We start from the raw sequence: 103767 nt of genomic DNA on the forward strand, positions 1-103767 counted from the left end.
GTAGGCTTAGTGTTTCATGAAGTACCCGGCAGGGGCAGACCCAGCAGTCGGGGGCGCCCAATTATTGAGAAGATATTATTATTATTTAGCGGCGCGTTTGTGCGGACAGGGGGAGTCTGAGGGGGGATGTGCCCCTGAAAAGCTGGAAAAAAGGAGAATTTCCATGTGCCGGATTTGGTGTATACTTTTTGTCAGGATATCATTCTAAATCTGTGACTTCTTCCTGCATAAAATTATGATAATCCTTGGATTTCTAGGAGGAAAAGACTGTAAACACAAGAAGCGCGACCATGTGTGCAGTCCGTATGGATAAAGTACGCCAGTGTAACAAAAAGTCTTTAGGACACTGGTATTCGTGACACCGGTACTTCGTAATGTAAGTGTTTAATATTGATACATGTATATCTAAACAAAATATTGATTCCCTCAACAAGATATAACTTTTATCTGTTTTTATTTCATTTCTAAACAAGATTAGTATTAGCAACAATGTTGACAACCACATATGACATGGTACAGTTTCCTAAAACCTCAAGTATCAATTGATTGTCAATACCAGTCAATAGAAGGCTAGTTAAGCAGTTGGGATATACCCCAGAATGTCATTATGATACTTTGTACAGAGTAAGGTGCATGAATGTATTTTGATACCGTTCAGTGATAAAACTCACACTATCTCCAATTTTATACAACAAAAGGTTGTATTGGGAACCACTTCTATCTCTACGGATACGGTGCAGTGGGAGAGCCCCAGGAATTCTTGAATTTTTAAACATTTAGGACATTCAAAATATGTGCATGATTATGGGCAGGATACAAGTGGCTGGATGCCCACATTTGTTGACAAATCACATAGTACAGAAGAAGTACTTATCAATTGCAATCAGCACTCCAAGTTCGGTGAACTTAAGAATCAACATCAAGACTCACCGCACACCAGTGGTCCACTGATGCCCCCATGAAAACGGCGACCATTGACTGCCATGAAGCGGTAAAACAAATCATACAGACAATGGCAAAAACCCTCTTCTGATAAGGCCCGAACTCGCCGATCTGCACCAAAATATCATCCAGTCTGATCATGATTGACGATGGGGTTTAATTTAGTAAAAAAAACAAAACGCAAATTGGTCTTCAAGGTAGACATTTAATTTCAAAGGAGAACCCGGTATATAAAGTGCACTGAAACTGGTAACAGAGAATTGTAGGCCTAAGTATGTACGAAGTTATTGGCGAAATAAATATGACCAAGCACGTGAAGTTTCTCTATTGTGTTACTGGCAGTATTTGGGAACTATACGCCAACTAAGCCTTCTGCGTATAGTTCTGTGGTCACGGGCCACTGGCTTCATCTGACTGGTAGTTCCATTATGTGAATGAGTAAATTTCGACAAAAATATACAATCAATCAAAACAATTTTAATATCAGAAACAAGCTAACGACTAGTATATATTCATCAGCCGCTCACTCCAAAGCCGCCTGCCCACAATGGAGTGAGGACTTTGCGAGAGCGGCCGAAGTGCCAATTGAAACTCGCTATTTTGCTCATCTCCAATGTAAAAAGAGACGACATTGTGCTGGATTACTATTTTTTCTGAAAAAAGGACAGAGAAAGTGCATATTACGCTGTTATATTATACTTTTTGAAAGGTAACCCAAGTGACTCCCGGGCACCCCAACGCTGGAATGAAACGCACTTTTTTGAAAACTTCGCTTTTTCATACAAAAATGCTATTTTATTTTATGCACGCTAGTAAGATTGAGTGGGTGATACAACGTTTCCATATGATGGGGTTGCTATCAAAATATTCGCCCGAGCGACAGGATTTACATTTATATTGATAACATCAGCTTTACCATTTGTATTTTGGTACACAATTCAAACATTATAAATAAATCACGGGAGTAAACAACACTTTGTCATCCCTTTAGGAACAATAGGGACTTTTAGATTGAGTGGACGAGAACGGCGTGAACGGCCACTGATCATGCGTGTCCATGACAAGCCGTTTTAACATTTATTCCTATTGCTTGATATCAAAAATTCAATTATTGATATCAAGAAATGATTTCCTGTTGTAAAACGATGGTTATTCTTGATATCAATAAATAGGAATAAATGCTAAAACTGCTTGCCATATACACGCATGACCAGTGGACATTCACGTCGTTCTCGTCCACTCAATCTAAAAGTCCCTACTATCGATGGTCTTGTGGACCTCTTTGTGAAACCCCCGTATTTCGGTTTATTCATGTACCGTGAGAAGCGGATGACTCTTGCCTTATCCCCCGGCTCTCTCTCTCTCTCTCTCATTCTTTCTCTCTTTCCCTCTGTTTCCAGTTTCTTTTTGTCAATTATTTTCTCCTATCTCTGCTGTTTTGCGCCAAAAGGGACCACATTTGTGCTTATCATACTGGAGCTCAAAACCGGTCAAGTCTTTGCTTTTCTTGGGGCTCCACTTCACTCAGGATTGATCTATTTTGATCCATTTCTGTTTTTGTCTTCAATTGAATATAAAGAAATTACATTCAATCAGAGATAAATCTATTCGCTGATTTGTAACCTAGACTGCATTATGGTTGAATGATGACGGCTACATGCATGTTTCTTTAATGGTAAGAGAAAGTCGATTTAACAAAACCGTCTTTCTTTAGAAAAGTACAGATGGGCATCAATAAAATAAATAAACACTGAAGAGATAAATGTACTGATTAAAAAGTGCCATATTTTTATTCAAAATCATATTGAACCATGCTAAGTATAACCATAAATATATGTTATTTTGTTGATGTTAACAATTTATATAAACAGATACAATATTTCATTAGGCGTGTGTCAATAATGTCATAGTTCATCTTTATTGAACGAATCTTATGATTTTTTTAGAGGCTTTGTACATTAACCTCATGGTATTTGTTCATTGCACACTTATAAACATAAAAACATTCAGGGTCTAGCTCATGAAGCAATCTAACACTCAATGACGGTCACGTCCTGTTCCTCTTTAAATCATAGTCACATTAACATCAAACGGAGCCAATGAAATTTAAATAAACCGACGCATCTTTGACGGCCACACCCACAACAAAAAGTGAGTCACCCTTACTCAAATTGATGAGTCACTGGTTTGTCCGTACAGCGAAACACTTGAAGGATCATGTGAGTCACTATGACTCGATACAAGACTCATTTGTATCGAGTCATAGTGACTCACATGATCCTTCAAGTGTTTCGCTGTACGGACAAACCAGTGACTCATCAATTTGAGTAAGGGTGACTCACTTTTTGTTGTGGGTGCATCATGACATAGACCCCCCTACTCCCTAGGCCTATCACACACATACCATACCATGCCAGAGTCACTGTCCACATTTGCAATGGAAAATATATCCTAAAATATCACATTTTAGCGATGTAATCGGTGGTCCCGCTACCCGAATCTGAAAAATCTACTTTGTACGCACTAAATTAAGCCTTAACTTGAGATTTATTTGTCACCCATACTGTCACGAAACAATCTTGAATTAATTCGTTTTACATCAAATAACAAGGATCTAGGAGTTTCGTTGTATAAAACAATGATGCAAGATCATGCATGTTTTCATTCGACACGGCTTCGTGCGATACGGTAGAATCTATACACTATGAACATGACTGACAATGAGAGCAGACAAAATATACAGTTCCTCAGGTAGACAAAGGAACATCCCTTCACAGCTATTATGTAAAAAGGTGAATATGCATGTGACACCTGTTCTACACATTTTTACATAATAGCAGTGAAGGGATGTTCCTTTGTCTACCTGAGGAACTGTATATTTTGTCCGCTCTCATTGTCAGTCATGTTCATAGTGATAGTTAAGTTACACACAGCCTCATCAACTCGAGTGCGGATATCGTAATATGAACGCATGCATCATTTGTATAATAATCAGAAGATTCAGCCCACGAATCCAGTCATAAAAATCATCGTTTAAAACCATATGAATAATTATGCGTACCAATTTTTCACTAGCTGCAGTCAAAACTCTTCTGAATCCAAGATATAAGATGGCGACGTCGCGTCGTCGATCGGGAATTCAAATATGGCTCGAGAATGCGCATTTTGGATGACGTCACGAAAGCATGCGCGCGCATGCATACAGCCTCACTTTCAAGTTGACTCACTTTTTTCTTCTAAAATGCTCTTACGTCGATCTTGACTCATTTTTTACGACCATGTGAGTCAGTCGAAGCATTTTGCAAATGCGTCAGCTCATGATTGACACACTGGTGAATTATAAATGAGTCAATAGAGACTCATTGGTTGTTACTAATGAGTCAATTTACACCTGACTCACGAAAATTATGCTTAAATGTGTCAAATGACCCACTTTTTGTTGTGGGTGCAGTATTAATGATGTTTGGAGAATAAGTGATGACGATCCTCCTTCCTACGAAAAACAAACAAACAAATTATATTTATAAAACACATTGATTTGTAATGTTCTAGGGATTGTATGTGATTTTTAACTCAAGTTTTTTCGAACCTATTTCCAGGAATGTACCCTGCATGGATGTGGTTGCATCCTTACATAAACACACATCTACATTTTCACAAACAAAAATATATATACTCCATTATATCAAACTCTTGTTTTGCAACAGCTCCACCTACGTTTACTAGCATTGCTATTCTCCCCAGCTCGACCCTCTATACCGTGTGAGGGGGAGGGGGGGGGGGGGTGGTGGTTAAGCACTAAATTTTCTTTTGGAGGGGGGGGGGGGGCTCAACGAGGGGGGAGTGAAGATTCCTCTTCTTTCCTCAACATTTTTTTGTTGCCAGGGGAGGGGGGGGGGCATGTTTGGTTTTGCTTTTAACAAGGTAAAATTAACGTTACCATCTTTTTAAACTTGTTTTTTGGCCAGCGGGAGGGGGGGGGCATCCTCTCCCCCTAGATCCGCCCCTGCTATGAAATACACACACTCATTTCGAACATTAACTGCAATATATTTCTTGAATATTTTTTAAGAACCAAGTGCGACAATAAATTGACTAAAGGAGCAGAAGGCGACAGTCTTGGATGTAAAGGAAATGTATTAATAAAGGCGTGAAGTCAAAGCCAATTAACAACATAAATCATGGCAGCAATTAATATATAACATGTTATCGCATTTTACTAGATTGTAATACCTACATGTAAACTAAGTATAACGCAGGAATTTTTGGGGAAGCGGTGAGAAAATACCCCCAAATCATGACTTAAAATTATAATCCAGCAATTAATTGTGAAAAGTCGATTTATAGTATTCGTATGCCCCCAACAAAAATAAATAAATAAATAAATGAATAAGATTAAAAAAAAAAAAAATTGTCATACTTCTTTGAATTTGTTTGATAAATAGTGAAGAGGCGAACTTTTATAAGCTGTTGTAAAATTGTGAAGAATATCAAACAATTAATGAAAAGTGTAAAATAACGTTCATCGTGGCAAGCACGTTAAACTCACACATGCAACATATCTGTATAAACCGAAGGACATGTGCGTGTGTGTGTGTGTGTGCGGGTGTGTGTATGTGTGTGCACGAGTTTCTGTGCAAGATTGTATGAATTTAAAGGGCAATCCTACCCTTGTAAGATAGATAAGATACACATAATTACGAAAGTTTGAAATAAATCGAACCGATAATGAAAAAGTTATGAGTGTTTGAAATATGAAATCACTATAAAGTCTTTGCGAATCTCAAATTGGCAGTGTGGTCAGTAGATTATGACGTAGTCGGGGATAACTCTCCCGTTTGTCGTGTAGGAAAATATCATTACTTTCTGTTTTCTTCTTTAATTGCCTTCTCCCTTGGGGCACTACTCAAAATATGTAATGAATTTCATATTATTACAAGAAAAGACTCTCCTGAGTCATACGTTTTTGAAAACATGAACTTTTACTCAGATTGTGTTTCGGAATAAATGGGAAATTTGTCCAGCGCTACATCACAGCCCGATTCAGCCTGTTTGAAGAGCCCATACATTCTGATTAGAACTTCCAAATATTAATTGCTTTCTCATTTTGTGTCTGATATCATTCTAACTTTTACAAGTTTAATTCTTTGATTATCCGGCTTTCCTTTATAGTAGTTTGCTATCATGGCTGGATTCCCTTTAAGTAAACTACAGCCCAATAAAAAATAACTTCAGTTATTCTGAGAGATTTATTGAATTCTCTAGCCCATTAATCTACAAGATTTTCCACCAAAGTCCTAAATTGCCTTCTTCCTCGGGGCACCACCCAAAATATGTAATGGATTTCATATTATTACAGAACCTTTAAAGAAAATGGACTCTCCTGAGTCATACGTTTTTGAAAACATGACGTTTTAGTCGGATCGTGTTTCGGAATAAATGGGAAATTTGTCCAGCACAACATCACAGCCTCACTAAGCCTGTTGAAGAGCCCATACCTATAATGATTAGATCTTTCAAATATTCATTGCTTTCTCACTTTGTGTCTGATTTCATTCTTTGATTATCCGGCTTTCCTTTACAGTAATTTGCTATCAAGGCTGGATTTCCCTTTTAAGGAAACCACACCCCAAAAAATAACGTTAGTTATTCTGAGAGATTTATTAATACTCTTGCCCATTAATCTACGAGATTCCCCACCAAAGTGTATGAGAGAGGCATACAGCAAAAATAACATACAGTTTCCAAGGGTGACATGGGCATTACCATTTTTTGGATAACGTGACGTACTATATGAATTTTTTAATCAAGTATAAATGTATTCAAAATTATTGATGCTTCCTTCCTTGGTGTGTGTGGAGATGAAACATTACATTCACCTGCTATTATCCTTTGTACTACAATCGCAAGAACGCAAATTGCATAAATAAGTAGAGGCTCTTCTGGGGTGAAGGTTCCTCATAAATGAAATAGATTCGTCAACTGCTATCTTTTAGTATTTTAAATGAATTAGTTACAATTGTTCCCTAGTAATATATTTTCACCCAATATAAGTTTTATATTGTCAGGTATGATTTTTCCACATTAAAAAGTAATTGATTTAAAGTCTTGATAATGGCTGCGCCCATGACATGCTTAAAGGCATCACATCATGCCAAGAATGTCTATCTCTTGTATATTTTCGTAGGGAATATTGTGCATCAAAGAAATACATCTCATTTCTCAGAATACCTCTCTGAGGGTGAGGTTTCCTTTATAAAGTGTTGCGATCGAGACACTGGTCGTTGAGCGATATCGATGACCCAACATTTGCTCCGGTCAAAAAAATGCTCCGGATTTTATTTCGTCAAAGATGTAGGACTAGGGTTGCGATGTGGGTATATGGTAAGGTTTCGGATAGATCCATTGTTAAGAAATCCGTTTGTGTAGATTGACCTAGAGCAATAATGATAAAGTGTGGTACATCTGCGATATCGCCTCGGTAATCTGAATTAAACAGTTTCGTTCAAGAGTTAACATAAGAAAATCATTCGGTAATTGTGAATGAACATCAAAATGTCCTACAGATTTTTTGTAAATGTGGAACATTATTACATTGTTCAGCAAGTTTTATTCAATTTCCCTTTTGCTCCTAGAACTACAAAATTATTAAACAAAAAACACGACCATTCGATATAATATGAATAGATGAAAAGAAAAGATACCGAATTTTTTCTGATACTGATTCAAGTTTAAATTTTTGGTTCATATTCCTTGGTTTGAGACGGAGCTTTGGATTCCGTTTTGTATTCGAAAAGAGCATCTTTCTCCGGTTCGGAACCTGTAAACAATCCGCGGATTGCCGCACGGAACTTCGGATGCCGAACTGTGTAGACGATCGGATTCAGACATGAGTTGTAGAACGCAAGGAGAGTGAGAATATGATTTGTGTCGCCGTAGAGGTAACCCGGACTTATGACGCCGACGTTGTAGAGAAAGTAAGCAATGTTGTTCGGTCCCCAACAAATGATGAATAACATGACAACCATGAATAGCATCTTGAGGACTCGGTTCTTGGCGATCAGAAGGTTGTAGGACGGATTAGAACGGTCTTTACGGTCGTTGCCCCCTCGGAACCGTTTGGAATTCTTGTGGAGAATGTACGCAGTGACAGCCTGTGCTAGTAGCATGATGGTTGTAGGTACCACAAAGTATACCATGAAAATTAATATGCCAACGGTGTACTGTCCGGCTGAAGAGTTAAACCTCACGACGCAAGTGTGTCTAGTGCCGTCTACAGAACAAGTCAAAATTAGGAAGAGGTCAATGATCATGACCGCAGCCCAGACGGTGACAACCGCTAGAGACGTGTGACGTCTACTGGCGAAGCGACTGAACTCGATAGGATACTTCACCGCGATGAGACGCTCCAAAGAGATTAAGGTCAAGGTGTAGATTGACGATCCGACAGACAACCAGAAGAAGTAGGACGTGAAAATAAAGCGGCAATAGAGTTCCCCTAGAATTGAAGAAGGAATAGTAACTGCTGTGGGCAATGGAAGGATGAAAATAGAGGTGCAGAAGTCAGCTACCGCAAGTGAACTGATGAGAGTGTCAGTGGAGCGACTCATCATCCTACGTTGCCAAATGACTACTATGACGATTAGGTTACCTAGGACACCCAAGATAGAGGACATCAGTGTCAGTGAGGACCACCAGGACCATGTTACCGTGCCCCAGCTCCACTGAATCAGCTCCACCCTCTCAGTAAACGAACTTTCTGTTGAGACGTTTTCATAACTAGGCATATTGGTAGAGCCGCTGCCTGAGGATTCTACCGAGTCGGTCGCGTTTGACTCTTGATTACTGGGGCTTTTATCAGAGTAAGATGTGAAACCATTCGTTGACCAGGTCATATGGGGCAGAGCTGTAGAGGACAGCAATGATGACGTTACACCATCCTTTCGAACACCGTCGTTGGTTATCTCCTGGGCTGCAGATGAGTTATGTATAGACGCTCTCATGGTAACAGGCATTGTTACCAATGTATCATTCTTTGCCAGTCCCATTCTTAAATTCATGACAAATAAAGCTATTATTAGAGTAACACTCGCCATCCCTAAATAGTTAAAGATATTTTGCTGTATTGAACGGAAACAAGAAGGGGGCAAACAGACTACTATTCAAATTTGATTGGCGAATCCGAAAGAAAACCACAATTTTCCACCAAAATTAAACTGCATGTAATTTGACAGTTTGAAACAATCTTGGCACCGATCAGTTCTTCAGACTTAGCAAATTTTCGCAAGAAGAAAGCAGAGTGAAGGATAAACACGATATGTTTACCTAGCTGCGATCATCCAATTTTGCACTTTAATTATTCCCTCAGTCTTGTCATTTGATCCGAGTGACAGTGAAGTGTCGTTTGCATATCTGTAAAGATGATAGGAAACGGAACAACGTGTCTTGAAAAGAGAAGAAGCATTTGTAACATTTAGGAGTGATCAAACTATTTTTTTCTTCATTTTAATGTCTATTATATTGGATTGATATACAATAAACACCACTAAAACAACATTTATCTAGAAAAATTCAAACCTTTTCAAGAAGGTTGGCTAGTATCTTTATATGTCGCAATCAGTTATTGCGTTTCAATCCAACGAAACCTCTTTTAAAAGTTTGGAAACTCAATCTGGATCAATTATAGCTCTCTTAACGTGGCATAATCATCGATTTGAATGTTATTACTATTATTATAAAGTGTATTTATTCCTCTTTAACGTGGTATTTTACCATTTTATTGATATGATTTGTATGATTGTGCAGCCATGGAATGAACAGAACATCAGAATCAGGGACAAGGTCAACATTGGAAAGTTGCAAAATGAACTGGTACAGTGTGAGTAAAAAAAAAGTTTACACCTAGAAAATTGCCAATTATTTAAAAAATCATGGATGAACATTGAACTATTATATGTCTTATGAAAGAGTTTTTTTTTTTATCCCAAATCATTTGGAACCATTTGTGTGGTATGTGTTCACGCTTGGATGAACAGGAGACATTGTTTGCGAGAGTGCAAAGATCGACTTGCGCCAAAGTTGCCTATGTGATGTTTGAATGAAGCTATTGGGATTTGGGTATTAATTCAGTCTTTGCAGATCCAAATATCAACGAACATTTTTTGCGCGTGTGTGTGGGTGTGTGTGACTTTGCCCTTTGCAAAAAAAACATATGCAATGCATTTCATTTGATACATTTAATCCATTATCTCACTCCGCTTATCCCAACATAATACGTACTGTAGGCATCACTTTGGCGCAAGTCGATTTTTGCACTCTCGCAAACAATGCCACCTGTTCATCCAAGGGTGAACACATACCACACCAAAATGGTACCAAATGATTTGGGATAAAACACTCTTTCATAAGATGTATAATATTTTACTGTTCATAGATGATTTTAAAAATAATTAGCAATTTTCTAGGTGTAAATTTGTTTTGACTCACACGGTATAAGCACTGGCGTCGTTATGTAGAGCACTCTTGTTTCTCTGACACAAGAGAATGTGATATTTGTCAGTGAAAGTAGGACTATTGTTCCCTACTGTTTACACATTAATGCCAAATTCTAAAGAAGGTGAAATTGGAATTTATGCACTTATTTGCAATATTTGCTACTGTTTGGTCATCAACTTTCTAAATCATGCATACCTAGGTTAACTACTAAAAAATGACCCGGGCTATAGGGCAACTTGAACGAACCGTCGAACAAAGACAATGCCTTTTGCAACTTTTCACTTTTTACCTTGCCCCTCATTTTCATCTATATTACATTCCATGATTTAAAAAATCTTAACAAATGTGGTATCATATAAAAAGAAAGAATAATCCCACTGTCAAATGTTGCTGAATTTAGTGGCGATTACGCCATCGACAGAGATATATAATCGATCACTCTTGATTTTTTTAAAATTATTTTGAGGGGGTTATATATTTAATCATATTCGCACTATCAAAACAAAAACAAACGAATATCTTTGAAAATAACGATTACAATATCTTTAAATACAAATCTTACAAAAATATTTAAGTGAGGCGCAGAAAATAAAAATCTCACATGTTCCAATGTAATATACTCTTTCATTGAAGACTGTTATGACATTCCCTTTTGCTGACATACAGTTATAAAACAAGAAATCAGTTACGACTTATTTTCCGTGAAGAATTTGCGAGGATCGACCATTACAATACACTCAGTTATTTTCCCGAGGATGCAATTACTTCCGTCAATATGATCAACGGACATGAACGCCACGATTATTGAAGACAGCCGATATGAAATTGATACCCAGATTTGGTCCGGTTTTTCTTTTGAAATTTAGAAAACTGTAGTTCCGTTTTGTTTGATGTTCAATATTCTTCCCACCCATGCAAATAATATTGTCTAAATCCTTGCACCAAAGAACCTAAACAAAGATGTCATTTGCACTATGTAAATATTGGCTAGATTTAATTTCTGGATGATCAGGCCATCACAATCTCAATTCAAATAAAGCTGACAGAAAACAAAGGAGTTGGATAAGCATAAATGTCTAGAACTATCACAAAAATACTACCTTTCACTATGAACATGACTGACAAAGAAAGCGGACAAAATATACAGTTCCTCAGGTACACAAAGGAACATCCCTTTACTGCTAATATGTAAAAATGTGTAGAACAGGTGCCACATGCATATTCACCTTTTTACATAAATGTAATTAGTAGTAGTATTACTATCATCATATTATTATACTTTTATTATTGCTATTATTATCAATATTATTATTATCCTTTTAACGCTGGCCTCCAGAGAGATTTTCTGGGATCAGGTGCATGCGTATGTGTATAGGTGTGTGAGTGTGTGTGTGTGTGAAACAAAATATGTCGTACAAGCATCACTGTAAGACAAACTATATATTTGCCTATATTATAAAGAATTTGAAATTAAGGAAATCCACCATTTTTATGGATATTCTATTTTATATTACGTTTAGCAGGGTTCACAAAAAGGTAGTTCACAGCAAAATATGCTGCTCTTATAATTATCTTAAATATTACATGAATATGTATGGATCATAAACTCGTATGGAATTGGCATTTTATAAATAAAGAAAACATTCCTTAATCGCATTTATATTTAATTTATAGTTCTGTTGTTTATGAACTTTATACGACTTTGTTTTTTGTAAATCTAGTTTTAACATTTACAGTATCCTTCTAATTTCTGAGCGCTGATTAAAAAAAACAGAGACAAATCTAAATAAGGATTAAATATGTTATCAGGTCTGTAACGTAGTAATAAACTAAGTGCATTATATCAATAAGCATCTCATCCGAGAAAAGAACAAACTATATTAGAAATTAACAAAAGCCTGCATTTGTATGTGTATTCTATTTCATTCATTTAAAATCTACCGTAGAAGGATAATACATGATTTGTATAAGATTACAGTTAACACAATATCGGTCGAAGAAATTTAACACCGAGTAAAACGAATCTCGGCTGCCAAGTGAAATCAACAAAGTCCATTAGGTTGATGATTTTTTTTGGTTAAAGGGAAATCCAACGATAAAGCGAAATCTAATCTTAAGAGTAACTACTTAAGAAGAAAGCAGAAATCAGAAGAGCAGATTGAACAAAATCGAACATAAATTAATTGTGCTTTGCATTTTTGAAAGTTGTAATCGCTATACGTATGGGAATTTTAAACTGTCTGACTCAGAATTTTGTTTAGAGGACCTATCATAATATGCAATTCATAATATATTTTGAGTGGTACATTTAGGTAGAAGGCACTATGGAGAAAAAACAGGAATGAATTGTATTTTTCTATGGCCAAACGGACAATTTTGAGATAGGAAACAGTTATTACATATTTCAAACATTCATAACTTTCTAAAAAAAAAATCCACAATATTTCCATTCCGTTTCTCGCGTGTTTCTGCTTTCATACAAATGATCTTAATTCAAAATTCGGATTCGGATTACCTTTTAACCTTTTTAACCATGATTCTAGCAGATATTCATGCACTATCAGTAAACGTAAACGGTAGAGTCCAAAATATTGAACATGTCTAAAGATCTCACTTTGCAAATGATTCGGTAAAGGACTAGTCTTCATGTTTTTTCTTGCTTAAATGTGCACTACTCGATCAATTTGTACAGAAATAGATTATTAATACCTGTTTTTCCCTCAGATTATTTGAATCTTCATTTTATCAGATATCATACATTAAAACAATTCTGCTTTTCGGATGTCAAGGCAATTTTTGTTTTAAAGTACACAAAGGATGTTTTATTTAATTGATTTCCACATACGGACGGAACACACTATTCAGCACAGCTGTTTTTCATAGGGGTCCAAATAAAATAAATAGCATGTTCTTTACAAAAGAAACAAAACAATACATCAAATACACATAAATAAATAACAATACACTGCACATACGAATTCAATGAAATGTAACATTAAATCGAATGGACCATAAGTACAACACCCCCTTCCCGCCCACCCATCTAGAAAATTATACATAGCAGGGCCCTACCCCATTCAACAAAGTATTATTCTGAATTGAGTTTTTTTTTTTTTTTTTAATAAATCAATTGATGAGCTCAATGTGTGTATGACAGTACATCCAAAGTTGTATAGGTTAATATATACATGGAAACATTTAAAGAAATAATACAACATTTTTTCAAATATCCTAGATACTTATGAAAGATTGAATATATACTTACCACAGCGTATTTCTGTTATTATAACCAGATGCAAGATCAGTAGAGATGACAAAACCATCGAGAAGAGAGTCGGACAGAAAAGCTCACCGATGCTGTTTTATGAGATGGAGATACTCTGACAAACGTCTTTATAGACCTCTATGCATTCTCCCCCAAAATGCGCATGCGCTTATTCGTTATGTTTAATCTTGTCGCTGCTATGCATACGTCTCTCATCCTTCCGCTCTGCGGAGGCTTTACTTCTCCTCAAATTACGAACATGTTTTATTTTTGTAGAATAGGAATAATGGTCCCATAACAGTGACAGGCGAATTTCTAATGGGTTTTGGAATATCAAAGGTCATGTTTCCTCTTGAATGTAATAATTATAATCTTTTTGCGAAAATCATAAAAGGGGTATGAAAAAGTCACAAAGAAAAATACATGCTCGCTAGCGATTTTAAGGCAAAAATATATATGTAATGCAATATTTCTACCACTAGTCGAAAAAGCGGGAAAAGAGCGAAAACATCTACATTTGTTTGATATTATTCAACAGTGTTAAAAGACGGGGGTTGCTGCTACCTTGTTTGACGTTCAACAATAAGGAATATTGCAACGTCGATCTGGCGCTGCTCAGTGGCTGCCGGGCTCACGATCAATTGGGAAAAAAGAATTTCCATTTTCAGTTTGACTTAATAACTTTTGGAGTGGACTTTAAAAGATTAATATCATTATTATATATCTGACTCGACTTTTGGCCAAAGGAGGTTTCACAAGGCCGGTTATGGCGCTACAAATCTAGCGTGACATATTTCTGCTGTGTGCGGCTTTTTTTTCTTCAAACAAACGTGATCGTGGAGTCCCTCCTAGCTTTTAAAAAAAAGATAGTTTCCTACGGTCTTATTAAGGTACAGCAAATGCGTTGAAGGCCTCTTGAATGCCCGTCTATCACTGGTTCTATATTTAAAAAAAAATGAATTCAAAACTTGTTACTTTCTATTAAAAAAATCTACATATCACTGTATCAGTATAATATATTTGTAATTTAGATATAGGCTTACGACTATGCCAAGTGGTGGTGATGATGAAGATGATGATGATGATTATAATACTATAAGATGGATGATAATATTTGATACATTCGTAATACCAATGAATGCATATTGTACACAAAAAGTTCACCGTTCGATGTGGCATCCCTGCTGTAATGAAAGGAGAGCGAGGCCGTCTATCAACAGTTGCATACAATCTCCGTAAATAGCAATCACTAAAAATGCCTAACCGTTAAGATTTATTAAAACGTAAGTCCTCTCATTTGTATTCTTCTTATAAACGTTATTATAACCATATGAGATGTACTTATATCGTACAAAATAGAGCTAAAGCTAATGCATGTTCTAATGGTTAATACAGTACTGCACGAAAACGTGTCATGTACAAAAGTACATCAAAAGGTTCCCTTTTTCATTCCTTCTTTGTCTTATCTAAGATACCATCATAGCCACGGCCTTATATCTAAACCAATATATTTGAAGAAAAAAAAAAAACTGATAAACCAAACCCTTTCCTGAACCCTTTTGCATAATTTTCTTCTTCCAAGATGGCTTTTGTTTTTGAGTGTATAAAAGCAGATACTATGTTAAACTGAGTATACCAGACATAGAAGACTTTTAGAAATTCAACTTCTATAACGTATATCCATAAACAATCCTCCCTAGAGCCAGCAACCCCATTTTCCCTACACTTGGAAACCATGTATGGAATTCAATTACAATGCACCTTGATTGGCGTGTACCGTTTGCTTTTGTCTTTATGTCTTGATGTGAATAGAATTATGTGATGTATCCGTCATTTTTCGAGTTTGTCTCCCCTTTTAACTCTGCTATTCTTATTTTCCTCGAGAGTCTCGTATCTCGTTTCACTGCCACACTTAGCAAGCAACCCAGTTCTCAACGTAAAACTTTGAGTTGCTATGATAAACACGTTTCTATTTCAGTTGATACAGCATGACAATGTTATGAAAAACAATCCTTTTTATTGCAGCCCAGTGGAGGGGGGCGGGGGCGTTTCACAAAGATCCTAAGTCGTACCTAACTCTAAGTTGGACTTTACAATTTTGGAGAGCTATTTGTAGCCTTAAAATAAAATATATTCACAATCTAAAATTGAAGTATTTTAGACATTTTATAAATTCCACACCAAGAACATGATATCTCCTTGATAATAGGTTGTTATTAATGATCTGAATCAACATTTTATGACGTTTAAAATAACTTTGACAAAATACTATACTAAAAGCTTCTGTTTTTTTTAGCAGATGTTCCTGCATTTATTGATAAATCAAATATAAAACATTCAAATAACAATAATAGTATATAATATAATTGATTTACATCAAGAGTGACAACTTAATACACACAAAATAAAATATTTAAAAAATGCATAATTGAAAGCTTGAAAGTATGGAGGTAAGTAAAAATAATCAAGATAAATGCAGAGGTCAACTATCATAAGCAAGGAAGCTTGAGTCGATAGCAGCCGGGAAGGGGGGGGGGGGGCGTACATGGCGCTGTTTTAGGAGAATGTAGGGGAATAGAGAGTCACATTTTGTTCAGAAAGTATCTGAATAAAAAGTGGAAAGAAATTAATAAAAGAAAAAAGAAGAAAAATGTGCAAGTGTGTGCGAGTGGGTGTGTGCAGGTAAAGTGAGTGTTCGATTCGTATTGTTAATGAACTGGTCATCTAAAATTAATTTAAATAAACAATCAAAACCTCTGAGACCCTTATGATGTTTTTGAATATGTAGATATTAAATATTTTTTCATCGATGCTTTGAATGAATAAAGAGTTGCAGAGTGTTTAATATTGTCAGGTAAAGCATTCCAAATGTCTGGACCATGATGTCTTATCGATTTATAGGCCATAATAATTTTGGGGTTTGTTAAGTGGAAATCGGATGAGTGTCGTGTGGGATAAGAATGTATATCACTATTGTAAACAAAAATATTTCGAAATGCCAAAGGTATAGTATTTATCCAACATTTATACATTTCCATAACTATTAAGTCCAACTTAGAGATAAGTTCAACTTGTGAAACACCCCCCAGGTCTGATGTCGGCCACGATCAACACCCGGTGAATACTGACCATAACGAAACAGATACAACTAATAGCTAAACTATTAAACAGACAACTGTATACCATTATCATATTAATTAAAATGATACCTTCACCATACCACAAGCATCTAAATATTCTACAATAGATATTCATTTTGGAAACTGCCCAAATAACCAAAATGGAACACTTTTCATTCTCCCTATTAATATTAGAAGCTCAAACAAAATTTTTTGACCGACTCCAAAACAGGTGGAAATCGCTAAATGTAATCTTTCCGTAAAAAGGTATCAGTGAAACTTGGCTGCGCAACAAACCGCATCCAATGTATAATCTGAGGGAATACAAACTCGTGAATAACAATAGAAACGAATAGACCGGTGGCGGCGTAGCAATATACATTTCAAGGGGCTTTAATGCTATGCCAATACCCACTATGAACATGACAGACAAAGAAAGCGGACAAAATATACAGTTCCTCAGGTAGATAAAGGAACATCCCTTCAATGCTTTTATGTAAAAAGGTGAATATGCATGTGACACCTGTTCTACACATTTTTACATATTAGCAGTGAAGGGATGTTCCTTTGTGTACCTGAGGAACTGTATATTTTGTCCGCTTTCTTTGTCAGTCATGTTCATAGTGACCTGAACTGAATTTAAATGTTTTACTAAGACTAAAAAGTCAAGTCATAACATTAAAATGCACAGAATTACATTGAACTGAATCGAGATTATCAGATGGAGACAACAATAATTATCATCCGAACCCAGCTTTTTTATTTTTCGATTTGGATAAATATATTTTATGTAGATTCTATACAATCTTACGGTAATATCTTTTATATTTTGCCTTCCACTAATGATTTTTGAAGCCTTTTGTACATTTTTGTTTTAAAAAGAAACCTTGACTTGCTTTAAATATTTTTCTGTATTCATATTTTGTCCATGAAGTTTGCTGTTTGATAAGTTCATCATATTTACTATTGTACTCGTGAGACCCATGCTAAAGATTTTTTTCTTCAATAGATTATAAATACGTACTAGAAAAATATATAGGTCTCTCATGTCTAAAATAACTAATTATTCATGGAAAGGGATTTTTTTATTTGGAGTAACGTAATTGACAGAGAATGCTGATTCAATCGAAAACTACGATGTGAAAGCTTCGCTATATAAATTAAAACCCTGTGTTCAATGTTTATATAATATAGCTATAAACGTATAAATTGAAAAAGCCTCGACCTTTATTATATAAACACTAAGGTTACATATTCTATGCGAGGATAAATCAACAAACAAAGGTTCTTTTAAATATTCCTTATATTTCTTCATACAGGTCATATGTTATTCGTCAACCGCGACAGAAGTTATTCAATTGACAATCTAGATATTTATTTAGTGCGGTGAATTGTGGTACTTGAATATTGAATTATTTTCCTTCGTGCGCTTCTTCTGTGATGAATGTCGTTCGGCCTTTCCCTCTTTAATTCAACGACACATATATTACACAAGCGTTTCAAGACGTGACTCAAACAATTAGTACCCCAATAAGATTTTAAGTCGAATAGGAAAATCCCTCTTTTCACGAAAAAGGAGAAAATATGTAAATGTCATGATCATGGAACTTGATAAAATATAGCTTTTCAAAAAAGAAGGTATATTCTATATAATGTGTTTCACGCCCATTAGCAAAATACCGCTGATTGCTGCTCTCTCAAGCTATCACATCTGTCATTTATATTTATATATTGTTTTAGTTTGGGGAGGGGGTTGCTGTTGTTTTCATGTTAAACATTAAACGAGAGAAAGTTGTTTCCTTCTCACTGTCTGCCATACACTTCTGCGACCAATGCATTTGATCTATATAAAGTTTTCTTCTGTAAACTGTAGTGTGAGTAAACAAACTAGGCCTAAGTACGCTTCCTGCTCCTGCTTTTTTCTAAATTGTGCGATCTGGAAATACTACCTGCGACCTTCATTGATAGTTAATTTTTTTCTAAATCAATTAGAAGAAGTCTTTTTAATTTAGAGGCATTTTCACATGTCTATCGATCAGACCTTTCAACAAAATATGTTTACAGCATTCTGGTGCTATTTAATATTATTTGTTTTACAAGTCACACTATCATGCAGCTTTCATTATTTGATCCATGGTGTATTGAACTATCAAACAAATACATAGAGGCCATACGTAGATCATTATTCTCCACTTGAACCAATTCGTGCAGTTTTATTGGAGAAAGGTCGATGTGTGTGATGTAATTATTATATTGTCCCGTAGGCTAAAAAAAGAAAGAGGAGAGAAAAGGTCCACTGATATGGGCGCCGCTGGACTAATGTCTTTTGGAAAGATATTAAACTACATCAGCCACAATCCACCCAGATGAGGTAAATGGATAGCAGGGATTAAGACATTGAATGATTGAGCACCTTTACAAGTTGTTTTGCTCATATTAGTAGGTCCATGCTTGGCTAAAGCCAGGTAATGATATCATTACAGGGCCCTCAGGGAGAACAGTATCAATACTAATGAGGCTGCTCCAGGTAAAGAACAAGACTTAGTAATATAATTATTATTAACTCAATGGGAAAAAAGTGTACAAAATACCATACGCGTTGCATTTTCTGCCTCTCAAACAGATTTCGTTAAAGAAATACCTTTCCAGCATTAAAAGTTTGTTGAGGAAAAAACACTCTCTGGATCTTCTTGAAAATTGGAACACAACAATTTTCTTTTAAAGTTCTCTAGATTTAATTTGCAGATGTCTCTCCTTCAAGCCTTCTTTTTTATAAAGTATTTGTTATTAAAAAATAATTTTCAAAAACCATTAAAAAAAAAATTGAGGGAAATGTGTTAGCAAAGCCAATATTACCCTATTGCAACCCACTTTTACAGAGGCAATAGAAGTTCTATTTAATTCTGTTTTATTCCTTCCTTTTTAAAGTTAGTTAAGTGCCTCTCTACGTCATATACATAATTATTACATCTAAGTGAAACTATTTTTTTTTTCATAACGAAACTATTCAGTACATCTTTTTCAGACAGACTGACTCACTCGGTTAAGTTTCATTTTCATTTACATTAATTGTCCTTTTCTCTTGCTACAGACTTAAAGAAAAATTCCCGACCGCCAATGGAGCAGCGAATAGAATCTCTAGCTGGTAAAGGCTCTCACTTTTCAATGCAAGGTTTTAATTTGGGAATTTTTACTCTATGGAAAACAAAGTGTTGTAAAGATCATACTAAAGTGATTTTATGCAATGTTTGCAAATATTCACTGCTTAATGGATTCTATCGTTCGCAAATTTGTTTGTATCAGTATATTTGTATTGAATGCGAGAGCTTTTATTTACTTTATTGATTTCGCAGTGAATGCGCTAATCGATTCTTGGACAAAATCTGTTGCACTGAGAAATAAGTTTATAAAAGAATGATATTTTCAATCAAATCTTTGAGAGGGATATTTTAGAAAAAAATATGCGAACGTTTTTATTGTCAAGGTGTGAATCGTTCTATACAAACGCCTTATCCCCTTTTGGCCTTGGCGCAGTGTGTTCAAAATAAAATCGTGGTCTCACAACAAAAAAAACTGTAGAATTTTCGTGCGCCATGGCATGAGGAAAAACGTTGCATTAAGATGAGTAATTGACCCACAAAGAGGGAGACGAAAAAATACAGAAAATACAAAGAGAAAGCGAGAGAGAGAGTGAAAGAGAGAGCAAATTGGACATTCCTATTTTTTTTGCGTTTGTCAAAACAAAATGCGTTGAAAAGGTTAATTTTAAAATACACTATACATAATATAAACCCTTACCTGTTATCCTCCTCCTCTAATACTACCCTTTTCCCTTCCTATACAGATTTGAATAATGTATGATGATGCAAAATATTATTATCAAGAGTGAATCCGGAGTGGTGCCAAGGCATTTTGTAATATTTTAGCGAGGGGAATTTCTAAAATCTTTAAAAATCCCTTTTCAAACAGTCTGCAAAGTTATATGTCTCCAAACCTCCGACATATATCGCAACATATATCAAAGTCTGCATAGATATAACTGTAGATGTAACTGGCAAATCGCTAGCGTGTAACCTTACCCGCTTTATGCAGCATCTGAACGAACCATGTCTTGTGAGAAATATTGAAATAATCAGGTATCAGAAATGTCTATACATGTTATTTTGTTCCAACAAGATGATCAAAGATGATTTGCAGTAATTATTCAATGAGGCAACGAGAAGTCCGAGTTTCTTTCTGTATTCTCTAGTTCTGCCGACTTTCTTTCCAAACAAAATATTCGTAAGGAGAAAAAGAAGAGGAACGAAAGACAATGTACATATGTTTATATATATAGAGAGAGAGAGTTTGGAACGGTTCAACATTATAAGTATAGTGTTGTACAGTCATGTTAAAACAACTTTTAGGACATTTAACAACTTTGTGCGCGCGGACGCATGCGCGCGCATGATTGCATGTGCTGTCCGTACTGAATTCATTTTCACTTTTAGCTAAAATATTAGACTGGCTGGTGTCTACCAATGTTTCTTTCATGTTCTGATATGTTATGAACCGCTGTTTTTAATGATGTTTGCTGTTAGAATGCTTTGACGACAAAATGGGGCCACTTTGAATATAGGAAAACATTTGAATTTGATTCGATTGATTTTATTATGTTGTAGCTGAGACCTAATCCTACAAATATACTAAATCCAATATCTGATCGCGGTCAAAATCTCGATATAATGGTGAAGGCAGCAAAATCTTCCATTATGGTTTGTACCTGTTAGTGTCATATTTTGACACATAGTTTGTTGTACAAAGTCCAATTTTCTCATTGACTTTGTGTTATTAGTTAATCAGCCAGTTAGCGACAGTAACAGTGACAGTAGCAGTGGAAAATGAGCTTGTATATAGGCGATGGAAGTGAAAGTGTATCCAGAGAGTGTTAATGCTGATATACTGTAGTGTTCAGATACATATATCGTCGGTATATTGTTCATAAATATTTTAATGAAATGATGAGTTTTGTACATATGGGTGTACTATTTTAGGCAATGTATTTACTATTGCACTCGAGAAGGTATAAAATCAGTAGGAAAACAAAATTATGTTAATGATATGCATGAACGCCTCCTGAAATGGTAGTGTGTGTGGAAACCCATCTCAGAACTAGGATGTGAACAAGCCTTTAGCTACTTGCTTGGACTTACTATAGTGAAGTGTAAACACGGTACCTAATTGTTGTTTATTTATGTTAATATGACCTTTGTTCTAAAAGAGGGACTGTGTGGCATCCCTGATTGAAAAGCTGGGAATAAACTCTTGTGGTCAAGCAAGAGAGAGCTTCTTTCTCCTCCACCAGTGATAGTAATCTAATTAGGCCCAAACTTATATTCATATATTCATGATGCAAGAGAGAATGAGAGAGACAGGGTGATATATTAACTGACAATTCCCGAGTACAACCAAGAATTGTATCCTTTTCCATATAATTCAATTCGCTGCCAATATTCAGAATCTGAATACGGTAAATCCAATCAATAGACCAACGCTGTTAACTGCATCCAGTTGAAGTTATAAATTATCGTTGACTGGCTTATAGCACTTGTTTCTGAGGGACCAGTCACCGAAGATCCATAATGTTACAGGTGCCTCTTAAAGACTGTATTGTAAATTTGATATATATCCTTCATCATGAAATGAAAAGCTAATCATTTAAACTATAGAAAAATACATGAGACATCAAGAATCAATTCACACTTTTGTCTAAAATACACATGAACACACACGCATGCACACAACGTGCCAACTGGGGATATTTATCTTTAACTATGACATTGGGGATATTTGAATTTGAGGTGTTTTTTTTTTTTTTTTACTAAAGATTCCTTTCCTTTGACAAAATGTGTTTTCATTCATTTATCTGACCGCCAGATGAATGAATAAAATTACATTTTGTCAAAGAATAACAAGAATTTAGCCTCCTGTTTTTATGTATGAGCTTTAAAGAGAAGATTGAGTTCTGGGAAGAGGTGAAAAATAATTTGTGAGCGTTACTCATTCTTATTATGCAAGTGTGGAAGGACATCAGATAAGACATGTTCCCTGAAAAGCATGGCTCTTCAAATGCCTTCATATTCTAATTATGCATGTAACATCGTAAAAATCGGGGGCCGGCTTTTTACGCCTCGTGTTCGTGTAGTCCCATATACATATTTCTCTGTACAGTGTTTGTAACTTTACTAAGACTTGGCCAAATCTCTTATCATTTTGATGATTCCAGAACCTTGCAATACACACAAATTCTTATATGCTAGATGATCAACCTTTTCTGGTCGGTTCCACACCGTTTCTTTCACAATGCAATCGCATGACCAGAACTCAACTTCATCTTTAATACTTGGCGCTGGTTATTTATCAGAGTTTTAAGATCTCAGATGATACACAAAGTAGCGTTCGGAATTGTGGCGTCTTACTATGAAAATGTGGATGTCTTGGAACTCTTGATGGCAATGGGTAGTAGACTCCTCTCGGGTCACTTTTACCAAAATTGGAAAAAAAATACGAAAGTTATCAACCGGGGATATCCACAGTTGCCAGTGTATCCCACTTGGATGTTATGTATACATATGATTATCACCGTTTCACACGTCTTACAAACCCACACACGCACACACGTTCGCGCACAAACACACACACACACACACACACACATTGTGCTTGCAAAAAGAGTTGCCCTTTTCACAGTGGCTGTGTTCTATTATTTTTTTATATCTCAACAGACAAAATCGAAAACATTATTTGCACAATTACGACACACAATTGTGCAAAATTATATAACATAAGACTTGAAATAATAATGCTTATGTATAAAAGTAACAGCTTAAATTTGATACATGTGTAAAAGCACAGTAGGTTCTATTTCCACAATGATATCTTTAGAAAGAACAAAGCATAATCCTGTCATTGTAATATGAAATAGATCATACAATCAATGATGTAGTCGTTACAAATGAAAACAAACCTAAATCATATTAACAGAAATGACAATTTCTCAAACGCAATCAAATGATGCGAGAGATGCATGGTTCCCTTTACCCTTCTAGCTTGTCTCACACCATCCCCCTTTCCCCTAAAAATGTATAAGAAATAGCGTAGATCTTTAATATACCTAACACAGATATCACACGCACATTTCAATTGAACAAAGTGTTCAAAACACGCTGGTAGATAAAACTTTCTAAAATTGCAATAAATATGACCTCAGAACACGTTGCTGGATTTTTTAACAATCCAAATTTTGAATCATCGCCAATGATTTTATTATGGCATCTCCTTTTTTTTAAACTTTCTTGTCTGTGTATTTACTACAGCTTGATTTCGTATTGTTTGATAGATTGAGTAGATATCGAAGCCTGTCGTTCGTAACCGACAAGTCACCGCATTATAAATGAAGGGTGGGATTTTTTTTTCAGAGACTGAATTTCTGTTTGACTCGGTCGATTTTGTTTTGAGTTATTAGTTATGAGTTTATGTTCATGATTTTATTATTACTGTTGTTCCTTATTATTTTTAACAGGGTCTCACGGAAGACCACCATTATTGGTGATAATGAGTCACCCTGTCTAAATATAAGAAATAAATAAATAATTTAAAATAACTAAATCAGATGATCGGCCGCGCAGTGTAGAAAATCTTCTAATGAGCTATTACGTGGGCGTGTTATATAAATGGAGGGTGTTCCTTTTTTTAAAGACCAAATCTCCCATTGAGTTTCTACACGTGTTATAATATCTCGATCAAGGCGTCATATCACCTAATTCATCTCCGTGACGAATTCAATGTCTAGTTTTATTTTAATTTTGAATGACGCTCGAATTGAATAATATGTCTGTACTAAATGTTTCATTGAAAATATTTATCAATATATCTAAACAAAATCGATATCAGAGAAGGTGTAAGGAATAATAGTTCATGCATGCTCTAGTCAGCATGTTAACCTTTAAGAATTCTTTGCACGATATTGAATCAAACTTGCTCTCTTTTTAAAAACGTGCATTACCCACGATTGACGGACTTCGAGTTATAAGGTCATACAACAATGTAAAATCCAACATTTTAATGTTGAAAAGGAACGAACCAGATACTTGAGCATGTATTTTAAAGTCACGTATCCAGGCAGGCATGCGCTCATTGTTCTTTTGAAACAACATTATTCGTTGTCGATCGAGCAGTAACCGTAATAGAAGAAATTGCATCGAGGCATCCTTGATGATATTGGTCGGGGTGAGACTGCTCTTTACCCATAATGTTCATTTATTTGATTTTGTCACGGCACATTTTGTTCATAACCTCAATCAAAAGAAACAGGCTCGTTCTTAAAATGCCGGCCAACATCGCATGTCCTTTAGCAGTTTAGAGGCGACGCTTTTCCATTGACCTCTGCGTCCGTTTACCATGTACTGGTTTAACGGTTTTTAAATGGAAATATTTTTACTTTTCAAGCTGCAGGAGAATAGCATCATACATTTATGGAGAATTACCACTTAAAACCGTTTTTTGACGGGTTTCCCATATTTGTTAAAAACGTAATGGCAAAGACACTCCTCTGGAAGGGAACCAAATCACTTACATACTCTTACGTCAAGCTTAAACATAGCTGAAGTTATGCGAAACATACGCGCATAAAGGACTTCTCTGCTACTTTGGTATTCTGAATTCCAATATGTTGTCAAGAAAGCAATTAATAATGAACTTCACGATGACTTGGATCAAGGGTCATTCACTGAATGAACAGATCTAGGCGACATGTTTCGGGAATAGGTCCTGCAGGCCCTTTACAAACATTTTTTTTGTTGCCTTTAATCTGACTACGCATTATTTATTAATATTTGCCGTCCGGTATCAGGTTGATGTTTTATCTTTTTACCGAAATTTATTTAGATGAATAATTTATAATAAAGTCAAAAGTGAGACAGCTTTCAAGGTTGACTAAATACGCAGTGACACGATGTAGAGGGAAATAATTTTGAATATAAGATATGGCTATAGATATAACAATATAAATGTTATATTTTTGTGTATAGCGTGCAATTCACATAATTATGTTATTCAATAAACATGCATTATATTCATCGTACAATATGCACATTACTTAGTCGAATTTCATACGGGAATTTACAAAGATGCTTTATTATATTATACTGGATACCTGTAGATCCAATATTCTTCCATTCCTCTCTCTCTCTCTCTCTCTCTCTCCCTCTCTCTTTCTCTCTTTCTCGCTCTCTCGCTCTCATCTACACAGTAATAATCTTATTTCCTTTACCTCTTTCTCGATCTTCCATCCCTCTTCGTATCCAAATCTGCCCCTCTTTAATCTTTCCTAGGATATTATTGATCATTTGTTAACTATTGTAAAATGGCATTGTAAATATATTATTACAGTGACTACCTCACATAACCTGCTGATCACTCTTTATACACCATTTTTTTTCTTCTTTTAAACTTTTAAAGAAATCTTGCTGAAGCTTCTATTTCTCAGTCCATTCATGCCCTCTTTGTACGGAGGTTATCACCCGTTTATCAACCGTTTATAATGGCAAAGAGCACAATTGTTTCGTCATTTGTTTGTTTGTCTGATGTCTCCGTCTGTTAATTACTATACACTGTCAATAATTCATAAAAGGAAATCAAGGACTTCTTACCAACGTCTACTCATATTTGCACATCGTTAAATCCTTTAAAAAGCCGATAAAAGTGTAATGCCTTTACAACAAGTTGTTCTATTTGGCAAGTAAAAATAATGATGGTTGAATGATATTATACTATAATTCCTCGATCCTAATCAACTGATTTGTCAAACGCAGTCTCTTGTGATTTATTTATTAAGACTACCACACGTGTTTCATGAAAAAGTGAGTTCTATCCATGGTTCTATCCAATGAGTTTTAAGTACGCAATGCCCAGCAGCAGTGCATGTAGAGGTTAATGCGCTTGTCTAAGGATAAATACATGTGCTGCACAGCGCTTTGATACAAGTTTATCTATGTACGCGCTCTAAAATAAAGCCTATCAAAATTTGAATTTATATTTTGTCAGTTTAAATGACAGGAAGCAATCTTAAAATTATATTTTTCTACATCAAAGAACAAGGATCTAGAATAGTTTTTGTATAAAACAAACGATGTATGTTTTCATTGGTTTATTAAATTTTATGGACTATTCAAATGGCATGAATATTAAAAAGTATAGTTATCAGGAGAGACAGCGAGATAGATATAAAGAGGGAGAGACTGAGAGAGAGAAAGGCTGAGACAGAGAGAGAGAAAGAGAGAAAGAGAGAGAGAAATAGGGAGAGGACAGACAGACAGAGAGGCAAACAGTCAGAGAGCAAGAGAGAGAGAGATAGAGGGAGAGGGGAAGGGAGAGTTGGGGGGGGGGGGTGTTTACAGGCAAAGTCAAATTATTCATACGGAAAAAGTACTGCTTTAATTTTTGTTCATGTGAAATATCCGAACAGAAAAACAGGCACGACATCCTACTGATAGATAATCCAATATTCTACACTTTTCTAAATCATGTATGACATTGTGCACCCCCCCCCCTTGTACACACTAACACACGAACACACACACACAGTAAATAAATGAATAGCTTAATATCAGCTTCTGATTAAGAGAAAAGATGCATCTTTACATCATTCAGAACGTCTGATATGTTTGAGGTCAAACTTAACGAATTGTCAACACTTTTAGATAAGACAATAGTATAGCAGATAAGACAAGAATATATAACAAATTATTTTCTAGCTACAAACGTACTGACCAACGTCTAGAGAAGGACATACTTCCACTGTAGCTTCTTAAAATCCAACGTTCTTCACGGTTCCCGTGCTTACTTTTGAACTGAGATGAAGTTTGACGACATTTTAAAGAATGTTGGTGAGTTTGGGCCCTATCAACGCCGTGTCTACTTGATCTCGTTGATATTTAAGTTCACCGGTTCCTGGGCGACATTGTTATCGGTCTTCATCAATGCCCCCGTCGACCACTGGTGTGCGGTAAGATCATTCAGAAACACGAACAACGATACTGTCCAACGGGCAAAATCAATCATTCTGTTACAGTCTTCTATTTTAAATGCTTTTCGAGCTGGAAATGTGCATAAGGCATACTTTAATTGGCATAGAATTTCTATTTGCCAAGATAGAAATTAACATACAGTTAGCAAATAAATTATTTAAACGAGTTGTAAATGTCGAATGTGTTTTTTTTCTTCATAACTCAAGAATGAAAGTAGACTGGCTGAATTAAGGCCCTTGTTGAATACTTTCAGATGTAAGGTTTACTACGTCAACTCGTCAAGAAACATAAATCGAGACAAATCAACTTTTAATATACATAAAAAATTACAAAACTTAATATTTAAAGGGTATGAATAATTTAATTGTTAACTGTAAATTGTATGTATTCATTGTATTGTATTTGCTATCGAATTGTGAACATCAGAGCCGAATGATATTAACGAGTGGCCAAACTAAAATTAAGGTAATTTTCTGTAATATAGATAAAAGACTTGTTTGAATTCAATAGTTTGTTATCAATTTTTAGAAATGAATTATTGATTTGTTAGTTTTCTCAACAGTTCAACAATACTTGTATTTTTAAAAGCCAATTTCATTTATGTTATAAATGTAAATTACCTTGAAAATATATTTTTGTATGTCTTTCAAATGAAAATCAATAAAATCCCTGTGGAGGGAAAAATATGGAAAAATATGGAATTTTTTTTATAGAAATTACACTTCATTATTGGTCCTCTGGATAAAACCGGCGGTCAACTATATCTTCTAAACCCGGCGAAATTCGTCTCTTATCCCCCCTCTAGTCATTACACTAACTGTCAGAACTGAAAAGGAATACTCATCATTTGATTCAATAAGAGTCAGAATAATTGTTTAATCTACCGACCGATTAGTCTAAGGTCATTAATTTTTTGTAAAAATACTGTTTCCTCTAACGTTCGTTTCTTTTATTACTTCGGTTTGTTCCATTATCTATGTGATTACTAGATGACAACAATTAATTAGGCGAAATGGAAGTAAACTGGAATATGAACGAAATAATGCCAGAGCTGATTGAGCATTAAACGTAGTAGGTGTAAACCATGTAATGCTAGCCAAAACGTATCATGGCCAAACGGTCAGACACCAATTGTACTTATTGGATCAAAGGTCATAACTATTTGCTGGCAATCATTATAGATTATCAGACAGCGAAGGTTAAGTTCTTGGAAGAGGTGAACACAAATTGTGAGCGGTATCATTGTATTATACAAGTGTGGAAGAACATCAGATACAAAATGTTCACTGTAAAGCCTGGCTCTTCAAATGCCTTAATATTCTAAATGTGGAATGTAACATCAAAAAACCGGGACGGATTTTTATGCCACGTGTTCGTGTAGTCCCATATACATCTTTCTGTGTACATTGCTTGTAACTTTGTCAAGACCTGGCCAAATTTCTTATCATTTTGATGATTCAAGAACCTTGCAGTACACACCATTACCTATATGATAGATAATCAACCTTTTCTGATCGATTCCATAACGTTTCTTTCAGAATGCAATCGCATGACCAGAACTCAACTTTATCTTTAATGATGATTCGATGATTATTTAGACTTTGTGCCGACTGAATATACCGGGTGTAGAAACAAAAGTAGGCAAAATGGATTGATTGGTTCTGAAACAAACATTCGATCCATTAAAAGAAAAATAATATGTAAAGGCCTGTTTTTAGAGCGGGTGCTGCGGTAGGGAAATTAACCAAATGTGTAAAGAACATAAAGAAAATTAAGATTTAAGGCGACAATAATACAAATATAATTAACCAAATGACATCCAACCAAGTGAATACATAATATCACAAAACATACATCTAAAGGTATGTTTATGGTATATCCCTGCAATTATGGTATTATTTTAACAATTATTATAACACATAAGGAAAAGTCATTCACAAGCAGGATGCATTTTTTCAAATACGATTTGGATAATTTTTAGGCTAAACAAAATATATATTTGATAAATATACAAAGTTGTTCTTTGACAAAATATGTATATTATCTAGACCCCCGAATGGACTCCTGGATGTGAGCAGTATGGGTTTTCAGATGAAGCCTGCGCACTAGCCCAGAAGGAAGGTAGCATCCCATCAAACTACACGTCAGATGGTGAGCTGGAGTACGCACAATGTGAAAAATATAACGTGTCCGGAGTGGGATTCTGGCCTGGGATTGATCCATCCAATTACAGCAGCGAAACGATGTCATGTGACAGTGGCTGGGTGTACGATGACAGCCAATACAAGACGACGACAGTGACGGAAGTAAGATCTTACATTATACATAATTCCTCCCCCGTTCACATCTTTTATCAATATTTGAATATATTAATCAAATTGAACAATAAATGAATACACTCCCGTATGTTACAATAATCTCCAGGTGACAGTTCTCTGCTTATTTGTGCAATACAGAAGTATGTTTAATTTCAGTTATATTGGTTGTATTGTATTGTATTTATTCAGACATTCAGTAAAAACAAAACATGTCTCGGGATGCAGCAAAAAGGTTTGAAAACCCCATACAGGGCTGTGACCCAATTAAATGATAGGCTAATAGTAATCGAATATAACGAGATAGATGATCATACAACCAAGATAAAAACAAAGAAATACATGGGTAAAATAGTAAAAACACACAATAGAAAGTTATAGCATGCAAACTTTAAGCTGGTGCCAGCAAATTATTTTAAAAAATTATCAGAGATTTGAGTATTAAATTGTACGAAGGTGTCATTATTAGGTATTATTATTTCAAACAGATTATGAGTTTACGAATGGAAAACTGACTATATGAATATCTTATGAGAGACAAATAATAATATTATTTTATATCAATATCTTTTTATATATTATAGAGATGGGTCTTTAGTGAGGTTTTATAAGCATAGAAAGTTGCACTATTTATTACATTGCATGCACGTTCCAATCGTTGGCAATTCTTACATAAAATATTTTTTTGTAATAATCGGATTTTGCAAAAGGTACGAATCGATGAATGAAGAATAACAATAGTTTGTTTTAAATTGCAATTACGTAATGATTTGTTTTAGTTCATCAGTGTGCATAAATTATATTTATTACAAAGTAATGGTAGTAGTATAATTTACTGGATAACTTCTTTAGCACAATGCTAACATGCCATCACAAAGTCCATTATGTGTGTTTCGGTCAGACAAGTCATGAGTATTTGCTTTAATAGATTACAGGATTTCGTCCTTAAACCAACTGGGTACGCAAATATCCCTGCAAGGTGTTAACCATATAAAGATCCGATAAAAATATATATATATTGTTGGAATAGAAGTGTTTTCCGAGACTAGATCATTGCCTAACCTTGCTTATTTGTTCTCTCCCACAACACGCACAAAGCGCACATACGCGTTGGTATCTTAGTTTACCTATCTAAGCATTCCTGTATATAATGTCATTAGAGGTATAATTATTACATTACAATATTGTTATTGCAGGTGCTTTTATCATTACCATTTTTATTTGTATCATTATTATTATACTCATTGTTATTGTTTATGATGTTATATAAATACATCTACCAATCTATCTACCTATCCGACCTTCTATGCCCCTTTACCTATCTGTCTGCATGTTTTCGTTCGTTTTCTTTGTTTCTCTTCACTCTCTCTCTCTCTCTCTCTCTCTATCTTTCTCACCCTTCTCTCTCTGTGCCGTACAGTTTGATCTTGTATGTGGCAATGGTGAACTTACCCAAGTATCTCAATCTATATACTACGGGGGATTCTTAGCAGGATCTATCTTCTTTGGTATCCTATCTGACGTGTAAGTAATCATTTTACACGAAAAAGTTTTGATAGAAAAAAAAGAAGAAAAATTCTATCTACCAAGGGGAGCCTACTCGGCTTCAATGCTCTTCTTCCTGATGGACCTACAATTATCATTACCCAAGCGGTTGCCACATATCCGTTAACACGTGGGTCGAGAAAGGTTAAAGGAAACTTTTTTTAATTCAATAACAAAGCGTTTACATTTTAATGAGGGAAAATTAAAGCTGAGGGGGAGGGGGGGGGGGACAGGGAAATATATTTGGTGAAAAATATATCACAGGGGAACAACTGTAAATCATTTATAAGAAAATATTAAAATACAGCAGTTGAAAAATCTATTTCATTTATGCGAAACCTGGTTCACCCCAAAAGAGTACCAGCTTGTCTACGTAAGTTTTGTTCTGATAATTGTAGTGCAAAAGGTGATAGCAGGTGTCATTACCACGCACACCTGGGAGAGAAGCATCCATAAATTTAAATACATTCAGTTGATAAACGACTTCGCATAGTACGCCACATTAGGGACTTTTAGATTCGCACGAAGACAATGTGGATTGCTACGGTCGACGTCCTTTTAATGCACTGCCTTGAATGGACGTCACACGTATCAGTCCACACAAATCTAAAAGTCCCTATTATCAAGACAACAAAGATGCCCATGTCTTGCTGAAAAACTGTACATTATTCTTGCTTTATACTTGTCTCATACAGTTTGGTACTTTGGTAGAGTATCTTATACATTAATTGGAAAGAACACAATAAATCTCGTAAAGTTATTCTTTCGGGAGGTGGTTTCCTTATGTGGACTAATATTTTTCAAGACGTGAATGAAGTACTGTATATAGTAAATAGCGTATTAAAGAGAAAAGTATATATTATCGTAGAGCATGTATAATATTGTCTGTAAAACCATGCTGAAACTATGGATTTAACACAGAGGTCCATGCTTTAACATGTTTTTTTTGTTATAGTGGCCATGGAAAGAGATTTACAAAAGATATTGTCAGAAAGCATTTCCCCCTCCTGAAACTATCAAACTTTTTACATCATACAAAATTGTATTTCCATCCAGTATTTCTGACGTTCCTTGATCCTCCTGTTTGATAATTATAATTATGTTTATTGTTAGACAGATACTAATTACCCCCCAAATAGTCGTAAAGAACTCGTGGGAGAGTCATATAAGGGACTTTTAGATTGAATGGACGAGAACACGACGAACGCCGACTGATCATGCGTGTCAACGTACTTAACTGCCCATGTTGACTACAATTAGAAATCTTTTACATTGCACTCGACGATATACATGCATGCAGGAAGTGACACTATGAACATCACGGACAAAGAAAGAGGACAAAATATACAGTTCCTCATTCTACCCTCAACAAAAGAACATTCCTTCAATGCTATTATGTAAAAATGTGTAGAACAGGTGAATATGCATGTGACACCTGTTCTACATATTTTTACATAATAGCAGGGAAGGGGTGTTCTTTTGTCTACCGGAGGAACTGTATACTTCATGCACACGCGGCGTACTAGTACCTTGAACATGTAAAGGCGCTATATAGATATCAATATGTATGTATTTATGTACTAGATTTAGGAAAATCAAGGTTGACGCATTCTCGATCGCCGACTGAGACGACGCAACGCATGCGCAGTGCCTTAAAATGACGTCACACGTTGCAGTCAAAGCTGTCGACGTGCAAATCTAAAAGTCCCTATAGAACTCGTGGAATTGTCGTTAGTACCTACTAGATAGATTTTGTAGTTGATGATTATAGTATTTGGTATGTCTTTTATAAAACGCATTGAAAGTAATGCTTATGTCGTGTTTTTTCTCTCGCTGCAGGATTGGACGCTGGTGGACTCTCCTGCTCGCTAACCTCGTATCGCTTGTTTCTGGAGTTGCGATTGTCTTTTCACCCAACTGGTGGTTCTTTGCCACTATGCGTTTCTTCATGGGTTCTGGAAGCATTTCTTTCAACATCACTTTGTTCGTTATAGGTGAGCATATTGCCACACCACTTTAGGTCACATGCCGTGTGCATTATTAATTCAAACGATTGTTTGAATATATTTTGTATTTCTCATGCAAAACATAATACAATGAATAATAATATTACAAAAAATATGCAATGAAACGATAAATATAGTAGAAAAAGCACGAGAAAAGATTATCAGGGCTTTACGTGTTTTCTATATAGGCATGTATGTCGAGTGATGATCCACTATCTGACTATTAAATAATATACACGTCTTTAAAAACCCAATTAAACACGCATTGGGACCCCACCTCTCTTTCTCGCCCCGTCTCTCTCTCTCTCTTTCTTTCTCTCACTCATGTTGTCTCCCCTTTTCCCTTAGGTCAAAGTATTTGAACCACATTTGTATAACTCCCGGCGAATATCAACGACTTTGCAATTAGAATATGTTGATATTACTCACTGGCAAACAAAATAACAGTCTATTTCTTTTTTCATTTCATTATTTAACCTTGTCTTTCATTTTTGCTGACCTGTGACCGAGCTGTACAGCAGGCAATGCTATCATTTATCTTCTATGTGATTTATTTCTTTATTAAAAGATTTCCGTTATCGACCAATTTTTGCTATCGTCGCCTTGAATTTTAAATTGTATCTTCATTCATGTTATTTACTCACAATGTGAGTAATTGAGTCGATAAATCGTAAATATAAACATAAACATTGAGCATAAGGTCAATAAGAGGACATTTATCGATATGTTCATGTCATGTTCCTTTTACTTTGGGTCCAACAGGGACGGAGTATATTGGGCCATCAAAACGATCCTTGGTGATTCTTATCTCAATCAGCTACGCTGTCGGCTACATGTTTCTCGCTCTACCGGCCTATTACATTCGCTCCTGGCGGCTTCTAACTCTAACCATGACGTTGCCTCTCCTGTTTCTATTCATATTTTTCATGTAAGAACCAATTTTGTTTTGTACCTTTTTCTTACATTGCTGGGTGTATCGATAAAGTATTAGCATTGTTGATACTTAGTTTGATAATTTCCAAGACAACATTTTTTAAAGATATATAAAAATATATTTACAACAGGGTTCCCTTGAAAAAAAAACACTCCGGGCGTCTAAATGAGGCTAACCTATTTTTACATTTAAAGAAAACACGAATGAATAAATAAATAGATAAATAAATAAATGAATACACAACATCAATTGTATAGTACGCGGGGCTGCAAAGGTACATTTACTTCCTCTACAATGAAGTGCAACTCGTTTCCCGTTTCTCAATATATTTCTTTTTAAATTCACCACTGATTGAATGTTTTGTCAATATAATCTTTTACCAAAAAAAAAAAGGATATTATGTTTCTCGTATAATTAGTGGAACTATCATACATTGTGGTTGCTAAAATCATATATATACAGATTTAATTCCGATGAACTATTCTTCGAATGTATTGTTGATAAAACGATATCATAATTACCTGTAGCATAAGGAAAACCAACCAAAAAAAAAAACGAAAATGACATAGCAAAAAACAACAAGAATTGAACGGAACAGGTTTTGAAGTTACATATTTCCTCTGCCTGAATTTTGCAATAAAATTGCTGGAAATTAAACTTACATCAGATCTCTTTTTCCTCAAAATATCCCTTTTCTCAACGTATCATCAACTCTTGAAGCTGGCTACCTGAGTCTGCAAGATGGCTTATCTCCGTGGGGAAATACGACAAGGCCGAAAAAGTTATCACCAAGGTAGCCGAAGTTAACAAGGCCGAACTGCAGAAGCCCCTGTTTACCAAAGAATTCATGGTAGAGCAGGTAAACATAAATAAAGCCCTTTAATTACTAAAATATTTGCCATTATCAATCTTTCAATTGTTTTATTCGGTCGATTATACCACATCAAGCATGCCAAGCACATTGTCACTAGCGATTGCTTAACTTTTTACACATTTCACACTTTTGAACATTTTCAATTATCATTATGCAAGTCGAACCTAATGATGTCAATCGAAAATTGATAATGGAAAATGATAGCGTAAGTAGGAACAGTACAGCCTGAGGTTATTTCAAGGAAGATTAAACAATTTGCGATTGAATAGTGTATCTATTTCGAAGGGCTGTATAATGACAGTCGGTTATTTCAATATAAATTTAACGCTGCATAGTAGGTCGAACGGGATTTTGGTCAAATTAAAATATCATGTTTTTTGTTTTTTAATTGATAATTTGAGATTGACCAACATTGCAGGCTTTTTTGCCAAGGTTTCGTTTCATAGATCATATAAAAAACTCTCTACCTCTTTATTTCCCACTCACTCCCCATTTTCTCCCTTTTTTCCCGGGTTTTTGTTCTTATCTTTCTCAATGCCCCAGGAACGAATCCGCAAGGAACATAGGCCCACAGGTCTCGATTTGATCCGCACACCCAGGATGAGAATGCGAACCATCAACCTTGTATTTATATGGTAGGCCTAATGACTCTCAAGGATCGTTCAAATATGACGTGGCAAACCGCGGCGGTATGTTTTAATTTTCCTTATTATGATGATGACATAAAGTGTACTAAGTTTTACAATTCTGTGTATATATCGTAACATAGAGCTCAGTGTGAATCCGCGAAAGTCCTTAGTTGCATGCGCGCACTTGACATTCATTGTACGTTTTTTTTTTTAAAGGCGGCTGTGTGTGTGTGTTTTTGCGGCGGTTAAGTGCACCATACCTGAATCATTTCGATAACGTTAAACAAGGGACGTGATTGAGAAGGACTGCAATCAAGCCGCTCTCATTTGACCCCATGCTCCAAACCGCCAAAAGGTTATGCGCTAATCTGCTACTGTTGACCAGGTAGTGAGATAAAAGAGCGCATGAAATTTCAAGATTTAGATTCCTACATCAGAAAATGGTATCACAGCAACTGTTCGCTGTCCCTTTCAATGATTTATCATCCATTGTTAAATGTGTAAATAGTATAACAAGCAAACACAAACCTGTGTAATATCATCCCTTTGCATCCAACTGCAAAAATAGAAAAAACACGCGAAATCACACATTAGCAAACTTAAAGTTATCGAAGATTGTAAATCATGGATTACATAACGTGACGTTCTCTTATCATGCCACAGGGCTAATGCCCATTGTGCCAAGTCTCAAACCCCCAAATGCCAGGTTGTTTCGGAGATAATCTGATTAACGCGATGGTTCTTTGAATAGCGCGTGCGAAACACACAGCACAGTCCAATAAGCATGAACAATAACTGCTATTACGAATGCGCCCTTGCACGCACATGGCAGTGTATCAATGATTAGCTTGCATGTTAAAAGCACTATAACAGTAGCGTGCATGCAGTCTCATGGCATGCTATGAGTTAAAACATCCTATTATCCTAAAATTATCCTAAAATATTTTGTTTTCTTTTCAGGATCTAATTTTTTTCTTTTACCAACTCTGGCACACAAATTATAGGAAGGGCGGAGTCCTAAATATGAACAATTGTTTGATGCACTATATCGATACAATCCCCATATAAAGTTTATAATTTACACTGAAATTTTGCCGGTAATTTAATATTTTGTAATAAATGTGAAACTCATGCCTGGCCTCCGAAAATCCCCGCAGTGGAAGCGCGGCTCGGAGCGTGGAACTTCAAAGCCAAGTGGAATATTACACATCCCATTGTTACGCTTTAGAACTCATGAATGCGTTTGAATAAATCACAAGTTTCGACTCCTTTCTTTCACCTCCCTGGTCAAACTAATAATACCAAGCTTACATAAACATGATAAAAGCAGAAAAAACAATAAAGTGCCGTTAAGATCCGCAATATAAATGTCAAGTATTATTAAATTATCATGATCATTAGTATTATTATCATCACAATTATATAATTATTATCATTATTATTATCATTATTATTCGTTTACCTAATATAGGATTTAAATTGTCGAAGAATGCGGACATTGATTTTTAAAAACATGTGTACCTCGTGATACCTCTCTCACCCTCTCCCCTCTCCCATCTCCCATCCCATCCTATGTCTTTCATGGTCTCCTCTTTGTTAGGATGGTGAACTCCATGGTGTATCACGGCCTGTCTTTGAATAGCTCAAATCTCGGCACCAACGATTACGTCGCTTTTGCCATTACGGGTGGTATCGAGATCCCGGCCTACATCATGGATATTTTCATCGTAGAGTTCTTTGGCCGGAGGTTGAGTCTTTTCTTCTGTTTGATGCTAGGTGGGGTAGCTTGCTTGTCAACTGCATTTATACGTAAGTTGCTTTTTTGTTCTTCAATAGGCCATTAAACTACATGTGGACCCCTGAGAAAAAAAATATTCGTGCTAATCAGGGTGTGCAAACCCATAATAATATAAATACAATACATATGACAAAATGCTTTTCAAGAGCCATTGTCCAAACACGAATTAAGCCAAAATTATATAACCGTTTACAACTACTGTAATTCATTGGAGCAAGCACTGACGGCAAGTTGACCGTAAGATGGCGCTGTGCATTATGCAATAAACGGTACGTTTTGGTAGAAAGTTCATCATTGTTTTGTATCTCCTTTGATATTAATCTCATCTCTTTATGAGACGGGTCCTAGAACAAATAAAGGTAGCACTTAACATGTTAAATCATGTTTACGACAGATAGACAATTTTATTGTATGGTTGCATTTAACTTAGATTCATGCGATTGCAACTCATTATAATGCGGGGCCGTAAATTCACCTTGCTTAATTATATAAACCTTTAATAGTTCTGTATACACGAAATGTTATGTAAGAAATTAATATTATATCTGCTTTCGATGATTTCATGTTTTCATAACCTACTCTTACCATAATAGTACTGTCTGAATATCATTGTAGCCACCGGCGTTGCCCTGACAACTGTTTCTATGATAGGGAAGTTCGGGATCGCAGGCTCGTTTGCAATCATATATCTCTACACCGTGGAGCTTTATCCAACAAATATAAGGTAACCAAGAATCAAAGGTTTGTAGAATATACCTCAGTTTACGAGTAATATGCAGATTATTTATTATAGATGGTGTTCATCACATATAGTTTCAACTGTACTGTATTTAATTAAATCATGTATTGAACCAAAATTACTGGATAGCAATGCTTTATGCCTATGACTGAAATACAGACATAATTTTAGACGAACATCCAAAAAGGATGGACTATAAATATATTTAAAAAAATTATTGCATGAAGTTTGAGTTGTCGAAATTCCTGTCAAATTGATCATTTCAATTGACCATCCGAATTGTAGAAAAAATGTATCATGTTTTATTCATGTATCCCTATCGTCTTTTATGTTTAATCATTTCTCCTATAAAGGGGCGTTGCCATGGGCAACTGCTCTATGTTTTCCCGGGTAGCGACCATATCAGCACCTCTTGTCCTCATCCTCGCAAAATATTGGGATCCACTTCCTCTTGTTATCTACGGTTCGCTATCCGTCATCGCTTCACTGTCTGCTCTTGCATTGCCCGAGACTCGAGGCAAGAAACTCCCAGAGACGCTGGAAGAAGGAGAACAGTTTGGTTTGAAGTAAATTATTTCCCTTATTTTACAAACACATTAAAATGCTATATATAAAAATTTGCAAATTGGATAATAATACAGATTAATGAGTGAAAACAAATCTTAAAGTCCCTCTCTGCTCATAAAAAAGGAGTCTTTTTAGTCTAAGCCAAAGCAAATTTCTCCATGCTTGGTATAATGTTGCAGTTATTTCTATATACTGCCTATTACTGTTAGATTGATTTTCGACTGCTTACGTCCTCGATAATATTAATGAATTCATCGGTGTCATAGTTATTGTTTGATACCAACGAAATCATAAAATGCAAATGTGTAAACCTATATACTATGTCATTCATCAGCAACAGCGCTAGCTACGACATACTTCTGAATAAGCTGACAGGAAAGCTTCCCAATAGGGTTGAACGTCTACTGACTATAAACAAAAAAAGAACTGTTTCTAAAAAAATTATATTTAAACATCCCGTACTTTATTTGGATTTACGATGTAACATATGAAACAAAAAAACCTGTGACTGGATTGACTTCAGTCGTTATTATTCCTTTAATGAAGTACGCTTATTTTCAACGTAAATCCGTATCATTTCTTGTGTCTATTCATTTAAGTGATGGAGAGAAGGGCGAAACCACATCTGAAACCGTTCACGACAACCCAGCATTCAGCATGGAAGACGAGAAATGATGACAATATGTATACTCTTACAAGTTAAAATTCTTGCATGTTTAAACCTTCAATGGTTCCATAGTTATGGAACGCCAAGTGGGTCGTTATAGTTGATGGATTAAACCTAATTCAAATCTACGGTGTGGCGGCAGCTGTCATGAAGTTTATTTTATATCGATTTTGAGGGGCACATTACAAAAATTACAACAAACAAAACGATAGGGATACTTAAATGAACAACAATAATTTGAAAAAGAGAAGGCTGTATTTCGTTGCGGATGTTAGTCATCATTATAACTCGTTGCATTGATTGTCCATCATCCAAATCAAGAGGTCGAGAAGATCACACATTTCCCTGCACATTGCATTACCCTGTAGAAAGAAATTCCTTAAACGCTTGAGCACCTTTTCATGGTAGCTTTTCAGGGTATTATGATATGATTACAGGGCCCTCAGGGAGAATGGTATGAATACCGACAAAGAAACCTTTAATAAGTCAATATCATCATTATTATTATTATTATTATTATATTTAAATATTTGAATGATATTCATTATTCAACAACGAAATGGTTGCTCTCAATAAATACGTTTGCGGGTGTTTCTTAAATACATTTTGTGTAACAATATTTATATCACTTTGTGTGGAATCTGGTACATGATCGATTTTTATATATGTGAGTTATTCATGATTGAATATTTTATATCTTTTGAGCATTTTATGTGCTTGTATATATTTGTAAAAGGGTGAAATATCTGTTGTCAAGGAATTAAAACGTTTTCTTCTCAGCTTGAACATCAAGTACAGAAAGATTTATATGATAAAATGTCCGATCAGGATAGGCCCATTTGTTAACGATGTTCGGGCAAAGAGATCGTGGGTGTGATAGTGGGATGGCGTTATGTGCCCTGAAGATCGTAGGGAAACGGGTGGTTATGTGAGAGAGAGAGAGATAGAGAGAGAGCTCGCAAATTTAACATTTCTATGTTTCGCGTTCAAAGAAGACAAAAAAAGGCGTTTAAACAGGTAAATTAAATACACACTATACATAATATAAATCTTAACCTTCGTTTCGTTTTAATACAGAATTGAATTAGGCATTATGTATGATGACGCAAAATATTATTATCAAGAGTGAATCCCTGATGGGGCCAGAGTAATTTGTATTTTTGTTAGCAAGGGGAACATATAAAATATATGAAAGTCACTTTTCACAAAGTCCTAATATCTATCTGTAGTGTGTTATATATATGTTTCCAAACCTCTAGCATAGATGGAAATAAATCATCAAAGCGATGGTTCTGCCATAATGAGAGAGGTATCATCGATCCAACCAGAGTTTCAAAACTTATTTTGAGGGGTTTCTTTCTTCTTTCTTGTTTTGCTTTGATAAACTTGTGATGCACTCCCTGCTACTTAACTTTCAAAGGGGTGAGTGTTTCTTTTTCTTTTTTGGAATTTAAATTTAGGGGCCTATAAATGTGGACACATAGGTGGGGAGTACGCCGGCTCGGCCAGGGTTATGCAGAAGTATGTCTCTGTTATCATCTTTCAACACAAGGTATAATAATTAATGTAAAGGGAACTTTGACTAGGTGGTCTACCGCGAAGCGTAGTAGAGCATCTTTTTATTTTATTTTCCCCCCTTTTGTCCTTTATTTCTATTATGGATATTGTTATGGTTTGGTTTGGTATGGTTTTTACTTGTACGTGTTTAATAAAGTGTGAGTTAAAAAAAGTTACACCTAGCAAATTGCTAACTATTTTAAAAATCATTCATGAACAGTTAATTATTTTCTTATGAAAGAATGTTTTATCCCAAATCATTTGGTATCATTTTGTGTTGGTATGTGATCACGCTTGGATGAACAGGAAACATTGCTTAACAGAGTGCAAAAATCGACTTGCGCCAAAGTGATGCCTATGTTATGTTTGAATAAAAACAATTGAGATTTGGGTATTAATTCGGTCTTTGCAGATCGACATAATATCCCTAACAAATTTAATCATTCCACATATATTAAAACACACACACACACACACACAATAAATAAATGAATATCTAAATATCAGCTTCTGATTGAGAGAAAAGATGCATCCTTACATCATTCAGAACTTCTGATATGTTTGAGGTCAAAACCTAAGGAATTACATATTCAACACCCGTCCCCCCCCCCCCCCCCACTCCGGGGTCGGAATAACCGCATGCGTGTTACCAAAATGTCCGGTAAAGAGGTACTTTTCCTGCGACAAAGTCCGGCCCGAGAATTGTAAAAAAAAAAAAAAAGGGTGTATTTGACTTTTCACCCGGAGATTTCTTTAAAAAGGGGGTGTTTTTCTTTTTTTCCCCTCTCATTTCTTTGGACTCCTGAGAAATTATTCCGAATTTAAGGGGGTACATTGAACATTTTTCCGTATTTAGGGGGGTCTCCAAGGCGGGAAAAGCACGTGAAAAGCCCGCGAAAGGGGGGTTCGGAAATGTTGGCAGTCCTCAGATAGGGGGTGCTTTCAAAAAGAGGGAACGACCATACGCGTACCCTAAATAACACTGAGTGGGGGGGGGGGGGGGGGGGATTCAACACTGTGTGAGATAAGAAGATAGGGTGATAAGAATAGTAAAGTAAATAAGAGAAGAATAGATCGAAAAAAGTTCAACTACTAGCTCTAAAACGTACTGACATTCGCTTAGAGAGGGAAATATTCTTCTACTTAAGCTTTCGTAAAATTAAACGTTCTTCGCCGTTCTTGTGCTTGGTGTTTTAACAAATATGAATTTTGACGACATTTTAAAGAATGTTGGTGAGTTTGGGCCGTTTCAACGCCGTGTCTACTGGATCTCGTTGATATTTAAGTTCACCGTTTCATGGGGCACAATGATATCGGTCTTCATCAATGCCCCCGTCGACCACTGGTGTGCGGTAAGAACATTCAGAAACACGAACAACGATACTGTCCAACGGGCAAAATCAATCATTCTGTAATAGTCTAACACAAGTACAAAATGCCATTTGAGCCAGAAATGAGCCCAACAATTGACCAAAACAATCTCCATTTATGGCTTCTATCGTGGTTACGATACAGGGATTAAAAACTAAATTATTCATACCCTTTGTAAATGTGAATTTTGTGTTTCTTCGTAACTCAAAAATTAAAATGGACTGGCTAAATCAGGTTCTTTATTGAATACTTTTAAATATAAGGTTTTATATGTCACCTTGTCAGGAAACACAAATCGGGACAAATCACTTGTTAACGTATTTAAACAATTACAAAACCTGGTAAGGGTATGAATAATTTAGTTGTTAACTATAAATGGCATATATTCATAGTACATTATTTGCAATCAAATGTTGAAACATCAGAGCCGAATACTATAAAGAGTGGCCAAAATAAAATGACAATTTTAAGTACTTTTATTTATTGAATAAAAAAAGACTTGTTTGAACTAAATAGTTTGTTACCAAGTGTGCCTATTTAGCAACTACTGTTGACCATTTGTCAATTGGGCAATTGATCATTGGTTTTCTGAATAAAACTGACGGTCAGCCATTTCTTTTAAGCCCGGTGAAATTCGTCTCTTATCTCCCATTCTAGTCATTACTGTAAATGCTAGAACTGAAAAGGACTACTCATCATTTCAACCAATAACAGTCAGACTATTTGTATCATATACTGAACGATTAGTCTAACAGTCTTTAATTTTGGTCTATAGTGTTTCGTCTAATGTTCATTTCAGGTATTACTTCGATTTTCATTTGGTCCATTATTCTTGTGATATATTACTAGATGAAATAAATTAAGCTGAGGCGAAATGTAAAAAAAAAATGAAATATGAACCAAATCATGCCAGAACTGAATGGGCATTCTACGTAGCAGGTGTAAACCATTTATGGTCACGGTAGCCAAAACGTATCATGGCCAAACGATCAGAGACCAAAACTATTGGACCAAAGGTCATCAATATTTGCTGACAATCTTAATAGGTCAGATTTAATGATGATTCTACAAATATTTGGACCTCGTGCCTACTGAATATACCGGGTGTAGAAAAAAGAATAGGCAAAAATGGACTTGGATTGGTTCTGAACCATACGTACGATCCATTGTAACACATAATGTAAAGGCCTGTTTTTAAACCGGGTGCTGCGGTACGTAGGACAAAATAAAATATACGTAATTAACTAAATGACATCTAACCAAATGACTTCAAACCATCACAATTCATACGATCTAAAGGCATGTTAAGGCATATCCCTGCAATTACGGCATTATTAAAAAAGAATAAGGAAAATGCATTCACAAGCAGGATGAATTTCTTTTTGCATAGTGTAAAGCACGTTTATTGACTTTAATACGATTTAAATCATTTTGTAAAGCCCCTATAAAGTGTTGGGAGCCCCAAATTCGCCAAGAAGGCAACATTTCACTTAGATTGTACCATAATATGAAAGAGGATTTCATTAAAGACACACCTCTGCAAAGATTACAGCCCCAAAAATGTGTTTGAAGACAAATATTGATACCAGAATACATAATTTGGGTTTTCTGTTGTACGCAATAGACACAAATTTTTATTCTTTCATCAATATTCGACTTCAAACACATTTTTTTTTTTTATCCTTGCGGAAATGTGTCATAATTGATTTAAGTAAATTTTGCTATCAAATCGTTGGGGCTCCCAACACAAACTTTAGAGGGGCTTTACAAAATTATATATATATATATATGTATATACTACTTTGTTTTTTGAAAAAAATATGTATATTTCTAGACCCCCGATTGGGGTCCTAGGTGTAAGCAATATGGGTTGTCAGAGGAAGCTTGTGAACTAGCCCAGAAGGAAGGTAGTATCCCATCAAACTACACGTCAGATGGGGAGCTGGAGTACGCACAATGTGAGAAATATAACGTGTCAGGAGTGGGATTCTGGCCTGGGATTGATCCATCCAATTACAGCAGCGGAACGATGTCATGTGACAGTGGATGGGTGTACGATGACAGCCAATACAACACGACTACAGTATCGGATGTAAGATCTTACATTATACAGTACAGTTAGACTGTACATAATCTCTCCCTCATACACACCTTTCATGAATATTTCAATACATTAATCAAATTGAAAAATAAATGAATAATACTCTCATATGTTACAATAATCTCCGGGTGATGATCACGAGTATTATAGATTACAGGATTGCGTCCTTCAACCAGCGGGATACTAGCCTATAATCTAGGCGGAGTGCCGAGCTTTTTTCTTTGCTGCTAGACTAACCTTAAGCAGAACGTCTGATACGGCGAGACTACGAACCGTGAGCCGCGAGCGGCGCATCGCGACTCACGGTTCGTAGTCTCGCCGTATCAGACGTTCTGCTTAAGGTTAGTCTAGCAGCAAAGAAAAAAGCTCGGCACTCCGCCTAGATTATAGGCTAGCGGGATACGCAAATATCTCTGCTATGTGTTAACCATAAAAGGTCCGATAAAAGTATATATATACATTTTTGGATTATAAGTGTTTTCCAAGACTAGACCATTGCCTAACCCTGACCTTTTGCTCCCCCGCAACACGCACACGTACACACACACACATTTGTACCCAGGCACACAAGCTTGGGTGTCATCGTATGCCTGGATTACATTTGGCCCGGGCGCCGCACGATAAATTGGTCTACGAATTGTCGTGTTATTTTGGGGGCATCGTAGGAGGCTACGGGCTACGATGTTTGTGTTTACATTATCTACGAGCATCGTGCCATTTCTTGTATTGGCCCTCGGGGGCAGACCGGGACACATCCCTAGAGATGCTGCTCGGAGATTGTACGGAAATCGTGCAATTTCAGTGCAATACCCGTGCAGTCTCTGCAACCTCCGCACGGAAATCGTACGTAGCTCGTGCAGCTTCCGTGCAGAGGTTGCGCTAAGAAGGCGCGGTGACCGTGCAGCCTCCGTGCAGGCCCCGTAAACTAATCGCAGGCGAAATGTAATCCATGCACTACTTATCTAACAATCTTAGTTCTAGTATTATTAGAGGCATAATATATTAAAATATCAATATCACTATTGTTGATGATTTTATCATTACTATAATTATCTTTGATATTATCATGCTCATAATTATTATTTTGTATTAATGATATTATTACTTTCTGCTCTTATATTCCCCTCTTCCTATCTGTCGGCTTGTTTTCTTTCGTTTTATTTGTTTTCCTTCTCTCTCTCTCTCTCTCTCCCTCTCTCTTCTTCTTTGTTCCATACAGTTTGATCTTGTATGTGGTAATGGTGACCTTACCCAAGTATCTCAGTCTATATACTACGGTGGAACTTTAGCAGGATCTATCTTCTTCGGTATCCTGTCGGACGTGTAAGTAATAATTTTGAAATGAAAACGTTTTGATAGAAGAAAAGTACTTTCTACCCAGGCAAGCCTCATCAGCTCGTTTTAAACCAAGTTTGAGATGAATGTGTATACACCCTTTTACGGTTAGGGCCGCCATTTTAATATGCGCGTAAGCATTGCGTCATCAATGTTTTCAGATGCGCATGTATTGTTTCGTCACTACCGGCGCTGTTCGCTGACATCATATTTGCATTAGCGCCATCTAAATTCACGGGTAAACAACTTTTTGTTAACCCGTAAATTAAAATGGCGCCCATGTCAGCGCATGCGCACTCTTGTAACCGTTTCAGACAATTACAGCGTTTAAAAAATGTCCGCGCGTACGGGTCGGTGCGCGCGTATCTTTGCGCAAAACGCACGCGATCGGACAAATTAAGTTTTCTGCATCTTTTTGATTCCTGATACTTTTATAAACATTCCCTTTAAATTTCAGTCATTTTTACGCATAATGATGGAACACGCGCGCGTTAAAGATAACAACACGCAGGCGCGAACATTTGCAAAAAATTGTTAACATATGCCCATATGAAAAAGTTTCAGGCCGAAATTCTACTAAAGTGGATCTGTGCATGTCTATCTTTGTTCAGCGCGCACAGGTATGTCTCATGAATAATTCATGACCCTACACACACAGCCACGCAAAGGCGAGTCATGGCGTGATATGACGTCATGACTCTCTATGCTTATGAGCTCGGAGTGTCGCCAAATGTGATTGGATAGAAACAAAAATCTTCTTACTTTTTCAAGGATTCCAACGAATTTTCTAGACCACTCAGCTTGATTTTTATATATGACAGAGAGGGATAAATACCGCACTGGAAAGTGAAAACGCTGTATGCGTAGGGTAATCAGTTGCTGGGATACAGAGTCTCAAACACGGGGTTATCGAGTATGTTTCCTGCTTCGAGTTGTGCAAGTACGTGCATTGCTATGGAAGGGTTGGTGTCAAAATTCACTTGAAAATCTTTATTTCGAGGACTTCTCCGACGCAAATACTTAAAATAATTTTCTCATATCTGGAAAATACATTTTGCAGCATTGCAAAGTTACACCAATATCTTTGACATAAGAACGCTTTTTGAAGCCTGTGCCCATTGGTTATAATACATGCGCGCGAGCATGCGTTCGAGACTCGCCAAAAGACACCACTTTTCCATATGATTTTTAATTGGCCATAACTTCTCTAAATGCACGGAATCCACCCCAAAAAATTATATGTGGATAAAGTATGAGTTGTAAATATGATTTCAGACATCTTTTTGGCTAGTAATCGGATTTTCCGAGATCATTATATTGCTCGTTAAAGTATTAAAAAAAAAGAAAATTACGCAATCAATGACAATGCATTTTCAGCCATATATCGTTTATCTTTATTCGAATTTCTCCCAAATTTGAATATGTTGTAGCTGGGGTTATGCTTTAGATTTCAAGTTACTTTTATCTTTTATTTTGATGACGGGGTAATGACGAAGTTTGTGGTCAAAGACGACGAGTCCAAATCGAAATCAAACTTCATTTTTTGTAAACCTTCCATGATACCTCAACTCCTTTCCTTCCCGAATATTATCTTCAGCTATCTCCGGCTATATGTAGTACTTTACAACGTTTTTCAACACTACCTGCCTCTCATTCTTTCTCTCTCCTACATTCGTTCCTGTTAATTCAACTCTGGTTTAATCCACATTCCTAAGAAAGTTCCAGTAATTGATCCATCCCATTTTTTAAAGATTGTATTATCAAGCCACTAGTGAATCTCACGTCGACAACTAAAAATGATCGCTAATGTATTCCCACATATTCCCACATTCAGCAACGCTGGGACATCGTGACGTCAAACACTATTCATTTTTCATTATTCAGGCTTATCTTCTTCAATTATATTATATTTCGATTTCATTAAATGAGACGAAATCGTGAAAATGCGTTCTTCATTGTGTAAATTGGAATACGCATCACCTAATTTGTCAGGTGACACATTCAAGTCTAGTTATTGTTAGTTGGGTACTTTTATCCAAAAAAGCGTAAAGTACTCGTGGAAGAGTCGCATAGTAATCGTGGAATAGTCGTTAATACGTACTGGATGGAATTCGTAGTAGCTGAATATATTACTTTGAATGTTGTTTATAGACCGCATTGACAGTAATGATTCCATGACATTTGCTCCGGCGACAATTGCTCCGCTGTAAATTTCATACACTAATCGAATGGCTAACTTCAACCCTGGATTCAACACTATACCCTACCCTAAACCTAACCCTAAACCTAACATAAAACCCTATTGAAACCCTAACCCTAACCCTACATCTTAGACGAAATAAAGCCCGGAGCAATTGTCGCAGGAGCAAATGTCGTGTCACCGACAGTAATGATTATGTCGTGATTTTTTACTTTTACTGCAGGATTGGACGCTGGTGGACTCTCCTGCTTACTAACCTCGTATCGCTTGTTTCTGGAGTTGTGATTGTCTTTTCACCCAACTGGTGGTTCTTTGCCACTATGCGTTTCTTCATGGGTTTTGGAAACATTCCTTTCAAGCTAACCTTGTATGTTATAGGTGAGCAGATTGTCATGCCACTATAGGTGCCATGCCGTGTGAATTATAAATTATCAGTGCTTTATGGGTTTCGAATATAGGCATTGATGATCCATTATCTGACTAATAATATACTAGTCTTTAAAAACCCAATAAAATACGCAATGAGACCCAAAATCAGCCTTCTCTCTTAGGTCAAAACATTTGACCTCCATGTGAATAACTCCCCGGCAAATGAGCGAGTTTGCGATCCGCAAATTTTGATATGCATCAATTGTTTCGTTCACTGGCCAAAAAATGACCATCTATTTGTTTTCCAATTCATAATTTGACCTTGCATATTTATGTTCAGCTGACCTGTGACCGAGCTGTAAAGCAGGCATGTTTAGCATTCATCTTCCATGTGTTTTATTTCTTCATTAAACCATTTCGTTATTCATCTTCTTTACCCACAATATGAGTACTGATCGAGTCGATAAATCGTAAATATGAACATAAACATTGACCATACGGCCAATAAGAGGACATTTATCGATATATTCATTTCATGTTCCTTTTACTTTGGGTCCAACAGGGACGGAGTACATTGGGCCATCAAAACGATCCTTGGTGATTCTTATCACAATCAGCTACGCTGTCGGCTACATGTTTCTCGCTCTACCGGCCTATTACATCCGCTCCTGGCGTCTTCTAACGCTAACCATGACGCTGCCTCTATTGTCTCTATTCATATTTTTCATGTAAGAACCAATTTTTTGTTGTACCTTCTTCTTACATTGCTGTGTGTATCGATAAAGTATTAGCAATGTTGATACTTAGTTTGATAATGACCAAGACAACATTTTTAAAAGATATATAACATTTATTTACAACAGGGTTCCCTTGAAAGAAAGACACTCCGGGCGTCTGAATGAGACCAACCTATTTTTACATTTAAAGAAAACACGAATGAATAAATAAATAGATAAATAAATAAATAAATGAATACACCACATCAATTGTATAGTACTCGGGGCTGCAAAGATACATTTTGCTTCCTCTACAATGAAGTGCAACTCGTTTCCCATTTCTCCATATATTTCTTTTTAAAGGTATTACAAAGTTTTGGTATGGGGTGATGAATTTGGTTCAAATTAACATATTGGAAGCATATGCGTTCTTACAATATTCATTGATCGTTGTCGCGGTTGAAATCGAGTCTAAAGTGATGAAATTATAAATAATAAACTCTTTACGTTGTATAGCTCCCTCTCAAGGTCATGATATTAATTTAGCTAAGAAACAATGATTCTTGACTAAAATCGACCGATTAGCTATTCCCGTTTGGAAATTATATATCACAACTACATATTCCGAGATTTTCCTGGCCGCAGCTACCATTGTACGGCCATAGGCGCTATTTGATATTTATTAAAATTTACCGGGAGCACCGGTAAATTTGTATATTCAATTTTTCTCGAAATCAGAAGTGTTTCAGGGGCTAATTTTTTTTTAATGCTTATAAATCATCTACAGGGGCATCCAAATATATCAAAATTGTAAAAATATACTATCAACCCAATTTTCAAAATTTCCCAAAACTTTGTATTACCTTTAAATTCACCACTGATTGAAATGTTTTGTCAATATAACCTTTTACAAAAGAAATGATATTATGTTTCTCGTATTGTGGTTACTAAAAACATGTATTGTTCATAAAACGATATCATAATTACCTGTAGCATAGGGAAATCCCCCCCCCCCCCCCAAAAAAAAAAAAAACGAAAAAAACGAGAAAAAAAAACGAAAATGACATAGCAAAAAAAAAAAAAAAAATCGAACGGAACAGGTTTTGAAGTTACATACTCTTTCCTCTGCCTGAATTTTGCAACAAAATTGCTGGAAATTAAACTCACATCAGATCTCTATTTCCTCAAAATATCCTTTTTCTCAACGTATCATCAACTCTTGAAGCTGGCTACCTGAGTCTGCAAGATGGCTTATCTCCGTTGGGAAATACGACAAGGCTGAAAAAGTTATTACAAAGGTAGCCGAAGTTAACAAGGTCGAACTGCAGAAGCCCCTGTTTACCAAAGAATTCATGGAAGAGCAGGTAAACAAAAACAAAGCCCTTTAATTACTAACATTTTTGCCATTATCAATTTTCAATTGTTAGATTCAGTCAATAATACCAAATCGAGCATGACAAGCAGATTCTCATGAGTTGTTGCTTATTTTTGTTCACATCACATTTCACACTTTTGAACAATTTCAATTATCATTATGTAATTCGAACCGAATGATGTCAATCGAACATGGAAAGTGGAAAATAATAGCGTAAGTAGGAACAGTACAGCCTGAGGTTATTTCTATTAAGTTTTAAAAATTTGCGATCGAATAGTAAATCAATTTCGAAGGGCTGCATAAATATATTCGGTCATTTCAATATATCTTTAACGCTGCATATTATGTCGAACGTGATTCTGGTCAAATAAACATATCATGTTTTTTGTTTTTTAATTGTTAATTTGAGATTGACCAACATGAAATACTTTTTGGCCAATGTTTCATTTAATAGATCATGTCATAAAATCCCTACCTCTTTTTTTTTCCCACCCACTCCTCATTCCATTTCTCTCCCTTTTTTCCCGGGATTTTGTTCTTATCTATCTCACTACCCCAGGAACGAATCCGCAAGGAACATAGACCCACAGGTCTCGATTTGATCCGCACACCCAGGATGAGAATGCGAACCATCAACCTTGTCTTTATATGGTAGGCCTAATTACTCTTCAGACCGTAACAAGGGACGTCAAGCTCACCCGATTTTAACGATTTATACTTGTGAACTTTTTAACATTTTACGTAAATATTTAAAGGAACATCGGAAAACAGTGATATTTCTTTTCCAAATGAACTATATTTTGTAATATATTCCGGAGCTTAAACAGGATACAGCAGAAAAAACCCAAATGCTCAAAGATCCGTCATATTCGCAAGTTAAAAGTCAAAATTATTATTATTATTATTATTATTATTATTATTATTATTATTATTACTATTATTATCATTATTATCATTTTCATTATTATTATTACCATTATCATTATTATTATCATTATTATTGTATCATAATTATTATCATTAGTATTATTATTATTTATTATTATTATTATTATTTTATCTTTAGCATTATCATTATCATCATCATTATTATTCGTTTACCTAAAATGCGATTTAAATTGTCTCCTCTTCCATCCCATCCTCTGTCTTTCATTGTCTCCTCTTTGTTAGGATGGTGACCGGCATGGTGTATCACGGCCTGTCTTTGAATAGCTCAAATCTTGGCACCAACAACTACGTCGCTTTTGCCATTACGGGTGGTATCGAGATCCCGGCCTACATCATGGATATTTTCATCGTAGAGTTCTTTGGCCGGAGGTTAAGTCTTTTCTTCTGTTTGATGCTGGGTGGGGTAGCTTGCCTGTCAACTGCATTTATTCGTAAGTTGCTTTTTTTTTCTTTCTTTGATAGGCCATTGAACTACATGTGGACCCCTAACAAAATTAATATTCGTGCTAATCAGGGTATCCGATCCCATGCCCAATTAGAAAGTAAATATGACGAAAGGCTTGTCAAGAACCATTGCCTAACCACACAAACTAACCCAAAATCATATAACCTTTTAAAAACTACTTTAATTCATAGTGGCAAGCACCGTTGGCAAATTGATCATGGCGCTGTGCATTTTCCGGTAAACAGTACACTAGAGCAGAAAGTTCATCAATTCAGTATCGTTTTAACATGTATCTTCTTTGATATTAATCGCATCTCTATATGACACGGGTCCCAGAACAAAGGAAGTTCTTAACATGTTATGTAATGTTGACGAGAGATAGACAATATTGCATGGTTGCATTTAACTTAAATACATGTGATTGCAACTCATTATAATGCGGGGCCCTGAATTCACCTTGCATATATATAAATCTTTAATAGTTCTGTATAAACTAAATGTTAGGTAAGAAATTAACCTTATATATATTATCAATGATTTCATGTTAACATAACCCACTCTTACCATATGTAGCCACCGGCGTTGCCCTGACAACTGTTGCTATGATAGGAAAGTTCGGGATCTCCGGCGCGTTTGCAATCATATTTCTCTACACCGTGGAGCTTTACCCAACAAATATAAGGTAACCAATAATCAAAGGATTGTAGAATATTCCTCAGTTTACCTGTAATGTGCAGATTATTTATTATAGATGTTGTTCATTGCATATAGTTTAAACTGTATTGTGTTTAATTAAATCAAGTATTGAACAAAAATTACTGAAAAGCAATGCCTCATGCCCATGACTGAAATACAGGCATAATTGTGAACTAACATCCAAAAAGGATGGACTGTAAATATTTAAAAAAAAAAAAAATTATCATTGGAAGAATTCTGAATTGTAAAAATTCCTGGCTTTTTTATCTTTTTAATTGACCATTCGTATTGTAGAAAAATGAAATAAACGCATTGTTCATGTACCCCTATCGTCTTTTCTCTCTTAATCCTTTCTCCTATAAAGGGGCATTGCCATGGGCAGCTGCTCTATGTTCTCCCGGGTAGCGACCATATCAGCACCTCTTGTCCTCATCCTCGCAAAATATTGGGACCCACTTCCTATTGTCATCTACGGTTCGCTATCCGTCATCGCTTCACTGTCTGCTCTTGCCTTGCCAGAGACTCGAGGAAAGAAACTCCCAGAGACGCTGGAAGAAGGAGAACAGTTTGGTATGAAGTAATTATCTCCCCGGCCTTATTGTACAAACACATACAAATTCTATGTAATATAGAATTTGTATATTGGATAATACTATAGTATTAATGACTGCTTTGAGAGAAATAGTTGTTTTTACACGCTCAAGGGAAGGTTAGAATTGTGCTATTACCCGAGGCGTGCCGAGGGCAATAGCCCAATTGTAACCTTCCCGAGAGCGTATAAAAACAACTTTTTCTCGAATATTAAAGCAGTCATTAACTTAGATCAAGATCTATCGGCAGATGTTGTTTTTTTTGTTTTTGGAAGTTTTTTTTCATCTTCATGTCAACAATGCAAGATAAAATTGTCGGTAAGATCGATCGAGATTCAATTGTATTGAAATTACCGACCAATTCTTCGCACTCGTAAGGTATCCTCGATCGCTCAGACTATTTTTTAACATGTAAACCTATGGGGTAACCATGGAGACTGAACTATTTTCCCGGTAACCATGGTTATTGGGATTTTGAACTGTTTTTTAACCATGGTTACCGGGAATTTTTGGGAACAGTTAAAGTTTATGAATGCAATTTCGACCAATCAGATTGCTGGATTACTTAAGTGAGGTATATAATAAAGATTAGTGAGTGAAAGAAAGTTTGAATAGGATTGAATGTCGACTGACTGTAAACAAAAAATAACTGTTTCTAAATGTACACTGTTGGTCATAATGGTGGAATAATTATTTTTACCCCAGTTTAGGGAAGGATTTTAAAAAAATATTTATTTCTAATAGATCTAGATAATGGCATTCATTCTCAGATTTTATTGAATATTAATTTGCGAGTGTTTGTTTTGCGTGACTGCTAAATCATATGTGTGCTACTATGCTAATCAGCTAGGGAAGCTACGTCCTTAAATCATAATTGACAGTAATGAGGATTAATGCCTCACAAAAGGGCACTAATATAGCTGATCGACACGATTTTTATCCTGGGGCCTCACAGTAATGAGGCCTTTGCTTAGCCACTGAATCATGACTGTACGCAGTGTTTGCTAGGGTACGCGGCCGCCCCCACAAATCCCCCAAAACGAAGAAAATGCAATAAATTGTCAAAAATTCATTGCATTTTCCCCCCGGCCCCCAACAGAAAAACTTCCTCTGTAGGGCCATGGATTATGGTTCAAGGCATGGCCACACAGAGGAATTTTTCCAGTTGGGGGCCGGGGGAAAATGCAATGAATTTTTGACAATTTATTGCATTTTCTTCATTTTGGGGGATTTGTGGAAGGGGCCGCGTACCCTAGCAAACACTGCGTACAGTCATGATTCAGGGGCTAAGCAATGGCCTCGTTACTGTGAGGCCCCAGGATAAAAATCGTGTCGATCAGCTATATATTAGTGCCCTTTTGTGAGGCATTAATCCTCATTACTGTCAATTATGACTTAAGGACGTAGGTCCCTTAGCTGATTAGCATAGTAGCACACATATGATTAAGCAGTCACGCAAAACAAACACTCGCAAATTAATATTCAATACAATCTGAGAATGAATGCCATTATCTAGATCTATTAGAAATAAATAATTTTTTAAAATCCTTCCCTAAACTGGGGAAAAAATAATTATTCCACCATTATGACCAACAGTGTATATTTAAAGGGCCTCTCTATAACATAGCGTTTTAAAACATGAATACACCTCTACTTCTTAATATTCCAGCCTCTGATTTTTCAGATAATCTCTAAATTGACCCAAAAATGATGATAACCATCCATTTTTCACAAATTTCACGCTTGCTTGGCTACGCCCCTCGAAAAAGGGTAATACGGTCACGTGGCTTAATGACGCATTTGACGTCATTGCGGGCATGTCCGATTTGTCCTACAAGCAGGGAGGTGTATACCTTGCTACAAGTAAGGATCTTTTAAAAAATCTCACTGTAATTCATAAATGAACCGTACTGGATTATCAAGTGCATATTATTTCTTGGAAAAATGTCTTTTTTTCTCCTCAATTTATATTATAGTTTGCCTTTTTTAAAGACACCTTAATACCTAAATCACCCTCCTTTTCACCGGAGAGGCTCCTGCAGTGACGTCATAAACAGTTGCGCAATACAGCTCCGAAACTGAGCTTATTTTTAGCGTTCTGAGTCGTCATTTTTAAAGCTAGATTCCAGAATTATTGATGATTTTTAAGAACAATCATTGTCATGTTCGGAATCTCCGTCAAAAAATTATTTTTCATGTCTTTTTTTCATTTTTTAGCCCGTTTTGGTTATAGTGGCCATTTAAACATTTCGTATTTAATTTGGATTTACGATGCAACATTTGAAACAAAATACATGTGACGTGATTAAACCAATCGTCATTATTCTTATATTGAATTACGCATATTTTCAACGTAAATCCATATCATTTATTGTATATATTCATTTAAGTGATGGAGAGAAGAGCGAAGCCACATCTGAGACCCTTCACGACGACCCAGCATTCAGCATAGAAGACGAGAAATGATGACAATCTGTATACTCTTACAAGTTTAAATTCTTGCAAGCTTAAACCTTCTATGGTTCCATATGGAACGCCAAGAGGGCTGTCATAGTTGATGGTTTAAACCTAATTGATAATGATACACATATAGATGATGTCAGCAGCCGTCTTGAAGTTTTTATATCCTCATTAATCAGTTTTAAAAGACCAACTATAATCAGCCTTGTGGCGTTCCATACTTCCAAACCTTGTGTCGCATTACAAATCCCAAGAGGTTATTTCAGTTGAATCGTTGAAAGAAGTTTTTTGAGGGAATCCATCAGAAGTTTTCCTCAATATCATTGGGCAGCCCAGAACAATGAAGAGGATCTAAAGTCGCCTTTGTATTATTGTGATAATAAGAATGAATAATTAAAGAATTAGAGAATTGTGGCTAAACAAGACATGACGACATGCAAGTCTTTCGGCCCTTATTCATTTGCGCATGTATGCCAAAGCTTTTTTGTTTAGCAATAGGTCACGAAGAAACACTAACCCCAAGTACCGGGGTTCGTAGAAGAACCATTGTGCCACTAGGAACATTGTGCATTGTTTCGGTATCTTGTATTGATACTTGTAAAACCTTAAAAGGAGTCTGGTTCTTTTTATGTCTAGAACCTTTCAGGAAACATTTAGTTGTCTTAGATTGTATTACATAAAATAAATGAAGAGACCCTGACTTTGGGGGGGGGGGGGGTGTTACATCCACAAATGTAATAACGCCCACAAATGTAATAACGCCCACAAATGTAATAACACTTTACCCACAAATGTAATAACACCCACAAATGTAATAAAACTTTACCCACAAATGTAATAATTTCACCCACAAATGTAATAACCACTTTACCCACAAATGTAATAACTTTGAATCACCCACAAATGTAATAATGACTTTACCCACAAATATAATAAATTTGAAGGGATATTTTGTCAAATTTGTTCAAAAGTAAAACCCTGTAATAAAGCATGGGTAAAGCGCGCAGTCTTTACGCCAGACCGGTTATTTCAAAAATTTAAAAAATCTTCAAAACTAAGATCCCATAATCCTTTTCCTGTGGAATAACATGAGAATCGAGCATAGTCTTTCCTCCAGACCCGGTTCTTCAAAAGTAAAAAAAAGAAAAAAAAAGAGACTTTTAAACGAAGACCCCACCATCTTCCAAACTAAGACCCGGTAATAAAGCATGGGTTTAGAGCGTAGTTTTTCTTCCAGACCCGGTTATTTCAAAACTTTTTAAAAATCTTCAAAACTAAGACCCCATCATCTTATTCCTGTGGAAGAACATGGGTATTGAGCGTAGTCTTTCCTCCAGACCCGGTTATTCAAAAGTTTTTTAAAAAACACTCAAAAAACAAAACAAAACAACAACAAAAAACTTTTAAACTAAGACCCCTCCATCTTCCAAATTAAGACCCGGTAATAAAGCATGGGTTTAGAGCGTAGTTTTTCGTCCAGACCCGGTTATTTCAAAACTTTTTAATTCCTGTGGAAGAACATGAGTATTGAGCTTAGTCTTTCCTCCAGACCCGGTTATTCAAAAGTTAAAAAAAACAAAAAAACAAACAAAACAACAAAAAAACCTTTTAAACTAAGACCCCTCCATCTTCCAAATTAAGACCCGGTAATAAAGCATGGGGTTAGAGCGTAGTCTTTACTTCAGACTCGGTTATTTAAAAAAAAAATCTTCAAACTAAGACCTCACCATCTCATTCCTGTGGAATAACATGGGTATAGAGCGTAGTCTTTACTTAAGACCCGGTTATTTCAAAAGAAATAGAAATTTAAACAAAATTAATCTTCGAAACTAAGACCCACCATCTTATTCCTCTTTTTTTTTCATTTAAAAGTAAATTACATTATTACATATGTGGATACAACACGTCACAAATAAATGATTGGTCGGCGGTCACACGAACTGACGAATCATTCAAAATGGTCCATAATTATATATAACACACAGAGGAGGGACCGATTCGATGGTTCGTTGACCGTCGATGATTTTTTAATCATGTAAATATTCTAACGCCCACAAATATCCTGAAATTCAATGTTCGTAGAAAAAAAAATCGAATAAGTGACCTTTATGTATTTAAATATTGACGCTGATTGTTTTATGCATGTGATTATGAAATATGTTCACGATATGTAACATATATATATATATACGCTATTAGTGACATTGAAACGTTGGATTGCGATGTTATATTTTCATGAGTGCGTGAATGAATTACCTTTCTTCATGTGATGAACGTATCAATTACTTATACTGAAGACTACCAATTGGTACGCGGTACACGGTGTGAATTCATGAGAACGAAATTTATTCAAAGGCAAATACAAACAAAACACATTTATATTACAGTTTTCCCTACTTCTGAAATACTCAAGCAGCTATATAAACAAGAACAAGTCTGAAATGATGATCGGTTAACAAGCAAATAGCAACGCATACTTTCATATAATAAATCATAAATAGCTGTATAACGAGATCACGCGAAACATATTTGCATGTTTTGAATGAACGATTGCAGAACCCTTTGACTGATAAAATATCTATATACTCTCTCAATCAATGTGAAATAAATTGCAGAGGTTATGATTTTATAATGATGCAATGATGGATACATAGATTTTGTAAGATAGAAAGTATTTTATTCCAAACGAATGAATAGGTTGTTTCATTAATATACAGACGGTAACAGAACCAAAATAATTATTACGTATAAAAAGGTGGAGTAACTCACCTTTGCTTTTACAAGCAAACAAGGTTATAATTTGGGCAATATTGAACGTGATAACATCAACTGAACTTGATATAAAACGCAAACAACCTAACTCGTGACAATTCTTTTAAGCTAGGAAAAACAAGAGAACAAGATGCCGAAATACTAAATGTACCTGGCATTCTGTTTATTCGTCCATATAAAACTACTTAACACGTACAACTCCAAAAGTCATTTGAATTGTATATTCTTTCAATTTTTACGCTCAGTTTTTCATTATCTTGCAACAAGTTATTTTGTGTAGTGCCCTCTGTAACAAAACTGAACTTTCCCTTTAAATTAGGAATATACGTGTATAATTTTTGCCACATTTCCCACATATCCTTGATCGAAATTTGATCACGTTTAGATGACATTTGAATATTTACAAGTGCTAGCATGACGACCTAAACACATGACAGAGATAAGACAAAAAGAAATTAAGTGACAACATAATTTTTCTTCTGAGTCAGCATTTAAATCACATGTTGCAATTTTTCATGGCAAAACAAGGATGAATATGTCAAATACAAAACATGGTATATGGGCATATGAGCTATTTCAGTTGCACATGCCCAAGACTTGCTGTGAATCATCTGAAAGATATCAAAGCATTACATATCAATTAAACATTTTTCGGATTGGGTCGTCAGTTAAAACGCATTACGCACATGTAAAAATGTTGTATTGTTTAATAATGAAAACAAATGCATGACCTAAACTGAGCACGATAAAAAGTAGCATTCAATAATGACAATGACCGTATTCAAAGCAAGAAATATGCTATTCCTGATTAAGCTTCTAATGATCTGACATTACATTAAAGGTGAAATTCAAAGAAAATCACAAATATGTCAACTAATGTATCACTAGAAACTGGTAAGCTAACAGATGGCCATCGTACAAGTTTATAGGTCAACTACATATCGGGTGACTTATACAAATACAAATACAACCACCTCCATAGCAGCTGGGATATACGGGAGATTAGCCGGAAAAATAACGATGTTTTAACGACGTCACTATATGGACCAATACTGCCCAAGCAGACGACATCCCATAAAGAATAAACATAATTGCAAATCTATTATTTGTCAAATTATAATGAGTTTAGTGTATATACATGTAATGGCATGTCAAACCATTTAAAAGGGGATATGACCCGATTCTGATAACTAAAATCGTTTGTTTATAAATACACAGGATAGGGGTTAATTAATAATCAAAGAAACCAGATTTTCAAATTGAAAACCCCCCGGAATGATATTAAGGACGGCATTTATTCCCTCTTGAAACGCCTAACATACCGCGGTGTGTGCAGCTGAATATACAATGGCGTCTGATTTTGTTTACAAGCGACAGATTCCTTTATTTTTGTATCGCTGCATTTATCATTAAAATTAAACCATGCACGGGGTTTAGAGTGAGGCAATAGATTATATATACATTTAGCCTAACGGTAGTGAAGTAAGAGAAAGAACTCAAGAGAAGATGAAAACACAGGCACTGAAAATGTGTGAGATGTCATGGGACATCGTCTGCTTGTGCAAATCATGTCCATACTGTGATCTCACACATCTCATCAGCGTTTGGAGAGCTCTTCAGGTGCTATGCCGGGGTTGTATTTAAGTGTTTTTTAATTTATAATAATCATTACTTCAAATGTTTCCAAGCATTGAATTTTGATAACCTTGTCGAATCAAAGTTTCAACTTTGCAATAATGAAAATAAAGTTAGTTTTTAAAATCAATGAATATCTACTTTAACGATTTCATGTTCCGACAATTATTTGTCTTCCCAAATAGTAATCATGTTTTTGAAATAAGTGACAAATAAATGCAAATGAATAATATGAATCAGACAAAAATCAATGATGTATTTTGTTCTTCTTCGACACTATCAATCCATTATCCATATCATAACATTTTATTATGTTTTTAGGAAGGTCTAATTGTAAAGATCTACATTTTCTAGTTGCTTTCTACTTTAATAGTTAAAGTTTAAGAACATAATGAATCGAAACTATTATGGGACAAGAGGACGTTGATGATAATTGCTCTTGTTCAACTTTTCCCCTCTTTCTCACTCTCTCTCTCTCTCTCTCTCTCTCTCCCTTTCTCTCTCTCTCTCTCTCTCTCACCTCTCCCACTCTCCTCAATCTCCCCATTTCTTTCTTTCCTTGTCTTTCATCTCTCTCATGTGTTCTACCCTTCATCTGTGTGCCATGTTTCCCTTTCCTCCCTTTATGGTATACTCGAGTTTGAGCATAAAGATATGTCCCTCTGCTTTTTATCCTCCATTGTAAATGTTTAGTTATCATGAACTATTTCCCCCGAGATGTATTTAATGTTTTCATTTTCGTCATCTTCGTCCTGCATCTTGTGTATTGTGAATTCCCGATTGCTAGGGGTAGCTCCATCTGCAATGCAGTCCCTCTCACTTTCCTCATCCTCCTCAGTGAATACATGATTTTCCAGAGTTTTTCCATTTGCAAAATTCACATTATTTACATTTTCGTCCTCAACTTTAAATGTAAGGTTTACATGGGTGGTTTCAGTAGATTTGTCATGCATTTTATTACGTACGTTATCCTTCTCCACAACTGTGTTAGGTCCATGCTGTGACGTCATGACTTTGAGCTCCTTGGCTCCCTTGGAGCTTCTGTATGAGAGAGAGAGAGAGAGAGAAGGAGAAGTGGAAAAAGCGAGGGTTATTTTCGTAGCCTTATAGAGAACCACAACGCATCTATCATATTATGAAAACGTATTCCATTATACTTCTCTAAACAAAAAATCTCTACATAATTAGGCCAATCATATTTTTTTCTCTAGCAGAGCAAAATGATTACCGATATTACTATTTTTATCGTTATAATCCGATTGGGTTCAGCCCCCGAGACCTACGATTTCGCTCTAGTTAACCTTCTCAAAATAATGTTAGTCAGAACCATTGTAAAACCGACGGCCTCTGAGTCCGACAACAAACGATACCGAAATGTGGTTCTCATGGGCTGTCGGTCTATGTTCCAGTTGTGCTCCAATTATAATCAATCAGTCTGAATCAATTTCGTAAAAATGGCTAATATATAAAATATGGCTAAAAATTCAATACGTTTTTCCTAAATCACGTTATATCTACTTTGTCATAATTAATAATAATAATAGTTAGCTCTTATATAGCGCATTTAATAACCGAAGGTAATACCAATGCGCTTTACAAATGTAGAAGACAATAGAAATGAAGACATATATAGAAATAATTACATATAATTATAATCAAAACTTACAAGTAAAAAGGCATAGGTTATACATTAGAAAAATCGAAAGTAGCTTCTATTAAAGGTGATACATGTAATATTTGAAAATTATTGTATATAATACAACAATATAAATATGAATAGATAAATAAACATCAGCATTCAGTCAGTCACAAAGATGGTATGTGCTGCACCAATTATAATTATCTTCATGACGAATATAAATCGATCGTCTTCACCAAAAAACATCACGAAGCGTTTAGAAAATATTCTTACGAGCCAAATTGTTCTACTTCTTCCACCGTCTCGGGGAGTTTCTCGCCTCTTGTCTCGGGCAAGGCTAGGGTGGTCAGTGCAGCGATGACGGAAAAAACCCCAAAAATGACGAGGGGAAGAGAATCCCGGTAGTGGCCGAGGATGAGGATGAGCGGGGCCAATATACCTGCTATGTTTGAGAACATTGAACAGTTGCCAACGGCAATCCCCCTGTCAAAGAAAAGAATATGAAAATACCATAAACATAGTTCATCGCAATGAATGGTCTTGTGTTGAAATTTAGAACATGTCATAAAATCAAGGTACTCGCCTATCTTAATCAACTTATGACTGATATCACTTCCTGTAAAGAATGATGTACACGAGCTGTAGATTGGTTCATATCGTAGCGAATTTTTAGTATAATTTGGAAAATATATTCGGAGAGGTATATCTCTGTCTAGAAGTATAAATAAATTCAGATAATTGGAACGCTATCATACGATCTATTGTTACGATTTAGATAGTACTTTCAATCCATAAGGAAAATATAAAAATACAAGAAATTAAAAAATGTGAAATGTACAAGGTGAACTCATTAAACTGTAATAAATTATTTAACACATTTTTTTCGACACCCGATCCCAACCAAATAGTTATATTACAAAAAAATGAATTGATAAGCAAATGAATGCTGAATAAACAAATGAAAAAATGAAAAACCAAACAGAAAGTTATAGGTTTAGTGAGAAATACGTTCAATTTGGACTGCGATCTACCTTATATTCGTAGGGTAAAGCTCGATAGTGTAGAGATAGATGATGTTAGATGAGGCCGAGATCCCAAACTTTCCAATCATGGCGACACTCGTCAAAGTAATGCCTTGTTCTGTAGATTAGATTTCATCAGAGAAATGTTGGAGACATTTCATTCACTCAGAAAAAAAAAATCAAAAATACATGACTAGAAAGATTTCAATCATTGGCCAATGAAGTATATAAAAAGAACAGAAAATGTCTACAAACGACTCATTTTAAATAGTCATCAAGTTATAAACGACAACATATCCATGGTGAATATCTCAGTAAATGAAAAAAGGGAATACTAATTATTTCGTAAATGATAAGGAAGAAAAGACAGCTCTGTATTTATCTGTCACACTTTTTTTATCTATCATCTTTCCAAAATAACCCACTATCCTTTATGATAGTTTCCATATGAGCAATGTATAGCTTATAACAAGACAATCACCCAAACACCTTTGAAGAAAAAAATCAACCTTAATCAATTCAATCAGTCATATATATTACTACTATTAATACTTGTCTTCATTGTCATTTATCACTAGCATCATAACTGTTATTAGATAATTCGTCACAATACATACGAGCACCATGGCCGCCGTGATCATACCTATGAATGCCGTCGAAACGCAAGCCAGCCCTCCCAACATCATACAGCCGAAGACACTACGCTTGCGACCGAAGAACTTGACGATGACGAAAGCCAGAAGGTAGGCAGGTATTTCGACAGCGGCCGAGAGAGCAAAAGCGAGATAGACGTCGACACCCAGATTTGAAGTATTGAGCGAAAGGCCGTGGTATACCAGTGAGTTCACCATCCTATGATTTAAAACAAAAAACGTTTTAATAGGAGAAAGAGAAAGTGTACAAATAACATGAGAGAGAGAAAGAAAAGAGAGAGAGAGAAAACAGGAGAGAGAGAGAGAGAGAGAGAGTGAGAGAGAGAAAGAGAGAGAAAGGGGGAGAGAAGGTGTTTAATACAGTTATTTGTAAAAATAAGCTTTAAATTGCTATATCTTATATTGTCTTCGGTAGCATCTCTTAAATTGTGATAAAAGGATCCTTGAAACGACATAACCAATTATGAAGCTTTGGTTAATACTGTTGATTTTGTTTAAAGAAAGGAAAAATATTTTTGTAAATCATGCTATAACCTTTGAAGTATTGTACTGGTTTTGCTTCAATTTGTTGACAAAGAATAAATTGTAGTGTTGCATATTCTAGATAATACAACGAAATGTAATAATGTCAAACCTTAGCTTTCTATATTATATTGTACTGAGCTATGTTAAGATTTATTGACCTAGGCTAAACAGTATTCTAAAAGTACATTTATAAAAAGTAAAACAGTTAATATGATGATGTCTCTACTGCCATGTAAATAAGGCTTACTGCAATCAACTGGGTTTTCTAATATATTAAAATGTACTGATGTTTCTTTCCTAAGGGCTTCGTGAAGAGGTATTCCATTAAAGTTAAACCTGTTATTAGCGACTGATCTACAATACTTGTAATCCAGTCTGAACACATTACTTGTTGTCGGACAAGCCTCCGGAAAGCTTAGGGGCGTCAAGAACATATCTTTCTTTAAAACGGTATGAATACAATTTGAATATGTTAGTAAACCGGTCTATTGATTACTGAGTGGTGAATGACACTATGAACGTGACGGACAAAGAAAGAGGACAAAATATACAGTTCCTCAGGTAGATAAAGGAACACCCCTTCACTGCTATTATGTACACAAATTGTGTAGAACAGGTGTCACATGCATATTCACCTGTTCTACACAAGTTTACATAATAGCAGCGAAGGGATGTTTCTTTGTCTACCTGAGGAACAGTATATTTTTTCTTCTTTCTTTGTCTGTCATGTTCATAGTGTGATGAGCTGCCCAAGTGGCTTACCATATACAAACAAGGTTGATAGTCCGTAGTCTCATCCTAGGCGTCCGAATTAAATCAAGGCCCGTAGGTTTGCGTGCCCTGCGTATTTGGTCCTGGAAAAGTAATTAAAAAGGGAAAGCAAGGGAAATACATGTAATAGATTAGGGTGGAGTTTGCGAGTTTTTAAGGGGAAAGTGTGTGACCGTGGAAATGTTGGGTGTTTTTTTTTTTTTTATAAAGCTTGCACTTTAAAAAAATTCCTCTATTCCAAAATACACTAATGATAATTTATTCAACGCATTATGTAGAATATTAACATTTTTATTCATTTTTAAAGCTTTGATCTACTCTTTGTTTAAAAAATAATAATAATGTCATGACAATGACTGGAAAAGGAGGAATCGGGAAAGGATTGAAGTTTTGGTCATAGATTAAGGAAACAAATGCATACGACGGTGATGTCTGCTAAGGACTACAATAATTATGTAGACATAGTAAAATTTACACTTGCAGTTCAATGACAATCTATTCTCACCTGTGCTTCCATAAACTCTTTAGTGAAGAGAGGGTTTGGCAATGTCACTTCATTGACGTCAGCAAACTTTTCAATCACCTTCTCCGCCTTGTCGTATTTCCCCATTGATATCAGCCATCTTGGTGATTCCGGGAGCCATCTTGGATTTCAATAAAAAGAGATGACGGTGACGATGATACCTATCACAAACACTTATCTAAATTCTAAATAAATAAATAAAGGCGACGGCGTGAGTAAATTAACCGACACAATCATGCGCGATCACATATATAGCACATGGGCAGGCACGATTTGTTATCCTGTATTTTGATTGTTAACGTAGTATTAATGACTGCTTTGAGAAAAATAGTTGTTTTATACGCTCAAGGGAAGGTTAGAATTGTGCTATTGCCCGAGGCGTGCCGAGGGCAATAGCCCAATTGTAACCTTCCCGAGAGCGTATAAAAACAACTATTTCTCGAATATTAAAGCAGTCATTAATACTTTTGTATGCCGAAAAAAAAAAGAGTCAACTTATGACACCATCTTGGCCTTTATCTAGTTTGTTTGCACGATTGTTTTTTTTTTTTATCAGTGTATCTTTGAGAGTAGACTAAAAAACATTTTTATTTTTTTTCGAAGATGGGATTCGATCTCTGGCGTACCAACGATGATGTGACTACAATCACAGCCTTAGACCGCTCGGCCATCGTGCACTGATGACATACCTAGCAGTTTTCTCCTATTTATACATTAAAATGGATTGAAAACGGCTTCGCGTGCTGGATGCTTTGCGGCAGCTCCATTAAAGATGAAGTTGAGTTCTGGTCATGAGATTACATTGTGAAAGAAACGGTGTGGAATGGACCAGAAAAGGTTGATCATCTAGCATATAAGAATTTGTGTGTATTGCAAGGTTCTGGAATCATCAAAATGATAAGAAATTGGCCAAGTCTTGGTAAAGTTACAAACACTGTACACAGAAAGATGTATATGGGACTACACGAACACGTGGCGTAAAAAACCTACCCCCGAGTTTTACGATGTATATGACATATTTAGAATATAAAGGCATTTGAAGAGCCATGCTTTTAAGGGAACATGTCTTATCTGATGTTCTTCCACACTTGCATAGTAAGAATGATAACGCTCACAAATTATTTTTCACCTCTTTCAAGAACTCAACCTTCTCTTTAAACGGGCCCTTCTTTTACTTTAGCAATGCATTGGCACGAACTTAGATCAAGATCTATCGGCAGATGTTGTTTTTGAAAGTTTATTTTCGTCTTCATGTCAACAATGCAAGATAAAATTGTCGGTAAGATCGATCGAGATTCAATTGTATTGAAATTACCGACCAATTCATCGCACACGTACGGTATCCTCGATCGCTCAGACCATTTTTTAACATGTGAATCTATGGGTATTTCACCAAGACTGAACTATTTTCCCAGTAACCATGGTAACTGGGATTTTAGAACTATTTTTAATGAACTATTACATGGGTTTGGAATTTTACCGGGAATTTTACAGGAATAGTTGAAGTTTATGAATGCAATTTCGACCAATCAGATGGCTGGATTTCTTAAGTGAGGTATATAATGCACAATAATTCTCCGATTTTAAATTTCAGGCGGCACTATTTCTTCATTAAAATCCTACGTTTTAGAGTCGCATACCGTGACAGATCATCAACCAGTACAGATGATCCTTTGTAATATAGACCTAAATTAATTGCAATTCTATTTTTGTTTTCTAAGTATCTAATCAATTAATTAATTTAAGAGAGAAAAAAGGAAAGAGAGGTTTGGAAGAGGACGACGATGACCCCTCAATGGCTGGATATACGCTACGCCATTGAATTAGGGCGATTGTATGTGTTTGTTTTTAACTCTGTATGTGCCATGGAAAATATGTCTCTGCGTTGCAATGCATTCATCACGGTTATACCAAGGGATTTAAGATCATTTAAATGTTTCTAGTATAACATTATTCTGTGTCGATGTTAGAATGCTTTCCAATTAGCTATCATTAAGAGCAGAATTGGGCAGTCGTGCAAAGCTTCTGGCTTGCACAAAGCAAATCTTCTTTCGATTGATGCCTCCTGTTTTGTGCATATCTGTTCGCATGGCGAACGTGACGAATGAGCACTCGTGCAAATTGGCACTTGTGGCAATTGAAAGGTTAATATTAAGCTCTAATAAAAATTATAAAAATGAAACAGCTTATGACTTTCTTACATGAAGAGGACGAAGAGGATGGAAAGAGGTGCAGTCATGACTAGCTGTAAGGTACGCCAGGAGCGAATGTAGTACGCCGGTAGGGTGAGTAACATGTATCCAAGTGCATAGCTAATCGATGATAGTATTATGACGTTCCTCTTCGATGGTCCAATGTACTCAATACCTAAAAGTGCAAATGATGAAAAGAGTGGGTGATTAATTGATTTGATTTGTAAGAAAGGGAGAGAGTGGGAAGAGGGGAGAGGGAGGACAGAGGGGAGAGGGAGGACAGAGAAATTACGGGAATGGTATTGGAATTTGAAATAGGGAAACTGGGATGAGAGTGAAAAGACCAAGCCAATCGAGAAGAAAAGGGGGATATAATAAATGAAGATCATGAGAGAGAAAGGTGGGGGTTGGGGTGGGAGAAAGAGCCTACTCCAGGAGTAGCAAGGTCTTTTGTGAGATAACTGTCACAATAGGCATGGTAGGAAATGTGTACAATAACAAATATTATAATAATAATGATAATAATATATAGGATTTATAAAAGGCGCCAAATGCACTTTAGAAATAAATGCTCAAGGCGCACCAGTGCAAAACATGAAGATACATGTATATAGCACAAAAAGAAGAAAAATTCAGATCAAATAAAAGCAAACTGCAAAAGATGTTAATATCTTAGATGAATGAGTGCTCTCACCTATAATATACAATACGGTGTTGAGAGCGCTGTTGCCGAATCCCATGAAGAAACGCATGATGGCAAAGAACCAAAAATATGGCGAAAAGGCAAGAGCAAGCCCCGAAACAAGCGAGATGATGTTGCTCACAAAAAGCGCCCACCAGCGCCCAACTCTGTGGAAATTATCACAATGGTGATTGTAATGGTGAGTTAAGATGAAAATGTCATTCTCTGTATGGTCATGCATATTTTACTTTGCTAGAGCACTTATCTAGCATGCGAAACTGCTATCGGCATTTTCTTTCCAATGACAATTCTCGACAACTTCTCGCGTTTATATATAACATATGGTCTAACTATCTTTATACTGCTATCTGTTTTGTTTTTAAAAGAGTATTGAACATGATTTTATTTTATTTATCAACATGATACTTTTTTCTTCAATAATGAACATAGAACAGAGTAGTAAATTACTATTTTACACCAAAATAATGAGAAAAAGAACCGATCATTATTAACCTAAACCTGAACATTGAGACCAAGTAAAACAAACAAAAAAAATATCTAACCACCAATAGTTGCATGAAGTATTCGAATGTGTATATTTCAACAAAATATATTTCTCCTTTTTCATAATTTTAAGTATAAAGTCTTCTTTTGGGGGGGGGGGAGTGTGAGGCTTAGATTCATCCGCAATCGAAATCGCTTAACCCTTGTAGATCTTTGTATTTTAACACAACTTATAACAATAAAATTATGCCCTCATATACCAAACAACAGCTATTTTAATTTATTTTTAAACAAATACTTCAAAACTGTAAACAAATATTGAACATCAAAGCAAACTTAAATCAATTACAAAATGCCCAATATATTTCAATTTTATAAAGTATAACAAGAGTAAATTTCACCCTGAACGGACGAGGGCCTTTAGAACTCTAGCGGCCATTGCTTTGGATAGTTCCATTCATGAAGAGAGATTTCGAGGCAATGAAATTATTTTTTTTACCAACTCACCTGTCTGACATTATACCAAAGAAAATGGATCCTGCTACGATTCCTATATAGAAGATGGATTGGGACAGTCTATTCATACGATGATCACCACAAACGAGATCAAACTGGAATAAAGAAAGAGACAGAGAGAGAAACGAAGAGAGAAAGTTGATTAGTTATTTTCATTTTTTAATACAAATTATTTTTGTTCCCATTGTTTGAATAATATAATGATGATTGGAATCACTAATGTTGTTTTATACGATACTATGTAATAGTCCTTCTTTAAAATTTCTGGAATAACTACGCAAATTTGTATATTTTTTTTAATTTGTTCTTTCGTACTCTAATTCGTTACCTATCAAATTTCCCCTTCTTGATATAATTCGCCACATGTCTTTGATAACAAATTAGTTTTAAGATCATTCAAGTAATCTTTTATTATAATTGATTAATGTTATCTATAAACATCACTTTTGGTATAATTAAATTATACTTTCATTGGCAATATAACAATGCGAATGAATTTGAAATTTATATTTGAAATTTATATTTGGAATATGTTTTCAGTTGCTCGGTTATAATAATCTTAAAAATGACAAATTATTACTTCTATGATATAATTTGTTAATGATCGTTAATCAAAATATAATTTTATGTCAGTGCTTGTATGTCTTATGTTCATGTTCGGTACTAGCCAGTAAGTAGAGCCCTCGACATGATTCCCAATCCTTTTAGGCAATCCACAGGCAATGGCTGGTATCCATTATCTTTTCTTTGTCTTGTTTATTCTGATGTCTGTGTTTCATTGCATTCTCCTGGATTTTAAATAAATAAATAGATAAATAAATAAACTAGGACCTTGCTTTATCTAATGAACCACACATGCAATGACATCAGTCTAATCATTTCAGGTACAACAAACAGCAACCGACGAATATATTTACAGACTAAATACTAGAAGGAACCCTCGCATATAGGGGGACCTGTTTGTTTTAAAAGTTTAAGTCAAAGGAAAAGACATTAGATGCAAATATCTGACTCTTAATCCGATAAACACAGTACAAATGATTTGTCACTTTGCCAGCAGTTAGCGATAATAAGGGGAAAATTGGTCAAAATACCTTTGATGCTAAAAAAAATATTTATCTCCAAAAGGTCCGCTTTAGGAGGTATAACAACAACAAAAGATAATATCGTCGAAATTAGCTTGAATCATAAAGGTAGAAATCCTCATCTACGATATGTTTCCTATGGCTGAGCGTGCATAGGAAATATTCTTGTGAAGCAGTTTACAGAACAACTGGTATAAATATGAATGTTTCCTTGGTTTTATCACTATTGTACAATAATTTCTAATACTCATGCGCCAAGCTAATCCTGCGTGCGTGTATTATTTTCAAAAGTTACCAAATGATGGATTCAGAAATTATGTAGGTCTTTGCTAGAACAATTGACGAAGAAAGAAAGAGAAAAAAAGAAAATGAATAGGGCGTCTAAACATACTCAGCTTATGTTATGTACCTAACTATACATATTTATTTTTTGAAATGAAATGAAAAAAAGACACTCAATCATGAACCACACAATTAATGCTGGTTTGAATGGGAAACGGTTTGATCGCCGACAATTGATCACAACTTTATGCAACCTTTAGCAGAATTTAAAACCACACTTTCAAGTGAAATGTCGAACTTGCTTTGTTTGCAGTGCCAGACGTTTGCAAATATTATACAGACGAAGCAAATATGATATCTGCGGCTTTAAAAGGAATCAGAACCTCGTACGTAACTGTGTTTGCATTTTGGGCACATTCGTACACAATGAATGATTCATAAGGACTATTTTGAATGACGATCACCATGGACATACAGGCGGATTCAAGATATGACATGACTAAGGGCTATGTTCACTACTGTTATTGAGAAGATGAGTCAGCTGTTTTAGTGATAGGATAGAAGTAGCGTTACTAGATCAGATCAGGCGAACTAGGGAGGGGGTTTACCGCTTTGCTATGGAGGAGGGGACACTAGAAAATGGTGTTCTTTCTGTTATGGGTGAAATTATTCGTTTTTATATCATTTTGCGAAATATTACAGCTTTTGCAGTGCTAATACGGATCATATCATAATAAGAGGCTCTACTCTGTCTTCAAACTGTCCAGGGAGGCATCTTAAAGGAGCGAAATTAGATTTTGGAAGTAAAACAAAAATCACTCTTTCTTCTTTCAGGGACAATTAAGTCTTTAACAATGCTCGGTTTTCTCGTTAATATGTATTCATTAATAATTTCATAATACCACTTTGTATTCATCTACAACAAACCATTAATTAACTTGGTAAACTTCGTAGTGCAAACGCGAGCGATCAATGGGAGCCAACAAATTGAGACTGGTAAACAGTCATGATACTCGTGCTCTGAAAGAACATTCGATAACTGTCATACATTTCAAATAGATGCTATTAATTCTATTCATTTTCCATAAAGTTATATCACGAAAGAGCAATGAATACTTTATGATTACCTTCTTTTTTTTTATAGTAAATATGATCCCAACATTTAAAAAAATTTAGGTCAGCAATGTTTCAAAATTTAAAAGAGATCAACACAATTTTTTTTTTTAAGATGCAAGATTTTCCAAGATGCAAGTCAAATCGTACACTTTAGTACACATTAGTGTTAGATCAACTTGTTGTATAATATAAAAACTTAGTTGCAGATTCACGATTATAATTGTAAGTCCTTACATCTGTCGTTGTCGTCGTCTTGTAATGGCTGTCATCATAGACCCATCCACTGTCACATGGCACCGTCTCACTGCTGTAATTTGATGGATCAATTCCAAGCCAGAATCCCACTCCTGACACGTTATATTTCTCACATTGGGCGTACTGCAGCTCACCATCTGACGTGTAGTTTGAAGGGATGCTACCTTCCTTCTGGGCTAGTGCACAAGCTTCCTTGGACAGTTCATGTTGGTCACAGAAAGAGTCCAACTCGGGGGTCTAAACAAAAATAGTAAATACAAAAATACCAAAAATACAAATAAAATTAGACATTGAATTCGTCACGGCGACGAATAAAGTGATTTGCCGCTTGATCGAGACATGATACATGTAAGAAACTCAATGGAAGATTTGGTCTTTAAAATAAATTCCACCCTCCACTCATATTACACGCCTATGCACAAGCTCATTTAGTAATCAAGGATATAGAAACACTAGTAATGACAGGAGTTAAGGAACAAACAATCAAATAACACATCGTTCATAAAGTACAAATAACAATTTTTTTTTTTACAAATATCATCGCTGTTTTCATGAAGTGACGATAGTGAAAAAAATTGCATTCACTTTGCGTGACGATTTTCCTCACTACCGTCACTTCGTGAAAATAGGGACGATATGTCGGATCGTTCAGAGCAGCAAGGAAAACGATGTTGACGGTCGAGAATCGTGAGGACAAAATGTTCAGGTGAGAATTGTATGAGATCAAAATGCTGGACTTGATGTTTAGATTTATGACCCAGCCAAGTATCATGTTTTGAGTTTTGACAGTGGCTTTGTTGAGCCGGTGAAAAGGACACCGAGTAGAAGGAGCGCTAATCTTAACCAGAACAATTGTTGTAGTAGGTGAAAGCAAAACGAGAAGAATAGGGCAAAAGTTATGTCGTCATGAGATATCGATAGATCGAGATATAGACAGAGAGAGAGAGAGAGAGAGAAAGTTGAAAGACTACACTCATTAGGTGATTTGCTACACTACGCGGCTTATCACCTACAAACACAGAGACAGAGGGAAATTCAGACTTTGCAAAATAATCCCATCCTCTATTCGTATAACACGTACAAGCAGAAGGTCTGAAACGTGTAGACTATTTATTCATGACAAAAATATAACACAAACTCAATATGAGATAGCACGTACATGTAGAAACAATAACGGCGGGTTTTGAAGTCTTTACCATAAATATGAATTTTGACTACGACTATTTTGACTATCTTCTGATCAAAAATGTATTCGGTATTTTGTAGAATTAGGTTTCAGCCAACAACACAATACAATATGGGAGACATCATATATATATATATATACAAAAACACCAACAGCAAATATTACCTTAACGAATCAAAATTCTTTTTTTGTTTCCTTTACGTGACACTATGTTAAAGGAACTACATGCATGCCCCTTTTGCAGCCAAAATCGAATTATGAAGAACTTTGCAGGAACTATGAATTTGTCTCGTTTGTCCTGTGAAATTTAAACATTAGCAGTGTCCTAGTATTCAATTTATGCAAGGAGATCCGTTTACCTTCTCAACTTCGCTAGCTGTCAGACACTATCGAGTGACTCACTGACATTTTTTTTTCTTTGGCAATAACATCATAAAATGAGCTGTAACTACCTAATGGCAAAAACTAAACTGATAGAATCTTTGTGCAGCACGAAACGTACGACTATTCGGTACAAGGTTTTGAAAATCCGACTATTACTTTAGCAATGGCAATCACTAAAGTCAATTCGACAACTATTGGTAATTAATTTCCCACTTAAAGGCATTTTCAAGCCCTTTCGTTTTGAGGGAAGTTCTAAATTATTATTAACTTTCAAATGCCGTTGGAATTTAACCTTTTCAGTTTGTTCGTCTACATATGGGAAATAGTACTTTAAAGTGGCCTTATGTTAAAGAGAAGGTTCATTGAAATTTGAAAAAAGGTAAATAATACTTTTACAGATTGCTGAGTTTCTAATTGTGTTATGACTCGATCAAAGCGGCAGATCACCTAATTCGTGTCGGTGACGAATTCCATATCTTGTTTCTACTGTACAGTAGTCAAATGGGAAACAGAAGATTAAAGAACTATGACTAGGGTTTCTTTTCTTTTTTGGGCTATGATTTTCATGCATTAATTATATTAAACAAGCAATGTTTTGTATTATTACAGAGGATGACAGATTTCGTATGATTTTCGTACGCAGCATTTTGAAATATCAAAAATGGTTAAAGAAGTGCAGGCATTTGGAAAGTAAGGATCGTTCATATTTTCGTAAACTCTCGAAACAAACAAAAAGATCCCCGTTGCACAGAGTTGATAAATTGAAGTTGTTTTGATACTTACCGCGCACCAGTGTTGTACGGGAGCCTCGATAAAGATATATATCAACTCAGCCCACGAAATCGTAAACTTGAAAACATCAAGAATAAAATAAAGACGGTGTTGATATTTTCCAAACTCGCCAACAGTCGTCAAAATGTCGTCGAACTTCATTGCGATATTAAAAAGGAAAACAAAATAACATAAACGGAACTCTAAAGGAACTCGAAGTGAACTGCTTGCCGCAAACGTCAGATTAGTTTATCAATACCTTCTCAGTGGATATTCGCTCTTTTGTTGTCTCACGCTTATCTGCTTTTGAATAGCTGTCGGATTCTTCGATGAATCATCAATCAATGGTGCTAATTTCCCGCATCCCCGAATGAAACCACCTAAATGCAGGATGCTATGTTGTCGCGTGGTTTTATTTATACAGAGTGGCGTAGGTCCAGACATTGGGCGCGCGCCCCGATTTCACGGATGAGAGGTGGTGGAGGTATAGGGGGGATTGGTCTTAATGGTGACTACGCAGTGGCCTCAATCCTTTCCAAGGAGAAGAAAGTTGATCGTAATCTGGTGCCGAATTTATTTTTGTATTACTGCCGTTTGTTTGTGCTGCTGCTGCAGTTGTTGTTTGTCGTTGTTTTTGTTTTCGTTGCGTGAACACACACACGGACACAGACACACAATTACACTCACTCATGCTAACGAAATTAACTCATTACAGGATAATCTAAACTTATTTGTAGTATACTAGAAGTGTCTGAAAAACAGTTTCACTAGTGTAAGAGACATTTATATACATGTTGTCAAAATATATGATTGATTTTACAAATAATTTTCGTCCTTCAAGTCTGTGGAGGTATATTTGTACAGGCCGTCCCGTCGCCTTAAATCAAGAAAAATTAAATAGAGGGATAGTCTCTCTCTCTCTCTATTCATCTTCTCGTTTTCTTTCTGTATTCGCCCTTTAATATTTGTTAAGGGCCATGCCCTGTCTGCATGTGCCCCCTTTCCTACGCTACTGGTTTCCATTCCCCTTTGTATTGGCATGACTCCACATCATTGTTTACAAAAGTTCTTGCGATAGGATAAGGGTGACACCGTCTCCCTTCTCTTTCTCTTTTGGTGTCTGCAATTGCTTAAGTAAATATTTTAATAGCTTGCGAAATCTTCATGTGAGAGAATACGTTTGAAGATTCGTATTCTGCGTTTCTTATGTTAGCAATCAAAGCTTGAAAAGCAAATATTGTTTTATGAAGGATTTATATGCTATAAATCCAAAGCAAAATGACTTTCGTTTGTTTTTGCTGCTCCTGTTGTTGTTTTCGTTGTTATTGTTTTCATTGCGTGAACACACACACACGGACACAGGCACAAGATCATACGCGCACATGCTAACGAAATTGACTCATTACAAACTATTATAAACTTATTTTTAGTATACTAATAGCTTCTAAAAAAACCTTTTTCATTACCGTAAGACACACTTATATATATTTTGTCAAAATATATGATTGATTTTATAAATAATGTTCGTCCTTCAAGGCTGTGGGGGTATAAATATACAGGCCGTCCCCTCGCCTTTAATTAAGATCATTAAATAGTGGGATAATCTCTCTCTCTCTCTCTCTCTCTTTATCTTCTCGTTTTCTTTCTGTATTCGCCCTTTAATATTTGTTAAGGGCCACACCCTGCCTGAATGTGCTCCCTTTGCTCCGCTATTGGTTTCCCTTCCCATTTGTATTGGCACGACTCCCCACCCTTGTTTACAACTGTTCTTGAGATAGTTCTCACGATGTTTGCATCATGATGTTCTAAGATAGGATTAGGGTGACACCGTCAGTCTCTCCCTTCTCTTTCCCTTTTGGCATGTGTGTCGATCCCGGGGTGGGGGGGGGGGGATGGGGGATATATCCCCCCAATATTTCAGGTGGGGGGGGGTGGCCTGTACAATCATCCCCCCCCCAATAATTCACCATCAAAAAAAAAATGAAGAGAAAAATTAATGATGAGAGCCCGATGAGAGTAGTTAATGGTTATTAATCGCAAGATGACCATCAATAATACACATTTTGCTATCTCATTTTCATAATACATACATATATAAATAGAAAACGAAGTTAATGAGACAACCGTATATGAGATTATTATATCACAACTTAGTTTTGTTTTATTGAAAAGCTGATGTAGGCCTATGTATTGTATTCAAACATAACAGGCATAAGATAGTTAAGGTTTTTCTGAAGGTTAGAATGTTATTAAGTTTGAAGTTTTGTTTATAACACCCTTCCAATAATAATGCACCTTCTAAGAATGCCACATCACTAAGATTATTTTGAGGATTTTGCTTTTGACAGCAAGAAGTAGAATAAGTTATAGTTTTTGAGAAAAAATAGTGCTCCTTAGGGGAATATTATGCTTATATTTTAGAGCAAATCTGGTATGAAAAGTATATCTGGGTGAAGAAGGAGATAATGGAAGTTTGTTGTTTGATAGTTGGAACGTAAGTTTTATATTATGTTAAGAAACAGACAGTTTGTATGAGGAGTGGAAATTTTCTGTCATTTGGAGAACCAAATTTTGCATCAGTGATATTCTGTTTCATTGAATTGAGTTCCCCGCAGAGAGGATTCAGTTGGTTTAATTAAAGAAGGAAGAGAGTCAAATGAAGAACCAAAAGCAATATGTTTTTCATTTACTAATGAGAACTATAGTTTTTTTTTAGATCTCCTTACACAGAATATTACAATGGGTTTTTCACGATGAATGTTGTTTGGAGTCATGAATATTCATAACATGTATGTTTCTTTCACCAGGAATTAAAGAATTTTCTGTCTACATGAACCTTTCCTGGTTACTTTTTAATGCATTTGCCCACTGGTAAAATAATACTTTCAGAACTTGATATCCCTCACCATCGTCTAAATTTCGTTTAAAATTAGATGATATCGGTCTGGTAGGCCTACACTGCAGGCAAGAGCCAGGACTAACATTTAGCATGTTATTCATTTTATTACCACTCTTATATTCTCTGAAATGTTATCTTTATTGAGGGTGACTTTAGATCTCCTTATACAGAATATTACAATGGGTTTTTCACGATGAATGTTGTTTGGAGACATGAATATTCATAACATGTATGTTTCTATCACCAGGAATTAAAGCATTTTCTGTCTACATGAACCTTTCCTGGTTACTTTTTAATGCATTTGCCCACTAGTAAAATAATACTTTCAGAACTTGATATCCCTCACCATTGTCTAAATTTCGTTTAAAATTAGATGATATCGGTCTGGTAGGCCTACACTGCAGGCAAGAGCCAGGACTAACATTTAGCATGTTATTCATTTTATTACCACTCTTATATTCTCTGAAATGTTATCTTTATTGAGGGTGACTTTAGATCTCCTTATACAGAATATTACAATGGGTTTTTCACGATGAATGTTGTTTGGAGGCATGAATATTCATAACATGTATGTTTCTATCACCAGGAATTAAAGCATTTTCTGTCTACATGAACCTTTCCTGGTTACTTTTTAATGCATTTGCCCACTAGTAAAATAATACTTTCAGAACTTGATATCCCTCACCATTGTCTAAATTTCGTTTAAAAATAGATGATATCGGTCTGGTAGGCCTACACTGCAGGCAAGAGCCAGGACTAACATTTAGCATGTTATTCATTTTATTACCACTCTTATATTCTCTGAAATTTTATCTTTATTGAGGGTGACTTGAAAAAACTAATAACTTGGGAGGGAGGGGCAGGCGCATAGCCAGGTGTGGCGATGGGGGCGGTCGCCCCAAAAAACGCCTGCCAAAAAGAAAAAAAAAGAGAAAGAAGAAACAAAGAGGACGTCTTTCTCTAATAATTTAATGAAACGTCAAGCGGGGAAACTGAATTCAGACAAGGATTTAGAGTCGAGACCGGTTCAACGAATCGTCTTCTTTCTCTAATAATTTAATGTAACGTCAAAGCTTCCGCGCTTCGCGCGGGAGGAGGGGGGGGGGGGGGACTGAACTCAGACAAGGATTAAGAGTCAAGAATGGTTCAACGAATCGTTTTCTTTCTTTAATAATATTACGAAACGTCAAAGCTTCCACGCTTCGCGTGGGAGTGGGGAAACTGGATTCAGACAAGGATTTAGAGTCGAGAACGGTACAAGAATCGTCTTATTTCTCTAATTTAATAAAACGTCAAATCTTCCGCGCTTCGCGCGGGAGGAAGGGGGGAATTGAATTCAGACAAGGATTAAGAGAAGAGAATGGTACATCGAATCGTGTTCTTTCTTTAATAATCTAATGAATCGTCAGAGCTTCCGCGCTACGCGCGGAGGAAGGGGAACTTGATTCAAACATGGATTAAGAGTCGAAAATGGTACATCGAATCGTCTTCTTTTTTTAATAATCTAATGAAACATGACTGTGCGATTACAAGGGCATCCTATGAATATCTCCATAATTCAGGTATATGCACCAACAGCAGATGCACCGGAGGAAGAAATCACTGACTTCTACGAGATGGTACAAGATGTCGTAGACAGCATTCCTAGGAAAGATTTCCTCATAATATTGGGTGACTGGAATGCCAAGATTGGTAAAACGAGGGAAAAATCTGAGTACATTGGCAATTATGGTCTTGGCATCAGAAATGAAAGAGGTGATCGACTGGAAGAATTTTGTGTAGCGAACAGCTTCATCATTGGTAACACAAGGTTTGAGCATCATCCCAGAAGACTCTGGACATGGATGAGTCCGGGAGACAGAGCCAGAAACCAGATAGACTACATCATGGTCAAGAAGAGGTGGCGGACCTCACTACAGAACGTCAAGACAAGACCAGGTGCTGACTGTGGCAGCGATCATCAGCTGCTTGAGGCTAAACTGAGACTAAGACTGAAAGCTAAGAAATGTGATTCAGCTCCCACAACGTATGATGTTGAAAATATCCCTTTTCAATTCTCAGTGGAAGTGAAGAACAAGTTTGAGCTGCTGTTGAGAAACGATGAAGCAGAGCAAACACCGAATGAGCTGTGGGAAGACATGAAAGAAACAATTGAAAATGCAACAAAGAACCACATCCCAAAGAAAAGGAAGCGGAAACAACCATGGATCTCAAATCAGACTTTCGACATTGCTGATGACAGGAAGAGAGCAAAAGCAAAACACAATAGAGGAGAATGGTCGAGACTCAATAAGGAAGTTACAAGTAGTGTGAAGGAGGACAAAAGGAAATACATCGAGGGGAAGTGTGAGGACCTAGAGCGTCACAATAACAACTCCAAGGCAGCATTTGCAATTGTGAAAGAAATCACAAAGAAAAGAACCCCAAGACTGGATGTAATTAATGATGACAATGGCAAAACACTGACGGAAAATGAAGACATCAAGAAAAGATGGGTGCAGTATAGTACCAAGCTGTTTGCTGCACAGGAACAAGTTGACACTCAGTGGGAGGAAAGTGATGAAATGGAGCCCCCTCCATTAAGATCAGAAGTGGAGTTTGCAATGAAACAACTGAAGAATGGCAAATCCCCGGGCTTTGACAACTTGACTTCCGAGATGTGGAAGGCTACAGGTGAAGAAGGTACTGACCTGATGTGGCGTCTATGTTGCAATATCTGGAAAAGTAGGGAGTGGCCTAAGGACTGGTGTAGGGATGTTTTTATACCATTGCCAAAGAAGGGAGATCTGAAAGAATGTGCAAATCACCGAACGATCAGCTTGATTTGCCATGCAAGCAAAATACTTCTGAAGTTGATTAGCAGAAGAATGAAAATCAAACTGCAAGCCGAGATCACAGATGAGCAAGCAGGGTTCCGTGAAGGTAGAGGGACAAGAGAACAGATCGTCAACATTAGAAACATAATAGAGAAATGCAGAGAACACAGACATCCCCTCTATTTGTGCTTTATAGATTATAGCAAAGCATTTGACTGTGTGAGCCACTCTCAATTGTGGAATACAATGGCAAAGATGGGGTTCCCAAGTCACATCATCGAACTGATCAAAAACCTCTATCATGACCAAGAAGCAAACAGTGAGAACCAGTAACGGCAATACTGAGTGGTTTGGAATTGGTAGGGGAGTACGTCAAGGATGCATACTGTCTCCGAACCTTTTTAACATTTATTCTGAAGACATTATGAGAAATGCTCTGGAAGGATTCAATGGGGGAGTCAAGTTTGGAGGTAAAAAGATCACGAACCTAAGGTATGCTGACGACACTACTCTTGTTTGCAGCAGCAGAGAAGAGCTGATGGATTTGTTAAACCGCATCAAACAGGCAAGTGAAGACAAAGACCTTCTTCTGAACACCAAAAAGACAAAAATAATGGTTGTCGATAGAGATGATAATAACACTGACTTCACCATAGCTGCAAATAAGATTGAAGTAGTAAATCGGTTCGAGTACTTGGGTTCAATCATCACTACCAAAGGAGAGAGCACCACAGAGATAAGGAGAAGGATGGCAATGGCGAGATCAACAGTACAGAATATGTCTCACATCTGGAAGAGTCGAGGCCTATCTCTCAGTCTCAAGGTTCGTCTGCTTCAAGCAACTTCTTTCTCTATTGCGACTTACGGGAGTGAGTCCTGGGCCATGACAAAGAATGACAGAAAGAGAGTTGATGCCTTTGAAATGTGGTGCTACAGGAGGCTGTTGCATGTGTCATGGAAAGATAAAAAGACAAATGTGTGGGTCCTGGAAAAGATTGGAACAGACTTGACCATCAGAAGGGGAATCATGAAGAGAAAACTAAACTATTTTGGACACATTGTTAGGAGATCTGAAGGAGTTGAGAAGCAAATACTGCAAGGAGCAGTCGAAGGAAAACGGGGTAGAGGTCGTCCACCAATATCTTGGACTGATGATATCAAGAAAGTGTCTGGACAAGGAATGAATGGTGCAACACAAATGGCAGGTGAAAGAGTTGCATGGCGTGCTCTCGTGAAGACCACAGCAGCGCTTTACAGCGCCACCTGAAGTTGATGATGATGATGAAACATCAGAGCTTCCGTGCTACGCGCGGAGGAATGGGAACTTAGTTAAAACAAGGATTAAGAGTCGAGAACGGTCCGACGAATCTTCTTCTTTTTCTAATAATCTAATGAAACTTCAAAGCTTCAGCGCTTCGCCGGGGAGGAGTGGGAACCCCCCCCCCCTCCCTGCACCCTACCCCCTAGGGAGTGCTCTTTAAGTGATACGCACGCTGCGCGTGCTCACTACCGCCCCCCCTAAAATGAAATGCTAGCTATGCGCTTGGGGAGGGGGTGCAACCTGCCACACGCTTCTACCTCTTGGTTGCTTTGATCCATTGCCGAAAATATTTTGGCACCTATCATCCCCCCCCCCCCCAACCACGGATACAAATCGACACCCTTGCCTTTTGGTGTCTGCAATTCCTTAAGTAAATATTTTAATAGCTTGCGAAATCTTCATGTGAGAGAATACGTTTGAAGATTGATTGATTGATTTTTATTCGATTGATTGATTGATTTTTATTCGACAAGCTTCCAACATACAACAATATACAATAATAACAGATCAAAAATAAGTCAGCTTGAACAGGATAACCCACGAAAGCTCGAGAGCTTATTTCCAGTGGGGTCCCTTACAGACATGTATACAATTAATAAGTTAAAATAGTATTATTTACAGACAGATAAGAAAATTAAAAGAACTACTTATTAAAGATAATGATAATAATAACAACATTAAACTGATGATAGAAATGATATTAAGTACAAGAAGAAAAAGAAGAAGGAGAAGAAGAAAAAGAGGAGAAGGAAGAAGAGGAAAATAATGATGAATTTGTAGAATTTCTATAACGTACGAAAACATATTCGTATTCTGCGTTTCTTATGTTAGAAATCAAAGCTTGAAAATCAAATATTGTTTTATGAAGGATTTATATGCTATAAATCCAAAGCAAATTGACTTTCGTTTGTTTTTGCTGCTGCTGTTGTTGTTTTCGTTGTTATTGTTTTCATTGCGTGAACACACACACACGGACATAGGCACAAAATCACACTCGCACATGCTAACGAAATTGACTCATTACAAACTATTATAAACTTATGTTTAGTATACTAATAGCTTCTAAAAAAACATTTTCACTACCGTAAGACACACTTATATATATTTTTTTCAAAATGTATGATTGATTTTACAAATAATGTTCGTCCTTCAAGGCTGTGGGGGTATAATTATGCAGGCCGTCCCCACGCCTTAAATTAGGATCATTAAATAGAGGGATAATCTCTCTCTCTCTCTATCTCTCTATCTTCTCGTTTTATTTCTGTATTCGCCCTTTAATATTTGTTAAGGGCCATACCCTGCCTGAATGTGCCCCCTTTCCTACGCTACTGGTTTCCATTCCCCTTTGTATTGACATGACTCCACATCATTGTTTAAAAAAGTTCTTGCGATAGTTCTCATGATGTTTGCATCAAATTTCGGAGATAGGATTAGGGTGACACCGTCAGTCTCTCCCTTCTCTTTCCCTTTTGGTGTCTGCAATTGCTTAAGTAAATATTTTAATAGCTTGCGAAATCTTTATGTGAGAGAATACGTTTGAAGATTGATTGATTGATTTTTATTCGACAAGCTTCCAACATACAACAATATACAATAATAACAGATCAAAAATAACAGGATAACACACGAAAGCTCGAGAGCTTATTTCCAGTGGGGTCCCTTACAGACATGTATACAATTAATAAGTTAAAATAGTATTATTTACAGACAGATAAGAAAATTAAAAGAACTACTTATTAAAGATAATAATAATAATAACAACATTAAACTGATGATAGAAGTGATATTAAGTACAAGAAGAAAAAGAAGAAGGAGAAGAAGAAAAAGAGGAGAAGGAAGAAGAGGAAAATAATGATGAATTTGTAGAATTTTTATAACGTACGAAAACATATTCGTATTCTGCATTTCTTATGTTAGAAATCAAAGCTTGAAAATCAAATATTGTTTTATGAAGGATTTATATGCTATACATCCAAAGCAAAATGACTTTCGTTTGTTTTTGCTGCTGCTGTTGTTGTTTTCGTTGTTATTGTTTTTATTGCGTGAACACACACACACGAAATTGACTCATTACAAAATATTATAAACTTATTTTTAGTATACTAATAGCTTCTAAAAAAACATTTTCACTACCGTAAGACACACTTATATATATTTTGTCAAAATATATGATTGATTTTACAAATAATGTTCGTCCTTCAAGGATGTGGGGGTATAATTATGCAGGCCGTCCCCTCGCCTTAAATTATGATCATTAAATAGATGGATAATCAAATAATAATAATAAGTAATAAGGTTGTGTATTGCATGATAGACCGATTCACATATGACATACATTTCTGAACGACCCAAGAATTAGGCAGAGATATACCGCAGAAAGCAAATCCTAAAGCAATCCCAATGTAACATGCATGTATTACAATACTAACTCGTGAGTAATACCCGACTAGTCACACCAACAACACCACCACCAGACCGACACCAGATCGAACAAAATAACGTTACTCCTGTGGCCAACAGTCAGTCCCCATGTATAATTTCAGTGTGACTTGGGCATAACTTGTGATCTTGTTCACTCCTACCGTAGTCACACCAACGGCAACGACACTAGAGCGAAAAAAGGATTCATGAAAAAATATACATGTCTGAACTGGCCTATTGGCTAATAACCATAATGCGTACACGTTACTAATTAGAGTTATCTTCAATATCTTCACTCAAGGGAACATAAATATCAGAAGTGGATCATTGGCGACTTCTGTCTAGGCGCACCCTGTGCTCCAATCTCATTCCTGCAGTTATGTTTAAACTTGACGATCTCCTCAAGAAGCTAGGTGAGTTTGGTCCCTACCAGCGCAGGGTGTTCGCCATCACCTGTACCATAGTCTTCTTCTCCTCATGGGTGTCAATGATTCCAGTCTTCCTGGCGGCTACAGTCGATCACTGGTGCGAGGTAAGTTTGGATTCTTTGTCCCTTACAAATCGGGCACATCTTCCATAAAATTTCAAGCTAATTATCAAAGAGGTCAACATTTGATTCAAATGCAGAAATAAAGAATCTCTGTCTTGTAAAAATTACATCTATAGTTTTGGTGTTTTGGAAACGCGGTATAAGATTCGAGGTATCATCTTCATTTGGCCGTTGGTATCGTAGTCGTGAGCTATCTTGATAGTACTTATAAGTCAGTTCGAAAGAAATATTATAGAACAAAAGTATTCCTGAAAATAAACAACTAAAAAGTTTGGAACAAACTGCCATGCCATATGCCGTAGTGTCTACGATTTGAAACCCATTCGGCTGGTATTAGTTTAAATGCATTTAAATTCCGGTTGTTAGCATTCTGATCATTATTAAGAACCTAATTCAGGAAGATGATGTTTGTTTAGATTTCTATATCTAATATAATTGTAAATTTCTTCGAAAATAGGATCGCATTATAAAGATATTTTTTAGTGTGCGGAAGGCTTTAGATATATCATATCTTTATCTATATCCACCTTCTACAGACCCCCGAATGGACTCCTGGATGTGAGCAATACGGGTTGTCAGAGGAAGCTTGTGCACTAGCCCAGAAGGAAGGTAGCATCCCATCAAACTACACATCAGATGGTGAGCTGGAGTACGCACAATGTGAGAAGTATAACGTGTCAGGAGTGGGATTCTGGCCTGGGATCGATCCATCCAATTACAGCAGCGAAACGATGTCATGTGACAGTGGATGGGTGTATGATGACTGCAAATACGACACGATAACAGTGACGGAAGAAAGATCTTTCATTAAACATAATTCCTCCCCCATACACACCTTTCATGAATATGTGAATATATTAATCAAATTGAACAATAATTGAATACACTCTAGTATGTTACACTAATCTCCAGATGATAGTTCTTTGCTTATTCGTACAATACAGAAGTACTTTTAATATCCGTTATATTGATTGTATTGTATTGTATGGAATTAATTCAAACATTCAGTAAAAACAAAATATATGTCTGGGGATGCAGCAAAAAGGTTTGAAAGGTTTGTGACCCAATTAAATGATAGGCTAATAGTAATCAAATATAACGAGATACATGATCATACAACCGAGATAAAACAAAGAAATACATAGGTTAAATAGTAAACACACACAATCGAAATTTAATAGAATGTTAACTTTAAGCTGATGACAGCAAATTATTAAAAATAAGTTATCAGAGATTTGAATATTAAATTGCACGAAGGTGTCATATTAGGTATTATTATTTCAAACAGTTTATGAGTAGATAAATGGAAAACTGACAATATGAATACATTATGAGAGACAAAATAATAATATTATTACTTATACCAATATCTCGTTTTATATGGGGATGGATCTTTAGTGAGGTTCTAAAAGTTGGGCTATTGATTACATTGCATGCATGTTCCAATCGTTGGCAATTCTTACATAAAATATTTGTTTGTAATAATCGGTCTTTACAACAGGTACGAATTGATGAATGAAGAATAATGATAATTTGTTTTACATTGCAATTACTTAATGATTTGTTTTGGTTCATCAGTGTGCATAAATTCCATTCATAACACAGTGATGGTAGTAGTAGACTTTATTGGATAACTTCTTTAGCACAATGCTAACATGCCATCACAAAGTCCATGATTTATAAATATTTCTTGAAATGTTTTGTGTTTCTGTCGTAATACGGAGTAAGTAAGGCACCATGCATGCAGCTTGAATGTGAAGGGTGGGTGATGAGCCTATTTATTTGTGAACAGCAATATACATCAGCATGAAGAAAACCCTGCAAATCAATCAGATGTGCCAAACATAAATACAAGACAAGTATAGATTCTTATCAACATATATCTGATAGTATACAACAATGTGGGCGAGGTAAACAGACAGTAAATTATCACACTGTTGGTTTTAACTGTGGCATCATGCATCAATGACAATATAATAATTAAGACAATATCATTGTCTTTAATTAACACATATTATATAAAAGTACATATTCAAAATGCATCAATAAACAACATTACACCAATTAAACAATGTATGTATATTAAATCATATCCTACCCAAGTTCTCTGAGATACAAGCCGGAGCAGCTGCCGGCTCCCAAAAGACAAGACAGTCCCAGCTAGACCACACTAAGACAGCTCCCAGCAAACCTCGCTAGCATGTCATCTATAACAAATCGTTAAAACATCCTTATAGTATACTAATAACACATTACATAAAGTAACCCATCAATTAAATTATCAGACAAAGATTCCATGGGCGCCGCCATCTTTATCACAATATTAACATCATACGCCCTCAACGGCGAAATCATTACAATCAATAATTCACGCACTAAATACAGGTAGGCGTTAACCACTAACCATTTAAATGACAATTTATCTAAACATCATATAGAATAAATGTAATAACATTTATTTAAACGATCAATGTAATTTGATTAACTGGATACCATGTCCCTATGAAGACATACTATTCTGACTAACGGAAGTTGTCAAGTACAAAATCAAATACATTCTCCTTCCAAAATAATCCTTATTTTCCTCTCCTGAAGGACATAAAAACATTTCATAGACATGTATCAAAGCTCACAATCTTTACTATCAAACTGACATTTAAAGAAAACAACTTACTTCTTTCAAAGGTGTAAAACGTAACAAGGGCGCTGCACACTAATAGACGGCCCGACACACGCACAACCTCCTTCGCCCATGACAAGATGCAATGTGTGCCTACGTATCTGCTATGTCAGGCAGATTCCCGCGCCCACATATAAAGACCTATCACAGTTCTATAAACAAAATATCCCTCCTTATTTCGCTATTCTTATACAAACACCTTTTGAATGAAGTAAAAATTAGTTATTACACATTATATGCAATCTTATTCCTTTTTTACATAAACTCACAATATAACAATTCTTCCTTAAGATAACAAAACAAACCTATAAATCGAGGAACTACATTTCATTCACCGTATTTTTAACAGCAGTTTTATGCAAATTATACAAAGTCATTTGGATAAGAAAAACACGTATAAATCCAATTTCCTACATTTCGGTCAGACAAGTCATGATTATTTGCTTTAATAGATTACAGGATTGGGTCCTTCATCCAGCGGGATACGCAAATATCTCTGCAAGGTGTTAACCATATAAAGATCCGATAAAAGTATATATACATTGTTAATAGAAGTGTTTTCCGAGACTAGACCATTGCCTAACCTTGCTTATTTGTTCTCTCGCACACACGCACACACGCAAAAAACGCACACACGCAAAAAACGCACACACGCAAAAAACGCACACACGCGTTGGTATCTTAGTTTTATACCTATCTAAGGATTGCTGTATCTAATGTTATTATAGGTATAATTATTATACTACAATATTGTTATTGCAATTGCTTTTATCAAAATTATTATTATTTGTATCATTATTATTATACTCATTGTTATTATTGTTTATGATGTTATCTATCTATATCTACCAATCTATTTACGTATCCAACCTTCTATGCCCCTCTTCCTATTTGTCTGCTTGTTTTCGTTGTTTTTCTTCTCTCCCTCCCTCCCTCTCTCTCTATCTCTCTCTCTCTCTCTCTCTCTCATTCATCTCTCTCTGTTCTGTACAGTTTGATCTTGTATGTGGCAATGGTGAACTAACCTAAGTATCTCAATCTATATACTACGGGGGATTCTTAGCAGGATCTATCTTCTTTGGTATCCTCTCTGACGTGTTAGTAATCATTTTATATGAAAAAGTATTGATAAGAAAGAAAAAAAATGTTATCTACCCAGGGAAGCCTAATCGGCTTGAATGCTCTTCTTCCTGATGGACCCTCAATTATCATTACCCAAGCGATTGCCACATATCCGTTAACACGTGGGTCGAGAAAGGTTAAAGATATACTTGAGTTCTGGTAAAAAAAAAATGAATTCTCACATAATCAAACGAAACTTACACTGAATGTTCAAGATAACAAATAAATGTCATGTGCCAGACAATTTTGGTAGAAAATGTATGCTGGTTAAGTAATGAGCATAGAAAGATAAGGGAATCAAGGTAAGTAGCCCAGACACCATTAATGTAGTCCCATATACATCTTTCTGTGTACAGTGCTTGTTACTTTACCAAGACTGGGCCAATTTTGTTATGATTTTGATGACTCCAGAACCTTGCAGTACACACCAATACTTACAAGCAATGCTTATGTCGTGGTTTTTCTTTCGCTGCAGGATTGGACGCTGGTGGACTCACCTGCTCGCTAACCTCGTTTCGCTTGTTTCTGGAGTTGCGATTGTCTTTTCACCCAACTGGTGGTTCTTTGCCACTATGCGTTTCTTCATTGGTTCTGGAAGCATTTCGTTCAACATCACTTTGTTCGTTATAGGTGAGCATATTGCCACACCACTTTAGGTCACATGCCGTGTGCATCATTCATTCAAATGATTTTGTTTATATATTTTGTATTTCTCATGCAAAACATAATACAATGAATAATTATATCATAGAAATATGCAATGAAACGACAAATATAGTGGAAAAAAGCACGAGAAAAATTATCAGGGCTTTACGAGTTTTCAATAAAGGCATGTCTTTCGAGTGATGATCCACTATCTGACTATTTATATACATGTCTTTAAAAACCCAATTAAACACGCATCTGAACCCCACCTTACCCTTCTCTCTGTCTCGCCCCGTCTCTCTCTCTCTCTCTCTCTCTCTGTCTCTCTCTTTCTCTCACTCATGTGGTCTCCCCTTTTCCCTTAGGTCAAAGTATTTGAACCACATTTGTATAACTCCCGGCGAATATCAACGACTTTGCAATTAGATATTTTGATATTACTCACTGGCAAACAAAATGAGAGTCTATTTATTTTTTCATTTCAATATTTGACCTTGTCTTTCTATTTGGCTGACCTGTGACCGAGCTGTACACCAGGCACTGTTATCATTTAGCTTCTATGTGATTTATTCCTTTATTAAAAGATTTCCGTTATCACCCAATTTTTGCTATCGTCGCCTTGAATTTTAAATGGTATCTTTATTCACAATGTGAGTATTAAAGTCGATAAATCGTAGATATAAACATAAAAATTGAGCATAAGGCCAATAAGAGGATACTTATCGATATATTCATGTCATGTTCCTTGTACTTTGGGTTCAACAGGGACGGAGTATATTGGGCCATCAAAACGATCCTTGGTGATTCTTATCTCAATCAGCTACGCTGTAGGCTACATGTTTCTCGCTCTACCGGCCTATTACATTCGCTCCTGGCGCCTTCTAACGCTAACCATGACACTGCCTCTCCTGTTTCTATTCATATTTTTCATGTAAGAACCAACTTTGTTTAAAACTTTCTTCTTACATTGTGTTTGATAAAAACATATATACAGATGTAATTCTGATAAACTATTCTTCGAATATATTGTTGATAAAACGATATCATAATTATCTGTAATAATTATGTAAAAACCAACTAAAATAATATAACCAAACACAAATTTGAAAGGGAAGGTTTCGAAGTTTTAACTCTTTCCTCTGTCTGAATTTTGCAGAAAAACTGCTGAAAATTAAACTCACAACAAATCTCTATTTACTATTCCTTATTTACAACGTATCATCAACTCTTAAAGCTGGCTACCTGAGTCTGCAAGATGGCTTATCTCCGTGGGGAAATTCGACAAGGCCGAAAAAGTTATCACCAAGGTAGCCGAAGTTAACAAGGCCGAACTGCAGAAGCCCCTGTTTACCAAAGAATTCATGGTTGAGCAGGTAAACAAAAATAAAGCCCTTTAAATTACTAAAATTGTTGCCATTTTCAATTTTCAATGGTTTTATTCGGTCGATAATACCACATCGAGCATGACAAGCAGATTGTAATTAGCGATTGCTTAACATTTTTCACACTTCACACTTTTGAACATTTTCAATTCTCATTATGCAAGTCGAACCTAATGATGTCAATCGAAAATTTATTATGGAAAATGATAGCGTAAGTAGGAACAGTACAGCCTGAGGTTATTTCAAGGAAGATTAAACAATTTGCGATTGATTCTATTGTATCTATTTCGAAGGGCTGTATAATGACAGTCGGTCATTTAAATATATCATTAATGCTGCATAACGTAGGTCGAACGGGATTCTGGTCAAATTAACATATCATGGTCTTCGTTTTTTAATTGGGAATAAGAGGTTGGCCAACATTGGAGGCTTTTTTTTGCCAAGGTTTCGTTTCATAGATCATGTCATAAACTCTCTACCTCTTTATTTCCCACTCACTCCTTACCCCATTTCTCTCCCGTCATCTTTTTTCCGGGTTTTTGTTCTTTTCTTTCTCACTACCCCAGGAACGAATCCGCAAGGAACATAGGCCCACAGGTCTCGATTTGATCCGCACACCCAGGATGAGAATGCGAACCATCAACCTTGTCTTTATATGGTAGGCCTAATGACTCTCAAGGATCCTTCAAATATGACGCGGCAAACCGCGGCGGTATGTTTAAATTTTCCTTATTATGATGATGACATAAAGTGTACTACGCTTTTAATACAATTCTGTGTATATATCATAACATAGAGCTCAGTGTGAATTCGCGAAAGTCGTTCGTTGCGCGCAAATGACATTCATTGTACGTTTTTTTTTTAAAGGCGGCTGTTTTTTTTTTTGCGGCGGTTAACCGCACCATACCTGAATCATTTCGATAACGTTAAACCAGGGACGTGATTGAGAAGGACTGCAATCAAGCCGCTCTCCTTAGACCCCATGCTCCAAGCCGCCGAAAAAGTTATGCGCTAATCTGCAACTGTTGACCAGGTGGTGAGATAAAAGAGCGAATGAAATTTCAGGACTTAGAATTCCTACATCAGAAAATGGTATCACAGCAACTGTTCGCTGTCCCTTTTAATGATTTATCATCCATTGTTAAATGTGTAAATAGTAGAACAAGCGAACACAAACTTGTGTAATATCATCCTTTTTTCGAACTACAAAAATAAAAAAAGACACGCGAAATCACGGATTAGCAAAGTAACTTAAAGTTATCGAAGATTGTAAATCATGGATTACATGAAGTGACATTCTCTTACCATGCCACAGGGCTAATCCCCATTGTGCCAAGCCCCAAACCCCCCAGTGCCATGTTGTTTTGGAGATAATCTGATTAACGCGATGGTTCTATGAATAGCGCTTGCGAAACAAAAGCACAGTCCAATAAGCATGAACAATAACTGCTATTACGAATGCGCCCTTGCACGCACATGGCAGTGTATCAATGGTTAGCTTGCATGTACAAAGCACTATAACAGTAGCGTGCATGCAGTATCATGGCATGCTATGAGTTAAACATGCACACATTAGCGCATTATCCTAAAATATTTTTTTTCTTTTCAGGATCTAATTTTTCTTTTACCAAAGGCGGAGTCCAAAATGTGACAAATTATTTGATGCACTATATCAAAACAATCCCCATATAAAGTATATAATTTACACTGAAATTTTGCTGGTAATTTAATATTTTGTAATAAATGTGAAACTCATGCCTGGCCTCCGAAAATCCCCGCAGTGGAAGCGCGGCTCGGAGCATGGAACTTCATAGCCAAGTTGAATGTTACACATCCCATTGTTACGCTTTAGAACTCATGAATGCGTTTGAATAAATCGCAAGAGTTTCGACTCCTTTCTTTCACCTCCCTGGTTAAACTAACAATACCAAGCTTACATAACCATGATAAAAGCAGAAAAAAAACAATAAAGTGCCGTTAATATCCGCAATATAAATGTCAATTATTATTAAATTATCATGATCATTAGTATTATGATCATCACAATTTTATAATTATTATTATTATTATTATTATTATCATTATTAATATGATCATTATTATTCGTTAACCTAACATGCGATTTAAATTGTCCAAGAATGCGGACATCGATTTTTAAAAACATATGTACCTCGTGATACCTCTCTTACTCTCTCCCATCTCCCATCCCAACCTCTGTCTTTCATTGTCTCCTCTTTGTTAGGATGGTGAACTCCATGGTGTATCACGGCCTGTCTTTGAATAGCTCAAATCTCGGCACCAACGACTACGTCGCTTTTGCCATTACGGGTGGTATCGAGATCCCGGCCTACATCATGGATATTTTCATCGTCGAGTTCTTTGGCCGGAGGTTAAGTCTTTTCTTCTGTTTGATGCTAGCCCAATAAACAGAACACTAAAAAGTAACCTCTTTTGGGAGTGTATTTTAAGTGATTTTAAAGTATAGTGCCTTTTGAACTAGATTTAAACGTTATCGACACGTGCCTTCATTTAAACAAAAAAGGTACTCCTGTTCACGTTTTCATCTAACCTAAAAACCACCACTTTATCACGCGACTGGAGTAACGTGATTCCACTTACCTCTGTAAATCAAGTGTTTATGACCAAATAACCACTTGACCAAGCAACGAGTTTTTTGTCAGTTAACCGATGGTGGCGATAAATACGTAATTATTTGGTCTTGTAAGCACCTTTATTGATTGGTTTCACAGGTTATCCCAGGTTAAATGTAATAATCACGTTACTTACACCGGCTAATCGTCTTATTGTTCTGTCCATGAATCTCTGGTTATATTCAACTAGCAATTCTGAGGTGTCTTACACACCTCTTTAAAAGGTTTCAAAGTTACCATAAATTTCTTGGTTATGATCGCGTGGCTCAAGCTGATTACTAATCTAAGCTGTGAAAACATGATATGTAGGGGTGAAAATGAGTAATTATTAACTGTTTTAAAACACCTTTTTAAATGGTAGTCAAAGTTGCCATAAGTTCCGCGGTGATGATCTCGTGACTCAAACGGATTATTGATCTAAGCTGGTCATACGTGACTTTTAGGTGTGAAAAATTAGTCATTATTAGGTGTCTTAAAACACCTATTTAAATGGTTTCAAAGTTACCATAACTTTCTTGGTGATGATCACGTAGTTAAAACTGATTACTAATCTAAGCTGTGAATCCGTGATATTTAGGTGTGAAAAATTAGTTATTATTAGGTGTCTTAAAACACCTATTTAAATGGTAGTCAAAGTTGCCTGCAGTTCCGCGGTGATGATCTCGTGACTCAAACGGAATATTAATCTAAGCAGGGCATACGTGACTTTTAGGTGTGAAAAATTAGTCATTATTAGGTGTCTTAAAACACCTATTTAAATGGAAGTCAAAGTTGCCATAAGTTCCGCGGTGATGATCTCGTGACTCAAACGGATTATTAATCTAAGCTGGGCATACGTGACTTTTAGGTGTGAAAAATTAGTCATGATTAGGTGTCTTAAAACACCTATTTAAATCGTAGTCAAAGTTGCCAGCAGTTCCGCGGTGATGATCGCGTGACTCAAACGGATTATTAATATAAGCTGGGTATTCCGTGTTTTCCATGTGTGAAAATTAGTTATTCTTGGGTGTCTTGATGGTTTCACAGTTAGCATTTAAGTTCCGTGGTGATAATCCCGTGACTGTTGGCATATTTCTATGTTCACCAGTTGATAACTGACTGTTGGCATATTTTCATTGCACCAGTTAATAACTTGAGTGTGCATATTTCCAGTTGCACCAGTTGATGACTGAGCGTTGGCATATTTCGAATTGGCCCAGCTGACACCAATTCATTTGCATATTGAATATGGGGTGCGTGCAGATCTATGTTTTTTAAACAATTTATCTGAATTTACAGCATATTTCTTAATTACTGATGATTTAGTTATATGCAATTCATTTCGAAAATACTACAAATATAAATTACCAGTTATTAGGACATTTCGCTACTTCGTATAAATTACATTTAGTTAAACATGAATAAGGGAAACATTAACTGTGAACTAAAATAATTTCAATAAAGTACAAGTATACGAAATTTTTTCGATTAATTCAATTATGTAAGTCTACGTATTACCAATGCCTTTACATTGGAAATACAGACGTACTAGTATTGAAGTATTGTTGCTGTTCAACTGGTTGGAAGTTTTACCAAATGGTCCTAATGGCTCAGCTAGACCAGTTGAATTATAACTGGCCTGGATCAACTGGATCATTTAGCCCATTTCAATTTCCAGGGTTACCAGTTGGCATTAATCAACTGGACCAGTTGCAACTAGCTTTCTCTTCTGGGATGTTTGCACCCACCACCCCCCACCCCCTCTATTACCAAACTGCTTCCGGCGCGCCTGGACGTAATTATGGAAGATCCAAGACACGATGTTCAGAAACGGGATGAGAACGTCATTATTTTGGTTCATTTATTGTGTAACATTTGCGTAATTATTGGGTTGAACGCGGGTTACAGTAACATACTTCCTCTTCGACGTAAATTTCACGTGAATGAAGAACATGATTCATCTCAAGTCAGCCTCGTAATATTCACGTGAATTTCACGCAGATATTTTGACTAAAACTATCACTAACGTGTTTCTGTGACGCGATAATTTCGTGTATGAAGATGTAATTTCATAACCAAACAAACACGAGAGTATTAGGTTTACAAACCATGGTCTCCAAGGTAGGGATAATCACGTTATTATAATGGTGATATTGCAGTGACAATTGCGTGATTTAGTGTACGTGTCTTTTAAGTTACCTAATGCAATAAACGTATTAACACATTTACGTAAATGTCCGGTGTTTGAAGAACGTAACTCTCCTCAAGTCGATACCTTGATATTGACGTGATTTTCACGTGATTTTGTTTATTGGGAGGTGGGGTAGCTTGCTTGTCAACTGCATTTATACATAAGTTGCTTTGTTTTCTTCAATAGGCCATTAAACTACATGTGGACCCCTAAGAAAGAAAAAAATCGTGCTAATCAGGGTGTGCAAACCCATAATAATATAAATAAAATAAATATGACAAAATGCTTGTCAAGAGCCATTGCTCAAACACAAATTAAGCCAAAATTATATAACCTTTTAAAACTACTTTAATTCATTGGAGCAAGCACTGGCAGCAAATTGACCATAAGATGGCGCTGTGCATTATGCAATAAACGTTACGTTAGGGTAGAAAGTTCATCATCGTTTTAACATGTATCTCCTTTGATATTAATCGCATCTCTTTATGAGACGGGTCCTAGAACAAATAAAGGTAGTACTTATCATGTTTAATCATGTTTACGAGAGATAGACAATAATTGTATGGTTGCATTTAACTTAGATTCATGCGATTGCAACTCATTATAATGCAGGGCCCTGAATTCACCTTGCTTAATTATATAAACCTTTAATAGTTCTGTATACACCAAATGTTATGTAAGAAATTAATGTTATATCTGCTTCTGATGATTTCATATTATCCTAACCCACGCTTACCATAATAGTACTGTCTGAATATCATTGTAGCCACCGGCGTTGCCCTGACAACTGTTTCTATGATAGGAAAGTTCGGGATCGCAGGCTCGTTTGCAATCATATATCTCTACACCGTGGAGCTTTATCCAACAAATATAAGGTAACCAAGAATCAAAGGTTTTTAGAATATACCTCAGTTTACGAGTAATATGCAGATTATTTATTATAGATGGTGTTCATCACATATAGTTTCAACTGTACTGTATTTAATTAAATCAGGTATTGAACAACAATTACCGGATAGCAATGCTTCATGCCTATGACTGAAATACAGACATAATTTTAGACGAACATCCAAAAAGGATGAAGAACTATAAATATATAACATTTGTTTATTGCATAAAGTTTGAATTGTCGAAATTCCTGTCAAACTGATCATTTCAATTGACCATTTGTATCGTAGAAAAATGAAATAAACGCATTTTTCATGTATCCCTAGCGTCGTTTCTCTCTTAATCCTGTCTCTTATAAAGGGGCGTTGCCATAGGCAGCTGCTCTATGTTTTCCCGGGTAGCGACAATATCAGCACCTCTTGTCCTCATCCTCGCAAAATATTGGGATCCACTTCCTCTTGTCATCTACGGTTCGCTATCCGTCATCGCTTCACTGTCTGCTCTTGCATTGCCCGAGACTCGAGGCAAGAAACTCCCAGAGACACTGGAAGAAGGAGAACAGTTTGGTTTGAAGTAAATTATATCCCTTATTTTACAAACACATTAAAATGCTATATATACAATTTGCAAATTGGATAATAATACTAAAGATTAATGAGTGAAAACAAATCTTAAAGTCCCTCTCTGCTCAGAAAAAAGGATTTTCAAGTTTAGTCTAAGCCAAAGCACATTCCTCCATGCTTGGTATAATGTTGCAGTTCTTTCTATATACTGCTAAAATTATTAGATTGATTTTCGACTGTTTACGTCCTTGATAATAATAATGATTTCATCGGTGTCATAGATATTGTTTGATACCAACGAAATCATAAAATGCAAATGCGTAAACATATATACTATAGCAAGCATCAGCAACAGCGCTAGCTACGACAAAGTTCTGAATAAGCTGACAGGACTGCAGTGTAAAGCTCCCCCATATGGTTGAACGTCTACTGGCTATAAACAAAAAAAGAAACGTTTCTAATTGTATATCTATTACATCTCGTACATTTGAAACAAAATACCTGTGACGTGATTAACTCCAATCGTTATTATTGTTATATTGAAGTACGCTTATTTTAAATCCATATCATTTCTTGTGTCTATTCATTTAAGTGATGGAGAGAAGGGCGAAACCACAGCTGAGACCGTTCACGACAACCCAGCATTCAGCATGAAAGACGAGAAATGATGACAATATGTAGGCTTACACTTTTACAAGTTAAAATTCTTTCATGTTTAAACCTTCAAGGGTTCCAAATGGAACGCCAAGAGGGCAGTCATAGTTGATGGATCAAACCTAATTGATAATCTAGGGTGTGGCGGCAGCTGTCATGAAGTTTGTTTTATGTCGTCATCATTTACTTTTAAACCATCAACTATAATCGGCCTTTTTGGTGTTCCATAGTTCCAAACCTTGTGTCGCATTACTAATCCCAAGAGGTTATTTCAGTGGAATCGTTGAAAGAAGTTTTTTGAGGGAATCCATCAGCAGTTTTCCTCGATATCATTGGGCAGCCCAGAATAATGAAGAGGATCTAAAGTCGCATTTGTATTATTTTGATAATAAGAATGAATAATTAAAGAATTAGAGAATTGTGACTGGCGAATTGTCGCTGACCAAGACATGAAGATATGCAATAATTTTGGCCTTTATTCTTAAGCGTGTGTATATATAAGCTATTTTTAAACAATAGGTCATGAAGAAACACTATCCCCAAATACCGAGGTACGTAGAAGAACCATTGTGCCACTAAGAACATTTTGTATTGTTTCGGGAACCTGTGCTGATACTTGCACAACCTTGAGAGGAGTCTGATTCTTTTAGACTACTGCTCCATTTCCAGAACCTTTCAGGGATTATTTAGTTATCTCAGATTGTATTACATAGAGAAAATATAGGAAGGTGTTCCTTGAATGCTTGAGCACCGTTTTATGGTAGCTCAGCTAAAGCAGGAGGTAATGGTATGAGTACAGGAACCTCAGGAGCACGGTTTGAATACTGATAAGGCTACCTTTGGTACTTTGGTAAACAGATTATTATCATTATTAGCATTATTAGCATTATTATTATTATTATATTTAAATAACATTCGTTATGCAACAAATATGAGGTTCTTTTTTACATTTTGTGTCAAAATATTTACATCCCTTTTGTACGGAATTTGATACATAATTGATTTTTGCCCATGTGAAATAATTTAAGAATGGTATGTTCGTGTATATGTTTGTGAAATAGGGAAACATTGGTTGTCAAGAAATTATTAGATGTTTTCATCTCAGCTTGAACATTGAGTACTTGTTTAACCTTTAAAAAAGTCACCGTCGGTGCAGTCACCAGCTAAATTACAAATGTAATGGATGCGACAGATAGATTCGCATGACAAAATGTCTGATCAGGAAAGGTCCATTTTTTTAACGATGTTCGGGCAAGGAGGTGGTGGGTGTGGCCATGTGATGGCGTTTGTGTCGTGAAGATCGTAGGAAACGGGATATTGCGTGTGTGCGAGTAATTGAAGACATGTATGTCGACAAACCAGAGAGCAAATTTCAGCCAAAGCTAGACAGCAAATATCAAGTGACGGAGTTATTGTCTTTCTTATTAGTGGTTTTTGTTATTATTGTTCATTGGCCCGTTCCTTTATCGTAATCCCATGACCTAATGAAAATATTTGTTTTAAGAAATCTTCATTACAATATCTGAACCTAATGAGCCTGATGTATAATGTTGTCTGTGCTCGATATTCGATGTGAGAATAAAATATAATGAATTCAGTCGACGTGACCTAAAAGAGAAATTATTCCGCATTCTAACAGGAGGTGGGTGGTGGTGCTTCTTCGAATAACTTATTATGGAGCAGGATTTACCTTCTGTTTTGGCATAATGGAAATGAACTACTCATGAAGGGATGAACCAAATCCGCATCCAATGGGTATGCAAGACTGCATATTACTTAAAGTACGGATTTACGTGTATAATCTTTGCAACATTTTCCCCTTATCCCTGATCGAAATTTTGTCAAATTAAGATGATATAATACATATGGCACTGTTTTTTTTTAACTATGACCAAATAGCTTAATGACCCTTTGACAGCCTGAAACTGTACAAAGATAAAGAATTAGAAATCAGTTACAACTTTTTCTTGTAGCATGGACCTAGGTTAACCTCCCATAGCTTAACAAAACAAATTCAGCGTTGCTTTATGTGCATGAGGTATCCCTGAACAGCCAATTGTTTACGGAATTTTGTAACTAAATTGACATACCTTTTTGGTTGGAGCCGAAAAAATATATACCCACAAGCAATATGTTTTTTTTCTATTGATGATTAATGAGCATGGGTGGATCTTAAAGAAAGTTAACAGTAATCTGAATTAACTCCTGTATTTTGATAGAACAGTGCAATTGAAAATGGTGTTTCGGACGTTACATTTTCCGTAAACAATGTAGGCTCTCATTTAACTCACTAGAACAATCATTTAATGAGATTGTTTATAGTTTGAATAAGCTTATTAGTTACTCCAAGTCATTAAATTAAAAGAAAATATAATTTAATTGTAGTAGCGCTTATATTATAAATATATTCAAAATTTGAAAAAGTTGTCTCATTTTCCGTAAACAATTTTGTAACGTCCGAAACAACTTTCAATTTGAAGTAGCAGATAATACATGAACTGCAGGACCTATCTTTCGTAACATTTTTTAAACATTTCATGGCGGCTACCCACCAAAAAAAAAAAATTTGCAATACATCATTACAATACTATTTTATAGTTAAAACCAATTTTCCGTTAACTGTTGTAACGTCCGAAACAAAAAATACCAAATAAATTATGATAATCCATATTTGAGGGTATCTGGAGTGAATAAATCATTATGAAATAAGTTATTATAAGTCTTCACACAAGTCAAAACACAAATCAGGTCTTTCAAATCCAATAATTTTGTGTAAACTCAAGAAGGGTGTTTCGGACGTTACACTATTTGATTGTTAACACATAGTTTGCAAATTTCAACTAATTTTCGATCATATGTGCAAGTTACGATTTCACAATGCACACTCCTGTTAAAAACACTATTTTGATAATTTCATTTAGATCTAAATATAAAATATGAAGAAATATGATGCAAAAAATCAAATTTTCCGTAAAATATCTAGATTTTCTGCAAAATTGACTTATAAAACATAAATATTGAAGCCACACTTTGTGGTGCAAGGCATTCCTGGCTGCTTTAGTATATCCTTAATTGTAATTTATCAGAAAAAATCTCAATAAAAGTGACTCATAACAATTATTCAGCCGGCATTTTAACAGCACTTTCTGTTATGCTGTTAGCACGTTTCGGATGTTACATTAAACTGTTAACAGACATTTTCATACTTTAACTAGTTCAAATGAGGGGCAAAGATAGATGTGAGAATAGCAAATTTAAATTGTTCAACCTCTCCTCTTGCTATTTACATTGCTGTGTGTTTGCAAATCTACACATTTTCACTTTTACAGAGGTTGTTCCAAATTATGTCAATTAACCGAAGATTGTATGGTCAATCTAAACTATTTGGTATGTTACAAAAGCTCAAAATCACCCACTTAATTTAAGCAATACCCAGTGTACATGTACATGACACGGGTATGATACAGGTATATAGAGTTGATAAAATCAAGCAAATTGAAATGTTTTTCTAAAAATTTATGGGAAATATGGATTTTCATTTGAAAATACCTTTTAAAAAGGGCACTCGGTACACGTAACTAATCTGTGTAGAAAGTACAAACATGTATAAAAGAAAAGGGCATTACCAGTAATAACTTATTTAATGATCCTAAACATAATTATACATGTAGTATCTTCCTCAAATGTATGCATACATACAAAATGTATAAGCTAAAGTGTAGGGATTTATTTTGAACTTCTGAAACTCCCCTTCTTATCCATGATTCATCCCTTTCATATAGGTCATTCCTCATTCACATTCACCCTTTTCATCCACCATCCTTTCCTGTCTATCTCTCTCTCTCTCTCTCTCTCATTGGTTTCAATGTTCACCTGATGCAGTCAAGCTTATATAGTATAATTTACATATACTATGAATATTCAATATATACCCTTTGTTTATGTTTGAATATTCAAGAATACTTTGTGATGTTGATTTATACTTGTATGGGACTATATGAATATTTATTGATTTATTCTACTTTGCATGGAATGTATGTGGAATGCTACATAGAATGCTGTAATGCTTTTACACATTAAAACCTGGTCAGTTAGCTAGTAGTTATCAATCCTACAACATGTCTGCTGGGCTGCCTCTGTGTTAAGAGTGCTAGTAATTATCTGTTAGAACCGCAACCCTACACGAGTGTGAAATATAAATGGGCTGTCCGTTTTTGTTTTTTTTTCCTCTACACAGTTAAAATTTTTGTGAACAAGTTGTTTAAAAGTTTAAACAACTCTTGATTAACGGGTGACCTGATCTAAGAGTTGTTTAAAATGTTAAGCAACTCGAGTTGTTTAAAGTTTAAACACTTAGTTGATCAACATTTTGAACAACTTGTTTAAAATTACAATTTAAACAACTGGTGTTGTTTAAAGACGGTTGTTTAAAAAGGAGCTGTTGTTCAGTGGGGATTGTTTACACCAACTGGGTTGTTTAAAGAAAGTTGTTTAAAAAGGAGCTGTTGTTCAGTGGGGGTTGTTTACACCAACTGGGTTGTTTAAAGAAAGTTGTTTAAAAAGGAGCTGTTGTTCAGTGGGGGTTGTTTACACCAACTGGGTTGTTTAAAGAAAGTTGTTTAAAAAGGAGCTGTTGTTCAGTGGGGATTGTTTACACCAACTGGGTTGTTTAAAGAAAGTTGTTTAAAAAGGAGCTGTTGTTCAGTGGGGGTTGTTTACACCAACTGGGTTGTTTAAAGAAAGTTGTTTAAAAAGGAGCTGTTGTTCAGTGGGGGCTGTTTACAACAAAAGGGTTGTATAATGGGGTATAATTTGGGTTTGATACTCTGAATAAGTGCACCACTACTTCTGGGTCTCTATATAGGTATATGAAGACTACAAGACTACAATATGGTAGGGTAATTCTGCAATTCATGAATTAGCGCCAAAACAGTGCCCATTTTGCATGAGCGCGCATGCACGCACGTATAAACTGCATATATAGGGATACATGCAATCTATGGCAAGGAATTTAGCACACGTTATAAACGAGTGCGCGATCAGTGCCGCACTGCATGACGCGACGATTTTAAGTCTACCTTTATTCTGACATTTGCGTACAGATACTGAAAATTGTAACTGTGAACTTACGCTATAAGTTAAAAACTTCAAATTGGTTAATAGAAAAGTGATTTCAATTAAGACATTGAATCCCCAGTCACTTAGAAGCGCGTCGGTAGCTTGGTCGGCCATGATGTGTGTTGTGTTGTGGGTTGGAAAGTAAAAACTATTAAGCTAAATAAATGTAAGTATAGAGACAAACAATATGGAGCCTGCAGAAACACGTGTGGTTGCTTTGGTAGTTTAATCCAGACTCAATGTCCATGTGCTTTTACATATGTATCAATCTGTGTAGTCAACAGAAGACCCTTGCATATACTTGCATTGTGTGTATGCATCTAATATGAATAACAATGAGCTGTGCCTGAACAGCAGCACTGCATTTCTAAGTGGCATGTTAATTTCAATTGCATGTTAGTTTCAAGGAACCTGTTTCTAAACATAACAATGTGAAATAAAGCTTTTAGCCAGCGCGCACTTTACTGGCACGAGACACATGACGTCATATGTAAACAACACTGTCTAAAAGCTCTCGTATAGTAAATATAGCAGTCATTAAATTTTAAACAACGAATGTTTAACAAAATTACTTTCGTTTCGAGCAACATTGTTTACAATTTGTTCAACTGTTGTTTAAGATAGTGTACAACTGTAAGTGAACATCACTTTTTTAAACAGCGTTTTTACTGTGTACGAAATGTCAAAGTTGGGGGTGCGGCGCTGCGGCCTTATCGCCGGCAAATACGGTACATGTTTAACCTACACTGTATATTGTTTGTCACCTGTAATATAGGCACATCAAGAGTTCAGATCTATCAACCAACCAACAGACCAATCAATCCATCCATTCATTAATCAGTCATCAATTAAATAAATAAATAAATACTTATTTAAGAGCATTAAAACATATTGTCGTTTGAAACAGCCTCCTAATACAAATAGTGGTAAAGGATGATTGTTACTACAGTAGTATTATAACCTAAAACATACACAATTTTAAAATACATCAAAAATGTCTCATTCTCGAGATGTGCATACATTAGGATTCACCTATTTCTTATAACCGTACTTACATGACTGGGGGTACTGTTTTATAATTTTATTTTTTAAAAGATTTGTCAATGTTTTGCTTACATACATGTATGTGTTAGTGATATTATTGAATGACACACTATATAGTTGAAGGCAAAGAACATCAGCAAGCTGATTAAACATCTATATTGTAGAGCTTGTAGAAATTGATGATCTCATTGAAATGTTAACATCGT

General features: G+C 35.9%; 7 protein-coding genes across 7 annotated transcripts in view; 4 read left to right on the top strand and 3 right to left on the bottom strand.

Moving 5' to 3' along the window:
* LOC115919229 (organic cation transporter protein-like) overlaps positions 1–1184 on the bottom strand; it is a gene marked incomplete at its 3' end in the record, with an annotated part of 15303 nt that extends 14119 nt beyond the window's left edge. Inside the window, exon 1 of the mRNA XM_030972506.1 lies at positions 931–1184. Coding sequence (XP_030828366.1) covers positions 931–1083 — 153 coding nt within the window. The remainder of the gene's footprint in view (positions 1–930) is intronic.
* Positions 1185–7673: 6489 nt separating this feature from the next.
* On the bottom strand, positions 7674–8957 carry LOC764039 (trace amine-associated receptor 6-like). Its single transcript, XM_001200217.1, has one exon. It carries the CDS (start codon positions 8955–8957, stop codon positions 7674–7676), a length of 1284 nt encoding a protein of 427 aa, XP_001200217.1.
* Positions 8958–27658: 18701 nt separating this feature from the next.
* Positions 27659–40022, top strand: LOC592829 (organic cation transporter protein-like). The gene is made up of 10 exons (XM_030972516.1): positions 27659–27865; positions 29936–30193; positions 31623–31726; positions 33587–33730; positions 35408–35546; positions 36105–36196; positions 37728–37999; positions 38604–38712; positions 39081–39293; positions 39894–40022. Exons 1-10 carry the CDS (start codon positions 27716–27718, stop codon positions 39967–39969), a joined length of 1557 nt encoding a protein of 518 aa, XP_030828376.1. The 5' UTR covers positions 27659–27715; the 3' UTR covers positions 39970–40022.
* On the top strand, positions 34524–36295 carry LOC115919328 (solute carrier family 22 member 12-like). Its single transcript, XM_030972828.1, has 3 exons — positions 34524–34681; positions 35408–35546; positions 36105–36295. The coding sequence occupies exons 1-3, from the start codon at positions 34587–34589 to the stop codon at positions 36198–36200; spliced, it is 330 nt and encodes a 109-aa protein (XP_030828688.1). The 5' UTR covers positions 34524–34586; the 3' UTR covers positions 36201–36295.
* A 2803-nt stretch (positions 40023–42825) lies between the features above and the next one.
* LOC592808 (organic cation transporter protein-like) lies at positions 42826–53655 on the top strand. The gene is made up of 10 exons (XM_030972524.1): positions 42826–42870; positions 44724–44981; positions 46210–46313; positions 48749–48903; positions 49457–49601; positions 50836–50974; positions 51545–51636; positions 52156–52364; positions 52952–53060; positions 53439–53655. Exons 1-10 carry the CDS (start codon positions 42826–42828, stop codon positions 53653–53655), a joined length of 1473 nt encoding a protein of 490 aa, XP_030828384.1.
* A 7435-nt stretch (positions 53656–61090) lies between these two features.
* On the bottom strand, positions 61091–75120 carry LOC115918300 (organic cation transporter protein-like). The gene is made up of 11 exons (XM_030972756.1): positions 74650–75120; positions 72276–72533; positions 69550–69653; positions 68551–68705; positions 67866–68031; positions 65647–65785; positions 65133–65224; positions 63836–64044; positions 63202–63310; positions 62444–62653; positions 61091–61572 (listed from the first exon to the last, which is right to left on the bottom strand). Exons 1-11 carry the CDS (start codon positions 74797–74799, stop codon positions 61221–61223), a joined length of 1944 nt encoding a protein of 647 aa, XP_030828616.1. The 5' UTR covers positions 74800–75120; the 3' UTR covers positions 61091–61220.
* Positions 75121–79050: 3930 nt separating this feature from the next.
* On the top strand, positions 79051–80685 carry LOC115919236. Its single transcript, XM_030972532.1, has one exon. It carries the CDS (start codon positions 79051–79053, stop codon positions 80683–80685), a length of 1635 nt encoding a protein of 544 aa, XP_030828392.1.
* The last annotated feature ends 23082 nt before the right edge of the window (positions 80686–103767 follow it).

This window comes from Strongylocentrotus purpuratus, unplaced genomic scaffold (assembly GCF_000002235.5).
Source record: "Strongylocentrotus purpuratus isolate Spur 01 unplaced genomic scaffold, Spur_5.0 spur5_contig_863, whole genome shotgun sequence".
NCBI lineage: Eukaryota > Metazoa > Echinodermata > Echinoidea > Camarodonta > Strongylocentrotidae > Strongylocentrotus > Strongylocentrotus purpuratus.

What these genes read in the sequence shown, in the direction of transcription:
- LOC115919236 (XM_030972532.1), top strand. Translation starts at nt 79,051, where the DNA reads ATGACTGTGCGATTACAAGGGCATCCTATGAATATCTCCATAATTCAG.
- LOC592829 (XM_030972516.1), top strand. Translation starts at nt 27,716, where the DNA reads ATGAAGTTTGACGACATTTTAAAGAATGTTGGTGAGTTTGGGCCCTAT. An exon ending in AGACGACGACAGTGACGGAA is followed by an intron (nt 30,194 to 31,622) that starts GTAAGATCTTAC and finishes TGTGCCGTACAG; the next exon opens with TTTGATCTTGTATGTGGCAA. An exon ending in ATCAACCTTGTATTTATATG is followed by an intron (nt 36,197 to 37,727) that starts GTAGGCCTAATG and finishes TGATACCTCTCT; the next exon opens with CACCCTCTCCCCTCTCCCAT.
- LOC115918300 (XM_030972756.1), bottom strand. Translation starts at nt 74,799, where the DNA reads ATGAAGTTCGACGACATTTTGACGACTGTTGGCGAGTTTGGAAAATAT. An exon ending in ATCCTCTTCGTCCTCTTCAT is followed by an intron (nt 65,786 to 67,865) that starts GTAAGAAAGTCA and finishes TTGAAATCCAAG; the next exon opens with ATGGCTCCCGGAATCACCAA. An exon ending in CTTTACCCTACGAATATAAG is followed by an intron (nt 62,654 to 63,201) that starts GTAGATCGCAGT and finishes TTTCTTTGACAG; the next exon opens with GGGGATTGCCGTTGGCAACT.
- LOC592808 (XM_030972524.1), top strand. Translation starts at nt 42,826, where the DNA reads ATGATATCGGTCTTCATCAATGCCCCCGTCGACCACTGGTGTGCG. An exon ending in AAGAATTCATGGAAGAGCAG is followed by an intron (nt 50,975 to 51,544) that starts GTAAACAAAAAC and finishes TCACTACCCCAG; the next exon opens with GAACGAATCCGCAAGGAACA. An exon ending in CTTTACCCAACAAATATAAG is followed by an intron (nt 53,061 to 53,438) that starts GTAACCAATAAT and finishes TCTCCTATAAAG; the next exon opens with GGGCATTGCCATGGGCAGCT.
- LOC115919328 (XM_030972828.1), top strand. Translation starts at nt 34,587, where the DNA reads ATGTTTCTCGCTCTACCGGCCTATTACATTCGCTCCTGGCGGCTTCTA. An exon ending in TTTCTATTCATATTTTTCAT is followed by an intron (nt 34,682 to 35,407) that starts GTAAGAACCAAT and finishes CAACTCTTGAAG; the next exon opens with CTGGCTACCTGAGTCTGCAA. An exon ending in AAGAATTCATGGTAGAGCAG is followed by an intron (nt 35,547 to 36,104) that starts GTAAACATAAAT and finishes TCAATGCCCCAG; the next exon opens with GAACGAATCCGCAAGGAACA.
- LOC764039 (XM_001200217.1), bottom strand. Translation starts at nt 8,957, where the DNA reads ATGCCTGTTACCATGAGAGCGTCTATACATAACTCATCTGCAGCCCAG.